The 144,179-nt window shown below is 40.2% G+C and overlaps 2 protein-coding genes across 2 annotated transcripts; both read left to right on the plus strand.

Moving 5' to 3' along the window:
- Positions 1–37,835: 37,835 nt before the first annotated feature.
- LOC310929489 (plexin-A2-like) lies at positions 37,836–102,059 on the plus strand (the record flags this gene model as incomplete). The annotated part of the gene is made up of 31 exons (XM_083892261.1): positions 37,836–39,059; positions 40,894–41,076; positions 53,433–53,567; positions 62,362–62,462; positions 66,253–66,376; positions 68,010–68,163; positions 68,498–68,594; positions 71,362–71,476; positions 72,679–72,879; positions 73,529–73,625; positions 74,615–74,814; positions 78,032–78,183; positions 79,227–79,344; positions 79,998–80,134; positions 80,658–80,825; positions 82,225–82,318; positions 83,782–84,021; positions 84,845–84,988; positions 85,391–85,625; positions 86,909–87,051; positions 87,798–88,066; positions 90,214–90,280; positions 90,636–90,782; positions 92,200–92,359; positions 93,586–93,689; positions 96,489–96,585; positions 98,014–98,213; positions 98,347–98,516; positions 98,944–99,156; positions 100,216–100,366; positions 101,964–102,059. 31 exons carry the CDS (start codon positions 37,836–37,838, stop codon positions 102,057–102,059), a joined length of 5,736 nt encoding a protein of 1,911 aa, XP_083748387.1.
- Positions 102,060–115,051: 12,992 nt separating this feature from the next.
- On the plus strand, positions 115,052–129,577 carry LOC310929492 (hematopoietic progenitor cell antigen CD34). Its single transcript, XM_083892265.1, has 8 exons — positions 115,052–115,178; positions 124,105–124,209; positions 124,797–125,041; positions 125,314–125,412; positions 126,831–126,951; positions 127,232–127,284; positions 128,237–128,386; positions 129,376–129,577. The coding sequence occupies exons 1-8, from the start codon at positions 115,088–115,090 to the stop codon at positions 129,556–129,558; spliced, it is 1,047 nt and encodes a 348-aa protein (XP_083748391.1). The 5' UTR covers positions 115,052–115,087; the 3' UTR covers positions 129,559–129,577.
- Positions 129,578–144,179: the final 14,602 nt, after the last annotated feature.

Consider the following 144,179-nt stretch of genomic DNA (forward strand, 5'->3'; position numbering starts at 1 on the left):
ACAGACATGTTCATTAGGACACCAGGGAACTAGTTTAACTTGGAGAAATAGGGTATAATATGAGTCCTTTAAAAAGTTTCCTGAAGAAATGCACAGAAAATGAACATCTTTAACTTTACAACACCACAGGCAGCAACTTGAACCTGCTCCAGGCTGCAACTTAATACTTACTGTACAAGATAAATGAGTGGAATAATCTGATCTAACCTGCTGCTAAAAAGCAAAGGAGTACATTTCTCAAAATGTCTGTTGAAAAACAATACAACATAAAAGCCTCTTTTAATTGTGTGTAAAGAAAAAAAAAGTCAGCACAACACAAAGGTGTTACAGTGAAACTAAAACTCTATCACAGTGACGTGATCTACAGCAGGGAGGTTAGCGGGGCCATTTCCAGTGGACTCATAAGTACAGAGACCCCACTGAACGGGGGATGGGGGACTTGGGTGCGGTTTAGACTGTGAGGCCCCGAGGCAGCAGTCTGCTGCAATTACAGGTGAGATATGCAACGCTGTGCTGAGACTTGAATGACACTGGCGATGCCGCTGCACAGCGTATCATGCTTTAAAAAAAAAAGAAAAAGTTAAAGTTAGACGAGGAAGAAGAGACTGAGTGTGAGTGAGCGAAATGCTGTCACATGAACGTCTGAGAACTAAATGGATACTAATTTAACTTTCGCAGAAAACATGAAGCGACTGAAACTTGAAAAAAAAAAAAAAAAAAACTGACAAACCTGCTTCGATGCGAACCAAGTGTCAGCATGTCAGTGTTCGCTCAATATGTGACTCAGTATGTGTGTTACCCAGGGGTGAATGAGTGCGTGTGTTTTTTTTTTGTATCTGTAGTCAGGTGATCTCATTGAAAGAGAGACAAAGACGAATATCTAAAATAAATAACCTTATAAAAGAGCGAATCACAGATTCTCGGAGCCCTGATTTTAATCTCTTTAAATGACTGCAGTTAAAAGGCAGTTATTGGGCTCAATCTAGGGGGATTTTCAATATCATGTAACATTATGGAAATCTGAGTTTATCACGCAAACATGCCCATCGAAATTTCAGGTTTATATCATTGTCTTATCTTTGTACCTTGTTTTTTAATGTTGCAGGTGCACATGTGCTTCAACACATGATCAACAGTAAACTGAATAGAGTAGAATATAGATACGGTGCAACAAGCTCTTTTAAGATGTAATAAAGGTTAGGTAGAAACATAAAATTAAAAATAAAGTAAAGTAAAAGTATTTATCATTCTTAATCACAGCATAAAATCTTTGAAAGTTCGACTCCAGGTTTGCATTTTTCCTGCTGTTTTTGCGCTTTGTTTTTTTCCCAGTTTTAGCTTCATATTCAAGGCACATAAGAGATGAATCAAAAGCAAGAGATAATTTTTTCCGACACGCTGCGTATTCACAAGTATTTCTACAGCTATATATTAAGCAGCGGGTCCAGCGAAGACCTTTAATTAAAAAACAACCCAGCCTTCTTCATGTCAAACTTTCACTGCAGCAGTAACTAGGATCTTGCCCTTTATCGTTACAATCTTCCCCCTTTTTAAAATGCCACAAAGGTGGAATTTTCCACCAGCCACTTCCCTGAGTTTGCTGTGGAATGCAGACAAGACGGAGCAAGTCCAGTGTGAGCGCCGCAATCTCAGCAGTAAAAAGTTGAGGTGCTAAGTTCCTGCACGTCATGTGCACCTCCTCAATTCCCTCCTTTTTTGTTGTTGTTGTTGTGTCCCTGTGCTCTGTCCTGCTACTGTTGCACTAGATTTTCATGGAGATCCCTGCAGACTGACCAGTGATCTCAGCTCAGAACATTGAGCTTTTATTGTCCTTTTAGTCGCAGTTTAGTCCGAATGCATAAACTAATTAAATACACGGTCGTACATGTCTGTTTGAGAAAGAATCAGAAAAGCAAAAAAGGGACTTTTGAAAACACTTCAAAGCTTTCAGGGACGTTTTACGGCTGCTCTATTAAACATCCGCAGATCGCTATCTGTGCCTCAGAGGAACATACCTCGGAAAGTTATATAACATGGACATGTACTGACAAAACAGCCGCACACATCTCGTCTCGCAGTTACTGCCCCTTTACGCATGTAACGGAAGTGCAGGATAACGTGTGGCGAGGAAAGGATTGAAACATCACTGTCGTTTCCCCCCTCCGTATATAACACATTTACACATCACTTAAACGCACCACAGAGCCGTGCACTATTAATGGGCTGCATATACGATGACAAATTGCCTTCAGTTGGGATTTGTTGGTGTGCAGTGTGCAATGATAAGGAGAGTTAGCATGAAAAATTAAGTCTCCTCATGCTTTTTCCAGTCCGACTGAATAATACAGCAGACACAGCCGCTGTCAGAGTAACTGCAGAAGACACAAGTGGAACATTCAGACAGCCATTTTCAGACTTTACAAGCATCCACTGTTTGTTTCTGACTGCTGCTGGAGTTTGATTTCCACGGTCTTCTCACAGTTAAGATTTTGAGTTGAGTGTTCCCCTTGGAGTTTTTGCAGTTGGAGGAGGAGAGGGTGCCACCTGTTGATTCTTTAAGGTATTACAATAAAGGGGCAAATTGGGGAAAAAGGCATGTGTGGTGATTTTGAAAGGATTTCCTGAATGTTCTGGGAAACACAGAATAAACAATGAACACATTCATTCGTCATTCGTCTTCTACTGCTTCATCCTCCACGTGAGGGTTTGCCGGTGCCAATCCCAGCTGACACAGTGGGCAAAAGGCAAGGGTACAATCCTGGACAAGGTCAATAATTAAAACAATAATTCATTAAATGATATTGAAACAAATTAATACTAATGCACACTGCTGATTAGAATAGAGACACTTTATAATGTTGACAACCACACATACTGTATGATGTGAAAAGCATTTATCGACATGATCCAGGAATCAGGTAACTAAAGATGCTTTCAAATGTCATGAGGTCTGGATATTTTTTTTACCACACAATTATCTGTGAGAAGTTATTCCAAACTTTTCTCCGTCTTTTCCTGCCAGGCCCCAGTAGGTAAGTTTCCAGAAAATGTGAAAAAGGTGACACCAAGTAAGATTAAAATATCTGGAAAAAATTCACCCCCAGTGAGAGGAAGAGTGTGCTGCCTCCTGCTGGCTCAACACAGCTGCCACACCCTCGCCTGAATTGTCTTAATCTATCCAACACAGATAACCTGCCGAGTTCTTTAACATCGTCTATAACGCCTGGCGGGATTTCTGTCGGTCAGCAGCTCTCTCCCCTTTCTCTCTTCACACGTCTCACCGCAGTTCATCCATCTTCCTTCACTGTATTGACTCGCTACGGCCGCGTTGATGCATTGAGGCCGAGACAGGTGACAGAAAAGAAGAAGACAAGATGTGATGACAAAAAGATTCAACCTATCCGTCTCCCTGCGTGGAAATCAGCAAGCCTTGAAATAATTGCTTGCAGGTTTTGTCCTCACAGATAATTACACAGCAGTAATCTTTGCCTCTAATTTTCATTCAAACTGCTGGGGATGTTGCAGCTGTGCAAGAGAAAAAAAACTAAACACGCAGCCTCTTTTTTTCGACCGTGCATTGCTCTCACAACAAACACATCACACCGTTAACTGTATGTATGTGGATGGTGTGAGACCCTTTTTACCTACAGCTCCCCAACCCCCCGTGGTCCTTGAAGACCTCTCATCAACAGTAGAGGGCATTGGACACATCACCACCACAAACACCTCCCTCCATCTGACCTTGAATGTCAAGACGAGCAGCACATCAGGCCTCGGGGAAGGGAGCAAGGTTCAGGTATGAAGGTCAGCGTACCACTGCTTCATGCATGCTGAGGAGCTGCTGCTGCTGCTGCTTTCCAGAGAGAACCATTTCTATATCCTTTCTATCATTGATAGGAAAGTGAACGCCTGAGCATAATAAAAAACCCACACTTTTTTAATTCAAATCTGCATGGACTGTGTTTTTCACACCAGGTTTTCAAACGATTGCCTGTTTACTAGATGTTATCAGATATGTGGTGTACAGCATCTGACGTCAAAAGCCTTCATTCAGATGTCTTTCATCAGAGTATGAGGCCATGCTTTCTGGAAACACTGAGTGGGTGGAAGAAGAAGAAGGAAAGTAAAAGTCCATCGATGAGGATGCTGGAGTCTAAAGTGGAATCGACCACAGTTTGTTTTTTTTGTAATGATTACAAGCTGTGCAGTAATCAAGCAGCCCAAGACAAGAGGCTTTGAGGAGGATGAATCATCTGCTTCGACATCTGAACAGAACCTGAAAATGGATCGCTGTTTAATTGTACCACTGTAAAAAATATCTAGCTATTGTGTTTATTTCCCCCGCCCCAATTAAATGTCTCTAAAACAGGGGATCTGTGGAAATCTAGCATTGACATTTTAGTAGCACAGGACGAATCCTCATGACTTTACATAGAAGCGCAGAGGATTTTGAAACACATTTTTTCTATTATTATTATTATTAGATATAAATTGTACAATGTCTCTTAGTTATGCAGTTTTTTTTCAGTTCATCAGCAAAAGATGAGCTAGAAAAAAATGGTCATGAATAGTTTGCCAATGGTAGCATGGGGACCGTTTCTATGTTCCCTGGGTCCTATGTTCCCCGCTTTGTATGTGACCGGGGAACATAGGACCCTTTCTCTAACCCTAATCCTAACCCTACCCTTTTTCAAAAAAAGGGTCCCATGTTCCCCTGTCACATACAAAGTGGACCTTTTTTGGGAAAAACGGGGAACATAGGACCCGGGGAACATAGGTACGACCCCGTAGCATGCTAACACGCTAAACTAGCATGGTGAACAAGGGTCCAATATCCATCATAACTGATAATAAGGGTAGTTTTCAGTTTTGTAATTAAGCTTCCAGTAATTGTAAAATATTTATGATGCTATCTAAAAGGATATGAAGCCCAAGTCTTTTAATTATAGTTTTGTGTTTTATCTTTGTCAAACAAACTAGCTAAACAATCACTAGCTAGTCGATGCAGCACATTGCAAGTGTGCACATCACTTAAACCACGTGTGTCAAACTCAAGGCCTGTGGCCCCCCACGTCATTTTATGTGGCCCGCGAGTCATTAATTGGTCTTAAAAATCTGTCTTAAAAAAGGTCAATGCTGCTTTAAGGCGTGTGTTGAGCATAAGCTACATTTCCCATAGTGCATGGCGATTGCGTTACTCGCAAAGTGACGGCATCCCGCCACTAGATCGCAGTGCATAATTGTATATGCATCATGCGACGAGTGAAATTGAGACTGCAATCGCAGCAGCATGCGTTCACAAAAGCCACAACCAAAAACGATGAGGCAGTGAAAGCTAGCTTTACTGTGGCTGAAGAAATGGGACCGTACCTATGTTCCCCAGGTCCTATGTTCCCCGATTTGTATGCGACCGGGGAACATAGGACCCTTTCTCTAAACCTAACCCTAACCCTACCCATTTTCAAAAAAGGGTCCTATGTTCCCCTGTCACATACAAAGTGGGGAACATAGGACCCTTTTTGGAAAAACGGGGAACATAGGACCCGGGGAACATAGGTACGACCCCGAAGAAATCACCCGTGCTTCAAAGTCTTTTTTCTGAGGGTGTGTTTTTGAAGCACTGCATGCTGAAGGTGTGTGAGCAGGTCTGCCCCGACCAGATACAGACTTTTAAAACTGATAGTTTGTCAGTAAACACCATCGTGGACCAGGTTACATCTATAATGCATCACATTCGTAACTTGAATAAGTAATAAATACAGAAAGTTATTTAGCAATATGTTTACGGAGTAGTTACCTTTAGTTTACATTATGTGTGGTTAGATTTACATTTATTCTGTATGACAGTTACATCTGACCCTTTGAGGGTAACCATTATGCCGATGTGGCCCTCAGTGAAAATGAGTTTGACACCGCTGACTGGTTTTCATGCAGTTGCAGCACACAGGTATCTGTTGATCTGATCCTGGATTCTCATCTGTTTTTTTTGTTTGCCAGTATGACCTTGTATTTTGTTTGAAACATTGCTTTAATTTGCTTCAGATAATACGACAAACTCTGAACAGAAGGCTGCCAGCAGCAGCAGCAACAAAATGACTGTGAAATTACCTAGAAAAAAAAAAACAGAATTTGCTATTTTCCTGAAAATAAGGTAAAGCCGCAAAGAAGATTTTGTACTTGTATTCTGCACAGATGTTTGATGAATTAGGGGAACAATATCAGTGTTTTAAATGAATCAACGACCAACTGTAGAGTAAAACGATGTAACCCCAAACAAAAAGGGTCAAGAATATGCTAAGAAAGCAAAGCGACACCTTTCAAATAGTAGTAAAAGTATATAATCTTTCAACTGTCTGCAATGTGTCACATTTGAAATACAACACACTGCTCAGTGTGGGACTCTCCCCCCCAAACAACAACAACACACTGTTTCCCTGCTACAGTGCATTGTGAAAGGTTGCAAATGGGCTAATTTGCAGCTTTGACAGCACCAGCCTCAGCAAAGGCGGTGCAGTAATAGGTTTTGAGGTGCTGCTTCAGCGACTGCTGTGATGGGAACGCACGTGGCTGAAAGCAGACATAGGTCAGGCTTCTCTGGAAACTCTGACAAATTAAAAACAGAAAACCTTTGACATTTATCATGCTAGGAGTCTGCAAAGGTCATTGCCTGTTCTTTCTGCTTTTATTCCCCCTCATGTTTTGCCGTGATGGGTTATAGGCTGCTGGAAATGTGGCAGGGGAAATCTGTGGAGCTGTGAATTCAGAGGAATACTCGCACAATGACAAGGAGCAGATATATGAAGAAAAAAAAGAAATGTTCTTTCCTCTTCATTCATATAACACACTTATTAATGGGCTTATCATGACGTTCATGTGTCTCCTCACTGTTTAGAGGTAAACTGCAGTGTGGACATGTAAGAACACACTCACACTCATTCCTCATTTCCCCGCGATGCATCATCCCGCACCATAAACACTCAAAACTTGTAATCCCATTGGAGCGTGAATGTCTCATTTAAATGTTAATATAATTCCCATCATTCATAATTTATTGCGCACGCTGGTATTTTTCTGTTCATCTCACTAATGCGATCACATGTGACAAGCCAATTCACTGATGGAGTTGACTAAATTGCTTCTGCATTGTAATCCTAACGCCATCATAAATCCTAAGTTAAAACACATTCACTGTGGAATCAATTTCCATTGATTTCCTTGGGTTTTTTTTATTTATTTTTTTTATACACGACTCCAGATTGTGCTTTTAAGTGCAGCCGGAGAAAACACTCCATGTGAGGAATGTGACAGAGGCTGCTCTCTCTTGCCCTCTTGTCATCAGACGTGGCTTGAGCTGGACCGACAGCGGCGAGAGAAATGACACGAGCAGCGCTTTGGAGAACGAATCAGACAGATTATAGCTCTGAAGAGAGAGCAGGGCAGAGCAGACTAGGTGCTTGTAGGTGCCATTTTGAGTGACCTTTCAGGGAATTGCTGCTGTGCATGACCCAGAGCGTGTCTGCTTGTCACCGAGACAGACCGAAGCTTCAGCCGCGGTTACTCGCCCTCTTATTTCCCTCGCAACTGCCAGCAGACATTACAGTTCCCTCATTCTCCTGATGCTTGACTGCTCTCCTACTACGACCTGATAACATAACCAATAATACTTATAATCCCTCGGTTCTAATTTATTCCATCAAACAGCTCATAGTAATATTCGAATTCTGCGCGGTTCCACCTGTGTCTGTGAGGTTTAGCTTAATCTTTGATTACAGAGAACTCTGCATTAGGTGTCTTGTGGAAGCTGCTGTGGTGGAAAGCATCATTTAATGTGGATTATTATTATTGTTAGGTTGAGGGTGTTTGATTGTGAGGTTTTGACTCACACATTAATGATCCTAGTTCAAATCAGTTCAACCTCCATCCTCATAAGGACTCACAGAATGGGGTTAGAATAATAATCTGTGCAAACCAGTGCAAATGGTGTGAGAATGGTTGTTTTTCTCTGGTTGTTGGTCCAGTGACTGGCTGGTGACTCACAAAGGAAAAGCAGTAGAGAACAAAGGAAGGAATGAATGAATAATTTTCAATTAATCACGTTTTAAAAAATCACTTTAAGGGAATTTAAATAGATTTTTAAAGATAGAGAAAGCCGCACTTTTGTTCTCTGTCGATGTTCTTACACACTCTTTGGAATTGTTTTTAAATATCTGTCCTTCGTTTATTATTTTCATTCTTTAATTGTACAAGGACTGCATATTTAACATGAATTCTTATACAGTGTGCGATAGTATTTTTATTTGAAAATGTCATGTTAATATCATTATGCTGCCTTCTTGGCCATGCAGGTATATCTTGTAAAAGTGATTTTAATCCTAGATTTTACTGGAACTTCAATATTACTATTATTTTTGTATTTAATAAGTGAAATGCATTGTTTGATTTTTTACAAAAATAGAAAGTCAATTCCAAAAACAGCTGGAGCTAGACGAGTAAATTCATTAATACTCATTTAATGCTGTAATTCAATCAATCAATCAATCTTTATTTGTATAGCCCACAGTTTACAAAACATAGTTTGTCTCACGGGACTTCACAGGGTTGGTAACATCCTCTGTCTTTAGAGCTTAGACCAGGTTAAGGAAAAACTACCAGGGAAAAAACCCTTGTAACAGGGAAAAAAAGGTAGAAACCTTAGGGAGAACCACAGGTGAGGGATCCACTCCCTGGACAGACAGACGTGCAGTAGATGTTACCCAAAACATACAAAACATAATGACACGAATAAAAGTGAAAAGTCTTTAAATCCCAGGATCAATCTGGATCACTGGGTTTGTCACAGCCTGTAGCGAAGGCTGTTGTGGTCAGAGACTTGGGGATAATGGAGTCCTCTTTCCTGTCCTGACCTCATGTCATTCACTGGTGTCAGCAGAATTAAAAATATATTATATATATATATTATATAAATAATTAGCATCAAGAGCAGTAAAACAGCAGTGTATGTGGTGCAGCCTTGAAATAATCTGCAGTGCTGATGTTTGTTGAAAGGAAAACCAACTGCGAGACTCAATCGCCTGAATTTCTACATCTGTAAGAAAAAAATCCATTCAAATGCCTCAAAATGTTGATGTATTGCAATAGGCATGAGTTTTGTATGATATCAACAATATTCTGTGGCAAATGATGTTGAATTTCCACACCTTTGAAAACAAACAATTTGAAGCAATGTTGTTTTCAGGTGGAGGATTGATGTCCTCACAGGATGAAACTGCACGTCTCTTGCAGCAGGAAAAGCTGCCGACTAAATACTACACGTTCACGTCACTGTCAGAGAGAGATCACAAATTGAAATGATTTAAAGGTGTGAATTACTGTGAATGAAGCAAAAACTGAGACGGGGAAAGAGAAACAGAGGGAGACGTATAGCAATCACAATTTTGAAGTTGTAAAATACGCTTATTTTAACAATATTTACACATCCCACTGTATTTATTATTTGTCACGTTCTATTATCATGCTGCCCTCTCTGCTGTGGTGTGCCAGGGATCCACACGTGTCTGACTGGTAGATTTGTCTTTGTTTAATCCACATTCTGTCTGTTCTGCTTTGGTTTTGGCTCTTGTTTCCTCTTGACAACACACAGCAGAATGTGTGACACCAACAGTTAAGGAGACACAAAGAGGGAACAGTATTTGTCATTGGACTTAAAATATTTTTAGGCTTGCACAAAGGGAAAAAAAAACATCCCACATGAATCAATTTTTCCTTTGCCTCAACATGTTTCTCCCTGAAGAGGTTTTCTCCCCTTCATACATTCATTCAACAACACAGTGTCTATGTTTTCCCCCTTTTCTTCACACCGCTGTCTGGATTTGGTGTCTTTCACCATCCAGACCTTGAACACAGCGTGTTTTCAGGGACAGATGAGAGGAAATGATTCATTCATCAGACATGGCCCTGGATATACAAATCCCTGCTGACCTGCTGATCAGCTGCTTGATATTGCAGGTGGATGCCAACCCACACTTATTAGGGCTTTTAGTGGCGCGCGGTGCACGGGTCATCATCTCTGACGCAGAGACTCGGTGACTGCCGGCACAAGCCTTCGCCGCTCGCCATACCTCTGAAAATGAACACATCGCATCATCAAACTAGATAAGGGACTGCGGGGACGATGGTGTGATAGGAGGATTGGAGAGGCCCTGTCAGAGTGGTAATTATTTATTTATCAGAGGAAATGTGGTTTTGGCCTCAGGTGTGTGTGTGTGTCGTCTTGTTTCTGAGAGCATTCGCTGGGAAAACGTGTCACACGAGAACTCGGGAGGCAGATATACGTGTATATACTCATCAAACCTTTTCTGATTGCTTTCGACTGCCTATTTCAAGTTTCAGCACGGAAACAGACTCAGCGCAGCTGTCCATGGTGCTGAAATTGACACACACAAAGAAGTGGCATGTTTGTGTGTTTGACAGTGACATCACCACTGCTACTTACAGGCTGGATTGAGAAACCTGGTGTCTTTGAGTGAGCCGTAACTCTCCTGCCGATGTTCATGGACTTCCACACAGTACAGTACTTTGAAAGTGAGCTGACTTTCTTCAAAAAAACAAAAAATATCTCGGGATAACTTGAAATTTCCCATCATAAAAGTCAGTATCGCCCATAACAAGGATCCGTTGAAAATATTTGCAAACCTCTTAAGGAATAATTTTAGTGAATTTTTGAAATTCATGATTTTATCCATTTGCCCTGATGCACTTCGACAGTGATCTGACTTTAGTCTCAAAAACAAAAAGTATCTTGGAATGACTTAAGATTTACCATCATAATAGTCATTATCACCCTGAACAAGGATCCATTGAAAATATTTGCAAACCTCTTAAGGAAACATTTTAACGAATTTTTGAAATTCAGGAAATGATCCATTTGCCCTGATGCACTTTGACAGTGAGCTGACTTTCTTCTCAAAAACAAAAAGTATCTAGGAATTACTTGAAATTTCCCATCATAATATTCGGCATATGTTCGTAATACTGTTAATATATGTTATATATGTATGTTCGTAATACTGTTTTTAACATGCAATTTGTTCAGCATGTGAAGTTTTTAGATGGCATCTTTACATTCAAATAAAAGAAAGTGCAATAAGAAGCTTCTTTTTCGCTTACATTTTAATCACATTATAGGTTCAAACAGAGATTTTGTGAAACCTAAAGTCAATGACATGTAACATGTATTTCTTAAAAAAAGTGCCTTTAACTGTGTGCAATCATATTTTTTAAATAGATTATTGAAATGTACAAATAATACAAGCTAAATAGACATTTAATTGTAAAATGCAGTGAAAGTAATTTTAAATATCAGTTTACACTGTATTTTTCATTTACAGGGCAAAACTGTACATTTCCGTGACAGTAAAAAGATGTTAATTTTACGGTAACATCTTTACTGATTTTTACAGGAAAATTTCTAACAGTGTTAAACACCTTATTCTAAATAACCTGATTCTAACTCGATGATTCTAACTCGACCAATTACGACCTGAATTAAGATTTTTCCTAAATAAGGTGTTAATACGTGCTTATATTTAGTAATAAAGTGCCAGTGTGCTACTTATATTCATGTTAGTAAGCACCTAGTTAATAGTGAATGTGTTCCCTAATATAAAGTGTTACCAAGTGAATAAACGCTTGATAACAGTTGATTTTTAGAAGTTCATTCATCTGCCCAATACTGAAATTACAGACATTATAAACACAAACAACAGCAGACTGATGAATCAATCTGTACGTATTAGATTATTGTTGTTTTCACTGAGACGCAGAGAAATATCTTTGTTTGTCTCTAAACATAATATTTGTGGACCATCCTGGTGCTTTTCTACAGCAGGCTTTTTGTTGTTATGACTGTGTGTGAACGAGTCATAAAATTTTTACTTCGGCCTCATTTCACCTCAAACTAAAAATATAAATCTGTTTTTAAATGATGACACTGTATCTGGAGGGGATGTTGTTTTTGCCACTGGTGGCTGAAGATCCTTCAGACTGGTAAAAGCAGCGATTTACAAGTAAAATTCATGAATTGTAAATTTATTCAAATCAAAATATGCAAGTATTTTTCCGCAAATGATGTTATAAATTATTGAATGAGAAGCAATTTAACTGAAAATAGCTTCATTCAGCTTAACTGTTGTGAATTTCGAAAATAAATGCAGCTATGACATAAAATGTACAACATTGTACACACGTATTGTAATGTAGCATCACATGGAAACTACAATTACCTAACCACAGTCTTTGAGTAAATGTACAGCATTTTTGGTAACTGACATCATAAGTATAATTTTATGTGAAAGTAACATATTTTTTTATTAACATGTATTCTGTTCTGTGGTATGAGTAAGAATAATAGTGCAGTTTTGGGAATTATTTGTTATTGCCTGATGGCAGCGCCAGGTGTTGTAGAAACCAAAGCAGACGAGCAGCTGCTGAAGAACAGAAGTTTTTTTGTTGTTTGTTTTTCAAAGATGTTATATTCTCGGACAGACAACATCACGGCTTAACATAATGGTCAGCATTAGTTTTCTGCGGCATAATTCAACTAAAGTCAAATCACTAAAATTAATCTTCAGTTGTGTAAAACTGTCAGGAAGTTAAAAGACTATCACGCTGATTTGCACTTCTGTCCACATGTTAACCCTTAGTGCTCACACGGCACGCATCTGTGCCGCAGGTGCACCCATGGTAATTTGCAGTGGGAATAATACACAACTCCTTATATGGACATCCTGGGGGTGTGTGTTTATAGGTCACATATTCATATATTTTTCATCTTCTTACGTGCTGTTGAGTTAAAATTATGATTCATTTCATATTGCATTATTAGTAATGCCAAATTATAGCGATAATTGTGCAGAAGTCACACAATTAGACTGTTTTTCTTTTCTTTTTGTTCATAAAAATGAGCCAAGTGAATAATACACAACTCCTTATATGGACATCCTGGGGGTGTGTGTTTATAGGTCACATATTCATGTTTTTTTCATCTTCTTACGTGCTGTTGAGTTAAAATTATGATTCATTTCATATTGCATTTTTAGTAGTGCTATATTACGGCGATAGTTGTGCAGAAGTCACAAAATTAGACTGTTTTTCTTTTCTTTTTGTTCATAAAAATGAGCCAAGTGAACTTTGAACTGTGCGGTATATCCAAATTTCACATATTCAAACCAACTTTGAATTTCTTTCATACTTTTTCCTCAGGTGTGTTGGTGAAAATTCATCAGATTGTCTAGGTTGTGCTGAAAAAAAGGATATAAGACACTCTATGTTGCACATTCTTATAGCCTCTGTATATACTGTATGTTTAAACATTTAAACATAATAATAGAAAAAAAACAGCGTTAGACCCTGTGTTCTAAGGGTAAGTTCTGCAACCTACACACGTGTGGTTTGCAGAATAAATTATGATCATGTTGACTGGATTAGAGCCAAGATGAAATGGTGAGTAAAGATAAGTCTACACGTGGAAAAACAGGCATCCAAGAAAATGTTTAAATATGGATACATCGGAAATGACTACAATTTTTGTTCAAACCAAAATAAACAACGCGTTTCTGTGATCACCTACAATCTTTGAGATTTAACACGTCCCCTGATGCCCCTTGCTCTGCTTTGATTTTATAATAATTCCAATAATGAAACAAACAAATCCTCTCCAAACAGCAGGGATGGAGGCTGAGGCACAATCTCTTGCCCCTGTCTCACTATCTTTATTTGCTAAACGACTGTGCAGTGATTTCCTGTGCCAGGGCAGAAGCACTGCACATTAAACTCTATTCCGAGCACAGGCTTCATCCTGCCTGTGTGTTGTGAGAGATTCTAGTAATAAGGCTGATAGCGAGAGAAAACCCTGCAGAAATCTATTCAGCGCCACACATTATAGTGAGCCAGTGTCCGTATGGACTGGACTGTGTGCCTGAGCCAATTTAAGAATCATCATCACTTTAGGTCTGTAGTACAGTTTGCAGCTCAAATTAAACTAAAAAACACCTCTGACATTTGTGCTGAGGTTTCACTCGGTGACCCCCCCCCCCCCCCCCCCCGGAACATTTGCAGACGGGCAATTCTGAAATCTCGCTGAGCTGGTGCTTAAATGGCAATGATAGACATTTTCCTCAATTGTTTTTCTCTTTCAGCTCTGCCACATGCACACCTCCACTCCCATTTTAAACCAGAACTGTCTCTATCTTACTCAATCTTACATTTCACCACATTAATTTGCAGCCCCAGGGAAGGTTTCCATCTGTTCCTGTTGAATATTTACACACGCCGGATCTTCCTCTGACACGAAAATGCCAATTTATGAAGCACACAAACTACTTTCATTCAATAAGCCACATGCAAATGAATCCCAGTGAAGAAGGTCAAATATGTTCCAGATTTTTTCCAAGCCCTCTTTAAGAAAACCAGTCTGATGATGGTCTAAATATTGACTGATGTTGACTTGTAACACGTCTTTAATCATTTTTGACTTGCCTGCTCAATGATAAAATATGCTATGGATTCATAATCACAAAAAAAACAATTACATCCACTTCAGGGAGAAAGTTGGGTTGACATTTTCATGGAGAACTCATGCATACACAGGGCTCAAATGTGTGCAGTGGGAAGGATACCAGAGCAATTTGGCTTGAAGTGAGCATCCTGCTCTGCAGGAATCAGGGAAATGCTGAGTGAGACGATCAAGTTCTGTGCACCTGTTCGCAGAGGAAATGACCTCCAAGAAGAGGTGGATGTCCCAGCAGGATGAGTTTGTGCTCGAGCCAAGCAATCAGGTAATGCACGGCTGAGTGATGGGGCTGTAAAATCAGTGCCGCAAAGATCCCAAAGTTTAAACACGAGGCAGAAATGCCAGAAAAGACAAAAAATGGACTGAAAATACCCGTGAAACGAACACAAGGTGATCTTTGGTGTTTCAGGTAAATTAGAATCATCCACACAGCCATGAAAAATGTTTGTTTACCGTTACATGAAACCTGCAAGGAAGATAATTACATTACATACATAATTCTGTAATAGGGAGGTAATAACATCTTCATTCTAATGCTATTTCCACCCTGGGTTATAACAATTGTAATCATGTGGTGATAAGGTGATAATATTACATCAATTCCTGGTTATTTCCAAAGTAAACGCTTAGTAATTAGAATTTACCATCAGAGTAAGACCTTTGTGAATAAAAACTGAAAATTGTCACATTACAAAGATGAATTTAAACTGCAACTCCAATTGTCCAACACATGTTTCCAATTGTTATTTTCCAGTCCAGGGTGTACCCTATCTTTCACCCAAGGATTAAATGGCAGAAGATGGATAGATAGATAGATTGCCCTGCTATTACTAAATAAAATGATATTCCTATATTATCACTTCCCTATTACAAATGACCATACTAAATCTACTGCCATACTGATATTGCACAGTAATGTAAAGAGTTACCAGTCTTTAACTGGAAAAAAAAACGTACTAGGATGTTGACAACCCAGGTTTCAACACTACACTCTTAGAAATAAGGGTTCCAAAAGTGTCCTTCAACAAGGGCTGAGGTTCTACCTGGAACCATTTGCTTCTGAAAAACCCTTTCCCAGAGAAAAGATTTTTCAAGGGTTCTTGGTAACACTGATGGTTACAGTAAGAAACATTTTGATCCAGAGAACCCTTTAAAACCCCTTTCCTGAATAAATGCTTTTAAAAGGGTTCTTGGTGGAGCCTTTATAAAAAGATTCTACATGGAGCCAAAAAGAGTTCTCCTATGAGGACAAGCCGAAGAACCTTATATGGTTCTACTTAGCACTTTTATTTCTAAGAGTGTATAACACTCATCCTTCAACCACTAAAAGACACTCTGGCTCGACCAGTGGCCAAGAGTTTGACTTCCCGTCAACAGCAACAGGACATGTCCATCATCATCATCATCATCATCATCACCATCACCATCACCATCACCATCACCATCACCATCACCATCGTCATCGTCATCGTCATCATCCGCTCTGAACTGGGTACACACTGTACATAAAATGTATTCCACTGAAGATTACTGCTTAATTTGTTGTGCACAAGCGACCCCACATCTCTATCAGAGTGAGAAACACATTTCTAAGACTTCAACATTGGTTCACATTATTATTGCATTTGAATCAATGTTCCGTTCTCATAACGCTGCAACCTTAAGTGGACTGAACCCATGAGTCACTCTGATAGTTTTTCCTTGACCTTTTGTTCACAGCATTATGCCAGAATGAAAACCAGCAAACAATATGATTCATACAAAAACTGAATTCACAAAAAAACCCCATTGAAACTAATGTGCAAAACTGAATAAAATCATCAAAAATATTTTCCTGATCCCATAACACTATTGATCCTGGAGAAACAGTTCTCTCCTCTTACAACGAAGAGCTTCAAAGTAAAATACTTATGTAAAGTTGTATCTGCAGCACTAAACAGAGCGTGCTGACAGGATGGATGGCAGTGTGGTTAGGTAATGTCAAGTACCATCTGTGCTGCCACTAAGATCATTGGTGCAGATCTCTATGCGTTGCCTGAGGAGGACTGCGTCCAATCATCAGAGACACTAACAACCCGGCTCATGTCCTCTCCTCACCACTGCTCCTGGGTAAACAGGAACTACAGGAGCGTCTGAACAGGTGGTGCCTGTTAAGATGCCCCAATCAGGGCAATGAATAGAAAATGGATAAGAAAACCTGATGGACTTGCACACTCAGCTGAATTTCTGCTCTCCACACTCATCTGCAACTTAGATTTTTGCACATTTGGAACTTTTTTTTTTGAATTGCTTCTTCTATCTTTTTTAAAAAACTGAAATATTTAAAAGGTCCTTTTCTTTTTTTACTCACTTTATCTTGAAATGTTTGTTTGAACTCTCTCTGACTTACAATAGTTGCAGCTGAAGTTAAAGTAAAGTAAAGTAGTTGAACTGCTTTACATCCTGAAGGTAAAGTGTATAAACTTTGACAACATTTATTGAAGTTGCAGCTGAATATCTTCCACATTTCATTTTAAAGTGTGTGTAGGAGAACCTACTGTGCTGTATGTAGCCTTCAGGTAGCATCAAAACTCATATATGCTGATATAAATAGAAAAGCCTCATCCTGGGGTAATGGAAAACAACAATTATGCAATATTTTATCTTCAATTTCTGTCTAATTCACCGAAATTAAAACTACTGTACATCAAATATTTGTAGTATCAAATTGCATTGGTTATGCTGAAAGATAAAACGAAAACAAAAAGAGAATTAATCCATGAAGCTAAGTAAGACTATGGAGGTGAGGAAAAACTCAAAACAACCAGTTCCCCTCAAATGATTCCACGTGACCTTAAGATTTACATTAGATTAATGCCAGTTCAACATGATTGAACAATCCCTGACCCTTTACTTTGTGTTCTCAGTATTTACACCAGTGATTTGTTGCATTATCTACAAATTGGGAAAACCCCAGAATGCCAGCAAATGTCAGCTGATGAAAATGCATGACTGATGTGTTTATACCACGTTCACACACAGTTTTCTGCCTCTCTCTCCTGCTTCCTGCTGCAGGTTTCACAGTCACTGAGGGGTAATAAGCTGCTGAGAAGGACAACGAACAGAAAAGGCAACTTCAGGAACCAAGGAAAGCATCCATTTACTCTCAATGTGATGAGAAAAAATAAAGGTGGAAATCTTTTGCTGTACTTCTGGTTCATTTCAATCACACTTCTTTGGGATTCTTATCAGTATACGTTGATGACACTAGTTGTAGCAGTTGTTTTCTTGCACTTCATCTATCCAACTGTCGAGAGACCGTTCTTCAAACGAGATGTAAAAGTGGCCAAAGAAGAGTTTGATGTCATTTTACTTTACATTGTCCTCCTCACCTCTTCCAGTCTAACACTGCAGATAATACCTAACGCTATGTTCATTAAAACAGTTTAACTGAGGAAAAAACACAGCAGATGGAGCCTCCTCATTTCTATTCAGCAATCGTCGGAATGACAACTGTCACTGGCAGATGCCTTCAGCTTTAAAAGTGCACTCTCTGGCTGGCTTTATAATGGCAATCTTGTAAAAGAGGGTCTAAATATGCACTTATGACTGCATACATAGTAATGAAAAAAGCTAAAGCAACATATTTCCATCGTAAAAAAGCTGGATATTGCTCTTACTGCTTTTTCCTGCCAAAAAAAAGAGGTGTGGCTAATTCCAGAGCTTGACAGTTCTTATTATAAGATAGCAAAGTTGTTACTTTCACACTACCAAGTTATAAATAACGGCTTTGAGAAGCTCGCAGTGGATTTTGTTTTCGTCGTAGACGTGTAATTTCAAGGTGTAAAAGGGCTCAGGGCTGTGCCTTTAGCAGCTTTCACAGACGCTCTCAGTTTGTTGGCGGGGGTCGGCTTTTGAATGATCCTGTTTACAGTTGGTCTGTGTCTGGCAGATATTATGACAGTTTCCCCCTCGTAGCATCATCATGTAGCTCAGCAGATTCTGTGGCTGGTTTACATGCAGCGTCATTTCAGGTAACATCTTTCAGCCTCCGTTTGTGCCCTGAAAACTCAACTGAAACTCTGTATTCAAACTAACGCTTAATAATGAGGTTAATGGTGTTATTTTTTGTATTATTCTATTTATATGTCTGTGCATATTTAAGCTGTGGAAGAGTATTGAGGCCACATGGAAGAAAGTAACAAAAATGCATGCATGAATTATGGGAAAAAAAAATCAGAATTCTGACTTCGTTTCTCATTATTCTGACTTTAATCTCAGAATTCGGTCATTAATCTCAGAAGTACGTCTTTAATCTCAAAATTCTGACACTAATCCCAGAATTCTGTCTTTAATCCCAGAATTCTGTCTTTAATCTCAGAATTATGTATTTAATCTCAGTATTCTGACTCTAATCTCAGAATACTGTCGTTAACCTGCAGAATTATCTCTTTAATCTCAGAATTCTATCTTTTTTTCTCAGAATATAATACTAATACTCTTCCATATTAAACACAGAGTGATTCTTCTACAATATATTTTTGGCATATACTGTATCTATATATATGCAATTTTTTGTTACTTACAGTTCAATATTTATGCTTAATTTTAGTCATTCCATAAAAACAACAGCATCAACGTCTTGAGTCTGATTCCAAACACACACTACAGTTGGTGTTTAAGGCAGATGGAAGCATTGAACGCTGTCCACATTTTTCCCAGTTGCACTGCAGAGCTGACGCTGTTACACACAAACGTTATTAAATCAAAGCACAAACCACCAGTCGGGAGGAAAAACACACCCACTTTGACTTTTCTCCTGAAGATGTTTATGTGGACAAAAGCAAGGAGACATTTTTATGAGAAACCAGTGATGAGGGAATAGGTAAATGTTCTGCGGCACATGACTCCTTTTGATGAATGCATCATTCTAACCTGAAAATGATGGATGTGAGGAGAATAAAAGCCTGCTGTTTTTATTTGACTGTTCAGGGTGAAATGAGAGATATGAGGGCCTCCCAGTTCCATTCTTTACACAGTGAGGTGTAACTGGTTAGAGTGAAACATTTTAATGGTTTTCAGTTGTTATTATTCTGCATGTTATGACAGCTTGATTGGGCCTGCAGTCCTCTTTCTTTGCTGTTCCATTTGCATGCGCCTCCCTATGCCTCTTTCTACAGCTTTGTGTTATTATGGTAATTTTTATGAGGTAGATTGCATCTCGCTGGCTGCTCCACTTGGGTCCTGTCTATGAGAGAAGCCCGAAGCAACGGCATAATAATGGTAATAATGAACATATCAGAACAAACACTGGAGCAAAATACCATGTGCACCAGTGCACACTCGAGCTGTTCCAGTGACCGCCGAGGTTACCTCGGTAACTGATTGCAAACACTGATGAAGCTCTGTGTGTTTTCAGGTGCTGCGTTTGTGTTTCCCCTCGGAACCAGTAGTGTGCAAAGAGTTTACTTAATAGAGTATTCAGCATTTTCCTGAGACTAAAACAAGGTATAGATTAGAGCTGAAACAATCGTCAACTATTTTGATAATCGATTAATCGGTTTGAAGCTTTTTTTCATGATTAAATCAAGATTTCTGATCGTTTTTTCCTCTTTTTTTTGCTCCACATAACAACACAGGGCATTCGACAAGTCGTTTTCTGACATTTTGTGGACCAAACGATTAATCGAGAAAATAATCGACAGATTAATCGATTACAAAAATAATTGCTAGTCGCAGCTCTAGTATAGATTAATGCCTGTCAGTCATCCTTAACGAGTCACTAAGGAAACCTCTCTGTTCTCTTCTGGGTCGGGATGGTTCTGGTCAGTAGCATTTGGCCAGTTTGTTTATATCCTCCAGCCAACAACAGCGAGGGGGGCGGGACAATCAGGTTACTGCTGGGCGGCAAGGATCAGAAGATGTCGCATTGTTTGACACTTAGAAACAGACTTAGAGTTTGGTGAGGACAAAAACCAAGCAGAGTGAATCTGTGGTTGGTCTTCACATGTTAGCTGTCAGCTTAAGTAGCTTGAAGATCGTATCGGCATTTCTTGTCACAACAACTGACATCGTATAGAGATTACAGTGTATGCAGCATAGACACTGAGAACAGGTTCTGACAAACTAACCCCTGAAGGTGTGAGCTCTGAATCACTCCACCGCTCCACGCTAATGCAAGCTACCGTGTCTGGTTTCTGAGGCAGTGTGACTGACCTAATCTGTTTATGAAAAGCTCCAGTTCCAGACATAGTTCCACAGTGTGCATGCAGCCAGTTTGGCACAGGTGTTATAGTAAGTTTATTATCGAAGATAATGGTAGTGATTACGGAAAGGAGGGGCCAACTTTGCCTCTGATGCTCAGTTCTGACATACACTGCCTTTAAGAGAGGTGACTGAGATCACTGAGATCATAATTGAATCAATAATCCAATCAAGAGCCTTCTGTCTGTGGTCACTCCCTAGTGCAGTGGTTCTCAATTATTTTCTGTAATGCCCCCCTTAGTATGAAGAAAACATTTTGCGTCTCTTTCAAGTCATTGCAAGATACTTTTTGTTTTTTGAAGAGATTTAGCTCACTGTCAAAGTGCATCAGAAGTGCATCATTTCCTGAATTTCAAAAATCTATTAAAATGATTCCTTAAGAGGTTTGCAAATATTTTCAACAGATCCTTGTTCAGGGTGATGCTGACTATTACTATGGAAAATGTCACCTCATTCAAAGATACTCTATTTTATTTTATTTTTTAAATAAAGTCACTCCACTGTCAATGTGCATTAGGGCAAATGGATCATTTCCTGAATTTCAAACATTCATTAAAGTTATTCCTTAAGCGTGACACAGAGGAAAAATTAGTTAGTGTAATTTTAAGTGCAATTAGTAGAGAGTCAATATCTGTGATACAATAAACCAGCAGACTGCTATACCTCTGCATTCCTCACTGAGGGAACTTTAACTTATCCATTCTGAGGTCGGAGATTTACGCAAAGGATTGTATTCAGATTGTAAAAAGGCTTTCAACACAGATGAGAGACTTTCAGCTGTAATGAAATGATTGCGATTTGGAACAGAAGACGCAAAAGTGTCGCAGCAAATGAGCAAATTAAGTAGTTGTTGCTGCTGCTAACACAACACGGCACAACACTAGATCTGTGTTTTTTTGTGTGAGTGCAAATCTTCTTGACAGCTTCAGTGCGCACAGGGAAATAAGCTTTATAGCACAAAGCAGTTTACTTAACAAAAGCAATTCATACGATTCCTCTTTAAAGTAAAAATACACATAATATTTGTGATTTAAGTATATATTTAGTATATAGTATAGTTCTTACTTGAGCTGAATGCTCCTCTCAAAATGCTGCATGAACTCAAACTACACATTGCTGCATTTGCTAATTAGCAGTAAATACTGACCGTGGTATAAGGTTGATTTGGATGCCTTTTCTGTTGCAGGTATTTGGTCATGAATCACACTGTTGGGGGAATTAAAGGTTTTACCCGCAGCTGAATTCAGGTTATTATCCTCTGTCGAACAGAAATGTGTCACACAGTGTGACTGAGAGCTTGTCCTCTGTGACTAGCCATCAATCACACCACGCCCCGACGTATGCCATGGTGTTGAGACCCGAGACTATCGATTACAAGCATGAACTCCTCCATATTTACAGGTTTTTATAAATCAAATGAGATCGAGGTTCATTTTGCATGGACTCATATACAAACAACGAGTAGCAGACTAATAGCTGGTGTTCTCATTAATTCAAAATGCCAAGTTTGTTAATATACACACACAAAAAAAGTAATTACAGTGATATAATGAGGTGTCAGAGAGTTTCCTTTCGCCTCTGCAGCGGTCACTTTCACATATTTTGCATTTGCGCAGATAACCCCCGTGGTTTCTGCTCTTTGTGAGCTTCCTCTGGAATCATACACATACAAATGCTGCTTTTGAAGACATGACGCATGAGTTTGCCCAACAGCTTGTAAAATTAAAGAGCTGCTGCCCTTGAATGGGTTCACGCATGCATAACAATTCACCTACAAACTCGCACAGTCCAACACTGAAGCCCTGACACAGACTGTTTGCATTCACATAAGCGTGAATCATCAAGCCGAGTCACATCATGTCCTTTCGAGCACAATGGGCAGATTCTCTGCTTCGTGGATCGAATCAACAGTAGACAATTTTTGAGATTGACAGAAAACATTCTAAAAAATATTATTAAATAATTAGAGGCCAGAAAGCATCTTCACCTCACTACTTGAAAGCCTAGTAAACACACAAAAAAAGTGTGTTTATTTTTGAGATTTTCTATTTTCCCTCTCGCCTGAAACTGCGCCTGGTTTTTTCTCCAGCGCTGCAATTTGCATTTGCATCCCCTATTTCCAGCACTGTTAGTGTGCACCAACGTTGCCTTCAGGTGTATGTTTATGCGCATCCTGTGTTTGTTTTTCTGTCTACAGGCTTGTTGCACTCGTGCTTGCTATGTGTGAGTAACAGCGGTTCACGAGCATGTCGCCTAACGTGGGGGGGAACGGACGGTGAGGAGTATATAGCTGCCATCTGGTCAGCCCTGAGGGAGTCTGTTTGCCAATCCAGAGCCTGCTCAGCGACCAACAGGTAGCCTTGTCTGACAACTCCGACTCATCTCCACACCACCAGTCAGCAGATAATGAGGGACAGACAGCTGGCTGAGGGACCCCATTATGACCCCCCCTCCCCCCCTTCAAACAACAGCAACAACACATTGTCAGAAGTGCCGACTGATAATTGAAACAACGCAGTTTTTGGTTTCTTCCATGAATCATACAACACCACATGTCATCATTTACCTGAGGTATAGAAAAGCAAACATAACAGACTGTCACAAAGACCTGAGTGGTTACACTGTCCGGCCTATAGATGGCAGTATTTCAAAGGAAACATCTGCATGGGGAAGGGTTGGCTTGAGTGCATTTTACTAACCTACACCTCCTGAATGGAAATAAAACACATGGATTTACTGTCAGACGTGTGAACGCTTTTATTATTTACTTTATGAGGTGTCAAACAGGCCTGACTGACTGAGGTGGGGTCTAATCAGCTGCAATAAAACCCACCTTCTTTTTTTCCCTTTTTCCTCCTCCTCCTCTCACCACATTTCATCACGTTTCCAAACAACAGAGGCAAAAACACACATATGGAAGGCAGTCATTCTTTATATACATACACATAATATGTGTATGTATATAAAGAACGCAATTTGTCAAATTGCTTGCTATCTTCATGTGTTTATATATATTATATATAAACACATGAAGATAGCAAGCATACCTCAGGTATATATATATATTATATATAAACACATGAAGATAGCAAGCAATTTGACAAATAGGGCTGTTTGAGACACTGGCTGGATGTATTCATCCTGTGTGCTGCTGATAACACAAGTATGTATATATTATTATTTCTAAAGGCTGGTTCTGTTCAAACCGTGATACTAGATTTGATTTAATCGATTATGCGATTTTTGATGAATCAAAATATTAATGTTTTTTTTTGTAAGAAAAAAAAAACATTTGGTGTATGACATATAGAAATACTGTATTATTGCAATGCGCTCTCAAGTTGTGGCAAAGGATGACTCGAAGGAGGCTGGGTCTAAAAGCGATCACTGTACGTGAGGTGCAAGTGAAGCACCGGCATCCAGAGAGAGAGAGAGAGAGAGAGAGAGAGAGAAAGAGAGAGAGAGGTTAGGTGGCAGCAGCAGCAGCTTGATACAGAAGATGAAAAACCCCTGAACAAGGCGGGAGGGTCACTTGACACCGTCTCCTTCTTAAGCGACTGACGAGGTGGAGAGAGGAGATACTCTGCTGTTGTCCGCGTGACTTTACAGTTTGCAGCGCGCGTGCAGAAGAAAGAAAGAAAGAAAGAAAGAAAGAAAGAAAGAAAGAAAGAAGGAAAGAAAGAAAGATGAACCTGCAGCTGAGCTCGTGAAAGCTGATGAGTCTTTGCTCTCGCGCACATTCACTGACTCGGGACGGTTTTCCATTCACAGCGAAATAACCGGATCCGTGCACACACACTCACACTCATGACAGAGCCTCCTCTTATATCAAGGTGAGTGGACTCTCCTTTCTTTCTAGTGCAGTGTGTGTGTGTGTGTGTGTGTGTGTGTGTGTGCATGTAGGGGCAAAGTTGGGCAGACTTTACGCGCACAGGACGCAGAGACGCACGCTCACTGACACCGTGCACAGTGAGTGGATGAGGTGTTACGCGAGAGCGAGTAAATGACATGACATGATGATGATGGCGTGATGCACGGCCACCTGTAACACGCACACGCACGCGCCGACTGTAAAAGAATCAGCAAGGCAGCTCCAGCATCCATCATCACCTTCGCACAGAGGAAGTGTGATGTCTGTGCTCCAGCTGTTACAGAGTCAAATGTTGAGGTTAGGAGACACAGACAGACAGACAGAGAGACAGACAGACAGACAGACAGACAGTCAGTCATCCACTGCTGCAGCGAGAGCTCCTGCAGTTTTGGCAGTGAGTGCAGAAGCCGATGCTGATGCGACTGAGCATCATCTTAGATGGAGAACTGGTTCTGACTGAATTTTTACAAAGAGCACACGCAGTCACAACAATACTGTTGTTGACCGAGTGCATCTGTCAGCGTGATGGAGGCTGATGGAGGTGCTGGTTTGTTGAACCCTCAGCTCTTTTGACTCTCTCATCCCTCATGCAAACCAGCTGAAGCCCTCTTCGCTCTGCTCTGGCTTATCTGGCCAGTCCAGTTGGACTAGCTTTTATTCTCCTGGCCCCTCCAGAGTGGGAAAAGCCTCTCAGAATGAGCGAGGACAGAGACAGAGAGGGGAAGAAGAAAGTGGCTTCTCACTTAACCAGTTGCCTGCAAATTTTAGAATTAAAATTAATCTCCACAGTAGTTCTGTCCCCCCCCCCCCCATCTTTATCTGCACTTGACAGAAATAAATTAAACTGGGGTTTGAAGTGTTCATCTGAGGAGACTCGATACTGCAGCGAAGAGTCAACGACATAATGTAGTCGATCAAATTTGAGGAACTTGTGAGAACACAAATTCACATTTCATCATATTATTCCCACTTGAACTCCTTAAGAATAAAAATGAGTGGATCATCCAACCTAAACGTGTTTTCTCTGGAAAGTTACGGATAATAAGATAAGAACATTTTTCTGCATCATCTTGATTCAAGGCAGACATTAATAATATCGAAATGTCTTTCCACTGTTACGTTGAGACATTATTGGTTGAACGCATCCTTTAAGGTCAGTTTTCAACAGTGTAAAATCCAGAGTAGATTAGATAAAGGCTTCTGTTCTGATTATAATTATTATTTTTCTAAATGATACTTTTAAATATAGAGGCATTAGCAGAGTCTCTTGACTCAGGCAGGCAACAGCACCCCAGTGTAGGTGAAGTAATTCAGAACATCCGTCTCTGTCATTTTCACCCACATTTCCTACGCCAGGACTTAAGTGCTGTCTCAGACTTTCGCTGAGATTAATGGGCTCTTCTGTGTGTTTTGAGAAAACACATACTACGTATATAGATTCACAAACCCAACACTAAAAAAACAACAACAAAAAAAACCCAACAGATTTTGATTTAATCGCCGGGCTCCATCTGTGACATTGATCTTGGAGTCATTTGAATTTCAGGCAGCGTGATGTGGGTCAGGGGCAAAGGCAACGCGCCGCAACAGTCGCTGGGGTAGTACAATAGGCAAATTAGTGTATGTAACACAATTACACGGTGTGTGAGTGCACAGCAGCTCGACTGCGACTACCCATAGCTGGAGACCTCCCACCTCCAACTGCCAACCCCCCCCCCTCCCCCAGCCGCTGCCCTGGCTGCCCATGGAGACACTGATTAAACATGACTGTTTGGATGTTACAGCCCAAGGAGGAAGTAGAAGTAGTGTGAGTGCGAGTGTGTGCGTTCTTACACGTTATACTGTATGTCTGTTAGAGCTGAAACTATTCATTAATCGATTATGAAATGAATCATCAACTGTTTTGATGATCAATTCATCTGTGTGTGTGTGAGCGCTGTGAAGTTTTCCGCTTCTTAAATGTGAATATTTTCTGGATTATTTGCCCAATTTAAACAAATAAATCAAGACATTTGAGATTTCCAGGTGTGAAAAAACACCGATGAACGTTTCATCGACTAAATGATTAATTGAGGAAAATAATCGACAGGAAATAGTTTTCGATAGCCCTAACGTCTGTGCACGTACATGACAAGAGACCGGAGTCCACAAAAAACAACAAGAGGCACACGTTGTGATATTAACCAACACTAATTGGAAATAGGGAGCGCGATGGAGAGGATAATAGTGCAGATCATCAATCATTCCAGACACGCTGTTATTCCAACTCTTTTCTCCTCTTCATCCCCCTCTTCCAACCTTCACACCTCTTGCTTGATTCAGAATATACATGATCTAGGCCTGGAGGGAGGTGCATGTACAGGTGGATGAAGGTGGCGAATGTACCGATGATACAGAGGCAGTGAGGTGGGAATAGAAAGGTAGTGAGAAGTGAGGAAGACTAATAAAGACAGGAATAGTCAGAGGCAGAAAGAGAGAGAGAGAGAGAGAGAGAGAGAGAGAGAGAGAGAGAGAGAGAGGGAGGAGAAGTAGAAAGCGTGCAGCTCACCTACCAGATGGCAGCTTTGGCAGTGCTCAGCATGCAGTGATGGTGGTCCTGCAATATGGTGCATCGCCTCCAGATTGTCGCACCGGCGTTAATACAAACAGTGCAATAACTTTGCTGTTGTGTGTGTTTTCTTTGGCACTGGTGTAAACACACGGCATATGTTTAGAAAGAGGAAAACTGACAAAGTTGAAGGATGTCACGTTCACTTATTCCCTCCCCCCCCCTCGGAAAAGTACCGACACCTTACTTTTTAATGTTTAATCTTCCTCGGAGAGGCAATGCAGTTGTTTGGCATCATTATCATTATGATGAGTTGTGTATTTTCTTCTGTTTTTACAAACTTGTGGCCTGAAGTTTGAATTGAAGTGCTTTTTATGCATACAGGAAGAGGGGGGGCTTGCATGAGCTTGAGTTGTTAGTACTGGTGTCAGTGTTTTAGGAGCTTGACTCTTAATACGCTACAAAAGAACAACCTCTTCATTTACTTTTATTTGGACCACCTTTTTTAAACAAACATTTCAAGAGGGAAGAGTCGAAGATCATAGAAAATGTATAAATTCATAAAACCATGGAGAAAAAAGTTACCTAAAAAACCTTTTGTTTACTTTGTTTCAGCACATGCTTTATACTAGGGATAGACAGATTATCGGCCGGGCCGATTATCGGCACTGATATTCAGCAGTTACCTTAAAAACAAAGATATGTGATAGATAAAATAACCTTTCAATTCATATTGAAATCTAAGATAAAAAAAACAAAAAAAAAACCTTCAAACTGTTTATGCTTAAAGGTGCCATATGTAAGAATGTGGCCAAAAACGGTTACTACATTCAAATTCAAAATACCAAGTTCTTTTAGGTTTTGTTTTTTGACGTAACTGGCAATCCTTGGTTGCTCGGCAGCTGAGACTCTACTGACTGCAATGATTGGTAGACGCCGGTAGGTGGCCCCACATGCCAAAACATGATTTCAAAACATAAACATGATTTGCAGTCTGCAAGATTTCTTTTAATGAAAATATTTTTGCTGTACTGTTGTTGTTGGTGAGTTCAGTTTGTTATATGAACATTATTCCTGAGTCTCTGTGACATATTAGGAGGATTTTATGGCCAGTTGCTTTAGATTTATTACATAATGCTCCTTTAAAGGCTTTTAAATGAAGTGTTGGTGTTTGTATTATTCCAAATTTTGACGGCAATATTTTCACTTTTACTGCAAATGAATATCGGCTCCAAATATCAGTTATCGGCCTCCTTGACTGCTAATAATCAGTATTGGCCCTGAAAAAAAACATATTGGTCTATCTCTACTTTATACTCATATTTCATTGGATTTGTAGAAAATGAAATCTTTGCAGCAGTTTTTGCACGGCACATCCAAAGACGTAGTCGGTGAAATCCTCAGTAAATAACAATGAAAACTACACAATCATGAATCAGTTCACCCATTAAGACATTAAACGTCTTAAAAAGATAAAAGAACTCTTCATAATATATAACTGCTTCTCCCATTATGACTTGGAATGACAGAGAGTTTGGGAGGAAATGTGGAAATTGTACAAGACACAGCAAATTACGTCTAAATGAGTTTCAGCTGCGACGCGTGGATGCTCAGTGGGAACATCTGCAGAACACAGTCCCCATCAGGTTCTCTATAATACGCCCAGAACTCCTGGACTATATTTGACACCGCTGTGGTGTTTCGGCCTCTGGCAGCAGCAAACCAACCGGGACTGAATTTAATAGATTTTAACAATTAAATTTTAATTTGCGGATCAAGTCCTATGTGCCGCACACTTCACGGTTTCCTGAGAATGTATTGTACCTGAAGGAGCTTTTGTGGGGGAAAAAAAAAAAGAGACAGTTTTATATATTGATAAAACTGTGTCCCCTATTTGCCTTCCAGTGAATTTCTATTTGCGGATATTCACCTGTTTGCAGTCCTGGTAGACCTCTGGCCCACATGGGTACTGTTCTTTTTAACCAGGCTATTTCTATTTCTGAATATTGTGGAAATATTTTTCGGGCACAGTCAGAGACTTTGGAAACAGGAGTTTGAGAGTAGTTTAGAATTAGGGCCAAGCTGGTCCGAGCATAGAGGCAGACGGAGATAATCTGGGCAGATGCGCGTATTTGTACAGCTTTTGGGTGAATGGCCACCAAAGACCTTATCTGCACTGTGGATTAAATGTTAAATGGGTTTTGAAGCAGCAGATACTTAGAGGCAAAGTTGTAGAATTGTAGAACACTCGCCCGTCTCTCCTCCTCTTCCCTGTTTGTCTCTCCCTCACTCATTGTCAATGCCCGTCTCCTCTTGCTCACAGTGATTTGTCAGCAGTGGAGGGAGCAGCTGTTCCTTTTGCGCCTGCAATTTCTTTGATCATAATTATTCGTGCCAGTTACCTCCAACCTTGGCATCCTCCACCCAATAAAGCCATATGGGCAAAGTCGGAGTTACCCCGGAAAACACACAGGCTCCTTTGGAACGACTGCTTTGATTTCTGTGTGCAGTGGTGTGGGAAATGTGGACATATGTGCTTTACAGCTTCACATGGCTGCTCTGCATCACTGTGCTTGATTATTTCGCTCATTAATATAAACCTCGTGTTTTATTCTCTGCCAAATGCGATGTATTTTCACCGTCGGGTCTCAATGATTTATGCGCGCAAAAGCTATATAGCCCCTGCATATCTGTGAGTAAATCAGTCTGAACGGAGGTATCGCTTTTTCTCTTACATACAGCAAGGCGGCATCACCTCAGATAAAAAGAAAGACAATTTGGAACATGGCAGTAAACAATAAAACTGAAGAGCAGGCTGCAGGTTCATGAGCCAAGTCTAGAAGGATGATCTTTGGTACAGAAAAACACAACTGGAGAGGTGCTCTGTACATGGTTAGAGACTCATGCTCTTATTTTGCCAGCCTAATTCTCTTTCCCTTTCAGCTGTGCCATCTACAGATCACTCTGAGCCTCGCTTGGACTCCCCTGTTTATTCCTCATTGTACTTCTTGCACTTAAGTGGTGTTAAGGATGACGTGTGCCAAGCAGCGGGTTGTAGCACAGCTCATACGCATACTGTGTGGCTCTCCAGAAAATGCAGCTCACTCTGTCTTCTTCTTCTGCGGCTGTTGAATTATAGAAGACCCTCTATTGCACTCGAGCTGCATGGATTTTCATCACAGTGCTGGGGGTCACTTTGACTCGCCCCTCCGTGCTCATCATATATGCAACATGAGGGCTTCGGCAGTGGAGAGGAGCCTGCTTGAGGTCACCATTAAACAGGGAAGAACGACAATGAGATTTATGGAAGAGGAGCCGGAGCTGCAAAGAGGGATAGGAACAGAAAGGCATGCATGGTTAAATCTGACTGTGGCGGCAGTGTCCTTCAATTGGTCCCTGCTCTTAACAGCAATTCCAGATATATGGTACTATATCTGCATGTATAATGCATATATGCCTTGAGATAATGGCATTCATTGCAGAGGTGGCTGCTGGCTGTGTTGTGGCAATGTGTTGGAATTGTTCCCCTATGTCACATTTGCTTCTGCCCAGGTCCCTTGTCGTATTCTGCAGTTATTAGGAGCAGAGCACGCTGCAATGACATAGTGCTTTTATACTGTTCCCCGCAGACGACCTCTGCTACACTACCATCAAGATTAGTGGCTGGCTGGAGAGTCCTAAAGCCCGCAATATCGGCGATGACCAATAAACTACACAACGAGGCACAAAACAAAAGCAATTATGTTTTGGTTTTTTTTGTTAATATAAAACCAAATCCGTGCCAGACCACGGCAGAGGAGCTCCCAACACAGCGAACTGAATTTACAGCTGCAAACAAGGTTTCCAGAGAGCACTTGCACACAAAAAAAAAAATGCTAGTGTCATTAATCTAAACTCTGGTTGTAAGGCATTTCTTCCCCCGACTGTGAGAAATGTCTGCAGGATGCACTACTGTTTGAATTAACACTGTAGAACACTAAATATGAAAATTAACCTCAGGCCTCACTTTGTGGGTTCAAAGGGAAAATATCCCGTGGATATGTACAGTGTGAGCATCCATGCCACACATTGTGCCCTCTGAGGCCCACACATTTTGTGTGTCTTTGTAGGGGGATACGAGTCCATCGCCCTGGGCAGAACCCCCCGTCACACCACAGCCTCAGATACAACACAAAGGACTAATCACAAAATACTGATTTTTCCTAATAAACCAGAGCAGTCCCTCGGGATACAATATGACATTTACTCAAAAGTCATTGTTAATATAGACGGCATTTCATGTCCTAATTGTCTGTACTATAGTGGCAGCCTATGGCTCCAGCTCGCCGACTCCCTCCTTCCTCCTGTCTCTGCCATGTTTGACCTACTTCCGTCTCTACAACATTGTAAACAGATCTACTAATTGCTTTCATTTATTCATTTGGAAGTTAAGTTCTGTTGCGGCTGTCGCCCTCTGAGCTCATTTATCTGTAATGTGTACAATGTTGGCTCTCCCCCCCCGTAGAGACTCGTCAGTATAGATTTGCAGAAAAACCTCAGATAAACGTATCAGGTCGTGTGAATTTGCATACTGTAAGTGCAAACATGGGATAGTGGACTGTTAATAAGGAAAACTTTCTGATAAACCTGAAAATCATCATTTCATCTAATCATACCTATGAAGAAGCTTCATAAACCTAAACTTTAACGGACACATATTATACCCTATTTCTCCAAGGTAACCTAGTTCCCTGGTGTCCTAATGAACATGTCTGTGACATGCTTTGGTCAAAATACCACAAGGATGAAGCGCCACAGCAGTTCAATCACTCTGCCAAAACAGCTCTGTTCAGAATGCTCGCTTTTGAGTGACTGTCTCTTTAAATGCAAATAAGACACAGGAAACAGCTAACAGCAGTTAGCATTTGGAAAAGCCATCATTTGCAGGCTCTAGTCGGCACATTGCCTCATATATAAAATGTATCCACTGGACACGTAAATCCTCTGAGGCTGGAAGTTTGTGTAGAACTCTGTGCTGCACTGTGCAGCCAAGAATAGAACACTTCGCCAACTTTCGCCCTTCCGGCTACTATTGCCCTCACCTGCACTCTCACGTTTTTTAAAGGACAAAGCGTAGCTCTGCCGGACAACAATTCCAGAAATGTGCACATTGTGACGTCCCAAGGAGCGTGGAAGTCAACATCGCGTGGTTTATCTCCTGTACTTAGACTGAGGCGGACCACAAAAACATGACATTCATCTTTTTTCACCACTCATAGGGTCTCTAGAGTCCCAAATATAAGTATTATAATGAATAAAAAGTTGATTTTGCATAATAAGTCTCCTTTAAGTTGTTCAGATTCAGAGTCAGAACAGATGCTGTTATGACTGTTTCTACTTTTTGTGTCGGCCTCATGAAACTAAACCACAAATCACAAACAGCAACAAGTACGTTTATCACCTATGAAGTGGTTGACAATGACTCCCAGTGTTGACTAAGTGGGAAAAATAAGCTCTTCTGACTTTTTCAAGAATCTTCGTGGCACATTCTGTTTAGACGGTGCTCCCAAATTCAATCTAATCTGAAACCCACAATGTAAACAAGCCAAACTTGCTGTTCATCCAGAATGCTTCGTGAAAATGTAATACCTTGAAAATATCATGAATTTGGATGGTTTATACTTTTCTGGGTTTTAACAGGATATTACGGGGTATATGCGGGAATCCTGAGGTTAATTTCAATACCTTTTGAGAGAATACATTTAATCAAAGAGAGATTTATTGAACTAAACAAGTAACACATTGACTCAAGTATTCATAATACCTCATGAAATTGCATTTATGACTTTTTAATACTTTTTAAGGGTCTTAATTTTTCCAAACTGTATTTATCAACTGTTAAGACCCCGCGGACACCCTGTATTATACAACCAGTAGGTCTCTGGCCGATGTAGACAAAATCTGCTCTTAATGTATACGTTTATGAAAAGAACAAATGTTTGCTGAGACATTTGCTGGCGTCAGCTTCTTTCATCAAGTTGGAGTGAGCAGTAATAGTGATGCACATGGACACAGCCATAAAAAGAAATATCCTCTGTACATTTTAGTTTACCGCTGATGGCAGATGGGTCAAACAAAAAAAAATGCGAGCCATCCCTTCTGTCCCATGAATCATGCCTAACTGGTCGGTTCAGCAGCTATGACAGCATTTCACCCCAATAACTGCTGAACCCATGAGACGCGTTTGGTTCCACTGATCTCAATCCAGGTCAAAGGGTCTTGTCTGTGAAGCACAAAAGAGACTGGCTTCTCTCCCTTGTCTGCGTTGTGTGATTGTGATTGGTGTCCCTAGAGGCCACAGCAAACCCTGTTCCTGTGCATGAGTGTGAATGAGTCACGTCTTGGCTGGAGCGTGTCTGAGTGGCGAGGCGGAGAATTCAGCAGGGAGGACTGTTCGGGGCGAAGAGCTGTCTCTATAATCCTGGGTAAACACTGAGCAGCATGACTGCACGCCTTAGACGTGACCAAAGCCGGTAGAAGAGAAATGAATGAAACGATGAGGCTGCTGCTGCTGATGGCCCCTGCGTCCTCATCCAATTCCGTTTTGCCACCAGCACTTCCTATTTCATGAAAGTAACAATACACCAGGAGTGTTACTTTGGTGTGGTAAATAATATCCCTCTGGTGCACTCTAGAGGGTGATCATCAGGGCAAACATACACAATTGCCATCCTTTGACTGTTTTATACCTTGTACTACTGCAGACAGTTCAGATCACATGGAAACACAATGTACAACAGAGAAAAACAACACACAAAGTAACACAAATCCATAAGTAAATGTGCCTAGACCTCAGGATATCTACTGTATATATTCAAATTATTTAAAAATACATGCATATACTAGAAAATCAAGTTATCCATTCAAACCTGGCTACACTCTTAGAAATAAGGGTGTGTCCTTTGGGCTGAGGGGCCATTTTCTTCTGAAAAACCCTAACCCTTTCAAGGGTTCTTGGTAACACTAATAGTTCCAGTAAGAACCATTTTGATCCAGAGAACCCTTTAAAATGGAATAAAGGGTTTTAAAACTAAGGGTTCTTGGTAACACTAAGGGTTCCAGGTGGAACCGTTATAAAAAGGTTCTACCTGGAGTCAATTTCATTAAAAGCCCTAGTCCAAATTCATGCCAACTATTTTTCAATACGACTCTGAAAACCTTTGACATTTAAAGTTGACTCTTCACATCTAAAAGAAAAGGGGACCATAACCTGTCAAAAGAATAAATGGATGCATTAAATGGCTTTCAACTAATAAAATTATTATAATAAAAAAGAGCGTATGAAGGAGGAGCAGTGAGGCAGAGACCAGTCCATCACTGAAGCCACACTGGAAATCAAACTAAAGACATCAAGACTGAACTTAAAGAAACTCTCCTACATACAACGGATGGAGAGTAGCTTTCGTAACAGAATTAGATTTATTCTAAGAGAATCCAATAATCCTTTCTTTCTTTATGCTTCCCAAAGTGAATATTAATGTTTAAAACCCACCTGCAAGACCAATAATCAATGGCAATGAGTCGGTTATAGAGCAAGCATCCACATTTGTTGATTTGACATCAAGCCAATAGTCCTGTAGATCTGCCTTCATTTATTCAAGATAGCATACATGTACTAAAAGAACATTGATTCATCATAATTTTTAGTGACAATGGATGTTTAATCATTACATACAGTATTAACATTATTCACAAAGTAGGGCTGGAGGCTCGAGCATATTATCTTGATATGCCCTCTCTTTATCATGCAAGTAGCAGAACGGACTTTGAATAATAATGCATTTCTGTTTCAGAATCAGTTTTCCAAACGGATAAAGAGTTCAGCTATTAGAGCTAAGACAGAACTAAAGATACAATGGAGGAGCAGTTACGACATAGGTGACATTCTTCTACTTTGAGCTTTTAGAGTTCAACATACATAACTTAGTTAAGATTTTTCTTTGACTGAAATACCTGTTCTTGACCATAAGATGTTCAAAGATGGCACTGCAGATTTACACACTACCATATAAAAAACAAATGGACGAAAACACTATTCTTAGAACAGACAGTTTCCACTCTCCTCGGCTGATCTGCAATATACCTTTTGGTACGTTTCAAAGACTGTAACTTACTTGTGATTCAGAAGAAGACTGAGGAAAAGATTTGAAAAAGGGGATATAGACAAAAACTACACAAAGCTTGTAATAAAAAAGGTCTTACTAGGTGTTTAACTGTTAATCAAAAAACAGAAACAACAACAACATTCAGGTCAGGTGGCACTTTGTGACACAGCTGTGAAGCAAATCAATTTGAACAAATAATCAAAAAGGAATTGGGACATATTAAGAAATATATAGTTCTCCGAGAGAGGCTTTTAGCAGATGTACCAAGCATCAGCGTCAGAAGAGATCCAACCCTCAAAGACAAACTAAAGTCATTCATAAATTACAATACAACGTTTGTGTTTTACCAGAGGTGGAAAAAGTACTAAAATATTGTACTCAAGTAAAAGTACCAATACTTTGATAAAATATTACTCAAGTAGAAGTAAAAGTAGTCATCTGAAAATGTACTCAAGTAGAAGTAAAAAGTAGTTAATTTGAAATGTACTTTAAGTAAAAGTTACTTAGTTACTTTGCGTGGGGTGTGAGGGTAGAAGAAATATGACAAGGGCTCAGAAATCCAAAACTATTTTGGAGCTCACGCACCCGGCGCGACACAGGATATTACGTCACTTTTGGCGCATGCGCCAGTGCTGGTGCTAATCACATCACCATTCGTCTGGTTCTAGTGTATATTTTCCCCCTGTAGGTCTTCATTGTGCCGAATTGTACTTAAAAAATACAAAATACACAAAAAAAAGTATTCAATACAGTAACTTGAGTAAATGTATTTCTTTACGTTCCACCTCTGTGTTTTAGAGACTTGGGAGTTCTTGTCGTTGCATTCATGTTGGCAGTGTTTGTCATCAAATTTTTTAAAACTGAGATAGAAAACGATAGTGAAAAGCAGAGAATTCATAAAGATTATCTCATGTAGGTCTGTGAAATGCTTGTGTATATTACAAATCATTAAAAAAAAAAAACTCATATTACTAATATTACCAATTACCGGTAGAACTGCTCACATCAAATCTGCCAAACTGAGCAGAGTCGGTCGAGACACAGCTTCTCCCCTGATGTGACTGTGGTGGGGACAGATGGACAGGAGACGCTGGAGTGGATCTGGAGTTGACCCAGTCAACTCAGCGTCAGTTCATCTGCTTCAGTGCTCGCCCCAGCTCAACTCAGCCGGACGTCCTGTTAGTCAGCCTACTGGACTGAACAGACTCCCTTTAAAATGGCTGTTTTCATTTAACCTTTAATTATAGCAGGAAGTCTCACTGAGGGAAAAAAGTCCTGTTTCTGTTGGTGTCAGCCAAAAGACACAGTTGTCATCGAGCTATAAAAGACATGGGACATTTGTAAGGATATCCAGTGAGGACCCTTGGGTAGGTAGGCATTATCAGAGGAATGTGAAGCGGATGTTGGCACAATAATGAAGACTAGAAACAACCTTTGTGAGACACAGACACGATTCAGGAGGATGTAGATGCTTTATGTCTGTTCTCTTCTACATCATCAATTCACTTTGATGAAGCAAGTGCATGTGTGTTGACACTTTATCCACAATGATTGTTTTGACTTTTGTCATTATTATTGTTGGCTAAGAAAAAAAAAAAAAAAGATTGTTGGTTTCTCATATAAACTTATTTCGTTTCATCTACATGGGAAGCGGCAGAATGAAAACACAACAGTTATGGCGAGGGAAACAAAAGCCGCTCGTACATCACACATCCTGCTCTGTGTTTAACTCATCCATCCTCCAGTTAATCATGTGTTTGAGAGACACTGTTTGCCCCCTGGATAATATCTACATAAATTATGTTAATGAAATTAAACACGGAAGTCTGAGCATTGATGTTTCCTGGCTCTAAAACTGTAATGACTTCCCCGCCATCTCGAGGAAAAGCCTGATTAATTTAGGAATGGCGGCTCTTCGTAGTGTGATTAATTCCTCTTGGATTCACCATTTAAAGGAACAGCGGGGCAGAAAGGAAAACAGGGAGCCCAAAATATGGACATATAAATAATATAATATAATGTAATAATAACATTTAGATAGATAAATGAACCACCCAAACAGAGAGTAAGCACCGCTACAATGTAGTTTTAGTAATGCTAGTAATAATAGTAATAAGCCATAGTTATTTCTTCTCTTGCAGCGAGGTCAATATATTGTAATATAATATTACACCTCCTGTTTGGCTGGTATATATAGAGAGACAGTTTGAACCAATTACTTGTTTTTTTATGAGATAGATGAAGTGGGAAACAAGCACATTTGGTCTGATGATACCTTGGACACCCTTTTCGCTCTTGGCGTTTGTGTTTCAATCAAATGTCTGTTTTCTCTTTCAGAATGAGGTGAAGATCACTGACGGAGGAATAGAGCACACTTCGGCTCATTGTATTCAGCGCAGTCCAGCTCCTCGCCGATACACAATCCCAGGGGGTTTGTCTGAGCTCTGTATCATTTTGGGAATGGGAATGTGCGAGCATAAAGGATGGACTTACTGCAGTCTCACTAAAGGTCACAGTCGTCCAAAGGTCATGTCGTGGCCCCTTGCCCTGTGGCTACTGATTCTGATCTCTGTCAATCAAAAGACAACCGTTGGACAGACTCTGAACACCTTCCAATCAGAGAGGAGGGAATGGTCACTGAACCACCTCACTGTGCATCAGTCCACAGGAGCTCTGTACGTCGGAGCCGTGAACCGAATCTACAAGTTGTCGGCCAATCTCACCCTCCTGGTGTCCCATGGCACGGGGCCAGAGTACGACAACAAAGCATGTTATCCTCCACTGATTGTCCAGCCCTGCTCTGAGCCGTTGGCCTCGACAGACAACGTTAACAAACTGCTGCTCATCGACTACTCTCACAACCGCCTGCTGGCCTGTGGCAGCCTCTACCAGGGCGTTTGCAAGCTGATGAGGCTCGATGACTTGTTCATCCTCGTGGAGCCCACGCATAAGAAAGAACACTACCTGTCCAGTGACAATCAGACAGGGACGATGTATGGTGTTGTTGTGCCCTCGCAAGGTCAGGATGCCACTCTGTATATCGGCACGGCTGTTGGAGGCAAACAGGACTACTTCCCAACTATCTCCAGCCGCAAGCTGCCTCGGGATCCAGAGTCCTCTGCCATGCTGGACTACGAGCTTCATACCGACTTTGTTTCATCTCTAATTAAAATCCCCTCAGACACACTGGCTCTTGTTCCACACTTTGATATTTACTACATCTATGGCTTTGCTAGTGGCAACTTTGTCTATTTCATGAGCGTCCAGCCAGAGACTCCAGAGAATGGGATGCCTGCAGGCAGCTCCCCTGGTGATCTATTTTACACCACTCGCATCATTCGCCTCTGCAAAGGTGACAAGAGGTTCCACTCCTACGTGTCACTTCCTGTGGGGTGCGTACACAGAGGTGAGGAATACCGTCTCCTTCAGGCGGCGTACCTGACCAAGGCCGGCAGAGTTCTAGCCAAGTCGCTCAACATTAGCGCTCAGGAGGACGTGGTCTTCGCCGTGTTCTCCAAGGGACAGAAGCAGTTTCACGACCCTCCGAATCACTCCGCGCTCTGCGTCTTCACCATCCAAGACATCAACACGCGCATCAAGGAACGCCTGCAGTCTTGCTACCAGGGAGAAGGAAACCTGGAGCTGCACTGGCTGCTGGGGAAGGATGTGCAGTGCACTAAAGCGGTAGGTAAACCACAGAGAGCAAAGGCCAGAATGACATCTTATTGACCCTTACATCACAATTTGGTAGACATTACATGTGTAGTCCAACTAAAAACCCCACATGGTGGTGAGCAGAGCTGCTCTTGCAGTATCCACAACTCTGAATCCATTGAAGTCTAAATAGCTGATAGGCAGGCAGCCAGCACTGTGCTGATGACACAATTCAAGTTTCCAGGATCCCACAGAGGCAGAAGAGCTAGAGAAGATTAATTCTACAAAGCTAATCAGAAGAATTTTGTATGTAGCTTTGATTTCATTCAGGGGTTTTGGGTACTGCTGCCCATCCCTGCTCCCTCCTTTGGCTCGAGTCACTGTCAGCAGCAGCATCTGAACCCTCTGAGACCTGTGTTCTCGCTCTTGAGAAACAAGCTTTTCTTGTAAATGTTCAAGTCTGTGTCCTTTGTGCAACTCTGCATAATGAGTGGCTTTCATGGAAACAAGTTAAAAGCAAACCACACACAGCACAATGATATTTGTCACATCCACCACTCTGGTGGTACTATTTCCATTCTACCATGTTATCAGACAAATAAGGTGTCATTTTATTCATTAAAGCAACTGAGGGAGGATAGGGATACATAACAATTCAATAATTAACACTCACTGTGCAGGTAACGAAAGATCTTATGTCTTAAATGTAAATTAAACACATTTCATAATTAATACTAGTCTGTTTGAAAATGCAAATTGTTTCTCGAGATGCATTACTGTTTTTTTCTTTTAATGCAGACACTGACTTATCCAGGCAGTCACTGAAACACTAAACTTATTGGAATCCATCCTCACAGCTACATTTGATAATGACTCATGCAAATGTTGCATGAGACTTTTTGCAAAAGACCAAAGATATAATAAACCTGATGGTGGCACAAGAGGAAAAAAGTCAAGGCATTTTCAAAGCAACGAGGATTAATCTGCTGGAGAAAATGATTGTCTCTACAAAAGTGATTTTTATTGCATATTACACTTACTAATGTCTGATATGTTTAACTTTTCACAAGACCGGAGATCAGGCACATGAGGAGAGATAGCGGTGCGGTGGTGAGAGATTCTTGACTCACTGACTCACTTTCAGTAAAACTCATCCCTTAATGACAGGAAAAAGCACCGTGAGGCTTAATATTCACATATGAAGTACGGGATGTGAAATGAGACATAAGCTGCCCTTAAAAGGTAGATTCATATACTGAGTGACGGGTAATTAGTAAAGATTTGAGGTGCATTTCAGTCGATGTAACAAGATTGCTTAGCATGCTGCTCTCTTTGATGCTTAATCAAAACCTGACTTCTCCTGCGCTGTGTTTGTATGATGTCAGATCAAGCAATCTGAGAAATCACAGAAACGGGCGCAAAACTCTCAGCCTCTCTTGGGTTTGCCAACATCAATTAGTGTGATCCGTAAATTCGACTGCTCCAGATGCTTGTTGATAAACGCAGTAGCCCAAACCCGTTTGAAGTTACCGTTTCTAACCCTGAAAATTGTGCACTTAATGCACATTATGCTTTCTGCGGGTCAGTTTGTGCTCTCTTCTTATATTTATATGTGTCTAAAATGATCACAGTCATTTTATATGCTCCTGTTAATGTTCTTGCTACTTTCTCAATACCTCCGCCTTCCTTACATCTGTCATTCTCACTGTTGCTTCCTTTCACTCTCCCACCTTTTCAATCCCTCCTTATTTTCACCTATTTTCCTGATTTCCTCCTCATATTTTTATTTTTTTCAAAAACACATTCCTCTGCCCTCATTCCACAAACTCTGTCTTTATCTGAACCCCTCCCTCTGCCCACGCAGCCTGTTCCCATTGATGATCACTTCTGTGGCCTGGATATAAACCAACCCCTCGGGGGTTCTCAGCTGGTGTCGGGTCGGACAGTCTTCACTGAGAACAGGGACAGGCTGACCTCTGTCACCTCCTACATCTACAATGGACACACTGTGGTCTTCCTGGGCACCAGATGTGGACGGTTGAAAAAGGTGAGAATTCACTGTTTTAAGTCTTTTAACCTGTATTTCTGAAAGCCAGGTACCTTATGACAAAATTGTCAGATGTGGCTCAGAAAGTAGAGCTCTGTTGTTCAATCTCCTACTGCTTACATGTCAAAGTGTCCTTAGAAAAGATTCTTCTGAATGCTTGTACTGCAAGTGTGTAGACTAAAGTGTAAAGGTGAATTCCGATTCCTTGCTTAACCCTCAATCTCAAAAATGCGCGCTCCCGCTAGTGCAAGTGCTGTCCCGATTCTCAGAAAAATTAAGTTGAGGGACAAGTTTAGGGGCTGTATCGCCCTCAATATTGAGATTTTCCGAGACCACCCTTGGGAGCAAGGGCTACCCAGAATGCAGTGCGTGTTTTCACATAACAAAGATGGCGCCGAAAGCAGCAAACCGAGTTCACTACAAATTAAATATTTTCTTTGTTAAAGGTACAATATGTAGTATTTATGGGTTTATATAACCCAAAATCCACTTTTTTATACATATTATCTGCTCCTGCATTGTCTAGTCGCTGTATAATAGTTTGTGTTTCATTTTCGTAGTGTTTCAAAAAGTCATGTTAAATAACATGACCGCGGACCGCGGTTGCATAGCCACTGTTAGCAGCGAGACGCCATGTTTCTACCGGAGCCTGTAAGGACAAACGCGAGAGAACAAAACAAGCGTCTCTTTACTTGTAGCAGAAGTCCCGCCTCCTCTCTCTCCGCTTCGTCTGCTATGGCCGCGGTAGCTCGTCCTCTCCCTCACCTCACGAACCTCATCTGCTGACACGGAGAAAGACGACGAGGACGACATTTGACCAGCTGCGGATACCGTAGCGCTCAGGGAAGGGAGGGGGTGAGCAGAGCAGCAGGTCTTTGTTGTAAATTTCAGCCTCTCCTCTAGATGGCACTATAATCTACTTATTTCCCCTTTAATAGAGATATAAAAATTATGAAAACCATTGTATTATCTTAGTTTAGGCCCATATTATGGATTACTTACGTCATTGTTGCGTAACATTTATTTTTATTTTATGGTCTTTTGTCAATAGCCGGCCGGTGCGGACACGCGATCGTTTACTATCGTTTACTTTTCAATAAGCCGTGGTGTGTGGTAACTGTCAGCTGAATATGTCCGTGGTTGTGGTATTTGTATGAGTATCATCTTATAACTAACTGACAACCTAATAACTTGACTGACAAACGGACCGTAATAAATAATCATGACTAAAATGTGTTCTTCTTCTTCTTTTTTGGAGTTGACAGACTGGGCGCAGCTTATTTCTTTATTCTGCCCCCTACAGTCTGAAGACGTATCTGCATTTAAGGGGTGTCCTATTTCTAAGTGACAAAATAACCCTCAACACTTGGTTTTGAGGGCCAGTTAAGATTAAGGGTTAAGCTTGAGGATAGGAATTGGAATTGGCCCTAAATGTCATGTAATGGAACCCAGTCAACATCACTTATACCAAAGCTGTAACAATAATTTCTCAAGGCGGTTTGTGACTGACTGGCATCTTTGCCTCTGATCTCGCCCCGTTTTAGGTTTTTAAAGCTAAAGCAAAATGTAGCGTGGTCCTGCCAAAGTATCAGATTTGTGCAGTGATTCAACATGGCCTGACGTGGTGCCTGTTGACAGCTATTTTCTTCCTTGGCAAAAACAATCAATTAATCAGAGCTTAGTAGGCGTGCTTCCAAATGAGAACATTATCTTCCTTCAGAGTCGTCGAGCAAGTTTCCAGTTTCAAGTCCGTGCGCAGAAGCGTTAGCTTATAAATCGATGTAAGATTAATAAAACGTGTCAAATTATTGGTGACCTGTGTTGAGCAACTGTTGCCATAGCTTTAGTGTTGAGTGAAAATAATGCCCACAGACATATAAGCAAAAAATAATTGACTTCAGTTCAGTTTCATTACCAGACTATGCAGCATGATCGCGCTAAAAATAATCTGCCTCTTGTACTCCCCATGACACCCACAATTGAACTTCAGAAAATTACTTAAATGTCTAACGTTGCTTTAAAGACCTCATGTAACAGAAATCATTATTATTTTACGGATTAGATTAATAATCCATCGCTGTTGTTCCAGTGTCTCTAAGACAGCACATTAAATGTGAATGAAGGATCATTATTACACAAATTTTGTGTAATAATGATCCTTCATTCATTTACACTAATTAATGCAATAATCTGCTCAATTAGTGATCTAATTAGCAAAACTGGTTATGTATAATATATCATGATGACTATAGTGGGAAATTATGCAGCGGAACAAAGGTGCAGTTCTACAATTAAAATTTCAATCCATGGATACTTGAGCCAAACTCAAGCACTTGCATAATCCCTCCATTATGTTGCTTCGGTTGAAAGAAACACCGCTTTATGTTTTGTTTTGCCTTTAGTTTAATGCCCTCTCCATGAATTTTATTTTGAATGACTGTCGGGGTGTTATAATAATCGTTTTTTAAGATGCATCGTGATGCACACACGGAAAATTCTGCATCGACAGCACATAATCGATGTAGACCTTCCCCTCACAGGTGGTGCAAAGGCTGAGTAAATATCTTGTCATCACAGTGAAGCAAAATGCAGGAAAAGTGGATGAATGTGGACATATTTATGTGATTTAAATTTAGAAATTGATGAAAAATGCACCCAAAAAAACCTAAATTCTCACTTCTGAGAAACTAGAATTAGAATAAATTGGTGCATCTGCAGGATGGCATGTGCAAAAACATAGGCTGTATATTAAAAGTGGACGTAGTCATAGCCATTTGCCAGAGGAGGCCAACCCGGAAGTAAGAATATACTGAACAGCCACCAGGGGGTAACCAATGTGATTGACATGTGTCACATAGGAGACTAGTTGTTTGTTGGTGACTCCTGTGAATTTCCCCAATATGGGGCCATCCAAAAAGCCACTCTGTATGACCTCAATACAAGAGGGTCAGAAAGTTGATTCAGGTCACTGACTAACATGTTATCTTTCAAACACTCGCTGTGATGATGCACTGTAAATCAAATCCCGGTAAAGGTCATTTTTGTTTTATTGCGACAGAGTGACTTGGTAACACTGAGGTCTCTCTCTGGTAAACAGTCATACAGCATACAGATGACTGTTGTGACATTAGCCTGCGGGTGTCAGTCTTATGAGGAGGAAGCTGTGTGATACACACACATGCGCACACGCACACGTCCACATTGGGAGTGCAGATAGCATCAGTGCAGCTCTTTCAATAGATGAGCCATTGGGGATACAGACAAGATAGCGTGAAAGAAGGAGACAGGGAAAAAGAAACCCTGAAACACAGTGAGACAAAGGCAGAAGAATGGCCAAGGGAAAAATGAGGGCGACAACAAATAGAGCGATATTACAGAGTGAGAAAACAAAGAGGGGCACAAACAGAAAGAAAGAAAAGACAGAGCAGCAAAAAAACACTGAGGGGAAATAATGGTTTGCACGCGTTCAGGAAATGAGAAGCGTGAAAAAGCTATTATTACTGTATGAAGTTCTGCGTCTCCTCAGGCCAGAGTGTGTCACTACACTGACTGAACATGCAACCATGATTCAAACTCCCAGGAGGCTCCTCGGACCACTCCAATCCTGCTCCATCACCCCCAAATGGACAGCCAGAATGGAAATGGGGCGTGACAATGAATGTCTTCAATGGATCATTCCAGCTGCAGGGCCATGGAAAAGGTCAAGCCTGCCACAGGAAGGGCGTAACTGGGGTGAAAGATCACAAAGGCAACCAACAGCCTCACCTATCAGGCTCCGTGCAGCACATGGAAATGTCCATCAACGTCTCTTTATTCCACCACTCCTGTTTCTAATAGAACAGGACATTTCTATCAAGGTCTGCTACAGCTTCCTGGGGTGGTCGATGGTAGGACCCTGTGGTTAACACTGAATATAAAAGGGGCTTTTACACTCTGCATGTTGCACACTAATGAGGTAAATCCGGGGAAAAGTCATTATCTCTCACTCATCTGTATTTAAATCTATTCCAGTCTCAAGGCAGGTGGTGCAGGTAAACAAAACTTTCAGTGGCACCGATGGCATAGTTTCCATTTGTTAGCAAAAAAACATTACAATGCTATTGGGATCTGGTGAGGGCACGATTAGCATTTCAGTCAGTACAGTTATATTAAGCTTTTAAGTATGTACTGCAACAACAATTTGCATTTTTGAGTGATTATATCTGCGCGTGTGATGTTCTCTCAACGAAGAGCTCAAAAAGTCAGTAAAATAAGCCCACACAACATGTAAATGTACATTTAAATGAACATCAACACATTCGGAATCTGAATTTTTGCAGGTGGTCAAGGTTTCTTCTCATGCATCTCCTTTGTGTTACTTCTTTTTAAAAAAAAAAAAGGTTTGAAAGGCTACTGAAACAACTAGAATACAGTAATTTTTTGTAACATTCAATTGAGTAGGAGTTATCCTTGAAAAGAGGACTTATTTGGCCTTGGTTTGTAGTAGCTTGGTGTTGTACGTACATGTAGCTTAGTGCCACATTTCACCCGTTGATTGCATAATCACAAAATATACATTATCAGACTTTATCATATGATATTAAACACAGTTAAGTGGTTGCAGCGTCTCATTCACTTTGTACATTCGAGCAACCGTGGGAAGGTCTAGCTCGTGCTATTAAAGAACAGAAGACCACAGTCATGCAATTACTGTTAGGTTCTTTCATTCATGAGTGGTAGACAGAAAAAAGATTAGAGTGGTGGTTATGCTCAGTATGATGCGAGTGTATGAAACATTAAGACTAATTGTCTGCCTGCCAAAACTGCTGAGAGGCTCTATTTATATCCACCAGACTGTAATATTTGGCAAAAAAAAAAAAACGACTTACATTTTTATGGATGTATCTTTAAGCCATGTCCAAAACCTGTAAAAACAGATTTTCCATCTTCCCAGGATTTGTATTCTTTCTTTTTTGCCCCATTCGCATCAGAGGCTGTGTTACTGTAACCTAACAAACACGTCGCTGAATGACATTATACCTTTGTTTACCCTTTGGCAGCCTTATAGACATAACATTTGTGCAGCGGAATTGATTTTCCAGAGGAAACGTTTCTGCAGACAACGCTGACGTTTAAAAAAAAATAAGGAGTAAGGACGGCAGTGAAACAAGAGCGGTGTGAGAAGATTGCGCTTGTAACAATAAGACATTCCTATATTTTTCATTAGACACATGCCATGTTTTGTGTGTATAGTGTATATTATAAGTCAACGATGTCATAGGTGCCTGGGAGAAAAAAATGAAAGGGTATGTTAATGTATGATTAATCCTAAGGACTTCACCTCAGGCAGACAGCGGTCTTGACAGGCTGGAAGTGTGTTGTAGGGCGTAGTGAGGAGTCTTGTGTGGAGTCGAAATTGGACCATCTCTTTCCCCTGTCCCTACTTCAACTCTCTCTTGTCCTTTCTGTCCCCCATTTTTCCTTTCACCCCAACCAGTCGAGGCAGATGGCTGCACATCTTTGAGTTTGTGGTTTCTTCCTGTTGAAAAGGGAGTTTTTCTCTCTCCACTGATGGAAAGTGTTTCTCTGCTCTGCACGATGTTGAATTGAATTGAACCATAGGCATCAGATACGCCTTACACATGTCCCCAGCACTATTTATAACCAACAATTTTATCAATTTATCATTAATGAAGGGCTATCACGGAAAGTTGTGATTGTCTGATCGGAGCATGGCAGAGAGAGATGAGGGTAAAGTTTCCAGATTGGTGACGGGGTAATCGGTTGAGTGTGCTTACTGTATCGCAAGGTGTATTTCTTAACGTAAAAAGTGATTCCGAGGCTGTTATAATATTGCTCATTAGCATTAGCTTGCGCTAACGTTTACAGGCCTCAACAGCCCAAGAGCTGAAACCACACTTAAGCTTATGGTTATCGTCCTTATATCGTTATCGTACAAACTGATGCCCTTGGATTGGACAAACTGAAGAATCATAAATATGAGCTATCTCAACACTGCTCTTTAGAAAGCCACTGAAGCCCATGTTCTTCGATCATTATCACTGTAAGAAAACTAGATCAGTGCTAAAATAAATACAAATTGATGGACACATGTTTTATCATATGATAACGGGTGAGTTGTCCAAGTGAATAAAAACAGACCACGACATGGCTTCAGTGGCTGTTGTTACTCAGCAGAAACATTTCTCTAGAAATGGTAAATAAAGCCTCCTCTTCTACTCTCATGTGCAAATAGTGGATTCATAATGGCTTATTGAGAGTTGAGCGGGTGGGGGAAATTCTCCAGTGCATGACGAAAGAGCACGGACTGTTCAAAGTCTCTGTTTCTAAGGGGGCCAGGAAGAGGAAATTTGGTGATTGAAATCATTAGAATAGAGTTTCAGAGGAGAGGAGAGGAGGGGTGCTGGCAGACTGGTGTGTTTGACAGACTACATTTAAAGGGTTTTCATTACTGCATGAAGGTGACAGGACCTATTCTTCAGAGCGATTCACTGTTCGATGTCTTAGTAAAGCTGAAGCAGGTGTTAAGAGAGGACATTTGGGGGAAAGCAGGAAAAGGTTTCCAACTTCCTGATGTCCAGACTACAGTTGTATTTAGCAGCTCCATCTCTGTCTGTTGTCTTACAAGTGGAACAAAAACACAAAAGTGCTGTGACTGTTTGCACTCATGAAAATTAAGACCATACGGAAGAATTGTTCAACTGCCCCCTCCCACTCCTTTTGTTGGAGGACCATGGGAACCTAACAAACAATGGTAATCCTTGGCGGGATGGGGGCCATACGGAGGAGGACAGGAAACAGAGAGCAGGAAAAGATGTCCTCAAGGAGAGAGAAAAGAAGTGAACATGCAGAGACTAAGAGGAGACTGTGGTCAGGTTGGAGAAATTGCGGCATGAGAACTTGGAGGCTGGCCATGCAGCTGAAGGTTAGAATAAAAAATTTGGCTGCTCCCAAAACACACACACATACAAGGACACACACTTAAAGATGCCATGACATCTCACTTTTGACTTCGCCTGGTAATTGCGTTTAGGTATGGGCACTTGCGTATTTAGTGGCCGTGATCGATTCAGCTCTCTTTGAGACTGGAGTTAATGCGACGACTGGATGAACAGTCGTGTCCTGTAATAAACACATCCACCTCGGTGACCCCTCGTGTCCGAATGCGCTTCATCTTCATTGGCCGCTGTGGCTCAGTTCCTTTGTCTTATTAGAATTCACAGAAGCATGATGGATACGTGAGATAATCGATGCCCACTCTGCATCACTGTCATCCACGATTGGACCATATGCACAGTCACTCAACCTTAAAGGCGGCCAGTTGTCTGGCCCTTATGTCGCTGCATGCCCTTTGAGTCAAGCCTGGGAGCATTCACTGTAATTTCTGTGCCAAATTCAGTCTTGTTCACAATCTGCGTACATCTACTTTATATCCTTTAGATCTAGGCTAAGGGCTTGCATGTATTTTCGTAGTATGGGTGTGTGTGTGGTCCAGTGTGATGGAGGATGGTCACAGCATACAATTTAGGTTATATTTTAAAGTCTACATATGTGCTATACATACTACAACCTTGCTGCTGTTCCTAGTTTTATGAGGTCTGTGTTATGCTGTGACCTCTGATAAATGTGTGAGTATTTAAATTTGAATGAGGGTTATATGAATAAAATGTGATTGATTGAAATGTCACAATCAGTGGGTGCCTTAAATCAAATGTTTGCATGCAGGAGAACAATTGTAAAAGAAATTACCCATCCTCCTTGTGTCCAGCTCGAGTTGGACAGACCAGTCTTGGGGGACAGATGAAACCTATTACAGTGGCAGATTGGGAATGGTTGGTTGAGCAGAGTGCACCATCCCCGCTGGGTCATCATCATCCATATGTTAAAGTTTGGTGGTCGACTTTGGGAGAGCCCAGACTGGCTGGCCTCATATGGACACACATCTTTTAAGATTGGACAGTCATGTCTGCATAAACATAGTAATCATCTGCTTACAAGGTTCCCCAATCTGCAGCGGAAAAAAACCCCAGAGGTTCTGGAATTTAAATGTAAACTTCCTCTCGGCATGACTAAAAATCATCAGCCGAGAATGAAACTCATATTCAATCCCATATGTAAACACTCATGGAAGAACCATTTCAGTGAGTGCGTAGCTCATCCAAAGGTCTGGCAGCTTTAGAGCTAACCCTGCTTAAGCCAAGTGACATCTTAGAAGTCTGGGGGTTTCTGTTTTCTTTGGCTCTCACAGGATGAGAGTGCAGCCGAGCATTTAAGATGAAAACCCAGCCACAAGGAAGGGAGGCTGTTAAGAGCTCATGGATTCAGGTTGCAGTTGTTGTTTGTGGAAGCCATGTTAAGCTGATTTGTTTATATCCAGTGCAGGTTCTGTATTGAAATCTTATAGCAGCAAGGCGGATATTGCTGTTAATGGCTTAAATATTATACATGGGTTTAGTACATATGCCAGTCAGTTGTGATTACACAGAGGGGAGAGAATTAAACATGAGGCCAACTGAGGTCACATAACGACAAATCACTTCCTTTGTCTATTACATGACATGGGTCATACAGGGTTTATAACTTGAAATTTAAAAGGTTTACTTAGGTAAGATATAGTACAGGATGAAGAGATTAAAATCATGCCCTAACTTAAAGGACAAGATATTTAGCCACACCTGTTAAGTATTGAATTCAGTTAGGGTTAGGGTTATTTTGAGCAATGCCATGCTTCCAACTATGCGGCAGTTTTGTGGCAACCTTTTCGATTCCAACACGATTGTGCCTCAGTGCACAAAGCAAGAACTATAAAGACATGGTTTGACAAGTGTGGTGTGGAATTGAGAACTGACCTCAACCCCATCAAGCACCTTTGGGATGAACTGGAACAGAGATTGCAAGTCAGGGCCTTCTCGTCCAACATCAGTGTCTGACCTCAAATGCTCTACAGAATGAATGAGGACAGATTCCTATGGAAACACTTGAAGAAGTTGTTATCGCCGCATAATTATGTATTTGAATATGCCATTAAAGTCCCTGTTAGTGTAATGGTCAGGATTCCAAATACTTTTCTCCATGTACTGTACACTCTTAGAAATAAGGGTTCCAAAAGTATCTATCTTCAAGGCCTGAGGTTCTACCTGGAACCATTTGCTTCAGAAAAACCCTTTCCCGAAGAAAGTGTAGTAGAAAAAAAATATTAAAATTGCCTTCAATTCAACTCCATGGACTGTTGTATGCTTGGTGGATGTTCAGCAGCATAACAGACCTGAATTTAATCCTCCCCGCACCAAGGTCATAATGTTCACTTTGTGTTCAACAAACAAGTCATTGATTTGAATGGGGTGGACAAAACAAAAGGAAGATCTCTCGATAGTTTAACAACACCACAAAAATGTAGCCTCTAAAATGATCATATCGTTGAATCGATAGGACATGGGGAAGATTTACTCCAGGACTGTTTTATTAGATTGCTTTAGTTTTGGCAAGATGTCCCTAATAAAATAACAAGTTTTTATGAGCCATTCTTTAAGTGTTCATGTGTGTGTGTGTGTGTGTGTGTGTGTGTGTGTGTGTGTGTGTGTGTGTGTGTGTGTGTGTGTGTGTGTGTGTGTGTGTGTGTGTGTGTGTGTGTGTGTGTGTGTGTGTGTGTGTGTGCGCGCGCGTGTATTACAAACAGCCTCATTATAAAACCAATTAAACCCACGTTACTCTCATTATGGAGCTGTGGGAGTTAAGGAGAGATTGAGGACCTGTTGTTCTCCCTGGGGGATTTTGCCCGGTCAGCTTCTCTTTTACATGATACAAAACACTTTTCAATCTGGCTGAAATCAAATAGTACAGATTGCTCTCGATGGGTCATTGTTTGAGATCATCCCACATCCGCCTGGCCTCAGGTCAGCCTCATCATGCCCAATCTCACAAAGGGAACCACAAATGCCAAAAGTCCGAAGAAGACGATCACTTTGGGGATTTTTTTTTTATGTAGCGCCCCCCCCCCCCACACACACACACACACACAACCCTCATGTGGAGGATAAAGCAGTAGAGTATGGATGGATGGGATTCAACACATTGTGGTTTCTGTTTGTACTATTTATGAAATCAGGAGTGTGGGAACGAATAATATGTACTGTGATATAAATTACTACATGGGACTATAAAGCAACAGTTTAAGTATGAGGAGGAAAAAAGAGTAAGAGGATGGGCCAAGCGGGAGCAAACAGGCAATGAGCGTGAGAAAAAGGAGCGCAACTCGGAGATAAATGAGTCTATGAAATAATTATAATAATCGGATTGCGCATGGTGTCAAGGTAATGACTGTCTGGTGAGAGACGAGGTGTCCCTTTATGATCTGGAATCAGCTGATACACTACATGTCATTGCTGTACTCATTTCTTTGGTGTTTTTATAAGTCGAAGACGATGATTCACAACCTTCCTTGAAACACCACAGTATTTACATACACAGATTCCCCCCAACCCTCCTTCATTCCTGGTTTGCAAAGCTGATGATTGGGAAATCACAGCTGCCTGGAAGGTGGAGGTGTGAGTGATTGATGAAGTTCTGGTGCCCTTGGGATCCAATCATATAATCAGCCCGTATTGAACAACTGTCCCAATCGAGAGACTGCTGTGCCTCTGCCACTGTGTGAAGAAATGATGGCGGCGAGGTTTTGTATCTCCACACGTAAGGACGCACACTGGGACTCATCGTACTTCAGAATTTAAATAGAGCTTCAACCTGAGTTTGCATTGCTAAGAAGTTATTGTTTCATGCAATTGACATCATTACTGCACCATGGAGGAAAGATGGAGTTCATGAATGTAAATAAAGGAGCACTGCTTAGTTTTTGTTGTTTAAAAGGCGTAAGGCAATGGCAAAGCAATATAAAGGTTTGTCTCTGTGGTTAGTCACAGAAAGTTGAAACACTTTCATCATAGAGGGAGTGCTACAAGCGGGTAGTTGATATTGGAAATAATAAAAAGATTTTCGGCTTACTCTTCAAAAGCATCTGTGGTATTCGCATGGCTGTGTTTTCGACGACTCTAAACTCAGTAAGCCACTTACAGCAAAGACAGAGCTGCAAAACCTCATCTTGTTTGTAGGCAGAGGTGGGAGAAGAGAATTGAAAAACCCTCCACCAGTGGGGCATCTGTTCTCCATGCTCACATTTAATGAGCCCCATGAGACTGCTGCTTGAAAGTCATTCCAAAGTCAAATTAAGGCTGAGCTCACCGAACATGTTTCAAAACTGAAGTGCGTCAGGGGTGGATTTAGGTTAAGTCGACAAGGCAGCGCATCAATCTGTATCAGCGTCACCTTTACGAAGAAGATACAGTTTCTTGGTGGCATTTATGAAGACGCTTTAGAGGACTCCATGAAATACTTAAAGCATCCACGTCACTGCCGACTCAACACGCGGGTCATTTACACAGACCTTCACCATCAAAGCATACTTATGTATCAAAAACAGTATTTGGAACCTACAGGAAACGGTTCCTTCCTTTGAGTCACAGCACAACAACTCAGCTGTCTTTTTTTTGCTTTTATTACAGAAGAATGAAGGATCCAGGCTTTGACTTAACACAATAGCTAACATGATTAAAAAGGCCTACAAATAGTTACACGCCATTAGTGATTTTCCCCCATGTCTTGGTGGTAATGTGATGTGGAACTCACCCATAGAGCAGACCGTCAACCTCTATGGTCTAGGAAGGGTAGACGACTTCACCGGGAGTATTCTCCAAAAGACACAGCCCCTAAATTCAGCCAGAGATTATTGCGATAGGTTGGCCAAAGATATATTATGGACTGGATCTTATCAATTATTGTACCTCATAATTTAACGATGAGTACGTTTTCCTTACCTGCTTTACTCATATTTGTGGAGTTATGTTTCTAGCAGGAATCTGTGTGGTTTCAGTGACGTACTTCTGGCTCATATTCAAACAAGGATGTTTTAATGTTCTAATTGATTAACAAACGAGAGAGTTAACTCATTATCAGATAAGACAATTTGTCAGCAGAAAATGCAAATGGCTTCTCAGGTGATTTGCAGTGAGACTTCTCATGGAATTTGCTTCTGACTGAAAGCATGAACCAGGACAATCAGGAATGCAAAGCATGTCATTAAAGATAAAAATCAAATTGGTCGTAGTCTATCTGAAAACAACGACGTTTGTTATATGTCTAGTACAATTTAGAGTTATATTGAGCATTCACTTAAAAGCAAAAGTAAGAATATGCTGACATGCAGTAAAGACAGCTCACTTTACAAATGTAGAGTAACTGTTCACTGACAGTATCCTGCAGCACGGCGCTCACTGTCTTCCTCTCTGTTTTCTGTGTCTCTAAAGATCAGGGTGGACGACCCTCTGGAGGGAGGAGTGCTGTACGAGACAGTGACTGTGATGAAGGATAGCAGCGCCATCCTCAGAGACATGGCCTTCTCCCTGGACAGGAAATCTCTCTATGTCATGTCTGACTATCAGGTGAGGAAACGCCCCTTGTTTCGCTGCTGCTGAGAAACAGTGCGTGGCGATGTGGTGAAACCGCCTTTCAGATCGAACTCCACTGGTTCGAGCTCCTGTGAGAACAAGTGTTTGCCATGCTGACACGTGCTTCCTGAGATACTGTACATGTGGCATGCTATATGTAGTCAAAAGCATTACTTGACAAGAGAAGGAGCCGTATAGGAGTATTTATGCCTTCAGGTTGGTGGTAAATTCATTAGACATGCTTGGAAATATTTACATTTCCACTGAGGAAGTCAGGATATGGCATTTAAATGGCAATTAAATGTTTAGCTTTAATCTGCACAGATAACATTAATGTTAAAGTAGACATATACCCTATTTCTACACATTAACCTAGTTCCCTGGTGTCCTAATGAACATGTCTGTGACATGCTTTGGTCAAAACACCTTAAGGATGAAGCACCACAGCAGTTCAATCACTCTGCCAAAACAGCCCTGTTCAGAACGCTCGGTTTTGAGTGCCTGTCTCTTTAAATGCAAATGAGACACAGGAAACTACGTCAGCATCACTGAGGCTCCAGCAGCTAACAGCAGTTTTAGCATTTGGAAAAGTGATCATTTGCCGACACGAGCTGGCACATTGCCGTCATATATAAAATGTATCCACTGGACATGCGAATCCTCTGAGGCTGGAAGTTTGTGTAGAACTCTGTAGACTTCCGCTCTCCCGGATACTATTGCCGTCGCCTGCACTCTCGCGTTTTTCAGGGACAAACAGAGTTACGAGAGACACCAATTTCAGGAATGTGTCATTGTGACGTAACAGTGAGTGCGGAAGTCAACATTGCATGTTTTATCTCCTGTACTTAGACTGAGGAGGACCGTTAAAACATGACTGAGTCATCTTTGCCTACTCATAGGGCCTCCAGAGACCCAAATCTAAGTATTTAAATGATTAAAAAGTTGATTTTGCATAATATATCTCCTTTAATATTACCATTATTGTGTTAATTCTGGGGATTAGCAATAAAACAGAGTCAAAATCAAAAACATGCTACCAGATGATTGCGACTTATCCTCTCAACTGTGTGGCAGAACTCTATTATTCACACGCGTGCATCCACAGAAGGGTTTGTTAAATATGCAGGCTGTGTGTAAGGGGATGGACCACTGTTCTAATTACTTATCCATGCGAATCGACTTACAGTGCATACGCAACACAAACTCAATAGAAAATTGTGGCTGCCTCCCTACCCATCTGCTCCTCAGTTGGCCTAGCATCACAGAGGTTAGCAGTAGTTGTTGTTGTTGGATGATATTCCCGCATCCCCTGGAGATAAGAAGGAAACAGTGGTAATCACTTGCAACACTCATCAAGAGATTATTTTTGCCGTGGCTGTGTGCACTGTGAAATGTGATTATGTTTCAGTTAGGCCAAACTATTACCAAAAGAACAACCTATTCTGTGCTCTCAGTTGTCTTCAGTCCTCTGGAATGCACTGAGCTACAGTCACAGGGCAGCGAGGCAAAAACCACTGTGACAAAATGCCTTGGCATCGTTTATTTCAGAGTGGCACCAAACTCTTTTGTAGGAGCCTGAGAAACAGTCTGAAAAATCTATAAAAAAAAAACAACAAAGTTTAAGAGAACAGATGATGTCACTTTAGGAAGTAACTGGGAGAGTAGAGTCGGTGCTGTGTTAGATTCTGTCTTTTAAAACAACTCAAGGCCACTCCATTCCTTCTGTGTGATAGACTGGAAGAGACAAGGCATCACTTATTGATGAGCTCTGGTCGTTTAAGGAGAGACACGTGCTTCCTTCAGGAGGAAAACCAGCTCTTCACTTTACCTCCAGTGACACCCACACACACACACTCAATGCGATAAACAGCACAAAGCAAACCTAGTTTGGCCGGGCATTTTCTCTCAATATTAGAACAGCACGGGCTGTGTAGCCGTCAGAGTAAAGCCCTTCTCTTTCTGTCTCCTTCTCCATTTTTGCTCGGCTTTTAATCCAGACTGAGGAGTCCCCCGGGGACAGAGAGTCACTCTCACATTTACAGTAGATCCCAAAGACGAGAGATTTACAGATTCTTCGGGAGCCAAACAATTCAGGAATGATGTGGAATGAGGAGCGAGGCACAGACAGATTTGGCTGGGATCAGCCGACCCTTATGGAATAACAATGAGCCTCTGTGTCTCCTGCCGAGTGAAACACGCAGGGTTAGCATGATGATGAAGAGTAAGGAGAGAAACAGAGGAATCAGCATGTTGCTGTAGGGATATGTACATTTGTCTGTTTGTGTGTGTGTGTGTGTGTGTGTGTCTGCAAAGTCATTTCATCGATTTCATTCTTGTTCTGTGTGCCTTTATTTTGATTATTTCCAACAATAGTAATGCTTGGCATCTAAACACACAACCTCACTGAATGTCACTCAGCTGTCTGTAAAATTATGGCTAAGGCTTTAAATGTCAGAGAGGGAAGGAGGGGAGGGGGGGGGGGATCTGCTCCAGGGTTTTACCAGGGCAATCTGTCAAAGTGGCACTCTGAAAAATTTTAAATAATTGCTTGAAATCCCACCCATGCACTTCTTTGTTTCTCTCTGGCCCCTGTCTGTCTAGCCTCACTCCCTCACCTGTATATGACTTTAATGTACAGCGTTGGTTTCCAACCTTTTTTGTCTGATATATATATATATAAGTTATACAGTACATACAGCATGTGTTGAGCTAATTTGTTGTTGAGTTTAATCAAGTTGTGAATACTCAATACTAGAGTTGAAACAATTAACCCTTTATGACAGGGGTCTCAAACTGAAATGACCTGGGGGCCGATGCGCATCTATTGTGGTCAAGAGGGGGCCGACCTAGAGAACAAAGAGTTCTCTAACAAGTGTATTTATATATGTAATTGAATGTTGTACATGATACATTTAATAATGGGATAATTATGACCAAATGTCTTATTATTACTGTTATAAAAAACATTGCTAGCAAACATATATTATATTCTATTACCTCACTGGCAGCTGTGCCTCAGCTACACACTGTGTTTAAAAGACGGTGAGGTCATGTTTTCAATATAACATGATATTAAGTGGGGGGGTCGCATGTAATCGATTGGGGGGGCCGCATGTGGCCCCCGGGCCGCCAGTTTGAGACCCCTGCTTTAAGGTACTACTCAACCATTTGGTAGACCACACTATATATCATTGAAAAATGCATCAAGCTGAACTCACTAACACTTAATGTGGGGGTTAGGGTTAATTATGCAGACCAGGTTTATTATGAACAGACGTCTCAACCATTTGGTAGAGGCCTGTATCTGTTGAAAAAAAAAAAAAATATATATTGATTGTCGATATATTATATTCTTAAATAAATAAAATAAAAAAAAATAAAAAATGCAAATAAATAATTTTTCCTTTGTTTTTTTCTCGGTGTGTACCTCAAAAGGTAAGTGGATTAATCATCGATTACTAAATTAATCGTCAACTATTTTGACAATCGATTAATCGGTTTGAAACAAGATTTCTGAGTGTTTTGGCTTCTTAAATGTGAATATTTTCTTTGCTCCACATAACAATGAAGTCATTAAAACTGAATCATTTTGGTTTGTGGACAAAACAAGACATTTTTTTTAAACTTTCTGACATTTCATGGACCAAAAGATGAATCGAGAAAATAACAGATTGCTCGGTTACAAAAATAATCGTTAGTTGCAGCTCTACTCGGTACATAATTTCAGCTGCTGCACAGTCCACGCTGAAGGAAAACCGGGCATCAGAAACCCAGCCGTATTTGGAGAAACAGTTTAATATTGCACGAATGTAATTTCGAGGAGAGCAGAGCCGGCTGTGCAGCATGTGTGCTTAGCAGGCTTTGAGGAAAAAGAACACAGAAATGTGACATGACAAAGACGTGTCGTCGTCAGCCTCCAGCTGGAGTCACTGTTTATGAACTGATAAATGTAACTGTGCAGATGGGCGACAAAGCCCTAAAGGGAATGAGAGGGATCAATGCGTTTAATGAACATAAAACAAAATGGTCTACACCATATGCTATAGAGCAGTGACAGATCTCAACCCAACTAAACACCTTTGGTCTGACATATAGGACACAATAACAAATACGGGGATATCTCTAATAGCATACTTCAAAAGTTCATTCACACCCAATTGACTGAAATTAGGTCCAAAAGCAAAACATGAATAACAAACAGGTGATTAAATTACTTGTCGTCATGTGCCCTAAATTTAAAATCCTGGATACGACTAATAAATAAATCCAGCCACTGAGCGATACAATGTGATGGCTGTGATTTTTCCAGAGCTCGGCTGACGATGCAGGACGACAGCAGTGCAGAGGTTTTAAAGCGTGTGTGCTCATCTGACAGCATTCGTTAAGTTCCAGTAAATCCCGGATGAAAGTGTTGAAGTGATAGAGAGAGGTGGTGTAATGGCAAGGTCAAGCATTAGTCAGAGCAAAGTGGACAGCCCAGATGTGAAATATAAAGATTTGTCCAAAGCTGTGAAAGTGGACATGATCGTCATCATCATCATCAGCATCATCATCATCATCGTCCATCTAAGCCATGATATAACAGAGCAGGGACATTTTTGCAATCAGTAAGAGCGAGATTTGGAATAGAGACTTTCCTTCTGGGTTTTTCCTTTGCTTGTTCTAATGATCAGTTTCTCCTGAAGAAATTATCTGAGAGAAGTCAGTGCAAACAAAAGCTTGATGAGAAAAATGCAGCATCTGCTCATGAATGATTTATGAGGTATTTACAGATCATTGAGCACAAACTGAGTACGGAGGCTCAACTCTGTTGTCCAGCAACCGTAGAAAGAAGACACACGTATGCGGTTTGAAGCTGTGCTGTTTAATCCGTCTCAACGACAACACCTGCTATTTAGGGACAATTATTTGATTCATTAACAACTTCTAAAATGTTTAGTGTAATGTATTTGCTCCTTTGTGACAGTTAAGCGATTTCTTTTGGCCTGTGGACACAATGAGACATTTAAGATTGTCATTTCGTTTAGTTTTTTTGTGGCATTTCCTGACATTTTATGGACCAAAGAGCTAATGATTAAATCATTTTTAACTCTCTTCAGCCTTGCATGACCGTTTATTGTTACTGCCACATCTGCACAGCCAACCCCCCACTTGACCTCATTCGGTTGAGTGGCGACATTTTAACCTACATTGACCTAAGCGGCATAAATGTTGAATGAGGGACTATATTGCATTGTCAGATTTTCTTCCGAACAAACAGCAAATACTTCTGAACGTCGTTTTAGATGCTGAATTGTATTTATTACAAAATGACCTGTAGTGCATGAATAGCAACTGTCTCTGTATCTTAACAGCTGGTATGCAGTAATGAGGAAAAAGAAAATCATCAAGACAAAAGAACAGTATCATCATATGGTGCAGGATGCATGGGAGACTGGTGAGCTCATCCACATGCTGAGCTACACAGAGCTGCAATTAACGATTATTTTTCGTACTCTATTAATCTTTTGAATAGTTTCTCGATGAATTGTTTGGTCCATAAAATGTCAGAAAACGTTGATCAGTGTTGGTCAAATCTAGAAATTACGATTTTCTCGAATGTCTTGTTTTGTCCACAAACCAAAATGAGTCAGTTTGAATGATTTCTTTGTTATGTGGAGCAAAGAAACGAAGAAAATATTCAAAAGAATGTGGCGAAAAACGGTTACTACATTGAAATTCAAACACAAAACACTGAGGTCTTTTAGGTTTCGTTTTCTGACCTAACTGGCAACCCGTGGTTGCTCTGCAGCTGAGACTCTACTGACTGCAATGATTGGTAGATGGCGGTAGGTGGCGCCACATTCCAAAACATGATTTCAAAACATGAAGATGATTTGGTCTGCAAAAGATTTTTTTAAATGCAAATATTTTGGCTGTTCTGTTGTTGTTGGTGAGTTCAGTTTGTTATATGAACATTATTCCTGAGTCTCTGTGACATATTAGGAGGATTTTATGGCCAGTTGCTTTAGATTTATTGCACAATGCACCTTTAAGAAGTTACAACAATCAGGAATCTTGTTTTAGTCATGAAACATCAACCGATTAATCGATTAATTGTTTCAGCTCAAGAGGTACTATCATATATTAAGCGCCCTGTGGACATAAAACTCAGGAATATCTTGTTTGAATTCAGCGTAATGTGTTCCTTGCTCAAGTCAATGCCACTAAACCAACTCTGATGTGCAGCAGCATTTGACTTTCAGTGGGGCAACAGAAAGGAGACGATCCATAGCTCTCACCGCGGAAAGGTCACGCTGCCTAATGGCCACAAACCAAGTTTGTTTGTTTAGATGAGCCCCAGTCCACAACAATTCATGGATTATTCCAACTGCGTCAGATATGGACTTTTAAGCCTTAGGCGTCAGCCGCACTATAAATTCATTTCGCTAATGGAATGCACGAAAGGGGCTCTGAACTGCTGAAGAAAAAAAAAAAAAGAGAAACTTATTTTGTGTAAAGCAGCAAATAATCCATTTTGCCAACACAGACCTGAGAGAGAGCACCCAGTTATGCTATCAAGAGCACCGGAGACACTCTAATCCATAATCCACTCTTCATTTGTGATTGTTTACATCGGGAAATTGCTTGCACCATACAGCCAAACCCAGACGAATAACAAAGTATAAAATAGCCAAGCTTGTATGTGTGGTGTAGTGGTTTTGTAAGTAGTGGAACGTGCTCGCTGTGTGACAGCAGCAAATCTCAGGCAGCTAATGGAACAGCTTGTGCTTTGCCAGACGTTGTGGCAGCAAATAGCAAAGATTGTGGTTGTCTGACAGTCTTTTTTGCTTGTATGTAATGTGTATGGGAAAACAAATAAATAGTACGATAAACACAAAGTCATTACAATTGCAAGAGTCCACAAATATAAAGAAAAGTTAAATAAAGGTTCTGGTGCCAAAAAAGCTTTCAAAACAGCTGCGGTGTATATTTTTTTTCCCCTTCATGTGGGTAGAGCCACAATGCTGCATGTTACGTTACATATTTGTGTCAAGACCAAGAACTAGAAAGAAATGGTCTGTTTTCCTCAGGGATATTTCACTGTGTGTGTTTGTGTGTACTGTGATGAGACTTCCATATTATTTCAAAATAGTCAACATGATGAAATGTCCTCTGGTCCTTCCTCATCAGAGGGGCTTGTTATTTCATCAGAATGTTTTGGTTGCGGGGCCCTCGGCAGTCTTATTTCCTTTTTTGTGGCTGCAACATTTAACTTTTGTCACACAAAAATGTTAGAAACTTTATTCAAAAACAGTGACATTTACATTAAGAGCAGTGTACACAGCACAGAAGGCCAAACAAAAAGGTTTGTCTAGTTGTTTTTGAATGATTCTCTTTGTGAGCCTGATGAAGCATCTGCTGAACAGCTTAGTCGTGTCAGGATAGTCCCTTAAAGCTGCTGTGAGATACTTAAAATGCATGTTTAAAAAAACACTCTGTATTCTGACAGCCATCACTGATCTTGAGCAGCCATTCCCAAACTTAAAGAGTACCGGGGCCCATGCACTAGGACTAGGATCAATAGTTCCCATGTACATTATTGTTCTCATGTGATCATGGTGACGGACAAATCCAGTGCAGATTAATATACAGTTTGCTCCATGGGCTACATATCTTATTTTGAAAGGTTTAGCTTCATGACAAAGTGAAGAGACGATATTTGGTGGATCAACAAATATGGTGACACCTGTTATACTAGGTCAGATGAAACAAAACGCACAATTTAAATGCCATTTATTCCTTATAAGTATTTCTTAAAATATATCATACAGGAAATACAGCAATACTGAATTACAAAACTGTAAATTAAAAACACCACGGTCCACCTGCAGTACTGCCATGGTCCACTAGGGGACCACAGTCCATACTTTGGAAATCACTGATCTGGAGTTTTTGGCCACTGTCCATGGGTCTCTATTCCTGATTGGATAACACTTTATCCAATCAGAAGCCAGGACTCCACAAAGAGGCGGTCCTTTCTGCTCATGAGGTTAGAGCAGGGGTGTTAAAATGAAAGGCCCATGGGCCAGAACCGGCACACCAGTGAGTCCAATCTGGCCCCCAGGATGATTTTGTGAAAAAATCTAATCTGAATGTGAATTTTTTTTCAGTGATACTTTTCAGTTACAGATACCTGTAAATGGTAAATTTGGGCATAATATTGTTGAAATTGCACTTATTTTTCTTAAGAAATTTTAGGTTGTTCTTAATGTTCATAACGCTGAACTAAAAGGAGTTTGACATGCCTGAGTTAGACTATCGGTATATGAATGTCACCCCTCACCAAACGTGTTCATAATGTGACATAGGATGACATATGCTAACAGCAGCCGCAGACAGGAAGTTAATGAAATGACAAAATGTCTGACAACAACTTCAACTCAACACTGTGCAACTATTTTTGATATCTCACTCGATTTGTGAAATGCCAAAGTCTACATATTACCTGTAAAACACATGAAGCATCGTAAACTTAAGGTCTGCAGTGTGTAGTGGAGGCTGAAACCCATGGCCATAAGGGGGGGAACACCAGTGGTTGCAAAAAATGTGCAGAATAATTTCAAAATAAAGCTCATAGTATATGAAATATGAGGACAAATATGACCAGAGTGGGCTTCACCGTCTCTTTAAGTTTCCCATCACGAGTGTGATGTGAACTTCAACTTGAATTCACTCTCTGATAATATATCTTTGTATCTTTCTTCAACCTCACATTTTGACCCTCCCTGTCATTCCTCTGCTTTAGGTGGCTCAGGTTCCAGTGGAGGCCTGCGAGCAGTTCGCTACATGCGCCGAGTGCCTGAGCTCTGGTGACCCTCACTGCGGCTGGTGTGTCCTGTTTAACATGTGAGTCTGCTCCCTCTATCTTCTCCCACGCTGAAATACACAGTGTCACAGCCCAGGGATTGGAACCACAACCACAGCAATGTTTTTTTTTTTTTCAAACAAGAGCGCACAAAAAAAGAAGCTATCAATAACTCCTAAGTCCATGTGGTCATATGATTTGTGCAGTTGGATATAACAGACTCCCTGGAGTTTGTCCATGTTATCAACAGCTGGTGGGAAAAGCGGAAGTTGGACAATGATCCCTCTTAAATAGCATTATTTAGGACAGCACAGACTGCATGCCCACCAGATTTTATTGACTCTCTCGGGTGAATGAGCGATAGGCATTAATGAAGGACAAGAGGGATTAGTCTGGCAGACACAGCAGGTGTACAAACTGGACCTCAGCATATACCCGGGGAACATTTTGGACCTGACAGAGCCAGCTTATCTTTGCCATCTTAATTATATGACCCCTGGGTTAGCTCGCATAATACCTCCATATAGAGCAAAGGGAATTCAGGAGATTAAAAAAACTGGGTTTCTAAACCAGCCGCCATGTTTGAAGCTGACCTTTGATGGGGGGATTCTTTTTCTTTCTCATTTAATCATGTGATGTCTGCATTTCAGGCAGCAATATCTTGATAGTGTTACTTAAGAGTGATTTAAATTGGTGCTCTCATTGTACAATCACATTGGCATTGAATTAAGAAGGAAAGAAACAAAATGTAAGTTTTGTTTTAATCTAAATTACCTCATTAAAAAGTTATTTTCACCCCCTTTTCTTCCCTGAGTGCTGACTGTGTCTGCAAGTCCCATTACACTGCTTATTTAAATTAATGCCGCACACTTATCAGTAAACAGATAGGCTGCTGCTGTTCCCCCAAGTTAACCTAAGTGAATCATGAGCTCTCACTCTGCAAAATGAGGCCACTTTATTTTTATGTCTATTAAATCCAGATTTTGTTAGACACTCAATCATCTCACGGCGTGCCATGCACATCGCTTTCAGGATTTTTACTTTCCCACCCCTAGCATGGTGTATCAGACAGAGACCGTTGGGAGGGAGGGGGCGGCGGCGTTTGCTGTTCATGTAAAAAAAGAAAGAAAAAAAAGCCCAAAGGAAATGGGAACAAATGGCTCCATCAGACAAAACACAGTGAATAAAAGAGGCAAAATAAAAGGCAATGAAAGACAGGCTGAGATGAAAGACAACACCCCCCTTCCCCTTTTTTTTCTGAGGCACTTCGGCTGATGAGTGGTCAGGAGGTGACTGTCTATACTCCTGCGGCTCGAGTCCACCTCAAGGAGCCGAGCCAGCAACAGCTGTCAATGCCTTTCCATTCCGCCTTTATATTGTGTTGTAATTACAGCGGAGGCCTCAATGCGCTTTCAGCTCTCTCAGGAGGTGCCACCCCTCAGCAGCATCTGAGAGCATATAAAGTACCGTCTCACCTTTGTGTGCGTGTGTGTGCATTACACATTTAAAAAAAAAAAAAAAAAAAGAACGACATGATGGTGAACAGGCAGAATATTGTGTGTTTACACTTGCAATTCAACTCTGCTGCTGAGGGACTCTTTCTTTTAAAGGCAGCATGTACGAGCGGTCTGTCTGTTATCGCTGTGCAGAGAGCTCCTATTCTGCCTCATTCAAAAAAGTCTCTATAAATACAGTTACATTAAAACTTATTACCCATCAACAGCCCCTGATTCTAAAATTGGACACATAGTCGCATAACTTTAAATGTAGTTTTGCTTCTCACTTCTCTCATACAAGATTATTATTTTAAAGGTCATTCTGAGCTGCCGACCCTTTCACTGCTTACTTTTAATTGCCTGTTGGGATCTGAGAGCTGAAATGTATTCTACTGTTGCACTCAGTATAATTTACTCTGCTGAAAGGTACAGTAACAAAAAAAAAAAAGGAAAGAGAGATCACACGTCTGACATGTGCAAGAAAGTATGACAATGTATGCAAATAAAGGGAAGACATAATATTGATACAACATCATACCATAATTACTAGTAAAAGAGACATGATTACATTCATTTACAGTAATACACAGTGCTCTGAATAGGTTTCATCTGCGTATTTGATTTACTAGAGTCACAACATCATGATTTCTTGCAGTGGCGTTTAACACAGGAATAAAGAGATAAAGTGTATGGAAGTTAACTGGGTGAAGAGAATGTTGACTGTGGTCAGTGGTGAAAAAGGAGTGAAGAAGAGTCTTAACAGCGATAAATTCTAGTTTATATTCATGTTAAATATCATTTATCAACCATTTCCCTTTTTTGAGTCTCTAAAGTAAGGCTAAACTTTAAGAACAGGAGCACACATACACAGTACACAGGTACGCTGGTTATTTGTATCGCAGCTCTTTTCGCTGATTAAACGGTCTGTTCAATCAGCGGAGTGGTCTAGGAGTGGTCTACTCCTTTAGTGCTAAAGGAGCTAACGGAGCTAACAGGTAAGCGGTGCCTGGACTATGGTGCCGCAGCACGAAAAACTGCGTTACTTTAGAGAATCATTTTAACAACCGGGAGTCATGTAAACATGCGTATCTTTTTCCGGTCAGTCGTCGTGGAAACGTGTCATGCGTTAACGTTGACGCTGTTAGCGCCATTAAAGTGCTCAGCACTAGTACCTAGCATACCTAGTAACACAACCTAGCATAGTTAATTTGTTGTCGTTTGTTGTTGTCACATGGTTTTGTAAGGTGAGAGAGGGTAAAAAGCTTTGGCTTTGGTTTAACTATGAGGATTTAGATGCTCTTTTGTTTTTGTATTTTTTCTTATTTAGTCTTTTGAAAATGAACCAGAAAACTAAATATCAATCAAATTTCTGCACTCAATCTTCTTAGAGGCATTTAGTATTATTTACTGAGGCAGATATTATTGTGTATTAATATATTTGTGTCTTGCCATTAACCAGTTATCGTGGAATTACTGTGTCACCACGTTACGCATGAGTTAACCGGCAAATTCCCATCCTTAATGCAAGCAATAATGTTTAACGCATATAATATTCATTATTCCATCTTGGTTTAGCGTTAGCATGCCAACAACTGGGGTCCTGCTTGGCTTCCTGCCATTAGTTCTGCAGCTATTTTTACTCCTGAGGGGAACATCAACGTCTTCGCCAAATATTAAAGACCCCAATTCATTTAAAAGCTCCGAGCTGGTCCTCTTGTAAGAGCCAAAGCAACAATCGTGGGATCAACAAATTCAGCCAACTTCATCCCGTGGGAGCCATAAAAATCGGAGCGAAAATGGTGTAAACAGGAAGTGTTGGATTCGCATACTTTTCCTTTTTTTTTCATTAGCGTTACATGCATCTGCACACACACACACATACAGTACATGTGTGCATCTGTTTACAGATAACATTATTGGAAGAAGAAGAATTACCCACTTCACATAATTTCGCTAAACAAATGTATTAGTCCACCTGTCATAAAAACGATAAAATATTATTATAATTTGACATCTTAACCAAGAAATAATAATTTGTTTGTACTATTCATTCAGGCTTTTTTGTAAAACAGTAAATTAGAAAATTAATGGATAACACTAACAATTTGATTTTAGTGTTGAAAATATAATTTTGGTTAAAGAGCTTCTACATATAGGTGTATTAACCATTACAGCAACATAAAGAAGGATTTTGATAATTGCCAATGCTGTTAATTTAGGGCATAAACCTTACATTAAGTGGCCTATATTTCTCTATACCTAAAGATAGTGAGAGTAAAATCTGGCCATATAAGATTACCGTTATTTGTAATAATGTGTCTGTTCTGTTTGACAGGTGCTCACGCAGGGACAGGTGTCAGAGGGCAGAGGAGAGCTTCCGTTTCGCCACCGAAATCGACCGCTGTGTGAAAGTTATCGCTCACCCAGACAGCATTGCAGTATCAGCACATAGTGTGCCGGTGAGTGTGTGCTCATCATTCCCCCGCTGTCACTTCAAACATAATGTGTTTATGAGCAGTCTCCACGAGTAGAGCCGCATATACAGTAAGTGTGCCGTAAATGGGTGTTTTTGAGAGGTGAGGGGAATTTATTTTGGTTTAAAGGAAGACAAATGTGAAGGAGGGGTTGAATAAAAAAACTAGGTCAGAATTATTTTTGCAGCAATTAGCTGCTTTGTCTGTCTGCACCCGCATCCAACAAAAGGTTGATTAAATATCCTAAAAGCTTATTTCAAGAGGTTTTCTTAAGTAGCTGGGAGGTAAAGTTGCAAGGTACAGGAGCAAAGCAGCATTATTACCAGAGAACAGTTTGACATTTTGAGAAAAACACTTCAATTTAGTTAAATGTTAAATATGACGTTTTAATCCAGGATATAATCACCTGCACAAAGACTGAAACGAGTGAAACTCCTTTCCTTGTTCAAAATGTTGCAGATCCTGCCCACCACCAACGCTGGTGCTAATTTGTTCTTATTCTGTTTCTGATTTTGTTTAATCCATACAAATATACAAGTGTAAAAATAAGGTAGTGTATTCTAACAGAAAGCTTATTTGCAGTGTGAGTATATTTCTTGGCCGAGCACATTAGGTTGCTGAAGTTATTAGTGAGTTGCTTATTACTGAATCATTAAACACTAAATTATTCAAATCTTCAGCAAATAAAAGATACCATAAGATCTATTTATTAAGTCTATAATTAAATAACTAGAAACTGGACTTTGGACTGGACCATTTTGCCAACTTGTATGATCAGATTATCTTTATCGTTGCCAACAATGATCTAAAGTCCATGTTATTTGGTGTACTGTTATTATGCTATCTTCCACAGCAGATCATCTGCATGATATCACCCGGAGAGGTGATTATTCTGGACCATAATCCTGAATTGGACAGATAACTTAAACAGAGTACCAGCATCTTGTGAGAAGTGCTGGTACTTAAAATAGTATGATTAAAGGTGGCATATGTAAGAATGTCGCCAAAAAGGGTTACTACATTCAAATTCATAATACCTTTTAGGTTTCGTTTTCTGATTAACTGGCAACCCGTGGTTGCTCAGCAGCTGAGACTCTATTGACTGCAACGATTGGTAGATGGCGGTAGGTGGCGCCGCATGCCGAAACATGATTTCAAAACATAAACATGATTTGCATCCTGCAAAAGATTTTTTTTAATGCAAATATTTTTATTGTTGTTGTTGGTGAGTTCAGTATGTTATATGAACATTATTACTGAGTCTGTGACAAATTAGGAGGATTTTATGGCCAGTTGCTTTAGATAATTACATCATGCACTTTTAAAAATGAGAGTAGGCCCACTTTTAAGTACTGTGAGTTAGGTGTAGTTACTCACAGTACTTGAAGTGGGCCCATACTTCAAGTACTGTGAAGTTTAAGTGTATTAAGCTTTTGTGTGATTAAATAAAAGAGATAATGTGTTAGAGGGCACTTTGGATTGAGTCCTCCTTGTTACCAGACTGTGTGGTAACCTAACCAGTAGCTGTAGCTTCAGCTCAGTCATCTGGAATCACAACGAAACTGTGACACAGGTCAAACTAAAGTTTGACACATCAAATCCTCTCCTTTCTTTTAAGCTTCTGCTGGAGGTGAATAACGTTCCAGACCTTTCTGCTGGAATCACCTGTTCATTTGGCCAGCAGGCCCAAGTGGAGGGTCACGTCAAAGGGAACAGAGTGATGTGTCTGTCCCCGGCTGGCAAGGAGGTCCCTCAGATACAAGAGGGACAAGGTGAGCTCAGCAAGTTGACTTTTTGACATTGACCAACCTGCAGTTTTTTAGTTTATCCAAAAAGTTTGCACCAACAAGCTTTAGAATTTCCCTCAGAGAATTCACAGTAATCCTTCAATTGAAGTTTCTGCCTGAAGACAACAGCAATATGCCCTTACAGAGACGCAGACACCAGGTGGAGGGAGATAAGATTATTAACATTTTTCTCATTTTGACCTCCTTTTTCTTTTCTTCATTCACTCGTCCCTTTGTTGTCTCTCTCACCTTATTTCATTCTATACTCCTTTCTCACCTCTTTTCACTCATTAAACTCCCTCCCCGCTCTCACTCTCAGACTGGGCTGGCGTAGAACTTCGTCTAAACTCAAAGGAGACAGGTCAAATGGTTGCCAGCACGGAGGTGAAATTCTACAACTGCAGCACACACAAAACGTGAGTCAGACTGTCGCACTGTCGCACAACCGCTCCCCCCCCCCACCTCTGATGTGTTCAATAGATGGCGGAGCACAACTTAATTTAGGGCAATGATGTACTGATGTACTGACGCTCACAACCCCACTTAAGATGGGGCTGTTAGATAACCTCCAAGTTCAATTTATCTGTCAAGTTTCATTTCAATCAACATGATGCATGGTCATGGTCTGTTTGCTTCCAGTTTGTTCAAATTGGCAGTTTGTGAGCGGACTCTTTGTACTTTCAATTTCAATTCAACTAAGTTAATATTATTCCCCCCCCCCCAAAAAAAAAACAAAGCAAAAACAGCCCCAATGATCATCGTTTTTTAATTATAATCATTACACTACAGTGTTAATGATGGAGACCTCCAAGACACACATACTGAATTTTTTTCATTGCCAAAGTTGTGTTTGTTGTCAGATTTTCTGCCTTTCTTTGGCGCCTTGAGGTCTGATGAAATCATATAACTAGCAAAGGAATTCATTTCAAATTGTCATCAGTTCCCCCCCCCGACAAAATAATCTTCCTAAATGAGTAGAGAAGCTGCTTTGACTTTGATCCATTTTTCTTGTGTCAAATGTACTTAACGTAAGAGACGAGGATAAGAAGGTTTCTATTGTGCATAACAATCGCACCGCAAACGTATTAGGATGCATGCAAAGAAGCAGCAATTGGGCAAAATGAGCAACTTCACACAAGTCGTCATGGCAGCAAACACCTTTTAACACATTTATCATGAAATATCTTTTGTTTATGAGTGGTTGAAACTTTTGAAAGTAGAGTTGATTGGGTGGTATACAGTGATACGTTTGTGTCGTACATTTCTTCGGAAAATAAGATAAAACAAATTGGACACTAAATTGGCTGGCGAACTGTCCGGGGTGTGACCTCGCCAGTCGCCCTATGTCAGCTGAGATTGGCTGGATGGACATTTTTACAAGCTAAAAGCAATAATGAAAGATTTGCTCTCTGGGTCCCACCACAGTCGAGAAACAGTATTGTGTGTTACATTGCGTGAAACCCGAATTTCCGTCTTGCCAACGCAGGCGATGTAGTTTTACTGTGGTTGCCGTTCACCCTGTTCTAAGTCGACGTACTGTCAAAATGATATTGGAGACATTATTTGAAGGTCGAAATCATACATTTTGTTGCAGTAAATGGATGTCAAAGGGGGATTGGATACATAAAATTATCTTACAAGCAGGAACATTTTGTGCAATAAAATAAGTTTTAAGCTTATTCATACATGCACGACATCACCTTCAAGTGTGCTGTTAATTATAGAGCTCCATAATTACACATTTTTTATTCAGACATAAACAATAGGTTGGAGACATTTTGACTAATGGGGAGTATTCACAGCTAAACCATGGGAATTAGCCTACAGTGTACTCGCATGACATTTATTCAACATGCCCTCTGACTGCAACACAAACGAGTCTATATAACCATATTAAGCTATTACAGAAAAACAGTCGGAAGCTCATCACGTCTGCCGCACAACAATGCGGCCTCCATTAGCTGTGAGGTGACCATGTGAATGACTGTGATTAATACTTCAGCCCAAACACACTCATAACCCGACACCTTTGTCTCCACCTCCCTCACCTCAGCACCACACAAGCCCCCCAATTATTAATTATCCAGAGTTTGCAGCACTCAGCCAGTTAGTTCTATTTATACCCTACCTCCCAAGTGTCTTTCTCACACACACAAACACATGCACACAATTACACATTTTTATGTCCATACTGGCCTTGGGCACCTTATTAATATCAACATTTAATGGGGCTGCACTACATTTATTGGCAATTGCAGATTTCTAAGAGCTGCACTGTTGGAGTTCTGCTTGTGGGTTTAAGGTTTTATCCTATAGTAGGACCTCATCCTGGAGACTGATAGTGCATAGAATTGTGTGTGTGTTTTTTTCATACACAGTTGCTACACCTCTATTGTGCACAGCTAAGTCCATTTTGCCCCCACAGGAAAATAGAACAAGATCCATTTTCAGCTCTCAATTGCTCCGTTTGACATATCAGCAGCTGTGAATCACATTCAATCTATTCTCTCATCTATAGACATCTACAGTGCTTCTCCCAAACCCTGTACCAGCAGCACCACCTCTATGTTTTTCAACCAAAGTGTGATTAAATCCAGTCCAACAGCTCAATGTTAATCCACACCTGACTGCTGGCTGCAGTCAACGGCATCCAAGCCAAATACATGGCACAGTTCTACCCATCAAATACTCACTTGGCACTTTCATTTCAGCGATGGTTATAATCCGGAAGTGCACCAGGTGAATTACATTGTTTTCATTTAAAAACAAAACGGAGGTGCACATCTGTCAGGGACACTGTATGTCTGTAATTTATGCATTACATGCTTTCATTTTGTGTTCCACTGTTGCAAGTGTTTAAACCCTGCTCAGATGTCATGCTCAAGGTCATCTACAACAAAGACTTCCCTTCATGCTGCTGCATAGAAACTGAAAATAAAAAAGAAGTGATTGTTTCCATGAAACAACAAGATATTCGTAATCCTTTATCAGCGTCCCGGTTCAATCCTCTTCACGCAGGAGAGGAGGATGTACACAACATGATGGATAGAAAGTACAGCAGGATTACTGTTGGAACAAATGACTTACTGTGTAAATGCAAAACTCCCTCATTATGCAAGCGGTGCTATTAATGTTCTACAGGCGCCATGTGCAGTAATGTGGTCATTCGCTCTTCTTCTGCAGGTGTCTGTCCTGTGTAAACAGCACTTTTCGCTGCCACTGGTGTAAATACCGCAACCTGTGCACGCATGACCCCAGCAGCTGTTCTTTCCAGGAGGGACGAGTCAACGCCTCGGAGGTACATTAACACAAAGACACCGCAGCGTTTCTCTTTCATTAGCTAATTAAATCGCTCCTTTCAAGAGCACCATCTATCTTTTTCCAAAGTGATACTAACTCACTGCGAGGACACACAGTCAAAAAGCACAGCAGAGTACAGAGCGTTGATCAATGGATACAGGCACAACCGTACTAGCAGCTAATCTGCACACAGAGACTGATGGGATTTGATTATTAATCAAAGTATTGATGGTGAAAGGTCTCACCAAGTCACAAATGGAAGTCTATGCAGTCTATGCAGCAGCTGAGAGTTTTATACAGAACCTCATTGTTGTGACACGGGTCAGGCCACGGCTAAGTCATTATGCTATCCGTTTAAAAATGTCAAGCATATGCTCTCAAGAGCTTTTTTTTTTTTTTTTGACTGGACACTGCAATTTTTGGTAATCATGGATACAAATGTACCAAGATTATTGGCAAATCCTCCCTTAATGATATTTCAGTCTGAACTAGAATGGTAGACTGAAGTGGAGGAAAAACAATGCTACCATAACGACATATAATTGCAGTAAACAATGCAGTTATGCTGCAAAGATAGAACAGTTCAAATAATAATACTGCATATTAGCAGTCGCCAAAGAAATCACACATTTTTATTAATCTAAAATGGGAGAATAATAAGATAAGATAAGATAGTCCTTTATTAGTCCCACAATGGGGAAATTTCCATAATAATAATAATGTACATTACGTATTTACATAATATTGCCGCACATCGTATATAGCTCGAGATACTATATAGAGCTAAAAGTGGTAACACTTTATAATAAGTACACACAATTATACTATGAACACTCATTAGTATGTGGTTTATAAACACAGTTATAATTGTTTTACTCCCATCAGCTGAGGAACAGTGTCGAAATAGCTGCTGTACTCAAGCAGCCAAACATTTATAACTGTGTTTACAACTTACTGTGTTTATAACTACATACTAATGAGTATTCATGTGTTATAAATTATGAATTCGATATTTATTCATGCTTCACTAATGCTAATAGTGTGCACTTATTATAAAGTGTTACCCTAAGAGCTAATATCTAGAGGAGTAATTAGTGATGTAACTGTTATTTACATAACTTCCTGTGACTATAAGGTATTAAGGTGGGGATTGATACTACAGTGAATAAAGTTACTGTGTTTGCATATTTGTTTTCAAAGGATTGCCCTCAGCTCCTGCACTCTGGGGAGATTCTCATCCCGGCCGGCGAGGTCAGACCCATCACCCTGAGGGCTCGGAACCTTCCCCAGCCGCAGTCTGGTCAGCGGGGCTACGAGTGTGTGGTGCACGTGCAGGGTGTCAGCCAGCGTGTCACGGCGCTGCGCTTCAACAGCACCAGTGTGCAGTGCCAGAACAGCTCGGTATGACCTCAAACAGTCCCAGTGGGAGTCTCACAGCTGCCAAATGAGGTAGACAGCTTGGATGCTGTGCAGGCAAGGTAGATAGAGTACATCAGTGGATACTGCCTGAGGTGCTAAGCATATTGAGGAGAAAGTAGAGGAAGGGGAAAGTGAGTGAGGAGAAGTGCACAGGAGAGAGTTTAAGAAAAGGAAAGGACACAGATTTTCTGAAGTAGAATTTTAACTAATTAATATGTATTCATCATTAAGTCTATATGTTTTTGACCCAGCAGAGACCTGATTGAGGGCTATTCAGGGGATATCAGTTTTGTTGCACAGTGCAGAAGACAGGATACATTTCACTGCAAAGCATTCCTTCTTTCTCTGTGACAATGAGCAAAAAGGCCATTTTATTTAGATGTGGATGATCAGCCACCCCATTCAGGGTTTGCATCCCTACACATCAAAGAGGAGAGGAGCAGCCAACCATGGCAGAAATGACAGATGGTTAAAAGCATCGTCTCTCTGCTGCCCTTTCATCCTTTCGTTTCCCTCCCTTCTGTCTTTCTCCATCATTTTTTTTTTAACTTCATTCCTTGTCTCGTTGGTATTCTTTCTCCTTGTATGCACTTTCTGCACACTCCCTCATTCTATGTTTCTCCTTTTTCAGTACATGTATGAGGGTGTGAAGATCAGTGACCTGGCAGTGGACCTCTCCATTGTATGGAACGGCAATTTCATCATCGACAATCCCGAGAAGATTAAAGGTAACTCTGCAATCTATCACTGCCAGACCCGAGAAGTGTAAAGCACTCAATCCTGGGGGATAGGTGGGCCACTGAGAGCACTTCAAGGCTTCCAAATGGCCTTGAGAGAAAGTTCTCAATAGTAGGGAGTGTTATCAAATAGTACCCAATCACCTGTGATCCCAGAGGCGTGAGCGGTAAATCTTCATATCGCTTCGTTTCGCTCCTATGGCTGACCGCTTCATCATGCAAGAAAAAGTGTCTGGCAGTTGTCGTTATTGGTTTTGCGCTAAAAACATGTACTGAAGGATATACACATACATTTTAATACGATAGGCCTTGTCATTACTGATTGTATATGGGCTACTTAAGAGAGGATGCAAGAGACAGACTTTAAAAGAAAGCTTTATTGGATTACTTTGGCATCTTCTCTTCTTAATACATGAAAGAGGGATTTATATTAATGTTTCTTTGATTCAGTGTGTCAATTTAAATTTTTGTCATAGCTAGTCCCCAGTTGTTGTTGTTAATATACACTACCTTTCAAAAGTTTGGGGTCACCGATACAATTTTCCATTAAAACAAGACATTGACAAGATTACAAATAATGATTTTTATTCAAAATATTAATTCTGCCTTAGTCAAAGAACCAGCAAAACTGTTTTCAGCTGTGCTAATATAATTGCACAGGTGTTTTCTAATCATCCAATAGTCTTCTAACGCGATTAGCAAACACAATGTACCATTAGAACACTGGAGAGATGGTTGCTGGAAATGGGCCTCTATGCACCTATGTCCCATTAAAAACCAGACGTTTGCAGCTAGAATAGTCGTATGTATAGAGTGTATTTCTGATTCATTTAATGTTAAATCCATTGAAAAGGTGCTTTTCCTTGAAAAATAATGACATTTCTAAGTGACCCCAAAATTTTGAACGGTAGTGTATGAATGTGACATTAATATTTTCATGAATAAAAAATTGACCAGATGTCATTTGGGTTATCTTAAAGTGCATCTGTACAAGTGCAGTGCTCAGCGGGACAGCTGCGGCATGTGTCTGCGGGCAGACAGGAAGTTCCAGTGTGGCTGGTGCAGCGGCGAGGGTCGGTGCACCATGAAGCAGCACTGTCCTCCCATCTCCCCCTACGCGAGCCGCTGGCTGGACCTCTCTGTCAGGAATGTCAAGTGCACCAACCCACGCATTACTGAGGTTTGTTGTTTGTTTGGGATGTTGCCCAAATGTCTGCCAGTGAGATAGTTAGTCAGTCATGGCGGATAATGGGTTTTCTGGGTAATTATACACATTTCTCAGCCGTAGTCATCATTCCCTTGAAACAGAGCTACAAGTGCTCTTTAGAAACCCCGAATTCCTAACTAAAAAGTTCAACTTATCTTCTTCAAACACATTTCAGGAGATAACACTTTTTACATTGTTGACTCCTGAAGCCATTTTTTCCAAATGTCTCCACACAGTGAGCTTGACCTACATGCATCCTGTCCAAACAATTAATCTCACCCCAAAAAAAATCACCAACCAAACTCTCAAAATGAACTCACTCCATCATACAATGGCAACAAGTCAGCATCACATAAATAAAGTAATTTACATGTGCAGAATACAAGTATATAGAGTTAAATAAGTAAATAAATATATTATCTGCCAGCACTCCTCATTCCTGAATTTGCCAGTTTTATCACACTGTTGCAATTACCGTGTCAACAGTGGCAAAATCCTGCACAACTGAAAATGTACTGCCTCAGGTCCTGAGCTGAATGATAACTCATGACACATCGCACATTTGTTGAGAAACTTTGTTTCCAGAGTTTAGTCTTCGACTGATTTATGAGGCAACTCTTACGCTAATCTTAAGTGAACAAGGTCGTTAAAGTAGATTCTACCTCATTTCACACTGTTCTTCGCGATGCCATCACCACCACACTGATGCTTATTTGCTAATCCGAGTAAAAGCTGCTGTCAGTGAAATAAATTCCACGTTGTATTTGTTTTTCAATTGCTAACAAGCACTGTTAGCAATCACGACTAAACTCTTCGCACAATCTGAGTTACAAACGCACGTAACATGAGCTGAACAGTTCATCTCACAGCATCAGCAGCAAAACACCAACACTGAACTACAAAATACTAACAACAGAGAATATTACATAAAATACATTTTATGTTTAAGGTTTAAGAGTTTTCTTTCAGATAAATCAGTATTTTATCATAGAACATGATCTCTGCAACCAGTTTGAATCAGCACTGCGGCAATAAACATTCATTCTTTATCTATCTTTTCATAGTGATATACAGTATTATGAAACGGTAAACGGTACTATCACAATAAAAAAATGTGGTAACACTTAGGTTAGGGAACACATATTCACCATTAACTAGGTGCTTACTGACATATATAAGTAGCATACTAGCCCTTTATTAGTAAACATTAAGCACATATTAACACCTTATTCTACCTCTATTACGATATGAATTAAGATTTTTCCAACATAAGGAGTTAATATGTGCTTAAAATTTACTAATGAAAATGAAAACCTGCTAAACATCCCTGTTTGCGAGGTGACATAGGACGGAAAGAGGGGAATGGTACAGGGAGTGAGCCAAAAGTTAACATTTGGACATAACTGACAGCAGCTTTAAGAATTGTTAGGCTTCATCAAATGTTTGGATGGACTTGATTGCTTTAAAAATATATTTGGAATTGCATTCACCTATGGCTTCTACAGGACAGATGCAATGCATATGGCTTCACTGCTCTTCACTGAGAGACGTGGTGCCTAAAGGCTTTAAATAAATGCCCATTGCTCACAAATGTCATTTTAAATGTAAATCTTTTGAAGCTGTCTCTCTCTCTCGTGCCCTGTCAATCTGTGTTCATGAACATCAACAAACATTGATTTTGTCCACGGCCACTTTTTAGTGTCTGTTTACGTGAAAATGTCCACTTTCCCCCTCCACCACCCACCCCTCAGTGCTGAATACCTTAAAAAGTAGTTGAGAGCTCAATGAATTCAGTCTGTCTAGAGCAGTGATGGATCTTTTATGTCACAAACTCCTGTTCATTCTCCTGAATGAGGCACAGTGGGTCAGGAACAGCAATGCAAGGCTCTCCCACTTCAAAAGAGCCGTGAGTCTTTGATGTCCCTGTCACATTATTAGTGTTTCTGAAGGAGCTGCAGCAGACTGAGCGTGGTTCTGGCATTGCCCCTGTTCTGCTCTGCAGGTCCAACACTTTCTTTGAGGGGCGGTTAACTTTGGTTTCCTTTGACTTTTTGTTATTCATGACACTACTCATTTACATTTGTTTTGAATCACTGGATTTCTAGGCTGTCTGAATGAACCCAATTTAATGAGAGCTACATATTTCTCATGCACACACACATTCAAGGTGAAGGTGCAATGTAAATGTGCTCCACATCCACACTCATTTTTTGGTTTTAAAAACATAAATGCAAAAAGCTGAGTGGCTGTTATCAGTTCATGGTGAACGCAACCTGACAACACAACAATTAACCCGTGTTGCCAACCCTTACTTTCATTAAAAGTCCCACCTCAGTGTACGTCTAAAGTTCAAGGTTTTTACTTTGTCAGCACTTTTCTGCTGCATTTTCTACCACGAAGAAACCGACTGCAGAGTAGACTGCTTCCTTTTTACGACAGCTCGCTTGATTCCTTGTTTTACCAATCACACGCACCAATTGGTCGCCTGCAGGAAAACCGCATGCGCGTGGAGAGCAAAAAATACCGGAACACATTGACAGAAATACATGGTCTTTTTGGCTTTTAACTTGTCTGCATTCACACATATATATATATATATATATATATATATATATATATATATATATATAGCTGTTCATAGAGATTAACCAACATGTAGCTTGAGAAAAAATGTGATTGTAAATACCACCTCTTAACTCAATTCTCTTTTGTGATGTGGCGAGTCAGACTGAAAACGGTGCACAGAAGTAACAAAAAACACACGCCATTGGACCCAAAGGTTAATTTGTCTGCAGATGATGGTTGATGGACTTTAAGATTGCACTCTCAAAGGCAAATGGACTTTCAATTCCTTTGTTAGTGCAGGAGAGAATGCTTTACCATTTTAAAATATTCATTACTCGACACTAAATCATATTTTTGTAGAAGACTTCAAACCACAACTGTATTTGTCCTGGGCAGACCAGTAGAACTGTAACTAATTTAATTATTCTGGAGCTGAACTCTCCAGAAAACTCAAAGATACTGCTGCCTCTGACCAACGTCCCCCGTCCATCATAAATTAACATAAATTTCAATGTCACTGCAGGTTTTAGAGACTTCAATTTGTAGATAACATTAAGTAGCTGTGGTCATGTAGGAATTGTATTCAGTAGGCTGCAAACTACACTAAATTTCCTTTTTCATGTAGGTGAGTCCAGTGGCAGGGCCTTTGGAGGGGGGTACACTGGTCACCATCCAGGGCCTGAACCTTGGCCTGTCTTTCTCTGAGCTGGAGGGTAACGTGGAGGTTGCAGGTGTGCAGTGCACCCCACAGGAGGAAGGATACATCACTGCAGAACAGTAAGAGACTCCTCTTCTGCTCAGACATTTATGAATTCATACTGTACGGTACTTTAAATATGCAAATGCACAAACACACACTCAAGTGAAAAAAATTAAATAAACACATGCAATCTCTCCATTTTGATCACAGACACGATCACAGTCACAGTGAATAAGCCTGAGCTCAGTGATGCCTCATCAGGTGGTAGAAACATGTGGGGGGGCTTTTCCATTGCTCTGGTGCAGGCAGAGCCAATGGAATAGACGGTCTTTGTGTTAGTGTCGTTATGAGGCTGTCGGCACAGCTGTAATTGAAATGCGCTGCGTGTTGCTGACTGGAGGACAATCGGTTAGCCATGTGCTCCTCACAGGCATGTAATGCAAACGGGCTTAGGCGACAGGGTCTTTATTTATATCGTTGTAAAATATAAAAGAGAAGAAAAGAATATGCCAGCAGAAAATTGGAGAATTCTGGTGATGTATGATTGGAAGGATTGGGCAGGGACGATTCATTGGGTGCTCTTATTGTATTGGAGAACCGTTTCCTTACGCAGAGCAAGACCATTCATTTGGCACATGCACACAGTGCTCTAAAACATGGCATTACAGCTGTTACAGCCATTAACTTCAACATGGGGTCAGTTACTATAATGACTTATTCATGACTCACTTTATCTTATTGACCTGACAGGCAATACTGATTTATTGAAGAAACCCCTGTGTTGTCATGGAAACCGGAGGTAATGGTGGGTGGCAATCTTGCTGGAGATGAGGAGGGGTGTAGTTTATCATTTGAGTTATATTGCTGTTATAGGTTTCCCATTAGGAAGAAAGATGGCCCTCTGAATTGACCCACAACTTCTATGAAAGTCTGCTTCAATCACAGCAGCCGGCAGAAGCCATCTTCCCCCAATGTATTTCATAACAAAATGTGATTGACTGCAGCGATTCTGTTGTGTGTGTCCCAGGCTGGTGTTATTAGTTGTATGCTATATGATCTATGATTATGGCTGTGTTTTTATGCAACCATATTCACGTGTCTATGTCTTCCGTCTCAACAGAATCGTGTGCGAGATGGCCGCAGCTCCTAAAGGAAGCGCACCGGGTGCAGCAAAGCTCTGTGTTGGAGAATGCAAACCAGAACTCCGCGCACAGTCGTCGCAGCTCTACTCATTTGTGGTAATTTAAATAAAATAAAATGATTTTCATTGGAACTGAAGAATATCAATCTTCATTTAAAAGATCCAATACAAGTTCGTGAGTGGATCTTTTACTGCATGCCACCTCCTGTATCTTCCTCAGTATAAATCTTGCGAAACCATCACTGTCAGTGACTGTGTCAACACTGTGTGACCGCAGCTGCTAGCAGCTAATAGCTGAGTGTGCAGATTTGTACATTACTTTGTCATCTATGGTGTAAGACCCTGCCATCACTTTTCTAATTCAAATTCAGCAAAAAGAACATGGAGTCCAACGCCAAGCTGCGCTCTCAGCTAACTTTAAACATTTTGATGCACTTCTAGGCTGTATATTTTGAAGTTGAACCAGTTTTTAAGGTTCAAGTTTTAATCATCCCCCACTACTGTTCTGTAGTGTGGTCATATTAAAGAAAACGTGCATTAATGTAACTACTTTGGGGTCATGAATATTTTTAATGATGCACCAGGTTAGAGAGTTCTATATCTTGTACAACTTTTTAGCATTCGTTCCTTCATAATCAAGCAAAATTGGTAAGAAATGAATGACAATATCAAACCAAAATAAATCAGAAAATCAGCAGCAATGACTGGCCGTATGAATGACAGCATTAATGAAGTTTTGTTTTTCCCCAGGTCCCATCGATGTTGGCGCTGACCCCAGGCCGAGGACCTGAATCTGGGGGCACCAAAGTCACCATTGTTGGAGAGAATCTGGGTGCTGGCAGCACTGTAAATGTCTTCTTTGGTAATCAGACCTGTGAGCTGTACAGGTGAGACAGACATAATGCTTAAATGTTCAAGTGCACATTCTTTAAGGCTTGAGATTCACAGACACTAAAGCGAGACTGCCTTCACTCAACATTAAAGATTCACGCTTCTCCAATATCTATGAAGCACTGTGAGAAATTGCTCTATTTAAAGAAGCACACTGTAGTTAAAATTAAGTGACTGTGATAAATGTTTTAATTATGATTTGTGGCGAGGCAGCGGAGCCACTCTGTGCTAGGTATTGTTCATATTTATAGATATCTATTTTAAGTTTAAAATGCCTCAAATGGTAGGAGTCAGGAGGGTGAGGCAAAGAAGTCATTAGCTCAAGCACCCTCTACTAATTACTGTGTCCCCATTCCTAATGTGTCTGTAACGAGGATGAGACAGAACAGGCTATAATGAATCCTCTCATGGTAATGCAAATGGCTCAGAACTGCATGGAGTGAGATTTGCCACTGCACCATAAAGTAGACAGTGACATACAAAAGCATGAATAATTCCTTCTTTTGATACTGCCACCAGGAGGACCATGTCAGAAATCGTGTGCTTCTCTGCACCAGCAGTGACAGGAGCGGGGTTGGTGCAGGTCAGTTTGAGAGTCGACAGAGCCAAAGTTCCTGGGAGTTTGGTCTTTGAGTACATAGAAGACCCCACAGTCCAGCGCATTGAACCTCTATGGAGCATTATAAGGTAACATTATGGGTCATGCACGGGTGTCAGGTTTGTCCATGTTGCCTCGGGATTCATGACTACGTAGGTATTTATGGACGCTGCTACCATCACATCCCAACCATTCTAGAGTTGCATACAGGTTAAAAGGGCAGCCCGTGACCAAGAGGAAAGGAACTGGGCATATAACAGGAAGGCTCAGTCTAAGTAGAGGAGATAAAACACACAATGTTGACTTCCAGACTCATTGTGACGTCACAATGACACATTCCTGGAATTGTTGTCTCGCGGAGCTCCCTAAAAAACGCGAGAGTGCAGGCGAGGGCAATAGTATCTGGAAGAGCGGAAGCGACAAAGTTTTCTATTCTTGAGTTCTGCACAAACTTCCAGCCTCAGAGGATTTATGTGTCCAGTGGATACTGCTATGGTGCTTCATCCTTAAGGTATTTTGACCAAAGCATGTCAGAGACATGTTCATTAAGACACCAGGGAACTAGGTTAATTTAGAAATAGGGTATGTCCACTTTCATAAAAACAAGCATTGTGCACATGTTGCAAATCTCTATTTAAGTATATTGTCATAGTCTAAACTAGCTAGTATGTCAGGGTTACAGGGAATGTAATGCAGAGAACCAAGGATGTCAAGTTATAACAAGGTTATTAAATAATATCTAGTCTTTGGTGACAATAAAATGAGTCAACTTTGCTGCATGAACATCTTTTTCATAGTCGAGTTGTGTGTTACCCATAATCACCTAAATAAATGGTAAAAAATGTAATTGGGTTGGGTAGCCAGCACTATGTCTCTGCTAACATCAGAGAGACACCCTGGCCCTCAGCCTTGTACCAGGAGCAGCTTTGTGGAGTTCGGCCCTACAAGCTTAGGTAGCCTTTGAAGTGCGAGAAGGACTGTGGCACTCTATCAGTCTCACTGGACTGGACTTTTTTTGATTTCGCTACCTTTTCTTCCTCTTTGTCTCACCTTCTCTACTTCTATCTCTCCACTTCACACACACCCCGAGTTCCCTCTTCTGTTTTCTAATCTCAAAGTGGTGCACAGGTTATGCAAAAGATTAGAGCATGTTGTTTATTTTAATCAAATCCGGCAAAGATATGTAAACAAGCAGCACCTGTATTCATGAAATGCCTCACAGTCCTGGATGAATATAAAACAGGAGCCAGCTGGTTCGCCGTTTGATCTGGCTCGTCTGTCCCATAACAAAGAGCAAGCGAGTGAGCTACCATCGCAGCGTTGACTCAAACCCTACATTAATGACTTTCTTGCAAAAATTCTGCATTGTTTTTTTTTAGACTGACCTCTGAGTGGTCATCCCTTAGTTAGATTACAATGAAACGTCTGTTTTTGTTGTGTTTGAGCAGTATATATCGTAAAATAATGATTTCTCTCTTTGAACCACAGTGGACACACCACCCTGACAGTGACTGGGACTAACCTGGACGTGGTTCAGGAACCACGAGTCAGAGTCAAATATGACGGCCATGAATCTGTCAATGTGAGTGAGACGATATATATGACACTCAACGTGTAGTGAAGTTGCTAACTCAAGCTGGTAGAAAATGGCCCAGTAAAACAGTTCCTTATTGATAATTTGCTGTAGGAATAACAATGTAATGGTCAATTTGCTACTTTATTTTCCCTTTTTTATGGAGCCAAAAAAATATGTATATTGAGTGTCGATATAGTCATAATATTGAAAATGTCAATGGTGCTGCGACTGTAAAAATGAAGCCAAACATATCACTTCAATATGATTGATTGTTCCAAAGTGTTGAGGCGCCACTGGCAAAAGTCCAGTCATCGTTAGCCCCAAATTTTCCCACTTTTGGACCAGTCAGAGAATGAACTATTGGTGTAAGACTGCAAAAAAAAAGGTAAAAGTTTTTGTTTCAACCTTGTAAGAGCTAGAAATAAAAACTTTAAAAGTCAGATGGCTCCTCAAATAGACTTTATAAAGTACAGGCCGAAGTCGAAGGCCATTTGATTTGGGTGGTAGAGCATTGAAAAGAGAAAGAGACGCTTGCCTCAAGGTCCAGGTGGAAGCCTTTAAAATAAAAACAGGACAAGGAATATTAACTTCATATGTGTTGAAATAGATCAGTTTTTATGTCGATAATGCTGTGTTTGAGAGGCATGCCCTCAGCTAGATAAATAGTGTTAATGATGCCAGCCAAAATATAAGCCTGCTTATTAAAACTGCTACTGGAAAAGTGAGATTTAAAGGGATTAAATATGAACTCTCACCCAAATCATCTGCTAAAAGAGGGTCACTGGTAAATTTAATGAGGGCACTCTCGTTATCTCACTTGTCTTGGAAACATAACTGGATCTCCTTAAAAATGTTTTCAATCACAAAAGCAGTTAATTGACTTGAAACAACTTTCTGTGAAAGCAGATAAAAAAAAAAAAAAAAATGAGGCTCGAAATTGAAGAAATGTATACATGGGAGCAGCGTAACGATGCAGAGATTGAAAAACGGCCAAGAAGAAACACTAAATGCTAACTGAAGTTGTTGGTTATTGTTATTATAATAACAGACAAATGACCTGGAATACATTATATATTCTGGTCTGGGATTTAAAAAAGATATATTCACAATAACTTTCCCTATTTTCTAAAAATTATAGTTTTACAATCTGGTAAAAAACCCTAACCCTGAGTGGGAGGAAGAAAATATGAAGAAATACTGAAACTAATAGTTATCTTGCTTTATGTGGATTAACACAACATGCACAATTTGAAGAATAAGATATTTGTTAAAAATTACATTATCACGTTATTTGTTACATTTGCATGGGGTGGAATTAAAGATATCCAACATCATTTATTAGAATAATTTCAGCTATGTATTACTTCCTGAATTTCTGCTGGGGAGAAAATGTATGAAATGGTCAATCCCACGAATAAAACAGTCTACGCCATACAGACACGGGTCTCACTTGATGTGTTCCTCACCAGGTGTGCAAAGTGCTGAACACGACCACAATCAGCTGCTTCGCTCCCTCGCTAAAGGCCGAGCACACAGCAGAGCAGGAGACGATCAAACACGTGGACGAGATTGGCTTTGTCTTCAACAATGTCCAAGCTCTGCTCACGTACAACAACACAAGCTTTGTCTACTACCCCAACCCTTACCTGGAGCCCCTCAGCCTGTCTGGTGTTCTGGAGCAAAAACCTGGAGCTCCCATCATACTTAAGGTACGGTTTGTCAGAGGAGATACGGTTTGTGCTAATACATCTACCAATACATCTTGAAGCTGCTCCTCTAAAGCTCAACACACTTTAGATCCCACAGAAGTAAATTTACAATTTTTTTCCCCAATGCATTTAATTATCTGCTCCTGTCAGCTCAACACGCTGTGAACCCTGCATTCATTTCAATAACTCTCATGCGCTGGAGTTCGAATACCATTGAATATTTGAATAAATCATTTTTCATAAAATCCCTATTTTCATTACATATTAATCTTCACATTCATGCCACGGGTGCTTATTAGGAACACCATGTGCCACAGCAAGAACTTCATCGTCATCGAGAAAGAGTGAATTTAATATTGGTTTGTATCTAAAAATAATCAGCTGTCGTTTGGTGAAATAAACTGATTTCCTCACCTTTTCTCTGAAGGTTGATTACAGTAATTATACTTATTGCTCAAATGGCAAAAATCCCTACTGCTAAAAGTATAATCAGCATATCTCTTAAATTCTTAAAATGTATTTTGGGACCAACACAACAGGTCACACAGGGGTTAAAAACATCATTTTGCTCAAGAAGCAGCTCTGATCTGTGTCTCTTTATTTTTATAATAAACAGACTTCAGACAGCTAAAGTAACATTCCTACAGTCTGAAGAGGATTGATCTGATATCTACATGTTTGTTAGGATCTCAATGCAGTCCTCTCCATCCTGAAGATCCTTAGCACAATATAAAAAAAGAAAATGTACAGTACAACGACTAAATACATTATATTTCCCTACATGGAATTATGTTTTATGTTCTCTTTTCTAACTGTGTTGCAGGGACGTAACCTGGTGCCATCTGCATCCGGTGGAGCCAGGCTGAATTACACAGTGCTGATTGGGGGTTCACCTTGTTCTCTCACCGTGTCGGACACACAGTTACTCTGTGAACCACCAAACCTCACCGGGCAGCACAAAGTCCTGGTCAGTGTAAAAGCACTTTCTTCCTATTTGGTGGTTTTCTGCCTGTCTGTGCATTTGATTCACCGTCTGCAGGGATGCGAGCCATTGTCTGTCAGTAGGTCAGGGTTTGTCACTGTGTTTGTGGGTCATTGACCGGCTTTCAGTTAGCCGCAGTCTTTCTGTCATTGTCTGTCACTCATGGTCTAGTAGGTTCCCAATTACAGCACATTGCCTCACAGAATTATTCACAGCCACTCTTGCAAATAATGAGAAAAGAGCTGTAAAATAAAACAAAGCAAGTGTGCCTGGAACTGGAGCAGCTCAGGGATGTCATCCAGACTGTATGTCCTTGTAGTTGTCAGTTAAGATCTTCAACAATGTGTCGTCAGTGTTTTGAAAGTTTTGTTCCACATTATTATCCAGGTCCAAGTCGGAGGACTCCACATATCCCCAGGAGAAGTTCACATCCGGTCCGACAGCCTGCTTACCCTCCCCGTCATCCTCAGCATCACAGCTGGAGGAGGGCTGCTCCTCATCATAGTCGTCATCGTCTTACTGGCCTACAGGCGAAAGTCACAAGAGAACGATCTGACTTTGAAACGCCTGCAGATGCAGATGGACAATCTGGAGTCGCGAGTGGCTTTGGAATGCAAGGAGGGTGAGTGGGACTGTTAGAAAATCTCATTTTTAGTCAAATCACAGCAAAATCTATTTTGACTGATGTTTTTTACTGTTTGCTCTGGTGGTTTGTGAAATGATTAATCCTCATAAAATAAAAAAGGTAGTTTACTTTTATGCTGGGCAATAATTGAAAGAGCAGCTAAACTAAATGGTCATTATATATATATATATATAAATATATAAAATATATGGGTTATTATTATTATTTTAATAATAGTTTAATATATAATTTATGTTTTTTATATTTACTGTCTATCTAGTGAAACTCCAAATCAACAAACCCAACATTTAATACTTATTTTTAGATGATCCGATTCTGAACTATAATCCAATCCAATCCAATCCACTTTATTTATATAGCACAAGTTTAAAACAAGGTTTCCAAAGTGCTGCACAATATGGTAAAACAGAGATGAAAATATAACTATAACTATAAGGCACGGTCTATACTTTCCACATGTCTCCATATGTCAGCTTTCTACGATAGTTCTGCCCAGACCTTACAAAGACGAATGCGAGCACACCTCTAGATCTCGCCTGGACCGTCCACACATGCTCACTATAGCACATTTCCTGGTCCAGTCTGTGGCGTGGTTAGCACTCATGCCTTTGCAGCAAGAAGACTCAGGTTCCTGGGTTCGAGCCCCGGTTGGAACAACTTCGGGCCCTGGTTGGAACAAGGGCCTTTCTGCAAGGAGTTTGCATGTTCTCCCCGTGTGTGCATGGGTTTTCTCCAGGTTCTCCGGCTTCCTCCCACAGTCCAAAAACATGCAATATGGGGATTAGGTAAATTGGTCACTCTAAATTTACCCTAGGTGTGAGAGTTTGAGTGAATGGTTGTTTGTCTCTGTATGTGGCTCTGCAATGGACTGGCGAGCTGTCCAGGGTGTACCCCGCCTATCGACCTATGTCAGCTTAAATAGGCACAGCACCCCCCGCGACCCTCCGGTGGAGGAAAAAACGGTAGATAGTGGATAGATGGATGGATGAGATTATGTGAGAAGGGTCCATTGGTGCCCACACATGTACAACCCTTTGCTCAAAGACTACAAGGTGTACAATGTGTGACAATGTGCCCTAACTCTAACAGAGATATGTGGTTCCAAATGTTGGGGGCTCTGTCCTCAAAATGGCTTTTAATGTTTTTAAGGAAAAAATTTATGGTTAAATAATTGTGATTTTGTTGTGATAAACTGTAAGGAAATATATAAATATAACTCATTGTTCCAACATTTAAAGCTCTCTTCTGTTCATGTGCAGCCTTTGCAGAACTGCAGACAGACATCAATGAGTTAACCAGTGATCTTGACAGAGCTGGCATCCCCTACCTGGACTATCGAACTTATGCCATGAGGGTTCTCTTCCCAGGCATCGATGATCACCCTGTGCTCAGAGAGTTGGAGGTGAGGGATCGCTGAAGCACGGCTGCAGTCCTTGAATCCAGCTTCAACCATTTTTATCTGACATCTTGATCTTCAGGCTCCAGTGTCCTCCAAAAACTTTGGCTTTTTGACGAGTGCTGTCAAACTGCTGTCAAACAGAGCAGTGTGAGCAAATGTCAATGTACTCGATCTAGTTTGACTTCTGTTTGTTAATGGTGTCCTCACCAGCCAAGGTCAGTGAGCAGGTTTTTGCAGCTCCTCTCTTGCCTTAGTCTTTCAACGGACTCAAACTTTTCGAACACTTGACTACTTTATTTAGACTCAAAAGCAAAACTTTTCCAAGATTTTCAACATGCCATTTGTCTACGCCTCTGCTGTGCCCACTTATTTTAATTACATTTGCCAAAGAGATGGTGCTGCTTGTTTGCTAATTTTTCTGTCTGAATTTTAGCTGGAGTATGCCAAAAATATTTCATGAATTTCAATTTCAAGAAAAAAATGCAGGGACTTGAGCTGTTACTGAGGTCAAGTGGCTTTTAAAAAGATCCGGCTGAGCCTTTTATCAAACTAACAGGTCCATCATGTGACATCCACCTTTGTAGATGCCAGGGTTGTTCCTTGTTGTCTACAACTGCTTTTTCTATTGCTGTTTGTTTTGTTTTTAAGTAGTTTTTATTGTTTTTCTGTGCATTTATTTTGTCTGTTACTCATGTCAGTGAGTATTATCCAACGAGTGTGCATCTGTGTTTGTGGCATGATCCATTCAGGTGCCCGGGAGCGGACAAGCAAGTGTGGAGAAGGCTTTGAAGCAGTTTGCTCAGCTGCTAAATAACAAGGTTTTCCTGCTGACTTTCATTCGGACACTGGAGCTGCAGCGCTCGTTCTCCATGCGCGACCGCGGCTATGTCGCCTCGCTGATCATGACTGCTCTGCAGGGACGGCTGGAATATGCTACGGACATCCTCAAACACCTGCTTTCCGACCTTATAGAACGCAACCTGGAGAGCAAGAACCATCCCAAACTACTGCTCCGCAGGTAAACTAAGTACTTTCAATTTTTGAATTTCAGCTCAGTGATGCTTGAAAAGAAGAAATAAATTTTCCGTACTGCTGTTAGCTATACTTTACTTTTAACTAACTCCCTAGACCCATGTCTAGGAATATAAAACCATTAAATTAGCAATCAGTGCTTCACTGTAGCTTTAAGCATGTTAAAGGAAAGTATTAGACAGTAATCTTTTAAGTTTTGAATGGGAAATCGCGCATATGATTCGAATACTAAAAGTGCACATCCAACCACACAATGTTTGTCTTTACTGACCAGGTGACATGTTGTTATGACAAATAATGCCTTGTGAATTGTCCAAAATATAAACTATTAATTTTAACTATAGGGGTCTCCTTGTCACAAATCGGGCCAGTTCTGCTAAACGCTACTTATCGTTTGGCATAAATAACTCCTTTGTTTTTTCCAGCCCACTTGCACCAATTGTGACGGACGAATAACTAGGCCAGCGACAGAAAGCCCACCTCTGTTCAGCTTTGTTTTGTGCAGTGGCATGAAACAGCCGTTACGAGACGGAGAAACAGGGTGCCTGAGCAGACAGGTGAAAGACAGGAGCAGTAAAAGTGACAGAGCCTGGGAGAGACTACTCGAGGAAGAGAAACTAATGGGGTAGTGTGAGTGCAGCGGCGGCAGAGCTGTTGTCAGTCTGACTTATCTTCTGTGTGCCACTCATGAATGATTCAGCTGTAGCTCACATTTCTTTACCCCGTCACCTCTCATCTCCTCCCTTCGCTCGCCTCTTTCCTCCACCTCTGGTTATCTGCTGATTGTTTTCCCACTTCTTAGACCGGCTTCGTGAATCTTTTAAGAGGCTTTTTATTTGGAAAACGAGGACTCTCAATCTGAAGCACGCTAATTAAATATAAGGACCCTTTGATAATAGAGTCAATATCGCTAGAAAGTTGATACATGCTATTTCTGCAACAAAAAAACACTCCGAAAATGTAATGGGACAGTGGAGTCATTAGAGGTTTAGTTTGGAATGGAAGCAAGGAAGTAAAAGTAGGGTTAGAGGTGGCTTTAATCTTGCAGGCTTTATATCAGACTCGACGCGGTAACACTTTATCTTAAGGTACACATATTAACCATTAACTAGGTGCTTACTAACATATATAAGAAGCATACTAGCCCTTTATTAGTAATCATTAAGCACCTATTAACACCTTATTCTACATAGACCTAACCCTACCTCTATTATGACATGAATTAAGATTTTTCCTAAATAAGGTGTTAATACATGCTTAATAGCATGCTACTTATATGCATTTTAGTAAGCCCCTAGTTAATGGTGAATATGTTTTCTTTAATATAAAGTGTTACCAAAGACGTTTACGGTAAATTCAGTTTTACATGAATAAAGTTACATTTTAAGGATTTTAAGGATTCGCTCCAGTTAATCATAAAATCTCAATGTTTATGTTCTTCAACATATTATGCAAAATCAACTCTTATTATATTTGGGACTCTGGTGGTCCTATCAGTCGGCAAAGTGTGAAAAAGATGACTCACTCATGTATTTGTGGTCCTCCTCAGTATAGACTAGTACAGGTGATTAAACACCGACGTTGATGTCTGCGCTCATTGGGACATCACAATGCACTAAATTCCTGGAATTGTTGTCTCACGGAGCTCCGCTTTGTGAAAAGTTCCATTCTTGGCTCCACAGTGCAGCACAGAGTACTACACAAACTTCCAGCCTCAGAGGATTTATCTGTCCAGTGGATACATGTTATATATGACGGCAATGTGAACAGGGCTGTTTTGGCAGGGTGATTGAACTGCTGTGGTGCTTCATCCTTATGGTATTTTGACCAAAGCATGTCACAGACATGTTCATTAGGACACCATGGAACTTGGTTAACTTGGAGAAATAGGATAAAATATAACTCCTTTAAGTCCATTCACAGAAAAAAACAAAAGACTGAGTGGGGGTGGACCTTTAAGTCATGACCTAATCATGATGTGCACCGGCTGCACCTAATTACAAGTCTATATCAGATCACATGTAAAATCTCCACGTCTTTTTTTTTAGCTTCTACAATAATAAAGAATCATCAGAGTACTCCAGCTCACTCTCTTGCTGACAAATCAGTGTGTGATTTGTTCTCATCTTGCAGAACGGAGTCCGTGGCAGAGAAGATGCTGACAAATTGGTTTGCCTTCTTGCTCCACAAATTTCTCAAGGTAAAACAAAAACTTCCTCTTTCCTTAACGCTACAGGTGTCGGTGTGAAATACGCTGACGATTCTAATGGCTTCGAAATAGATTGCTGTGTATAGCTTTGCTCCGGCCGTGATTGTAATTTTCTTATTTTTACATGTTTTATAGACATTGTGAAAAGATAATGGTGACCTGTCAGCAGGACACATCTTTATCTTTGCATTCTAAGGGAGAGAAAGCTCCATTTCATTAGGTTTTATGAGTCATACTTTAGTTCCTGTGTTGATGAATACAGATTTTCTCCCTTTCTTCCTTCTTCCACTTCTTTCCTCTCTTCCACCTTTCTCTGTAATCACCTGGCTTCCCTTCCAAAACAAAGGAGTGTGCTGGAGAGCCTCTTTTCATGCTGTTCTGTGCCATCAAACAACAAATGGAGAAGGGTCCAATAGACTCCATCACGGGAGAAGCACGCTATTCTCTCAGTGAGGACAAGCTCATCCGACAGCAGATCGAATACAAGACACTGGTGAGTAATAAAAGAAAGAAAGTCCAAACATTTGTCCGTTTTCAATTTTGTACCAAACAAATAGTTAGTGGCCGAGTTAGTATTAGTCTCAACGTTCAGTCCTAACTGCTATGTGCCTGCGCTTAGGACTGGACCATAACATTTGTTATCTGCTGTCTGTGCAGACCCTACACGGACACCCAAGAGCACACACCTCCAGTTTGACCTCCATAACCATGTAACCATGAGAAATGGTTACATGGTTATGAAGGTCAAACACCTCACGGGTGTCCGTGTCACTCCTAGTGAGAAATCACCACTACTACAAAGGAATGTTGGAAAATGTGTGAAATGCTAGACTGATACGGACCCCTCGTTTTAGTATAGACGGAATTGTTGGAATATGCACGCATGACACAGCCGTTAGCCATATGATATAGTATATGATCCCCCCTAATATTAATATTAGATTACATTTTTCTGTGCATTTTCTAATTGGAGGAATTTGAGGTTCAGTGTCGTTGTGATGGTTAGTACTGGTGCCCAACAACAAGGAGGTTCTAGTCCAAGTTTGTCTCTGAGAGTTTAATCTAGGTACTCCGGCTTCCTAGGATGAGCAGTATGGATGGATGGATGTTTAATTTAAATGGATGGCTTGGCCCTTTTCTCACAAACATTGTCAACAATAGTGCCTTTTCTAGCTGGTAACTCTGAGTCACTTTGAATCCCCTCTGCAGATTGTAGAGCTTTATATCAACAGAATGCCAGACCACTATTAACAATATCCCTCTTTCTCCTTGTCTGAAGCATTTTAGCCAAAGAGCTTTCTTTGAAGGTTAAACCATAAACTCACCTTCACTTCGATGCTCTAACCTGCTTTCTGCCACTTCAGAGTGGTTGTTGTTTTCAAGTAGATCTTATGATACATTGTATACACAGGACATCCTGAGATTTAAAAAAATAACTTAATAGATGTAAATATGATGGCGGAATGTTCTTATAGGCCAGTCTTGTGAACACTGCAACAGCTGCATTTGAACACACCGTATTTATATGCAGGCTCTGGCATTTCCTGTGGTACTCAAATGCCATGACAGGACATTTGCACTGTAAATGCCCCAGTATCTTATGAATCAGAATGTTACCACATTGAGCCTTAACATCAAAGAAACCTGGAGTAAAATAAAAAAAAGAAGACTATTCATACATTAATGAATATTATTGCTAAATAATCAGGAATCATGAGGCTTCAAAACATCTGAGTGTATGTAACAGGATGACACCTCTCTGTGATCACCACGTCGATGTCATTTCTGGCCAAGATCCCTTCCGCCCCTCCACAGTTTGCCAAGGACGAGGTAATGAACGGCATTTCCTAGCGAGTAACACCTTTCTCTCTGTCTCTTCCTCTGACTTCCACCCCCCCTGGATCCCCAAGACGCTGAGTTGTGTGAACCCAGACAACGAGAACAGTCCAGAAATCCCTGTAAAGGTGCTCAACTGTGACACCATTACCCAGGTAAAAGAGAAGATCCTGGACGCGGTGTACAAAAACATGCCGTACTCACAGCGTCCGCGAGCCGCCGACATGGATCTAGGTGAGACTTCACTCATACGGTGTAAAAGTACTTTAATTCTACCTACACTACCATTCAAAATGTTGGGGTCACTAAGACATATCGTTGTTTTTGAAGGAAAAGCACTTTTTTTCAGTGAATATATCATTAAATTAATCAGAAATACACTCTATAAATTGTTAAAGTGGTAAACGACTATTCTAGCTGCAATGAATGGTTTTTAATGGAATATGTACATAGGTGTATAGAGACCCGTTTCCAGCAACCATCTCTCCAGTGTTCTAATGGTACGTTGTGTTAGAAGGCTAATGGATGATCAGAAAACCCTTGTGCAATTATGTTAGCACAGCTGAAAAGAGTGTTGCTGGTTCTTTGACGAAAGCAAAGTTTGAGGGGCAAAAATTATTATTTTGAATAAAAATCATTATTTCTAATCCTGTCGATGTCTTGACTATATTTTATATTCATTTTGCAAATTTTTTGATGAATAAAAGTGTGACTTTTGATGGAAAACACAAAAAGAAATTGTATAGGTGACCCCAAACTTTTGAACGGTAATGTACTGTATGTGATCATACATGATATGTTGGAAGAATGACAGAAAGGACAACTGTACCCGAGAGCATATACTAGGCACGATCACAGACTCAACATGATTTCATGAAACGAACCCCTACCTCCACACCTGTTTACTCTCCTAATCAGACTCTCCATTAGAGGGCGTTACTCTCCTAACGCCCTCTAATGTTGATATTAAACCTCACTGACAGCGCTGTCAGCACCTATATTCAGGTTCTGAACCAATACTGAGTGACTTAGCAGACACCCAGCTGTACCTTCACAAAAGAGAAAATAAGACATCTTTTAAGTAGTGGCTGTTTTGGGTTTGTAGTTTTATACCTTGAGGGGCATTAAAAGGTTAGGGATTTGGAGATGATCGTCTTCTCAGTGTTGCTGCGGGCACCTTATATCCTGTGAAGAGACACCGTCATTTGTGTGTTGTTTTCTGAGTCACTCTAATTGTCAAGCACAAGTGCACACAGGCAACTTAATGACATTTTTGGCTGCTACACTTGACATCTCACAGAATTTCAAAGATAAAAGAGCAGTGAAAAAAAAAAGTGCACACCTGCAGCATAAAGGCACAGTGCAAGACTGACTGCAGACAACAGACGATATGTAACTGTCAGACCGTTGACTTACAAACAAAGTGTCACACGTTCACTGTTAGTATTATTTTCCTGCAGAGTGGCGGCAGGGCAGAACAGCTCGTGTGGTCCTGCAGGACGAGGACATCACCACCAAGATTGAGAGCGACTGGAAGAGACTCAACACACTTATGCACTACCAGGTGTGTGAAAATCACATTCACTTTTAATCTGCAGATTAGATTTATTGATTAATTGATAGGTAATAGTAGTGTAACTATTTCAATTACTTTCTCAAAGTAATGTAACTAATTACATTTGATTACATTTTGATTACTTTTCTTAATTTTGAATGAAATCTGTTAACCATTTTCACATTTTAAGACCTATAGTGATAAACCTTTCAGCAGTACTTAAGACTATATGGAAACAACATAATAAAAGACTCAACCAGACTGAACTTCTGTGTTGAGAGTCTTCTGTATGTTATGAGTCTGACTTTAGGCCTGTACTGTGAAGGAGGCTCACTTCCTCACTAAATGGAGCGACAATGGGCTGATTTCAGCCAAGAGGAGCAGGTTGTTTTAATGGAGAGAGTATGAGTGATACAAAAAAGCCTGATCACAGCCTGAAGCAACAGTGTTGCTGCAAATATGACAAGAGGAGGCTGATTTTAATTTCTGTTTGTCGGTTTGTCGGTTGAGTCTCCCCAACACTGATCACAGGGTACAATACTATGATACAATACCAAAAATATCGCGATACAACGATTCTGTGATCATCAATATATTTCCAGGTTGTCATATTTCACATCGTATTTGTAAAAAATACTCACATTGAAGCGAAACTATGTTTCTCACGAGCTCCTGACAGTGCAAGATAAGATATCTGTCTAACTGAAGAAAACAGAACATCTGTGGAAAAGTTAAAAGTGCAGGATGTCTCTGTTAATTCACAACAAAGAGAACAAAGTGCATAAAGTCTATGTATTGAATGCGGATTGGGCATCTCTTAATTTAGCTTTGTCCACCATTATCTTGCTGTAAACTCCCTCTTCTTCAGCCAAGTAATTTCTGCCCAAGTTTCCCTCATTTATTTGAGCAGCATGGGTGAAATTGGCAGGGACTGTTTACTTTAGAGCATTTATTTATTTTAATTAAAATATTTATGGACAGTGATATATCATCAAATCGGCATTTGGACCCACCCCCCCATGAATTGATCTGATAAAATATTTAACATCATCACCAGAATCATCATCATTAAACATATAATCGCCATTTAATCATGTGTAAACTCATTATTTTGTCCAATCACTTTGTTTTATTTGACATATAGTTGTGATAAAAGATCAAAACATTGAAAGAATGTGATCTGAGCTCTACTCTATGCAAAGTACAAAAGACCATGGAACTCTTTCACCTGTAAACCCTACATCTTTTTCAACCTGTTTTGAAAAACAGCGATTATCCATTTGCTAAAGGGTGTCAGAGCAGCGACTGCTGATGAAGGACAGAGAGCGTGACTCATTCATATTCACATCACTCACCTCACCCCTGCCAACATTCTCTTTCTTCAAACTTCCAGTCACAAGCACGCTTAGTCACTGAAAGAGCACTTGAGTGCTTGTGTCTTTTACATCTGTTTTTCAGCTCATGAATATAACCACACAGGTCACTGACCTCACAGTCTGACATTGTTTTGTCGGCCATGATTTTCCCCACAATCAAAACATTCTGGAAACTTGTGCAAACAAAGAGAAAGAAAGAAAAATTAAATCTGCATTTTCAGCGCTTAGAGCAGGTTTTGACATGAGAAGGATGGAGTGTACATGCTCAAAAATGTCAAGGAGAGGAACAGCTTTGCTCTTTCACATTTAAATATATTTGCCGCATGTGGAAATGTTAGATGGGTTTTTGCACTGGATTTGTTTTAGAGACATTGGAGAACATCATAATTTCCAGGTTTGAGAAATCCTTATCAACATTTTTCAGCATTTTCTGACATTTTATGGACCAAGCGATTACTCGATTAATTGTGGAAATAATCAACAGATTCATTGATTATGAAATGAATCGTTAGTTGCAGCTCTATCTGTAAACCAAAGGTGTTTATCTGGAGCTAATGCATCGTCAAAATGTGTAAACTTGGACACTGGTTATTCATTGTCAGCAAACTACACATGATCTAGACGCACTTATTCCGCTTTATCTACCACTTACACCAAAACACGCAGGTGCACAAAGTTTTAGCATTTGGGTTCAAACCATTTATAAATAATCAACTCATCTCTCATTGCAAGCAGGGGAGTTTACCCTTCTTTTTTTAAGTCATGTTCATCATCCCAAAAATGTCCCGTATTCTCGGGACACGGGAATCACACAACAGAAGAATGCCCCATTGGAGATCAGTCTCTCTTTTTAGATTTAGTGCTTCGTGAAAGATTTTAGATTGGGGCTTGGACGGTGCGCCAGGAGAAAGATGCAATATCAGCATCTAGAATGCCAAAATTAAGAAGAAGAAGAACAAAAATAGCTGTGTTCCCTCATTTGCCACATCAGTCAATGCCAGAGCTGATAAAAACCTGTGTCTGCTGCAGTGTTATTTGTTCCGAGAGTGAATGGCCATTGTTTCCTTTCCCATAAAAGCCAGATGTTAGTGAATGTTTAATGGTGTAAATGGAAATGTTGAGTTTTAATGAGATTAATCTACACTGACACAGATATACAGTTTGAAAATATGAATTGATGTAATTATATTGAAAGTGTGAAACAGATTTGATTCACGCAACTGATTTTCTGTATTTCTATCTAGCTGATGATAGAAATGTTCACGTGAACTAAGGGCCAAGCCACAAATACTGTATTTCACAAATACCTTGTCCTTGGATTTGAATTTCAAGCTTTTCTTTTCATTCTAGTCATATTATCATTTCAGCCATACCAATTCATTCCTTCATTCAAAAACAAACAAAGATAGCAGCATGTACCTCTTTCTCCCAGGTATCTGAGCGCTGTGTCGTGGCCTTGGTGCCCAAACAGATGTCCTCTTTCAACATCCCCTCATCAGCCAGCTTCCCCCGCAGCATCAGCAGATACGGTCAGTACTGTTCTAAGAAACACACAATGCTTAATATTCATCCAACACACAGCAGTGTTGCAGCATCTGCTGTTGTCACTCACAAGGCTATTGTAAGAAACTAAACATGAACAAACAGCAGTATATACCTTTAGGATCAAACATGTATTATTTGAAAGCATTCACTAGGTGGTGTATGTTTTCAGTCTCTAAGGGTTACTGAATGATTTATATACACAACTGACATATGTCATTTTAGAAACATCTCTCAATCTGAAACTCACACTGAGCTTCCACACTGTTGATTATATAACACAAGAAAACAAAAAAAGGAGAGGAGAAAAACAAGGTCCAGAGCCTCGGTAGATAGCATGCCTTTAGTGATTCATGTCTGTGTCATTGCTATGACAACCAGAGAAATAAGGACACAATTACACATGGCCAAACTGCCCACTTGAGTACTAAGAGACAGTCCTCTGCTGACATTATATATATATATTTCAATTAAAGTCCAGTATCAACACACACAGTGTTTCACTTTGAATATGACAGTGGAAATTAAAAGTAGGCCATGTGATTTTACTCCCCCCAATGCAAAAACAAAACAAAAGTGACACTGGTTTGGAGTTAATAACCCAGCTATAATATAGTTAATGCAATTTATTGAGGTACATTTCCCCCTCCAAATAAAAAAACATTTGGGCCAACCCTGGATCTAGTTAATCACAATGTAGCCACACACTGTTCTGAAATGCACAGTTGATTATTAAAAGACTGTGTCCAGCATGAAAAAACATTTAACCCCTGTACGTGACTGAGAATGAACACTAATCTATTGAGATTGCCGACGTTAATGGCACTCACCCCATAAGAATATAGAAGGTTAATAAAAGGTTTGGTTGCTGGCGTCATGTCATCATCTCAGAAGTAATTACTGTGTCTGTTCGCCTCAAGGTGTCCAGCTATTCTCATGTCCTTCTCTATTTTGGCCGCTAAATAATCCATCCGTTTGTTGTTCATAAGCTCTGGATAAAATTTGCGATTTTTGAATTCTGCTAACTTTCATGCTAATGCCTTAGCATAAAGTCTAGCGTCTACTAGCTTAAATGCTAATACTAGCTTAAATGCTAACACTTCGTTTAGTTCTTCTGCATTTTTTCTTGTCCATCTTCATTCAACACAGGAGCGACAGCCTCACAGCTGCAGCCACATATTAAGTAGCCATGTGTTTTCTCTGAGAAGCAGCTGATTGGCCGAAAAAAAGACAAAATCACTGGATTGTGATATCACCGCACCCTAATTGGAATTAATTCACAGCGATCAAACAACCTTAATTCAGATTGCTACTTTTGCGTGGCGGGTCACATTGATTATCAGATGAAAAGTATTCTATTTAGGACATTTTGTAAGATGTGTTTTCTATTCAATCTGAAAAAATTGGCCGTCTAGGTGTGGATGTGCCCTTCCGTTCCACCCCGACCAGTCCCGACAGCCCACACTCTCGTGTGCCCATGTTGACTCCAGACCTGGAAAGTGGCGTTAAGGTTTGGCACTTGGTTAAGAATCATGACCACGGGGACCAGAAAGAGGGAGAACGTGGAAGCAAAATGGTGTCTGAGATCTACCTGACCAGGCTACTATCAACAAAGGTAAAATGTATTACTTATTATATATTATTATATAGTATGTTGTAGTAACATCAGCTGTGTTCTGGATACTTTTGGATACACAAACAATATGGCAAAAACTATGAGTCTAAACTCCAGATGCTGGTTTTTACAGGGCACGCTGCAGAAGTTTGTGGATGACTTGTTTGAGACCCTGTTCAGCACAGTGTGTCGGGGCACCGCCCTGCCTCTTGCAATCAAATACATGTTCGACTTTTTGGATGAGCAGGCTGACAGACATGGCATCCACGACATGGATGTTCGCCACACGTGGAAGAGCAACTGGTGAGAAGGATTTCTGTTACAGTATATGATGAGAAAGAAGCCCGTTTGCATTGACTTCCAATAGAGTAAAACGTTTATTCTTTTGATCTTACTTGTTTTCAGCGGAACACTCACTGCTCTGCTCTCAGTTCACATTAATTCACTAATAAGTCCATGGATATGCTTGGCTGCACTCTAATGTCTGTTTAGTTCTACATTTTTCAAGACATTCTTCAACTATGCACCTTCCCTTTAACGCTTGAACATTCATTTATTGAACTATGCGCCATTTTAAGAATAAAATCTTTTTAAGACATTAGCATAAATACATTTGCTGGGCTTTGTTATATCATCTATCGTTACATGTTGTTTAAGCTACTCCTGTATTTAAAATGTCATCAAAAATTCTAGCCATGCCATAAACACTTCTTTCTGCCAACATGTGCAGTCTGCCGCTGCGTTTTTGGGTAAACATGATCAAGAATCCTCAGTTCGTGTTCGACATCCACAAGAGCAGCATCACGGACGCGTGTCTGTCTGTGGTGGCCCAAACCTTTATGGACTCATGCTCAACATCTGAGCACCGCCTGGGAAAAGACTCTCCCTCCACCAAACTACTCTATGCCAAGGATATACCCCATTACAAAAGCTGGGTAGAGAGGTGTGTATACAGTATATCTTGATTTCACTTAACTTAGGATCAGGATTCAGGACATTCATGGATGTTGAGTCTGGCTAATATCTGAATGATCTCTTCAATCCCCTGTTACTAGAGGTTGTCAGCTGACTTGTTTTACTGTCTTGTGTCAACCTTGAAAGTCCCATAATCATATTGTATTTTGTGGTAGCATATGTTTTTGGCTACTACACAGAAGAACTGATTTACTGGTACTTTTGTCAGCGCTTGGCCGTTAAACCGTCTTCTTCAATAGCAACATCATTTAAGTTCTGTATGTTGATGTAGTGTTTATATATTGTGCAAACAGCACTTAACACATCATTACTTTGAGAGTTTCTGTTTAACTAATGTTTGTCTATTCATAAATTAGTTTAAAACCACAATTAACTTTCACACGAAGAAAAAATTGTCTTACTAACTACAATGATTAGAATTTGATTCTTTCTGGGCCAGGCACTTGTCATTTGGTGTACTTTGGTGCAAATGTGTTATATTAATATAATATGTGGCCAAGTGAAGGTCTGAATAAATACTGTGGTATAAGTATGTGCCTTAGTCAAGAAAATAACATTGTACAGGTAGACCTGCAAAATATCCAAGTATCTGTAATTGCAATTTGTGTTGTGTATATGGTGTAGCTTTAAAAATGAGTAGAGCATTGCCACACAAGGTACCGTCAAAAATTTGTTGGCTACGATACTCTATTGGAAGAATTAAAAAAAAAACGTAATTATATAAATTGATTACATTGACTGATTGTATTGAGGTTTTTAAATAGGTATAGAACATACAACAATAAATTGCAGCCTTTGCGTTTTTGCATGCTGCTTTGTTTCATGTGACAATTTGGAAAAACGATGAACTGTTCACCCCCCACTTCCTGCTGAAACACCTCAGATTTATTGTCAGCCTTTAACATCTGATATTCTTTGACTTGTTACATCAACAGACTGAAACCAAGTGAAGAGAGAAGCTCTGCTGTGCTCGACTGTGCCCTCGGCGCTCACTCTGTGTGTGTGTGTGTGTGTGTGTGTCTTTCAGGTACTATGCTGACATCAACCGCCTGCCTGCCATCAGTGATCAGGATATGAATGCCTATCTGGCTGAACAGGCTCGCCTTCACTCCAGTGAGTTCAATGTGCTCAGTGCTCTCCATGAGATCTACGCTTATGTCAGCAAGTACAGCCAAGAGGTAAGGCCCCATCAAACACACTGCATCATGGAAATGTGCTGTAGAGATCCTTCTGCTGTTTAGCTGCAAGAAATTAGCATTTGTATATATATATATATACAGTATTTTATAGCCGCTATAATCGGTTCTGTGCTGCTACAATGAATAAATTAATAGTGTGTTATGTAAATGTGTCACACAAAGCGATAAAGTCACCAAGAACTATTGTTCTACTGTGCAGTTCACCGCAGCCCGATGCATTTTAATATCGTTCTTCTTATTGCTTCGGATTCACTCCTCACAGCGCTATTTTTACACAGCCAATTTTACTGCTCGTACTGTATATATATGGTGTCACTTACAGCCACAGCAGGCAGCTGTTTTTTTTAGTGGAAAAGCCTGAGCAAAGGTCTACCTACTCAACATCACACAGAAGCCAGACAAACTTAAAGTCAATATTCGTGTTATTAGCTTAAATTAGCTTAAATTCAGATACTGTATTTCCCAAGTGAAGTGGTGGAGTTTGAGCTAAAAAAAAAAAAGAGGAAAGAAAGTATTGGACACAAACGCACCTAAATAAAGTTGCTGTCTGTGTTGGATGGTTACACAGCAAAGGCAGCAGCAAACACCTTCATCACAACTCTTTAAAGTTATTAATTTACAGTAAGTGGAAGCGATAGACTGCTTTAGATGGCTGAAATATTATGGTTTATAATAGAGCTGATCAAGATGATTATTTTCACTGCTTATTGATTGATATAGAAATGCCTAATGTGGCTTTATCTTATTGCTTTTGATATCTGACAATAGTCTAATAGCACATGAAGTTAATGTGCAGAGATGATTTTGAAACTAAACTAGGGATGACTTGATGCCACTTTTTTTTAATGTCATATACAATATATATATATATATATATATATATACAATTTCTACTGATACAGTATATCTGATAGTCGTTCACCTCTTTTAAACACATTCGCTCTTAATAAGACACTGTTTTGATGCATTTGGCAGACATTTGCAAATCCTTGTCACATGACTGTGGTGGTCATGTCAAACTAATGATTATTTTCATAAGCGATCAATCTGTTGATAGTTTTCTCGATTATTCAAGGATTTGTTTGCTTCGTAAAATGCCAGAAAATGTTGAAAAAAGTTTTTGTGTTTCCCAAATCCAAAATTATTTTAGTAATAGTTTTAATGATTCCTTTGTCAAATGGAGAAAAGACACTGATCGATTCATCGCTGATCAAAATAGTTGATGATTAACATTGCAGCCCTAGTGGATAAAACCTAGGTTTGGTGAAGCATTTACACCATAATGTAGGATTTACAGATCATATCCCATTTCACTTTTTTCTTTTTCTAATATGGTTTTGGTCAACAGTGCACTGATACCGAGTATCGTATCCGCTTATCTATAAATGAAAACTTTATCTAATGATGTAAAAATGTGCAGCAGCACAGTGTTTGTATTTTCCCGTCAAAATCGGAAAAAGCAGTAGACGCCGTTGGTTCATGTAGGGCTGCTGTGTGTTTGTTTGATTCAGTCTGTGTGTGCACACTCTGACCAATAATACGCATCGTGCTCTTATCCCCGTGTGTGTTTGTTTAGATCACTGAGGCACTGGAGCAAGACGAACAGGCCCAGAAGCAAAAGTTGGCATATAAAGTGGAGCAGATCATCTCAGTCATGTCTACCGAGAGCTGAGAACAGACACACACGCTATAAAACCCTTTCACCAAAACAATCACACATGAACAGAAATACTGATGAACACATTATGGACCTTCTGCATAACCAAACGACGCATACACAAAGAAAGACATCCAGTGCGAACGCACACCTACAACTGTACATACACAAGCCATAGCCCACATCAAAGAGCAGATCGTCCCAAAGCATGACTTTTACATCAGTGTCATTGGCAAACATCCAGCTACTACATCGCTCATATGAAGAGGAGGGGGGAGAAAGAGGATTCGAGCCATCGTGGTCGCTGAATTTGCTGCCAATTCTTTTTCCGCTGAGTGATGTTTTTTTTAGTTTTTTTTTTTTACTTTGTAGTTGGTGCTTACACTAAATGTTGTAAAACAGCACTTAATAAAGAACAACTCAACTTAAACAGTCACTGGAGGAGTCCAGAGAGAACGTGTGGTGAGACAATACACAAAGTACTTTTTATATGTCAAAGATGACGGACTACATATCAGAGGCTTGAAGTGAGCCGCTGGGAGCTGAAATTTTAAACTTTTTATTGTTAAGCCTTTTCCTATTGCCTTTTAAAGGCTTTAAAAAAGAGAGAGAGAGCAATTGCTACAGATTCACTGCATTAAGTTATATTTGTTTAAAGCTAGGATTGGTACGTCTGGACGAGGAAACAATACCAGACTTGAAAAAACTTGAAACCAATGTATTCCATCACCTCCTGTCTGCTATCTGATCAAACCTCTGTTCCCAAAGCACTGGAATTTGTAAGCTGTAAATTTCGGCTGCGTTTGTTTTTTCCCCTGTCATTTTCCACGCTAACTTGTGACGATCGTCGCTCCGGCTTAATGTGAAGACTCAGAACACGGGCACGTCAGTTAGCGAAGGACAGTTACGCCAGCGAATCATTCCATCCAGTGGTGACAGGGCTACAGACACCAGCTTTTACTTTTATTAAGAGACAGCTTTATTTTTTTCAACGTCACTTACAAGGTGAGGCTTTAATACTCCAAAACCAAAAAAGGTACTGATTTGAAATTGAAGTACAGTATGTAGATATATTTCCTGTTCCACTCCCCCGCTTAACTGTGTCAAATATATCCCATGTTTCATTAATGTTGAACACTCCCGTAGAAGCTATTAATAGAATACGTCATTATATGGAAAAAAAGATTCCATTTAAGATAGGGAAATTCTGTTAAGTGATGATCAAGAGGCCACTAATTCAGCCATTCAAAGATAAGTGGAAGCCCAATTGATCTGTGGCAGGAAGCATGATTAATGACGCTACGAGCCCGATCGAGGACGAGATTAGTCGCCGAACCCTTGCCAGTGGGACCGCTACTCCCATCCTCCACATTTCAACAGTCATTGTTTACATCGAGCGTTATACTTGAAATGCACCGAGTGTACGAGATATTAAGAATACCTAAGTTAGGAAGAGAGCTTTGATGCCTTATTGACTGTCCTCAATAAATCTGGAAATTAAACACGGGGGAAAAAATGGATTTTTAACCTTGGCGATCTTGAGATGTATTCTTTATAGTCTGTACACAGAGTGCACATGTGATTAATGATATGTGTTTGGGTCAGCAGTCGGTCCCTGTAAAGTTTATTCATTAAATGTCTGTTTGCTTCATCGTGTTGTTTTTGCTTTACGCCCCGACTGTGTTCATGCGCTGGTAAATAACTCACAAGTTTTCCTTTTGCATTAAGTGTATATTTGACCTCACTGCCTGTTGTCTCCCTCGCTGCTGTATTTATATATATATATATATATATATACATATAGTGCCATATCTAAACTCTAAAGTAGTTACCATTTCAAAATATCTGTCCAAGGCATCACAGTCTTTCAGGGGGTTTAGCTTCGAGATAAAACAATGAATACATTTCCCTGTTAGGTGTTGAAAACAACGGAGAGAGAACTCATCTGTTTCATGTGTAGTTCAATTATGCTAATTTAAAAACGTGTCGTGCAATAAACCGTCAGGCATTTAAACTGTAATGTTTTTTTTTTTTAAATGATATATTGTATAAATACTGTACATAGAAAACAATGACTATTTTGCAAGCAAAAAAAACTTCACTTTGTACTGTTGTAATACATTAAATGCGCAGCTGATGAAAATGATTTTTGACTGGTTTCTGTTTTGGGTGATGAACGTAACAATTAACCTGTGTTTTTTCTTTCTTTTCTGTGTTTTAAATACGGTGAACTGCAAGGCTGCAAGGATTAACCAATGAGTCAAGCTAATTTCTACCCACATGTAACTGGGTAATCTATTGTAATTATGTTAGCGAACCACTTGCATAGTAATGTAATTGTTAAGCGTTTCATGGGAAGACTCTAAAAGCAAGATGATGTCAGACATGAAATCCCAGGGGCACATCCATTGTTCTAATTTTGTACTTAGAAAACGAGTAGAAATTGTTTGCCCCGTGCACAAATCATGTTAGCTCTGGACTAAAAAGATAAAACTGTTCCAGTGTGCAACCAAAAATAAATGTATTGTCTGATCACTCAGCGACCCATATGGTTACATCGCTGACAGAATATCAATTTTATACATTTAATATTTTAACCCATTAAAATATAGTCATGCAGTGCACCTTATATATAGATACACATTAACAGCAATACTGCAGTTTGCACACCAATCTGTTACTCCAATAAGATTTCCCACTATGTTATCAATATTAATGTTTTCCCAATCAGCAAATATGAATTTAAAGAATTGAATATACATGTATTCTCTTTTTTTAATTCTCTGCTGTCTTGACTAATCATATGTATGTGCAGTATGCAACATGCTGTATTATTCATCACTGTTTGTGTTAAAGGTGCAAATGAGCAACTCCAGTGTTCTGTATATTCTATAGTTTTAAGCAGTGTCAATGCCCTCCTCAAACGGTGTTACAAGAGATATTGGCTCATTAAGTCTTGAGATTTAGTGAAATTAAATTGCTGTGAAGAATGAAATAATTATACACTAGCTGTGTAGGAAGAGAGATTATATATATATATATTTTTTTTTTTTTTTTTTTAAACAAAACAAAAAAACTAAAGCCTTTTTACCTAAAGATGGAAAGAGGAACAATGGCACAATCAAACCCTGTTGCACAGATATTGTGCAGTAAAGAAAATGAGTTCCATTCAGAATGTCAGGAAATGACTGAATGTGTGTAAAATGTAGTTTTCACTTTGTCAATGAGCTCTACTCTGTATTCCTTGCTGCTTACCTCAGGAAAACCAAGGCACATCCTACAATCAATAAATAAACACTTCGTCAACGGTCCAGAAATGAAATGTCCTCAAGAAAACGAGTGAATTTGAATTTTATTGAACACACAATACTGTACAACCTCAGCAACGCGCTCAGGAAGAAGCGTCTGCTCTGCTGTCACTGTGACAGCTTTTGGAATGGCATGTGAGCAGCAGCATGCAGGAGCTCCAGAGCACTTGCCATAAGGAGCAAGAATATATAATTCATGTTTACCCCTCGGGGGCTGTGGGCAAGCAGAGCAGGAGGGAGACGGGGAGGAGGAAAATAGAGGGCTGCATGAGCATCCAGTCCTCTCAACTCATACCTGTCACATCCAGGTGTGGGGGGTCATTAGCGTATAGAAGGGTCTGTGTCTCTGTACACCTGCCATGCTATAACCCTTTCGTCTTTCCTCACCTTTCTCTTTACTCAGTTAGAGTCACCGTCCCCCCCCCCCCCCCCCAACCCAAAACCACGGGATCCATTCTTGATAGACTATGAAGTTGGATGCTACCAGACAGGTTTATGACTCTACTACAGCCATTAGAAACTCATTATTCTTCTACCAGTCCCAGACAGTTATCAAAATAATTAATCTTTCTCTGTACCATCACTGATGTGACAACATTTTATACTGCATGTGCCAGAGAGTCAAATAACACTGGCAGGAATAAGTGCTGTTCAGTTTCTCCTGCTGCCCAGAATATTTGATTCAGGGGGGGAAAATGAACCTTACTCACCTACTGCAGACCTTGAAGAATTATTCAAACACTGTGGAATGATGGACAAATGGGAAAGGCCTGAGACTCGACTTTCTATGTAGGCTCCCTTGAACAAACCAAGAGAGACTGCAGTCCGAGGCCAACGCTCTACTTCACTGTTCACCAGCACACAGCAAGTGGAGTCAGTCGTTAACCAATGTTTAATATTATCATATTTTGTCACATCATGAGTAAAAGCTTCAGTAAAGTTATTATTGGCATTGCTGATCAATAATTCCAGTATAATCTTTCAGGACAATGTAAATCAAATGATCTGAGAGAGGAAGAGAATGACACTGACTGTTATCCTTCTAGAAATCGGGCCCATGATGGGAGACTTTGACCAATCACAGGGCAGATTAGAAAGAGCGTGGTCGCTCCTATTGACTGCTCTACTTAAAACTATCCATACATGTCCTTTAGGGGGAAAGGTCAATACTCCAGCAACAACTACCTGCGCTGCAAAGAAACACGTGTGTCAATATAGTCAGAGATGGAGATTTTGCCTCGAGTCATCTGCTGCATAATCTGTATTCATCTTTGTTCATTTGATCTTCTCTTTGCCTAAGCCAATAATGCACTTACAATTAGAATAAGCTGTTGTATTTACTAAAAAATCGTTAACCCACGGATTTAATAACCGGCCGAGCTTCGTATCTATCTAATGACTTCCAGTACAAAGAAGTCAGTCTCTCGATAAACATTTTTTTCCGAGTCATCCTCCCACTCTACATCACTGTTGGTATGACGTTCACAGGCTGCTGTCCTTTGTGCTGCTCACGCTGCCTTTTTATTTTTCAAAATCATTTAATTATTATTTGTCCAGTATATAATAAGACCTCTCTGGCAAACGTCACCCTCCTTTGCGGCTTTTCTGAAGGCTGATGGTACACTAAACGTAAAACAGTAGCGCATGTTTATGAATCAAAGTACATATGACCTGCTGTACCGTTCCATTTATTTGACATTTTAATGTAGCCAAGAAAGAAACATGAAACAGTAGAAAAACCTCATGTGGAGGTCAGTGTTAATTTTGTCAAATTTCGGACAACATACTAAAGTATGACTTTTTTGCCGCATTTTGGACGACATACTAAAGTACGACTTTTTGGTCTCGCATTTTGGATGACATACTTCAGTAAGACTTTTTTATCGGATTTTGGAGGACATACTAATGTACGATTATTTGTCGCGTTTTGGACAACATACTTCAGTATGACTTTTTTGTCATATTTTGGACGACATACTAAAGTACGACTTTTTTGTCGGATTTTGGACGACATACTTCAGTATAACTTTTTTGTCGGATTTTGGAGGACATACTAAAGTACGGTTCTTTTGTCGCATTTTGGACGACATACTAAAGTACGACTTTTTTTTCGCATTTTGGACGACATACTAAAGTACGACTTTTTTGTCGCATTTTGGACGACATGACTTTTTTTCCTCATGCTGATCCCAGCTGACATAGGGCGAACGGTAGGTTACACCTTGGACAGGTCGCCATTCCATCACAGAGCCAATATATATAGACAAACAACCATTTACTCTCAATAGTACAATACATAAACAATATATTACAATATTATAAATTACAACAGCCCACATATCTGACGAGAGCTTAAACACATGAGAGAGGTGTTGGCTAATGTCAGTAAATGCTTGCAGCTGTATTGTGAGTTGTTTTGCATGTTAACTGCACAGAAAACAGTTCTTTCTTTGGCAGGACCTTTTTATATAACTCCACAGATGGTTTTCCTTAAGGGTTATGGTTCTTTTTAAGTGGGAGAAAAAAAAAAACAGCAACCACTGTCAGTGTACATACATAGATACAAATGTGTCACACTTGGATTCTGTTTACCCTCTGTGAAAACGCAGTCACATCACCGCCACACAATCAGGCATCACATTCTTACAAGCACTGCTAGACATGCAGCTTTGAGGTGTGCAAGCATCACTCTCCTGTCACTATAATTTAATTCATACTGCATTATCAGAGAGCGCACAATAAACAGGTGTTTGTCCTCGCCAAGGACAAATGACAGCTGTCCAAGTGAAGAAAGAGTAATACCTCATGTATGGAACGAATATTAAATGGACACAGCTGAGCACCTTGTTTCAGGAGTTACGGAATGAGTTATTCCGTGATGGCATTTTAAGTCATCCGTTTGCAGTAGTAATCTCCCTTTGTGCCTACTAGACATCACATAGGCTCTTACATAGTAGGTTTTATAGTTACAACTGCCTTAATTGCTCATTAATTTAAAAAAATGCCGTCATTAAATGCACACAGGTGGAACATTTAACTTCAGTTCAACCAAAATTGACAGTATGCAGCAATAAATGACATGTTTCATGTCATGATCTACTGAAGCAGCTCATGTCCAGTGAGCGGGGTTGATCTGGACTGAATACCAATGTAGTGGTGCCATCTTCTGGCCAAAGTTATAACAACAAGCACATTTAAACTGGCTGACAAATGCAGCAAAGACAATTCTTCAAACATGGATTTACTGTTTACACCTTGCATTAGAGAATAACATTATCATGTTAGAAACTGTGATGTAAGAAGATGACAAAGGGTAAGCATGAGTGTGACAAATGTGTCTGTTTCATGGCTGCTGCCTCAGGGTGTCTCTCTCTCTCTCTCTCTCTCTCTCTCTCTCTCTCTCTGTGTGTGCCTGTGTGTGTGTAAAACAGCTCACACATCAGTCCTACAGCTCATGACTATTACCACAACTATATCCTAACTCAATGAAGAGAGAACCCACACACAGTTGTCCCTGATGCCCTGCATTCTGAGGAGACCTCATCAATCCAGCCCGTTTTTTTTTCTTCCCCCTTACATCTCAGACCCTGCTGCTTGGCCCAGCTCACAGAGAGGTAACGGTCAACATTTGCTGCAGTTTGAAATTAAATCCCCTCCCACCGTTTCTCCTCCCCCTACTCTCACACCTACCTTGAAATTCCCTCCCTTTCGGCTTCTCTTGCACTCGTGAATCAAGACATGCTCCTTCCTTGCACTGGCAATCTCTAAACTTTGTGGGATTTATTACAATTCCCACTTTCAAAGCTCCATAAAATGTGCATTTCAATGCGTTCGGGTCTCACAGAGTTAAATTAAAACCTGTAGTTCAACAACAACCTTAATAAATGTCCTTGCCATTGATTTAACAATGACAATTGAGTGCTTTTTGTCTCTTCTTGCAACTTAAAATGTTAAAACAGCAGCATGAATCTTTGCAGCTGAATTGTTAACTATGAATGTATATCACAGAAAACACTCTTCCCACAAATGGACTGTCAGATTAGGAGAGTCACTGCTTTACAACTTCCTGCTCAGTACTCTTCATGCTGCTGTTACAAATAATCCTTGAACGGTAAAATCTTGTTTTCAGGCAGAATAAATATTGCTTACACTGCTGTTAGCATAATTATATTTTGGAGATTTCCATTTTAAACAAAGCCTTAAGCCCAATTTATACTCCTGCGTAAAGTGCTCTGCGTAGCTACGCAGAGTCCTCTGCGTCGACGCAGAACCTGTCGAAGAGCCTCTGCGTCGTCTCCGGGTGCACGGAATATTTTTTAAGTGTCCGTCACTCCGTCAAGGGACTACGGAGACGGCAAGAGCTGCGATTGGTCCTCAGGACAGGCCGAGCTAAGCTGCTCTGTGCCGGCTCTCAGTGCGCTCCGGGCGTCCTGACAGAGGCGGAGCTGATCCTCGCCGATAACGCCGCTGCCGATCTATAAATACGTCATATCTTAACACACACAGCACATGTTTAGACTCTAAATGGCCAATTTCTCGCCTCAAATTATCTTAAAACTGCGTTCCGTGACACAGAAAAGTGAGAAACGGCCACTTTTTCAACAACAACAGTCTTTCTCTCTCTTTCTTTCTCGGACGCCATTGCTCACTGTAGCCAGAAGCACAACAACCTTGCGCAGCGACCCCTACTGATCGGGCGGGAAATTGCAGCGAGTGTCCGTCACCACGACGCAGAAGTATAAATGCTCGAGGCGTCTCCGTGGTGACGCAGACGGATAACGCATACGCAGTCGGAGAAGTATAATGTGGCCTTTAGGGGCAAAACTCCATAATTTAAAGAGAAGGGTAAATCTTCTCCATGCACGTTTGAAGTATAGGCACAGTTGTGTTAGAAACCTCATCTGTTTCAAGAATATCATCCATGACATGTTCTGCTAATAAGCTTTAGTTTCTCAAGAACTTTCTTGAACTTCAGTGATCAAATGAACAGTTTAGACTTTTATTACCACAAAGTAAGACTTATTGGATCAAACCCAAGCAACCTTTTTATCCTAAAGCGCCTACAAGATGAGAAATTGGCCATCGGATTCAAGGAAGACCGTGGGAAACACCTTCATTCAGTAAAGTTTCACTAAAGCTATAGACCACAACATTATTGTCAGGTCCCGGTTCATGGTGTAGTAAGTATGTCAATCGAGTTAAGTCTGCTGGTCATTTTAAAATCTCATATTATGTTTTTTGTCCCAATGATGTCATTTGTAACATTCTAACTTCAAGTTTGAGACATAACAACGGCTATGCGATATGTACGTATGTATGCTTGTATGCGTTAGCTCTTACAACGCATGTTTCAAATAGCTAATCAATGCGTGTCCTTCATATGTAAGACAAGAGGCATGTAAAACATCTGTCAAAACACATTTTGATCAAGAAAAATAATCTGGGCTCAGCCAAAGTTCCTAGTGATATAATTTAAGGTGTGACTGAATTATAAAAATGACCACCTACATAGATTTCATCATCATTCATGGTAATTTAAAATTAGCTCAGTTTGTCCTAATAATTACATGGTGTTTTGTGTTGAGATCAGAATGAATCATGTGCATGTATAAAGGTGCTTTAACCGCATTTACAACAGATTAATTTTCACACATGAACTCCAGGTAAGGTCCAGACATTTGCCATATTTTAAGACCTTATTGTCACTTCAAGCTGTAATCAGCAACACATATTTAACTTACAAAACACTAACTTAGTTTGCATTAAATCTATAGAGCACAACCATATAAAGGAACTCATAAGCTGGAAAGAAACAATGCTCGAAAGAAAAAATTAAACCAAAGGCAAGGTTTATAAAAAATAAACACTTTGACTCAAGTATTCACGATTTTGTGTATTTCAGATATTTTTTCGCGCCAGGAGGAGCGCATTCGCAAGATGCGTAACGTGACGTGTATGTGCATAGCCCCAAGCCGATCTTGCAGGGCGAGCATGCCCGTGCATCGTTGTTTTTAACAAACTTGGGGAGGAAAATAAGAGTTAAACTCTTTGGACGAAATGTAATGCCTCATGAAATCGCGATTAAGACTCTTTAACTCTTTTTAAAGGGCCTTAATTTTCCCAAAATTGATTTATCAACTTTTAATACTTTTTAAGACCCTGCAGACACCCTGCGGGACATTCACCCATTCACTCGCTATGGATCCTCCTGTTGTGTTCTCACATGAGCTCATTCCGACAATAACCAGAGATTATACTGTGAAGTTGGCAGGAGAATTTCCCACAGAATCTCTGGAGTCTGTGGCACAACTGAAAGCAGCTTTATTGCGTGTAAGACAGAGGGGAAAAAGTACAAAAAAGAAACAAAAGAGAAATGAGGAAGAGGATGCTGGCATGCACATGAAATGGCTTACTCACAAAATGTTTGGCAGCAGTTCAGGGTTTTTGCGGTGTATGAAAGTAGAGGGCAAATCTACAGGGGACTCATCGTGGGAAGAACAGAAGCACAAATCCTCTGTTATGATGATTTCTTATATTCTCCTCAAAACAATCAATAGGAATTTGAACTCGAGATTTTCACACATGCAGGGAACTAAACGGTGCAACCATCACATCTGGTTAAAATACACTTGCAAGTTAAAAACACCCTGCTGAGAAATAATCCATGACAGTTTTCGGTCATGGCGGTTTCTGAAGTAACACTGCAGACGCTACAAAGAAAGTAGATGCTGTGTTTTAAAATGTTGCAACAGATGTGCAAAACAGTCAATATACTGTAAACAAATAAAGCCAGGAAGGAAGGATGACGCGCTTTAAATCACAGGATGCCAGTGGTAAAAATGTTATGCAGACTTTCTGTTCTTTCTTCAGAAATATGCACTTGCAGTCAGTGTTGGTTTCCCACTGTGTGACTTTGACAAGCTACTTTACCTGACACTCACTTAAGCTTCTACTCAGGATTTTTAAACCTGGGTCAATACACTAAAAAAGGCCAATTAACTGCATTCCCATAGCAAGTGGGCTGTTTTGCGCTATGGTGTTTCTTTCCACCCCTGAGTCACCCATGTGTGAATTGTGTTGTCATGGGTGTGCCAGAAACACAAAGAAAGAGTTGAGCCAAGAAAAGAACAACAACAACAACTTTAAACCAGAAGTGGGAGAACATGTATTGTACTTTTGAGTGAAAAAATAGAACATGTACACCACGTTTCCTAAAAAAACATCAACAAAATCAACAACACCATGGCTCATAGATTTTGACATTGCCAATTTTATATCTCAAAATTAGGTTACAGAAATTATGCTTAAATTCAGTGATTTGTTTTGTGTAGAGCAATACCCAGGTGATATTTACCCCCTGTACTGGCCACACAACTATAGTATAGAGCTCCATACGTCACATGACTTGGTCCTTATGTACTGGTTGGCAGCCTAAAATGCGGCAAAAAGTGCACTGCACACTTTAAATCCATGGAGTTTGGCCAAAAAAATTACAGACTGAATATATCTGATCCGTATAAGGCTCTTGGCGTTGTGTTTATGAGTTTGAGACAGCCGGAGAGGACATTATTCTGGACCTACAGTATCATGACATCTTCAACTTCCCGATTAACTTCCATTCATCTTACTCCAGAGAGTCAGTGAATGTTTACAAGAGCCTGGATGGAAACAAATGGACACAACATCTGTCTTTGTAAACAAAGATTCAAGTCTGAAGTTTACTGGCTAAAGATAGCGTTGTTGTCACTAGAAGGCTAAGTGTCCCATTAGCATCGTGTTAGCATTAGCAACGGGCAGTGTAATGTAATAATTGCTGTGTTAACGTTGCTCTGCAGACTAGTTTATTAGTTTAGCTGAGAGGGAACATCAACATCTAACCATCTAACGGACTTGCACGTCCGTTAAACTCAGTCCATTATTTCCCGAGAATTAACCATGCTTGTTAGTTCTGACCGCTCTGTCTTCCTCTGCTCACTTTAAGCTTGTTTCATAGTAGCGATTCTCCTGTTCTCCCGTTAGCCTGTCTATGATTGTTGATCCTGGGGCACAATAGCTAACTACAATCTTCACATTTATGATGAAAACCGCTGGCCAAGAGACAAGTTGTGTGACAAATTGCCTGATTTATGTGTTGTTTTATACATCTATGGAGGTGAACAGCATAGTATCCAGCCAGTGGACTTTACCTTGGTTGTGTGACACCAGGTAACAGAGCTCTATAGTGTGGAGATCTTCACAAAAAGAGAGAAAATATAGGCTTCATGAAAACACCACGAGAAAGGACAGCGGTTTTGTATTGCTGCCCGTGGCTGAGGGAAAAGAGGTCTATTCTGTGCCTAACTGCCATCTGTCAGGAAGCTGTGATTAATGGGATGACAGAAATACTTAACTAGCTAACAGTTTAATGAATGTTTTACTGAGGCAGCATGACTACAGCGGTGCAGCTGCGTCTGCTGTAGTGGGCACAGGCCCTGGTTTTTCTCTTGGTGTTTTCACCAAAGCTCATCTTGGGTCACAGTGAGGGGCCATTTGCCCACCTCAACACCCTGCTGTTTGAGTATTGGATGGTGAGTCCAGCAAGGGGGGGTTGAGAGGTAACAGGGAGGAAATGGAGTGATGGGGGTATGGGGCCATAACAGGGACTGGGGTACAACAGGGATCAAGAACTGGTATCAAATTACAAGACCATTTCTCAAGCGTGTAAGATTTTGCCGTGGTTTGGTTTACTTCTGACTTGTAGTTGTTGTTTCTTTTTCTTTTTTTTTTCCTTTGTCTAAGAGGGTGGAGATTTTTTTTTATTTTTTAACAAGTCATTTAGCATACCTTTTCCAGTGGTTCCAGATGTGTGATTTACACAGAGCATGAGAACTTTAGCAGAGAGAGAGCTTACAAAGAGCTAACAAATATAAAGCAAAGATCCTCGAGTTGCAGGGGGGCTGGGTGCTTTCAGGAGTCTGTGGAAGTGTGAATGGTTTAAAGCGGATCCTGTGGTGTCTCCGCCACTTGGATAGTGGTTGTTGATTGATGGCCTTGCTGAGCAGTGGGGGCTTTGAGCCACTAAAATGTATTAATACTATTAACATAACAGTAGACGGCACCTTTGTTTTGTGTATGATTATTCAGCTCTCTAGTCCATCTTGATAAGCCTATTAAGGCCCAGAGTGTCACAGGCTATTGTCAGCTATCACCTTTTTTTGTGAGGTGGATTAATCCTCCAAACCGGACAGGGTTCACAGTTCAAGCACAATAGTAAGATAGTGTGAATAAGTATTAATGTAGAAGGTTTTTTGAAGATAGAAGGTGGTTATAATGCAGCATGGGAATGTAATAATTATTGTCTACATATGTTAGTATAAAAACGGAGGTATTTGAAGAATGCTGCAAAAAGTTTTTCTCGTTTAAAAATACTCAACATCCCAAAAAGACTTCATTCTTCTCATTTCCCTCCATTACATGCTCCTTGTTCTCATGGAGAGGTGGGGGCACAGGAGGAAGGGTTAAAGTAACCAGTGGAAGACATGGGCGTAGGGCTGGGCCATGGTAAGAGAGAAGGGAGAGGGTGGGGTGAGGGGGGAGTATATAAAAACTGACAGAACACAAGCAGTGCTTTATCCACCCTGTCCTGCTCTGTGTAAGAGGAAACCCTAAACTGCTCAGGCTCAACCAGCTTTAGCCTCCTCTCTTTCACTTTCCCTCCCTTTTCACTCACACCCTTTGGACGTGTGCGTACCCAGGATGAGAATGGCAGCATCACCTGCAAAGAGAAACGAAAACCCCTGCAAAATGTTGGTTATTACCTGGCTGCTCATCGCCTCCCTCATAAACAGTAAGTAGTAACAGTTCCATATAAAATTGTCAGCTTTTCAAAAGCATTCGAGACCATCTGGAGGGACAGGGAGGGAAGGCCAGGAGGGGTGGGGTTGGAACGGAGGAGTGTTTGTTTGAATGGTCTTTGAGCTGAATCCAGGTTTTAACCCTACAACCATTTTACTCACTGGAATGCTAACATAACCAATAACATTTGAGTCATTCTATGTATTTAAATGAAAAATCTGCATCACTCACCTTGCAGGAACTGTAAAACTGTCTTAAACTTTATTACGTCATTCATTTTAAAAACCAGCCTTTGTTGCTATGCCTGCTATTCCATTGACCTGATTCCCATGATCTTCAAGGACTTTAAGAAACATGCGTGTTTATATTTAGCTGGTTGCAATGTGAGGCCAGAAGTGTGCGTGAGACGAGGGTGTGGAGTTTGGTTGTTGATGTGCATTTTCAAATGTGGTTGTGCTCTGCTTAGGTGCCACAGCGAAGCATGAAGGGTGACCGATGGTAAACTATGCATAAAAATTAAATGTCTGAGATGCATATTAGATTGGATACAGAATTTAAAAGTAATTGGATTTATTTTATTATAAAATGTTATATCAGGAAGATGTAGTATTCATAAAGTTTTTTTTTGTTTTTTTTAAAGCTCATGGGCACATTATAACTGTTTTTACAAGTACTCAAGCAAGCTTTTGCAGAAAACTCCAGATTAGAACATATCCAATCTGCAATATCATAGGAGATAAATCATATGGAGGGGGAAAAATATCAACATTTTTAGCCAAAAGAAACACATGGCATGTCCAATATGACAAAGGAAATGAAGCCGAGAATGAACTACAGCTATGCTAGCATTTGCAGTACTCTGTTGTGGCTGGAAATGAACCTCACACGAAATGTCTTAATTCAAACCTCCTGTCCTGTTCATGGGATGCAGCTCATGGGGATGAGATCATCAGCAGTGAGAAGCAGATACATCTGCTTTGGAAAATAAAACGGCCTTGGCATCATATCAAACTAAAAAAAACAAAAAACTTTAAACCAGAAGTAGCAGAACCTTCATTATACTTTTGAGATGAGATGATATACATTGATTATATTTTATACATTGATTATATACTTTTGTAAAAAAGTATAACCAAGCTGTAGATGAATGGCAATGGAGCAAATACTGTATATTTCATACAGATGTGAACTGGGCAATGAAAATAATTCTAGTGGCTTATAAAGCATCCGGCTCTTTAGTCAGACAAAAATCCCTCTTGTTGAATGGTCCTGTCAACCTGAGAGATGGCAGTGGGAACAAGTTGTTATGCACATTCAGGAAAGCTGAGTCTACTGAACAACTTTAGTATGATGAGGTCAGAGCAGATTCACAGATGGTGGTGAGCATCAGGGAAAAAAAATCCATGTTGATCGAAGACTCAAAAAAATGCACAAAATAGGTCAAAATATGCTCAAGTTTACTCTGTTGTCACTGACGTGACTGGAATGTCACATGCTTGGAAAGACTCCATTCAAATATCTGAAAACTGTGCTTGAAAACAATTTCTGTAGTACAGTTAAAGCTCTGTCTGTGCTATGAAGTGGTTTTAGGAGGCTCTCTAGTTAAGCAGGAACAGTAGGAACCCTGCCCAACATCTCTGCCAACCCCAGAGCATGTAATTATGTAAATCATTGTTTATGTTGTACCCATTGAAGTAGCAGATGCGCCAGAGAAAAACAACAGCGCGCTTAATCTTCAAGAAGAAAGTAGCTCAGAGCAAGCCAAGTTTGAGACTCACGAGTCAAGTTAGCCAGTGGTGACAACCAGACATCTGGGTCCACACACACATCACTGTCTTTGTATAGTTGTGAGCACATTTATAGACAGAGCCAATACACATACACATAATATATAGTTAAATAATATTTGTATAACCTTGGTTTTATTTACAATCAGACAAAATGGGAAATTCAGGAATTTTATTAAAGTCAATTTACCTGCATGCCCTATTGCATTGTAGCACTATGTATACATATATATATTTACAACTAAATTCCAATACCCAAAACTTCATTCAGATTCATTTTAAAACACTTCACTTGTTCTCTTGCAATATTAATTCAAGAGAGCCACATTTATGCTGCAACCTGTCCCTTTAACCAATTGTTAAAAGAAAAGGTTGACTTGACTACACGACCATTTGTTGCATGTGCATCAGTTTCATTAGCGTCATAATGTCAAACAAAAAACAACGATAACGTCGTGTTGTCATTTGACCACATACAAGGTAAAAAGATGGTGAGCTGCGCATCAAGCAAGTCAGTCTCACAACGTAAACTACACTGTAAGTTCTAAATATTCTAAAGTTCCCTGATCGAGCTACCAGAGATTGCTGTGTGCCCTGATCTGCTGTAAAGTGTCTACATGGAGAGAAAGGGGAAGACAAAGATGTATCAGAGTATGAGATAGCAACAGGGTCTAAAAAGTATGCTGAAATAAAAGGGAATGATGAATTAAAGCACCAAACAGACCTTAGTTTGCACATTGAATAAGTGCACTTCAGTCCAACAATTTAATGGCCTATTAAAGCTGTTTTTCAATACCACCTTTGGGTGTGTGCAAGCAATTACTGTGCTAGAATTATGAACCAAATTGTACATCTCAAATTCTTTCTGGACAGAATCAATGTTGAGCCTCTAAGCTATTGATGGCGAGATATGGTTCAACTTTGAACAGGATCCGTTAACAGTCTACCTGCATACACTCAAAAACAGACAGGCTCATTCAAGTTAACGCACAAGGCAGTGAAACTGCAGTGGTCAATTGGGAAAGTGTGTGTCGGGGCAGGGGGGAAGGGGGTCAGGGTGGGTGGTGATATAATGCAGCCAAATGAAAGCAGATGTCATGTTTCCTGATTGTATTCCCCGCGAACGGGGAGCAAGCTCTTGATAAGAAGCCGCTGCTGCCTGAGGGTTAGGTTGGGCGAACACTGCAGCTGAGCAGTGTCGGCGGAGTTAGAGCGGCTTCAACACCCTGATTGAAACCATGAGATCCAGTTGATATTCTGCCAAGGAGGGAGAATGGCCTAGGTTCTGCTATTAATCGCTGTGACAGGAACAACAGGCATGGGGGAGCAGAGTGGGAGGGTCAGCGTAGTGGGGTCAGCAGTCTGTTGTTTCAGTGAGGGTAGAGTTGCACAGTGTGTTCAACCCTAAGGGACTAGGGTTCCAATGTCACATTCCACTGAGCGCTCTTAACTCTTCAATTCAGACTCTTCAAGAGCAGGAGGATATCAAATAATGAAAACAACACTGAGTGAATAGAGTGATGATTATGCAAAGATAATGAGGTAACCACATATGGGTCTTATGTATATTTTTGCAATAGATTAACAAAAATTCACAACATAGCCCTTTTGTTTAATGTTTTACCTCTACCTCTATTCAACTCTGAGAAGCCATGCTGAAGAGAATGGCTGAGGGAAGGGTGGAGGGTGCAACTGTGCATGTGTATCTTGTTTCCATCAAGCTGATGCCAGAAAGTGATGCCTCCACTTTTACTGTACAAATCCAGGCCAAGTGCAAAGGCAGCAAATTTGTGGGAATATTAGGACCTTTTCACATCAGGGCTGGTGCAGTAAGTGCATGTATTGTGTTACGCGTCATAATAGGCACATCACCATGACCCACACACACTCAATCAAGGCTCTGGAACACATGTATGCATATCCAGTAGATAAGGAACATCACCAAGAATATGTGCTTACAACCCTGGTTGAAAAGGAGCGACAATGTGTCTTGAGATTGTTTATCAAAGCTGTCTTAGCGAGACAGACTCTCACATGGTCATGTGACATTTCAAGTCAGCATCAAATCTAGCAGAGAAAAAAACATTTTTGACACCGCTCAAAGCTGCCAACTTTGTTCAGCTTGTAAGATACCAGTGAGCAAGTGGAGTGTCTTGGCTTTTACAAAATCACATTGTAACCTCTGCGTGAGTTGAGGGGGATGTTGGTTGACACTCTGAAATCTGGAATTTGACACAGTGTTTCCACAAACTTGTGAAGACCATTATCACCTGACTATGTTTTATTACAAGGCGTAGGGTTTTCTTAACAGAAGCAAGAAGAGGTCAGGGGTCATATTTTCACAGTTTGTCCCTCAATGGACATGTTGCACATATCTTTTTTAGGCCAGGCCAGGACTGGGACTGAGGAATAATAAGAACAAATGCAAAATTATGAGGAGAAGACACGTGCCTCCACGTGGAACTTAAGCCATTAGATACACAAGGAAGGCTAAAAGACTTAAGAAAGAGGAAAGCTGTCTGGGATCATGGGAGAGAAATTAGCTGTTGCAATTTGACCCTTGGCATGTTGTTGAATATGACACCGTACGTTGTGGAAGGTGAGACGGCTTGCATCTCACCTCAATAGATGCCTGGGATTAGTTGTGCGTGACTTGGAGAGGGTGAGGAGACGGGAAGAGTTGGGAGGGAAGAAGGCTCGTCTCTTCCAAAGCTTGCCACATTCCTCCATCCAGGAATCCCAAGAGATTGGGGGGTTGCGGGGTGGAGTATTTCCAGACCACAGCCGTCATTCAGGGCATCTGGTGGGAAAATCTTCAAGAGAGCAATGAAGTCAGGTCCCATGCTGTACAACATATGGAGTCAGGGTTGATTAAAATGCCTGGCTTAGGTTTGTTGTGTTTGTGCAATAATGGCCAGACACGCGCCTGATGAGCGATAGTTTGGCTGCTTTCAAGCATTGTGTAAGAAAAAGGAATGAAGGACAAATTTGGGTGGGTGTTTGTCCTGGGGCTCAAGGGTTGTGGATGTCTCAGAGAATTACATACATATTATGCAAAATCAACTTTTAAATACTTATATTTGGGACTCTGGAGGCCCCATGAATAGGCAAAGTGTGAAAAATGATGACTCAGGTTTTTGTGGTCCGCCTCAGTCTAAGTACAGGTGATAAAACATGTGATGTTGGCGTCCGCACTCATTGCTACGTCACAATGAGACATTCCTGGAATTGTTGTCTCGCGGAGCTCTGCTTTGTCCTTAAAAAAACGTGAGAGTACAGGCGAGTGCAAAAGTATCCGGAAGAGCGGAAGTCTGCAAAGTGTTCTATTGTTGGCTGCACAGTGCAGCACAGAGATGCACTCAAAACTGACCGTTCTGAACAGGGCTGTTTTGGCAGGGTGATTGAACTGCTATGGAGCTTCATCCTTAAGGTATTTTGACCAAAGCATGTCACAGACATGTTCATTAGGACACCAGGGAACTTGTAGAATAATATGAGTCCTTTAAATGTTCAGGAACATCATTGAATAATCATCTTCGTCTCTGACTCTCAATAAGTGAGTGGAGGTTAAAGGGCAGTGAGTCACTAATGGGGTCAGATGTCACAAAGTAAGGAAGCGTGCTGACCCCAAGCAGGGAACAAGGCTAAAAGACAGTGATGTATTAATTACAGCACAACAAAACAGAGAGTTAAAAGTCTCTGTCCTGAGCTCCTCTCATCTGATAAGCATGTTATCCCATGTGGGCTCTGGTCTGTCAGGATAATGTGTGAGTGAAACAGCTGATGGCTGGTCAGATAGCTTTATTAGCTGTGTCTGGAGCCAGAACAAGCATGTGACGCTTCATGAAAATGTAACAGGCAACTTTTACAAGGGTGCTTGAGGTGCCATTACATTTTTAGCACAAGATTTTTTAGGACAGGATACACTTAATTTATCCCTACACATTAATCCACAAAACATTCAAATTCTGAAGAAAGTGTCACAATAACCTTCCTGTAACTCAATATCTCCAAAAGAATCCAGAGGCTAAATGCTAAACATGATCATGAGCTGCAGCTTCTGTCTTTAGACCTCTATATAATGAACACCATCAAATGTTTTACCTCCTCTGCAACTCATCCTTCTTCCATTAACAGAAAAGTAATCCCAAAGCTGAACTAACACATTTTGGCCTCTGACACTCAGGTACTCCCATGTGTCACATCTGTATGACAAAACCTGATTTACGCACGACCATCTCACCCATTTAGCACCTCATCCCTTCCAGTAAAATAAACAAACAGACCACCCAGAGATGGTGGAGGGTTGACAGCTGTATGCTACAAGACGGGGAAAGGAGTTACAACTGACTTACAAGGTTAGGGAGTCCTTGACCTGCTGCTGGTCCACACCCACTCACACGCTACAGATAGTGAACTGGAGACACCAAGCATATTTGACATGACGCAGCATCCTGGCTCTATAGTGAAACTACGAGACAGCTTATAGAGTAGATTTGACATGACTACAGAAACTGCAAAGCTGCTCTGTGATTAGTAACCCTGATTTTTCTCATACAAGCCAACACGTACAGTATAAGGTGTTCCAGGTTTACTTCTGCTGGATACTGAAAGACAGACAGCTGCAATGGACAGTTGCCGAGTATGCTCCAAGACCTCCTTGGAGATTACTGCTCCCCCTCCCATTTGCAAACACAGCACACAGCCTTTACTCAGTACTTGTGGCACCTGTCTGTCACATTGACCTATCTGAGGAAGTCAGTGGACATGTGCCACAGTGCCACCATTGTGTGAATTACTGTGTGGAACAGTGAAACCATGTGGAGAGTGGAACCAGAGGTACAAAGGAATATGTTATACACAAGGAGCAATTTTTAAAGCAATATAAAAACATCAATTTAATCCGAATCATAAATTTGTGTGACCATTTTCCAACAGCAACAGCTAACCCGTCATTAAAGCTGGTATGTACTGAACATTGATGGCCTTTTTATATCAAAGTAGTGCATCACGAGTAGACGTTTCCAGGATTTGATTTTAGCCTGTGTATAGAGGACTTCAAATACAACAAAACACATAACAAAATTGACTCAGGAATAACTTAATTGTCTTAATCTCAGCACCACAATGTATCACAGATTATCAGCAGGTATTTTAAATACACTGGCTCGTATTAGACATCAAATTATGAACTCAATGCGTTGTGTGCGTGATTTCAGATGACGAAAGCTTTGCTATCGTTGGCTTCATTTCTAAACATAACAGTCACACAGGAATGCACTGCATCATGTATGATACTGATCAGTTTCTGTATACATTTGAGTACATCCGTACTTCTGAAGGTTATCACCACAGGCACAAAATCATGTTTTACATCATTTTCATCATTTAAAGTCACAAGTGTTAAGGCTTTAAATAAAGTACCAGATTAAAGAAAAGCTTGATGTAAAAGAAGGGCAGAACACAGTGCAAATCTTAAATAAATTACAGAGCAAGAGAGTGATAAGTAATGAAATCTGCAGAGTTTGTGCTGTATGGGAATGTTTCAAAAATGAGGTAATGCTGTTGTTAGAAGCAGAGAGGGAGCTGTGGGTAAAGGGATTGCATTCTGGGTATTTGAGGTTTCAGTCTCACTTTGCAATTTGACCTGAGAAATTCACAGCAATAATGACCTGAGGCTCAACAGCTCAGTGGTTGTGGGTTGTATTGGCATATGTTTTATAAATTAGCAGAGAATCAAACAAACCCTAAATGTTATTCTGCTAAAAGAACCAAACAAGAAACATCAAGACTTCATCACAAAGTAATCCTGAAAAGTGACTAGATGATTCCATGTTCTCGCCATGTACTCCATCTTCCTTCCACACCACAGCATGTACATTAAGTTAATTGGACATGATAAATTGACTGTTGTGAGGGTGAATGGTTGTTGATCTATGTAAGTTGGCCTTGTGATGGACATAGGGTATAACACGCCTTTCACCCCATGTCAGCTGGGATTGGCTACAGCCCTGAGTGACCCTAATGTGGAGGATAAAGCAGTAGAGAATGAATGAATGAATGATGTATTCAATGGCATCCTTATCTAGAACCTCTCAGTGGGTCTGAGAAAATTATTTGGTATTTTGGTCAACTGTTTTTTTTTTTTTTTACTTGTATATTCCACTCATGCCCAAACTAAAGTGAGTCATTGTACCCACAAGAAGTTTTCAAGACCAAGTGAGAAAGATTGCATTTCAAAGTAAATTACTTCATGACGTGATCCATGGATCTGAGAGTATCATTTATCCACTGCAATAAGATCTATTACCTAATATTCCACTAATGCGGAGGTGTAGGCCTCCAGGGACACGAAGGAATCTTACAGTGAACACAGGGGAGAATTCTCACACACTAAGTTCATTAGGGTGATAACTCATGTAAAGACAGGACCACGTGAGCTCTGAGCTACTACCCCCAATTATAAGTCATGTGTGGAGAAGAATAAGTTTCCAAAACACAACTTTTTTCAGCCTTAACCATGCATAAGATAAGATCGTGCCTTTCTTTCCATTTGTACATGACAATGTGGAGCTGGCTCCAAATACCTCTTTGTCTTAAAGAAATGAAGTGCTACAAAACTTTCTCAATCCATAGAAAGTAAAACTATCTCACCAGTAGACATTGTTTTGCCCTTTGGTAAGTTCTGTGTGTAATTAACATTTAAATGTGCCTTATATATATAGTATAGCTTTATGAGAATAGAAATATTATCCTAGGTGAGTGAGGTAATGCACAGTAGGGCTCAGTATGGTACAGCAAAAGAATTTTGAGCTGCCGAAATCTTAGCTTGGTCCATGGCTTATTTTTAGAATAATGAAAAAAAAAACATTGGCATAAATCCATGATGTAGCTCACAGTGTGTTCGTCAGGAGCCTAATGGTTTCCCCGAGAAGATCCTTGCACACGTCCCAGTGGGAGTGAACAAGAGGTCAGAGCTTCTGGCTCGTGCAGATCTTGTAAAATTGGAAACTTATGACACTTTGTGATGTAAGGACAGACTGTGGAGAGTTGTGTTGTGAACACATGTGCACACATTATTATTAATTATTATCTAAATAACTGACACAAGCTCTTCCTCTGATTTTACAGCCGGTGTCATTGCACAGGAGGACGAAATTGTCGCTGTGACAGCAGCACTGTCGCTGGAGGGACCTGTACGAGGAGATATGATTCCAAGGACAACTAAATCTCCAGGTAAAAAAAAAAAAAACACACACACACACAGGCATTCATTCATATGAATAAATAATGAGCTTATAAGCTTATTGCTTATTGCTTATGAGCGATACTGAAAGCAGATGCAGTCCCATGGTTATATTAATTTTCAGCAGTAATACCAGGGTATCATAGAAATTAAAGGTGCATTATGTAATAAATCTAAAGCAACTGGCCATAAAATCCTCCTAATGTCACAGAGACTCAGGAATAATGTTCATATAACAAACTGAACTCACCAACAACAACAGTACAGCCAAAATATTTGCAATAAAACAAATCTTTTGCGGACTGCAAATCATGTTTATGTTTTGAAATCATGTTTTGGCATGTGGCGCCACCTACCGCCGTCTACCAGTCATTGCAGTCAGTAGAGTCTCAGCTGCCGAGCAACCACGGGTTGCCAGTTACGTCAAAAAACGAAACCTAACAGACCTCGGTGTTTTGAATTTGATGTAGTAAACCTCTAAATACAGAGCAAACACTTTTAATAAGGTATATTACTGCCTTCAAAAAAAACGTTCAAGTTAAAGGTTTTTTTCTGCTTTTTGTTTTTATATAAACAGAGCCAGAAAGTTCACAGGGCCAAATCTTGGTGCTCCCTACTATGAAAGCTCCAGAACCGGCTGCACCGACGACAGCAGCAGCAGGAGGAAACGACGTGGCCAGCAGCCCAGCAGATGCAGAGAAAGCAGTCGATGCAGGAACTCAGACCACCATCAAAGTAATGACAGAAAAACCCAAAGAGGAGAAAGCAGAAACCCCAGCACCGATACCTGCCAGAGGTGATGGCCCCAGGAACATACCACAGGTAAGGCAAATCTAATGCAAGTTGTATAAGACATTATTTATAAACACATATGTATGTATATATATATATATACACATATATACACACATGTATACATCTATATATATATATATATATATATATATGTACACGTATATAAATGTGAACTGGGTTTGTTTCTCAAAAGAACGCTGCTGTGTTGTAGCTCTAAAGTATATTTATAGTCATTCCTTTTGAAAAAGAAATAAAGTACAGTAATTGGATAAATACAAGGTTTTGGTTTCTCTCCGCAGTCAACGCCAACGCCAAAGGATGATGTCATCTGTGTCAGCAAAGAGGTGGTCCAGAATAAAAATGCTGTCAATCTGAAACTCAAGGAATCCTCCAGCTGTGTATGTTTAAAACTCATTCTCTGTCTGTTAGTAATGTGATGTGCAGACTGTATATACTCTACTCTATTGATGTGTGAATAACAATGCAATGCAAAGAGCAGAAAATAATCACAGGCCATAATATGATCCTGCAGGAGGACAAAAGACTGATGCACATACACACTTAAATCGACAAAGTATGTCAGATAGAAAAATATTCTCTTTCCTTGTTTTGGTGCCACGCTGTTATAAATTCTTATTGATTGAGAATCAGACAGAAGTCCGTTAATCAGTAAAGTGAAAAAAATGTGGGCAGACGGAGAGTGGACTCAATGCCACCATAGATTATATTACGTATAGAGGCCTGAGGCAGCAATGTGGCTGTGCGTTTGTGCATTGATGTGTGCCAGGGTAACAGCTTTGAGGCCTACAGAAATTCTAACTTTTATGTGGAGGTCTTAACATAACTCGATAGGATTTTAGCCAGCCACACTTCTCACAATCCGAGCATCCAATCCAGCATTTAACATTTAAGCATTTGAACAAGGCCAGAGTTATCATTCAATTCAGCTGGAGCGTCTTCCCTCTAAAATTTCCACACAAGTAAAAAAGTTTGGTCAACCAAGGACTCCAATTTACCATTTAGCCAGTCTGCAAAATGCTAAACGTATTAACAGCTTGGGGAATTAAATAATTATAGATCATTCTAAAAAGAACTATCATGAAATTAATTCTGCTCATAAAAAAGGTTTAATGCTTTTTACTATCTTAAAATATATCATGGTTTAATATCCAGCTGATATGCTCATAAACCCTTAAAATATTTCTTAAACACGCAGTTACTGTGCAAAGAAATTCCACATTCACGGACACTGTGAATGTTTAATGGCAACAAAGACATTCTATTATTTAATATAGCTTAAGAATAAATGAAGCTTTGGTAGGGGTCAGAAGGCTTTGACCCCTTTGCTATTTGAGTTAGATGAGTCACAGCATTTGTGTTTTTTTTCTGATCTCATATACAGATTTGGTATCCAAACCTCAGATGCATTCCATATGAATTAGGATTTGATGATGAAATATGATTCAATTTAAAATAAAGCAGACGATGGCAATATTTCACATCCAGCAGAGTAAATGAGAGTCCCTTAGTGTGACACCATCTGTCACTCTGGTTTTAAGAAAATGAGCAATAAGATGTTCTTAAGACAGACAAAGGTCACTGTTTCCTACTCCAGTCTTGTAAGAAAACCTCCTGCCACACCTGAAACCTGGAACAAGAGCTCCCACAAGAGGAGGCAAAAGGTTATAATAACCCTTATGGGATTCAAGACAAGACATAGATTAAGATGTTAAAGGAGGCATGGATTCAGATTCACAGATTCAGTCTTCATGAAACATTTTAATGCTAATAATCTTACATTTTTGTCACCTTGCAGAAAGACACCAAAGCGAAGATTGAAAGTGTTCTGCAGGATCTGTGCGGTGAAGACTGTAAACTAGAGATCTACCAAGAGGACAACACTGATGAAATCCTTGTGTCTGGAAAGTATGTTGAAGGTGAGTAACATTTCTCACAGCAACTAAACAAAACATACCATTACACACCATGAAAAGCTTTCATTCATTCAGCTTTCATTTGATATTTCGGCATGAAGCCTTTGTGAAGGTTAAATTGGACAATTTAACCTTCACAAGTTAGTCCTGCAAGACTTTAGTTTCACTGTAGAAAGATGACTTCCAGGGTTTTGGGGGACATAACATTTTGCCAAAGGGAAGTCTGCCATTGCTTGTGAATGAATATATATTTTAACATGAAATTTCTTTTTTTTTTTTGCAGATGATGTTACAGGCATGGCTAACAAATTCAATAATGACAACATCAAAGATAAGGTAAAGTACCAGTCCTTTAGAGAGTATTGCAGTTAGTATGATGTTTACTTTAAAATAACTTTGGAACTGTAAAGTCAGGCTCAAGTGCATTATTGTGATTCTCTATGGTCATGACCAAGGCATGAACCAAGATGATAAAAGATGTCTCATAAAACATATCGACTACAGCAACAACTGACAAGTTGTTTGCTGACTCATAACCTGACTGGATGAGAACATGCACTCGGCCGAAGAAAAACACTCCCTGTGTTTTGCAAAGACTTGGAGCTGCCAAGATGACAACTTGTGTGACAAAACAAAAAGCCCACAAACAATCAATTTGTCAGCTGCAGAGCATTTTCCCCCAGTACCATGGGGATAATCTTGGGGTATGGGTGTGCCTCTCACACCCATCTGTCTCTTTGTACTTGACGTACATTTTTCTTGCCTTAGTCCAACATATGCTGAAAAGCCTCATTAGCACTTGTGTAGTGTAAAAAGTATTTCTTTCAGTCTGCTCAATGGGATCTTTTGGTTTGATATTGCCATAATCAAGAGCCAAAAAAACAATCTTTGTAAAAAAAAAAAAAAAAAGAGTAACAGTGATGTTGTCTTCTCTTTTGAGCATTCAGTCCTGATTTTTGTTTTGTAATCATATTTGCAACACAAAACCCTTACCCTGAACCAAAACCACCCACTCCGTAATCTATACAATGTTTTCCATTCACATTCCTATTTAATATATTTTGCACAATTATCCTAATATGTAATACAAAGTTATATAGACATACAAAGGAAAGTGTATACTTGTATTGATGAAGCTCAGCACTTGTCAACTTGACAAGTCCCTTGTCAACATATACGACAGTTGTACTTCACACAGAGTGACTGAATGTATGTGGCTTGTTAAAAGCTCCCATGATCAGCTGAGTTGATGACTTTGGTGTTGTTTCATTGTAATTTCTGGGTTCAGACTAATGTGGAGGAAGCTGTGCCTCATTGGGGGAAAAACTCCAAGTTGGTTCTGGTTTCCCTGCTGCTGACCGGCCTTGTGCTTGCTGCACTGCTGGTAGCTGGTTATTACTTCAAGACCCACCGCAAGAACTCCAAAGGAGTCAGACTGGTGAGTAAAGTCGAGGAGGTGTGTTGCACTGGTAATTCAATATGTCTCTAAAATCTGGGGTTTGTTAAAACCACAGAAACAAATCTGTCATCTTTCATACCTGTACTGCTTATCATTTTATGGTCATTTTTGGAGAGGGCTGGAGCTAATATTGTCGTGGGAGGAAGCCAGAGCACCTAGGGCAACACCACTCTCATGGGAAGAACATTCATACTCCACATGGAAAGAGCTTGGTTGTAGCAGGATTTAAAACAAGAACCTTTTTCCACCACTTCCACCCATGACCATGTCACAAGTGTGCTGATGGGGACCCTGACTACCTTCTCCCCTGATCCATTTTCCTTTCTACCACAGGAGTAAATATATATATATATACATATAAATATATATATGATTATTTACTGCTTTAGTACTACTTTGTGAGAAAAGAAGAGCATTGTGAGCTTTGGATAAAAGATCACATTTATGGTTATCGTCCACTCAAATCCTGTTCCGTCCAACTCAAAGCATCATTAATTGGTTGAAGCTGTTTCTGCTTCAACCTCCTCCCATGGGGCTACATATTCTGTTTTATTGTTTCGTGAGAACCCATGACATCATTTTAAATGCTTTCATATGGGGGGCACACCCATAAACGAAACAGTGAATAATATTCTTATATAATATCCGCAGACTCAATGAACACCTCACCATACCTTACACATGGATAACAGGTTCTGCTAGAAGTAAAATAACAAGTTTGCATCCATGTCATTTCTCACCATTAAAATAATTACAAACACTCCTCTAAGTGCACACAGCTGCTGAAACCCATCAACTTCACCCGTGAAGAATGTTTTTGTATAATTTTGACCACAACCCACACAAACAAATCAATGTTCTCCCACACGTTCTTGATTGTTTGTTAGTCGTATTTGAACAGCAAAATAAAAATGTTTTCATCCATTTTAAACTCTGATCTTAAAGTGATGGCTCTGTTTTGCCCATAGGCGGAGTCTTTCCAGGTAGACGAGGAGAACCAAGCTAATACCCTGGTGTCTGTGGCCCCCTTGCCCCAGGAGCCCATCGACAAGCCCACCACTAACGGAGAATCTCCACCCGAAAATGGGACCAACCAGGCCCCCACCACTAACGGACACTCCCAGAACCCAGTGGCAGACACTGAGATGTGAATCTCGACACTTGCCACCTCCTGCTAAACCAATCACAAACTGGGACACACCACACAAGTCCCTCTGCTGCCTCAGAGACTGTCCACACATGAAATGATAAATGGAATCAACATGACCGACCCACCAACAACGAGATTCACATCCACTCCTTCTACCCTCACCTTGTACCTGACGTCAACAATGATGATGCTCATCCCGACAATGACAATAATGACAATGCCTGTAATGTGAAAAGTTTGGGATCACTGGCCGATGGTGGTCAAGAGGAGCCTACAAAAGCTGTTTGGTACTGGGATTGATCAGCAGGAGACTGACTGTTAGTTGCGCTGACTTCAGTCTTGAAGTGATCATTCTAGGATCAGTAAACAATGCCAAATATGTGACGTTGATCCCTCACAAAGAAGCAGAGAATGCAATTAAACCAACGAAGGCAGGCATAAGTCTATGTGATATTGTAAAAAGGGCTGACACTCACTGCTTAATGTTTCCTTTCTCTTTAAGTGAAAAATAAATAATACTGGGGTTAGAATTTATAGACAGCTGAAGATTTTTCTCAGAGATGGCCTTCCTTGAATAAAAACATGCCATTTTTGGCATTCTTCATAGAAACCAAAGAACGGGTGACAGTATAAGGTCGACATGAACTTTGGTTTACTGAAGAATCAACATACCAACCTATCCATGATGTTAAATGTCAGAGAACACTTTGCCTACGTTCTTAACAATGATAGCATAACGAACAACTAAACATTGATAACTACTGTTTATTAGAATAGCTTGCAAAGCATACATTTCTGTTTTTGTGGTTGAACACATAGTATTTTTCATGACATCTGTACAGTTTTTGTTTCCCAACTCTTTTCCTACTCTTTACCACTGCATTTGTGAATAGTTCAGTCCTGCAGCATTTTTTCCATCCCTGAGAAAAGGGCGGAACAGATAGCTTGGGAGTTTTAGAACTTGCCATGTTGGTAATCAGAAATCACTACCATGAAATTCCTACATGACACACAGCAGGTTCAGCATTCCAAAGACTGCTTTTATCTCCTTGTTGATACAAAAAATACATCAGTGGTCCTTTATTTTTGTACACTTTTTTTAGCCTCTAAATCTAGGTGCTTTCATAATGTCCTGCATGTGTAAATAAGCCTGCTTTCTCTGTTAGTAGTAACTGTGTCTGATTCATAAACTGTGATTGTTGACAATATCATTGTGTGGGCTGTGTCAGTGGTGCTTATTTGGTTTAAGAATGTTGATTAATTTGTCTTTTTGACAATTTGACAAAGCAAGCATCCACACTCCTACACCTACACCTACAAAGTACTTGTAAACACCAAAATTCTGCAAATCAGCAGTGATGAGAATCCTTTTTCCAAGTTATAAAAAATACAAAGCTGTACACAGCAATTATCAATTTTAAGTTTGAAAACGTTTGAAAAGTGACGTAAGATTGGAGGTCGCCACTGGAGACACAACCTGGAGCCAGGTGCATGGTCTAACCTGGGCAGTCATGGTCAAGCTGACTGTGGATGGATCGGGGAAAATTAAGTACCAGGCCTGGAGACAAGGGACGACACCCCAATCCCCCCTAAAATAAGCCGCCGAAGCGGGGCACTACCGCTGAAGAGACACACTGGGAAAGTCATGATCCCTGCACCAACAAATTTACATCACAGTACAAGAAGGAGTTGCTGATCCACTAATTCCTCCACCAGTCAGTTCAAATTAGTTATTTGTGACTATGTTTTTTTGAAATCGTTCAGGTTTTCCTAAGTGACATCAATTCTTCAAATAATGTTGATGTCATTCAGTAGACCTTTCCAGCAGTTTAAAGTTTGATCTACTATGAATCAAATCGGTACATCTGTAAATCTGTATCTTAATAAGAGAGCACAGTTGTTTTTACTACTGGTGCTGTCAGTAATGGTCCATTGCCAATGTCAACAAGTATTTAGAGACAAAGAGGCTTGACCTTGGGGCTCCTAATGGCCCAGAAGATTCAGTCACACAGCACACGGTCAGAAGGTCACCTGTCATTCTGCCGATGGATCATCTGGAATATGCATTACTTTCTCATCCTGTGTGTGTGTGTGTGTGTGTGTGTGTGTGTGTGTGTGTGTTACACTCTGACAGCCTACACATGCTTGCTGTAATGGTTCACTTACCAAATTCACTGGGACAGAGATGGCCACTGACTGCTGTTAGACTGAATTGGCACAAAGGTCACAGATGCAGTGGTGTTTTGTTGATAGCATCTCAGCAACGACTCCGATCAAGGCCTCGTCGCTCCATCACTGAAGGTCACTCCAAATCCTTCAACAACACATAGTTAAAACGTCAGTCCCATTTGTCATTTATCAGCACAATCATGGCTATATTTTCTAACATCACATGTGGCCCTGTAATTGTCTCTCAATTCCTTTGCAATATACCAGACATATGTCACATATTTGTTTTTGAGGGGCCAACATCAACAAGCTTATTGGTTGACACAGTCCATCCATCCTCTACCGCTTTATCCTCCACCAGAGGGTCGCTCGCGGGTTGACAGTCCATTACCATCATTAGCTTTACAATATATAACAATGATATGCGTGTTTATCTTTTTTGTTGTTCATATCTTTAGTTTTGTCCGTGTTCCCTGTGTTGAACCACAACATAATGGTGCCCCGTGCAAGGGTTTTAAAGAAAATTAATAACTTAATTAATTATTAAAAATAATTAATAATTTGTATTAATATTTCTGACCAATTACAAGTTGAATCACAACATAATGTCTAAAGTTAATTAATCATTAAACTAATTAATTAATGTTTATTACTTTTATTTTTATCAATCAAATTATTGCCTCTATTGTTGAACCACAACATAATGGTGCCCCGTGCAAGGGTTTTTAAGAAAATGAATAACAAAATTAATTATTAAAAATAATTAATAATTTCTATTAATATTTTCTGACCAATTACATGTTGAACACCTGGTTTTCTTGTACTGTTGCAGCAACTGGATAAAGAATGTATCTATGATACATGCATGTCTTCATTAATGCTATGCCCATCACTTTCAAATGTATGTTTTGATTGCCATACATCCTTTGTCCAGGGTCAAAAATGCCCCCACGTTTTGACTGTGTGTATGTATTTAAATCATACAGTATGTCAATCAATTCTGTGTTACAATTCTAAGTCTTACTTCAGTCCTACCCATCACCCCAATTATTTCCCTTCGTTTTGGAATTTAGGGCCAGTACACCCTGTTCTTTAGTTAAAATAAAATTAAACAATGACTTATTTTCGTTACTTATCACAGGGGTATGAGTCAAAGTTTAGTGAGGATGCTGTTTTTGAGTTAGTTTTTTACATTGCATCACATAATCCCACGTGTTGTCCTGTGATTTATAAAGCATAAGGCATAAATTATCACCCTAAATTATCACCCACCTCTGTGTTTCAACTTTTTAAGTCAGCTTTATTCTAACTCATTACTTGGCATAACACATGCCAACACTCATTTCCATAACATTTAACTCTCCTGTCCACCAAATAAAAGCTAAATACATTTTATTTTATAATTAAATTAGTTTTGAGAGGTATTTTACGTGACTTTGTTGACTATGACTACCTATATAGCCCTTTAAATAAAACCTATTTTATAGCAGCAAATATTATGTCACAGGTAGACAACTGACAAATACAAACTTGGAAGAGAATGGATAATACATTGCATTTAGAAGGCAACTAATAATATTATTATTATTATTAATAATAATAATAATAATAATAATAATAATAATAATAATAATATAAGGTATGTACAAAAATGACAACAAATTGTGACCAAAGAGCACTACTAACTGGGCAAAATATCGTCCAACTTAGTGACAAAGCAACCACTGGAAAGTCTAATTTGTTAATAAAAAGAAAAAAAAGAAAAGAAGTTGACCCATGTGCTAGAGCACAATAATTGAGGCTTTACCTCCATCTACTGGGAGAACGTCGCTATCTCACTATAACTGGAGAGGTTGTAGAATAAAACCGCAAAGACCAACTCATGTGGTGTTATTTATGTCAGAAAAGCTAGCTTAACTTCTCGTTGTTACATTACAACGTTGACTGTTGCTATATGGTGGTTTAAAGACGTGTTCTGTTCAAACGCTGTGTGTGAGACATGTATGAGCTCTGCCATTTTACGACACTGTGTATAAACAGTTTGTATACTTACTTTAAACACGGTGAGAGTAAAAAATATAAATACAACTAGCATCGCTGACCCACACAAACACTGGGCTTTAGCTTAATGCGACGGTGATCTCAGCTGAGATGATTTACCGCCAAAACCCGCGTGAGATGACGTAAAGCGTCCATTACCGTAAGTGACAGTAGAGGGGAGCAATGAGTCACGTCACTTACCGTAAACCACAGTCGAGAAGATTCCTTTTTTTTCTCTCCCTTCTTTCTTTTAATAATACAATCCCATCGCACCAGACTAAGGCTTTACTTAGAACAGAGCACATGATGGGACTCAAACAGACACGAAGTTGAAGTAAATACATAAATAAATGATAAATACAATCAGAGAAAATATAAGTAAATAAACCAAAAATAAGGGGGTGGTACACAAGTAAAGTGATTGTTTTAACTGATTCGGAGAGTGAAAGTTGATGTAAACCGACTATAAAATATCATGGTGTTGGGCTAAATGTTGCCCTCTTTACTTGTCAGATGATGAGTCAGACAAATGAGTCAGCAAGACGTCACGTCTCCTCGGGCCTCTGTTCAGCTGTGCCCACACAGAGGTGGTCCTTATTCTGATCTGTGTGATAGGACACAATGAATAAAAAGACTATTCTCTAGTCATTTCTATAATCTACATAACATCTATACTGAGCTATAATATCACTTCAAAATGTGTATATTAACTACCCATTTTTAATTTAAGACTCAAAATATATAGTCATAGCAGTGATTTATGTAATAGATAGATAGATAGATAGATAGATAGATAGATAGATAGATAGATAGATAGATAGATAGATAGATAGATAGATAGATAGATAGATATGTTGTTTACTATTTATATCGATTACTATATGTGTTTTTGTTCCTGTTGTTATTACTATAGAGTCGTTTTGAACTGTCATGTATTCGTAAATGCCTTGAAATGTTCAAAAACACACATAAAAATAAACATAAAATAAATAATTAAAAACCCTTTTTTTAAGGACGTAGTATAGAATGTAAACAGAAATGTTCATCCGATGTGTTTTCATTATGCTCGAAAGGGGAATAATTGGCTCTCGGCACGACATCTGGACGCTGCGTCAAAGGGAGGTAGTTTACGGTAAAACGGCGCCATTACCATGTGATCTCACCGATGTTTGTAAACATGCGTCAGCCACATGTGATTCTGGCGATGAGGAAAGACTCTTCGGCCGCTCCACCAACCACCGACCGGGGGAGTGTCCGGGGCGGAGTTACCGTGTTGCGCTATGGAAAATCGTTCCGGAGGATACACGGTGTCAAACGTAACGCACCGCGATCGCTAACGGCGACAGTGACGCTGAAACAGAAGCCGGAGCGGACTGCTCGCTGAGCGGGGAGCGGCTCTGACTGGCGCCGGCCGGGACATCGATGAGAGACTCCCTCGCCACCGGAGGAGGAAAACATGCTTGCGATAAACACGTAAGTCATTCGTGTCGTAACAGAGCGAGAGCACAACGCTGCGTATGTTGCGTAGAGAATACCACTATGTAATTCATAACCACTCGAGTGCTCGGTAAGAATTAAAGCCGAGAGGCGCAAGTGTTAAGTCTGTTAAAGAAAACAAAAAAGAAAAAGTCCTGAGTTCAGAGCAGCGCAGAGAGCAAAGGGCTGACGAGGAAGAGGTTGTAAACACTTTCTGGTAATCACGAGTGTTTCATCATCGACATGACAACAGGTAAATTAAAACTGCGTCAGCGGGAAGGAGCGACACGCAAACCACATGAAATCCACTGGGAATTTCCGCTGCGATGGTGGAGCAAGCTGCGTAGTTGTGCTCGGTGTTAAAGTGGAGTTATGGCCGCGTCTTGTGTTAAAATGTGGAAGTAAACAAAGCGTGGAATCGGCAGGGATGGCGTGTGAAGCCAGAGCTCGGAATAGGATGCTGCGCAAGAGATGGGTAGTGCGTAATCTTTGTTGTGGGAGAGGACGCTGTTACGCAGTTTTTATTAGCACGGTCATTGAACACCTCACAGCCTCGTGGACTTGTTTTCTTACGTTTCTAATGATCACCGATCATTTCGATTAAAGAAAAGAAAAAGAAAAGAAAAAAACAAATCAGAGCACTTTTCAAAACATGGTGAGCAGTGGACGCTGGGACTGTTGTTGTGTTGTTTGTGTTATTACGCAGGCAAAAAAAAAAAAAAAAAAACTTAAAGTGAGCAAAACAATAGTGACGCAGCTTGTTTTGTGTTCCATGTGTCAAACAACATTTTTGCTGCGTCACACAGATCCCACCGAGTTCCTTAATAACAACCTGGATTCTCAGTGCGCACTTGATAGGATGAAAACACATCGCATCCAAACACAGGGGGCGCTGTGGGACAGTATAGTTCTTGATGTCATCAGTTGTTGGATGTTGACAATCAGATATGCCTCATCTCTCCATGAAAAACAGCTGTTTTTTTTGTTACAGCTTTCTATTGTTTTTGTTTTGTTTGTGTTAATGGCATGGACAAACATATTGTTATTATTCCACATAAGTTCATCTCACAAAGCTGCAGGCTCCTCAGTCACTGAGTTGTTGTGTTGCATTCCTCTCGAGTTGTTGTTGTCATTTAGCAGATCTGTTTCCTTTTGCTGGAGCTTGTAATGCACACCAGCCGGAGCCCAGCAGGACACTGACATGTCTGATGTGTTGTCACTGTTGCTGTTGACACAGGCCGCGGGCTTCTTGTACACTGCCTTCCTAATGACCCTGGTGAAAAAAAAAAAAAAAAGGGTGTGGTGCCGCCTACTGCTTACCTGCCAGAAGGCCAGGAGATGACGTACTTTACTCGCCTCGGTGAGCCTCGGAGGTAAAAACGAGACACACACACACACGCAGAGGGAGCAAAACTACTTCACGACAAGTGGATTTGCGCGGTCAATGGGTGAATCAGCAGCAGACCTCATGAGCTGTTGCTAAACTGTTGGCAAGGAAATGGAAAGAGAGACAGAGTGAGCCAGAGTGAGGAGGGGAGGGAGAGGAAGGGGAGCTTTGGAGCTTTAATTATGTGTACTGAATAGAAACTTGACTCCTGAGGGAATGTCAGTAGTAGTTTTGAAACAAACAGGTAAAGGTCAGAGCACGAGGTAAAAGTCAGGGATGGCCTTACAACAGAACCTCATTTCTTCTTCTTCTGCTTCTTTTTTTTTTAACATTATATTGAAAATATGAGTCCAATAATCGACTTTATTTCAGATGCTGCCAAAGTTCTGCGTATTGTGATTACCGCGTCTTCTGAGGCTGACCATTAGAACAAGTGACCCACTTTCCCAGACAAGGGAACTTGACCTCAATAGTTATTTTGCTGTTCTTTTGGGGAGCGGCGCTGCCTCTCAAGTCAAACAAACAAGAGGAGCCTTGCACAAGAGGCCTGCATGCTGAGATTTTTGGAGCAACGTTTCCCGTTAAACCTAATCTCGATCACTTCGAAAAAGTCAACAGAGAGAGCCGTGTGAGTGTGCACAGTCAGGGCTTCGGCATCACCTGTAGCCCACATAACCCCCCCTGAGAGAAAAATGGAAAGTGACCCCACGCTGCCTTTTAAAATAGATCCCTCCTTCTCACAGATCACAGAAAAAGGAGGCGGCACAGAGCCGAGAGATGACAGCGCTAAAATTAAACTCACAGCGCCGCTGGTCTTTGCTTGATGATGATGTATTATTAGACAAGTGTGAGGCAGCATTCATTTGCAGGTATCATTAGCGGCAAGACACCCAGCGTGGAGGGGGGGGGGGATAACTGTTGCCTTGCATTCTGAATCACAACGGGAACATCTCCTTACTGCCATTATCACTGGCCTTTAATTATTCCTGTAAGATAGAGCGGTGAAATAATGACACAGCTTATTTGTGCCTCGGTGATTTGACCAACATTTACTCGTTAGTCAATGCCAGGAAACCCGATTAGCTAACCCTTAACCCTATTTCCAACCTATTAATTAGTCATTAATATAAGTGCAGCCAAAGAATGTTAAAAAAAAAAAAAACTGCAGTTTTCATTTACCAAACAAATGTTGAGAGGTTTAAAACACGTCACCTCAAGTTCGCCCCCCTCACTCTTGATAAATTAGGACCTCTAATCTGTAAGAGGATTAACCGCCAACCCTGTTTACACATGCACACGCGTGTGCAGCCCCGCCTCCCACTGTCCTACAAACACACAAACGTCACAAAAACCTATAGGAATTCAGTCTTCTTCACAGCTCTTACGTGTCTCTCTCCCTGTGACGCAGTTTGACACACGCACACAGTGGGGATTCGTTGCTATAATTCAGTTTGGATAAATCCCAGATGATGATGTTGCTGCTCGAGCCAGCAAACAGTCCCCCAACAGCGGGACGATGGAGTACAGTTTTGCTTTGGTTTCAGAACGAGCCGGCGCTCCTTTAACTTACACGGGGAGACGGGTCAGGTGACTCGGCAGGAAAAAGGAAAAGCTGCTCAGATGCAGAGAGAGAGCGGTCGCTGCGAACGCACACGATAGACAGAGAAAATGGCTCGGAGTAAATAAGAACAACAGCAGGAGAGAGATAGCTACAGAGTTCACAAATAAGCACTGTTACGCGGGAGGAGTCGGAAACAGCGGGAACAAGGAGAAGACGCATGAAAGCCTCAGTCTTCAGACTCCCATTGTCTGCCCCCGAGTTACCGCTCAAACCTGACACTGTGTTTTTGTAGGAAGTGCTTTTAGAAAGTGAGGATATTTAACTTTGTTTCTGGGTCAAAGTACACGTCCGTAAAACAAGGTGTGTGCTCACCTGCTCTTTTGTCATAGAAGCCAAGACACTAAACTGTGAGTGAAGAGGATTAAGGGAGAAACGCCACAATTTGTCCCTGAAAGACACATGAAGATTTTTGGATTATTTGCGATGTCACCTTCTCCTGTTAATAGACAGGATTATGCAACAACGTCAAATATTTCACACGGATCATCTAAGTCCCTTGTTGCCATTTTGAAAAGATCTGATTTGTTTCCCATATGTTACCATAATGTTTTTTTTATCAAACGGTTGCCACCGGATGAGGACTGAGTTTGAGGACACATTGTCCTGTCGTGAATTAAAAAGTCGTCTACGAGGGGATCTGTTTTTCCACAGTCTGATTGTATAACATGTTTTTTTTTTGTCTGGGCTCAGTTCTGGTGCCAGACGGCTGTCGTGCCCTTACATATACAGAGAGATCCGGGTTATCTGATGCACTTGCTGTGTCATCCTCGTACGTGCTGGCCGTGACTCAGTGGTTCTTCTCGTTTTAATCCGGGTGCCAGCGATCAGCTCTGGATCTTTGACTGTCGCTGCGTCTTTAGAAAGAGCTCAGGTTCTAGGAGCATCGTCTCAAGCACTCACCACGGGGACCATCTGAAATGAAATAAAGATTGAAAATTAAATGAACAATTTTAGTGAGATAAATTCAATTTGGAAAGAAATTTCACTTGGAACAGGTTAGTAATCAGTTTAGCTTTGAAATGAGTTTATCAGTACCATCGTATAACTACTGAGGCAAATTAAAGATGTTCTTTTGTTTTGTTTTGTGTGACTAAAGAAAATAAATCAGCTTTTCCTGTTAAATGGCCTAAAGAGGAACAGATACATGTTTGTCATGATGTCTGACTGTCCTGTGGGAGCCATCTTTTTTAAAATATTCATTGAAATACTGTATGTTTTGCAGACAATGCCCCAATAACCACATTATCTTCTTATCTAAGAGAGAGAAATGAGTACAAACTTAATCATATATCTTATCTTACTACTAGAATAAACCACTTGGATTGATTGGATAAGAATGATTTACGGATGCATTTAGAATGTTGATTCAAGGCAATGATAAAACATGTTCAAAACTATGATATTAATATTTAGTTTTTCTTTTCATTTCAGATGGAAAAGTGGCGTTTGAACGTTGTCACCTCAAGGCCTCCTCCCCAGGGAACTGGTTTCAGATGGTGTCTTGAGTATAAAATCCCATCTAGCACCATTTGAAATCGGTGTTCTTGAGCAGGAACAGACTTCAGGAACGCTAACGGTGCGCAGAAGGTTTCGGGATTCCTCGGTGGCGATGTTTTATATCCTTGATTTTTTTTAACTTTTGATACAGAGATGAAGGAATGTTTAAAAAAACAAGACCACCGGTGCTCTCGACCAGGCCAATTCTTCTTCCAGGGCCAGTGTTCCACCGATCACGAAAGTCATCGGATCAACCTGATCGCCCCGCCCCGCCCCCCCTCTCACCAAGGCTGACCGTTTTCTTCTGGTGTTTAGAGTTTCCATCATGTCTAGCACCATTTGAAATCGGTTACAATGTGGAGGGAATCTCAGCAAAGGTTTCATCCGTCAGCAGCTGCATGAATTTCCATAAAAGTGTCAGAGGATGGCAGCATTGAGCCGCTCTCCTCGCCATCACTTTGAAGCAGTGACTGATGACCCTGACCTGACAAAAGTAAAAATAAAAATCTGGGCCAAAACACCACTTTATGCAATAGAGCTCTTCTTTAACCACGTTGTCGCCAAAACTGTTATCTTGTTTTTCTTAATGAACAGATGGATGAGACAGTGAGAGGCATTATATGACTAAATGCTTCAGTAGTTCAGAAGTTAATAGTGTATCTATTAAGTGCTGAATTTACTCCTTGGTGTTAATTATTAAACAGCCAGTTTATTAATCTATTTAAATTAACATGTCTTTGTACAGTATTTTCTTTTTTGTTGTCAGGACCAAGGTTTTGGTTTGAGATGAAACGAAAGCGTTCAGATGTGAGTTGATAAGAAATCTCTTTTTAGATCCCAGAGCAGAGGTGATTCAGTTCAGTTTTTGAGCTTTAAATTAAATCATAGCGTGTAATATTTCAATGCCTGCATGTCTAACTATTCTAATTATAATAACATGTAGTCAGATTGCAAAGTAACAGTAAATGTAATCCCCATACTTCAAGCTTGTAATTGTCCATTAAGCAACCTGCCACGTTATATTCGGCATTAATACAGTTGTCTCTTTTAATATAGTATTGAAAACTTGTCGTGATGTGTGAATAATGAGCCCGCGCTGTCACAGCAAATGAGGAAAAAAGAATCTTGGCTTGCCTATAATAATAATATAAAAATATTCATTGTCTCACCTAGTAGCACAAATATCATTATGCAATACTCAGTTGTGTTTTAAACAGTTTTTCTTCTGATTGATCATGTCATCAACCTGTCTGACAAGCTCCAGTATTGGAGTATTTGTACTTTGTTACATTACAACACTGAGTAATGATATGGACTTAAGTAGAATAAGTACTTAAGTAGAATTTTCACATATCTGTACTTCATTATTTATATTTTAACTTTTACTTTTACTACATTTCCCATAACCATCTTACTCGTTACTACAAAATAAAAGTTGAGTACCAGTTAGGGTTAGCATAATGCCCGTTCATTGTTGCTAGTTGTTTTTAGCGGCACCAGATGTTAGCCGCTCAGCTGTTAGCCGTAAATTTTGGCTCGTAATAATATACATAATATAAAGATAAAGTCCAAAAGTTTCAAAAAATATTTATCTAAATATATCTATTATATACTACTCTATTCTTAACTATTAGACTTCAACTCCTACCAAAGTAATTTTCTGGTAAGATACTTGTACTTTTACTCAAGTATCGCTTTCAAGTACTTTATACAAGACTGCTTGACCACCAACATTGTTGTCTTTTGTAACAAATAAATGTTCTATTATGGAGCCCTTGTTTTTGTTCCTTTTGTTTATTGAGACAAACTGTAAACACTGCATCGCAAATATTTAGTACACTGTAAAAAAGAAAACTCAACATTTCAAGGCGACTTGCTGCATTCAATTTTTGAGTTTACAGCCCAACAAAAGATCTTGAGTTTTTTGAAAAAGTTCCATCAACTAATATTATTTGTATATATAAATATATATATATAAACTTGTAAGTTAAGTTGTGCCAACTCAAAATTCAAAATTGTACTTTTTAATAAAATGTTTTTTTTTACATTATCTGAACAAGATTAGTTGGTCTAACAAAATAATATTAGTTGATGGAATTTTTTTAAAAACTCTTGTTGGGCTGTAAACTCAAAAATTGATTGCATCAAGTTACCTAGAAATTTCGATTTAAATTTTTTTTTTTTTACAGTATATAGTGTGTATGTAAATGAGCGATAGTCACTCATATCAAGTCCCAATTTCAGTTATGTTGACCCTCTGTTGACCCTGCTGTGTGAGCAGTGAATTACAGATACACCTGCACTCACTGGAAACAGAAAAGTCTCATTGATTTTTCAAAAGCAAACCTATGACATTTTCATTGACCAATAATGACACACAAGTGATCGGTGTTGTCATGTTCAATAAAAGCTCAAAACAAAAACAGCAACAGCTTGAATATCTGGCCTCGAGAGGGTGGTATAGACGCCTTTGCCATCAGCACATTTTTTTGTTTTTATCTCTGATGTCTGTTGAGGCATCCAGTTCTTAAGAACATGTCAAGATATATTAATCACAGCAGAGTCTGTTGCTATATAAACAACACACACACACACTTTCAGTCATCTATGGAAGAGGCAATAGTGAATCATAGGGAGAGTCTCTGTGAAACGTGACGTAATCATCAGCGTCATCAGTTTTTGTTTGCACACAGCCCTGCGTCGACTCGCCAGGCCTGCTCGTCCGTGATGTGGCAAGTGTGACTATTGTGTTTGGTTGTGCTAAGAAACGTCCAGAAAATCCCTTAGCTAATGTGGTTTGGAGCACTGACAGTTAAAATTACAACATTGGTCATATCAGACATGGAGGCTGGAAATAAAGAGTAAATAGGTTTATTTTTTGCTCCTATGGTCAGTACGTGTTTACTTTAAAGCAATATTTGATTTTCTATGCAAGAAGTAGCAATCTTTATTCTTTATAATAATGTAGGCCTAAGTTTATCCTGCCATGTTGGTGATAGAGACACAAAACAAGGTTAAATCTTTATTCTACTTATCTAAACTGGCCACAGTTCAATAGAAACAGGCCATAGCTTTGAAAAATAAACCCTTATAGTATGATCCTTGAAAATCAGGACCATATTGTACATTTTTTTGTGTGTGCTATAGCTAATAAGCACATGTTTCTTTGACAAAGTGAAATTGGGAGTTGGTCCGCTTTGAGGTTCAGTGTGCAGGATTAGTGGCAACTGAATCCCCCCTTACATCTCTTCAAAGTGTGCCTGAGAACATGTGGTGGTCTTCAGGTAAAATTAGAGCATGTTTAGGATTTATACTGTTCAAACATGATAGTATAACATGGTTGAACTCTGGAAGAGAAACTGCTGGTTCGTTCAAAGGCAACAGAAGATTTAAACTTAGCTATGGATATCCTGCTCCCCTATAGCCAACAGATCCCTTTAAATACTGCAAACTCAATCTGAAAGTAAAACAAATCCATATTGTTGAAGGGCGCTTACATTACGTGAAGCTCAGTTAAAAGGCATGTAAACACTGAGATCCTTCACAAAGTGTTGGTATAGAGTGTCCACGCTAAACATCTGTTTCTGGTCTATTGCCGAGGCCTCAGTGGGAACCATTTATGTCATGTTTGTCTTAAGCCTAAAGATCTCCATCCGCCCTGTTCATGAGAACAACATTAAAGAGGTGCCTCCAGACTATTGCCAGGGCAATTTGGGGGGGTTTTCCTCCTTTTTTCTTTTTTTTTTGTCTTTTCCACAGAACAAAGTTGTTGTGCCAAAACCACATTAACCACTACGACCGCAGTGGTTTGGTGCATGACTCATGTCCTTTGGTTTTTGTCATGTAGCCAGGTTGAATCTACTCTACCACAGACATGGGAATTTGTTTGTCCCTGTGTGTGTGTGTGTGTGTGTGTGTGTGTGTGTGGTGTAATTCCCTCTGTTTTTAACCTTGAGTAGACGTGCATCACTTCCTCTGTGGTGAGCTTCTGTGTGACTTGATAGTGTGACGGGAACACGATAAAGTGGACAGGCCTGTGCAGGCCTGATGAGCAGACCTCTTCCTCTCTTCCTCCTATTTAAAGATCCATCATGGGATCACGACCTGCAGAAGTTAACGCGACGAGAGCCATCTTAACGTCCAGCTGTGACGCATTTAATTTCAGTCATTAACTTCCTGAAAGAGTATGATTGAGTATTGTCATTATTATCAGTCTCATAACACTTCAAGTACACTCTCCATAAGTATCTATCAGTGTGCATTTAGTGTCAGTAAATGTTTTGAAATACACTTGTTACAATGCACTAACTTCATATATATTTAATTATTGCAGTTATAATGAAATATCTTTCTCGTGACTAATATTATGTTTCATAAATATCATTATTGTACAGTATATCTTGAGGTATGCAACAAAAAAACTACACCTTCT

The sequence above is a fragment of the Microchirus variegatus genome (assembly GCF_963457635.1).
Source record: "Microchirus variegatus genome assembly, chromosome: 7".
Lineage (NCBI taxonomy): Eukaryota > Metazoa > Chordata > Actinopteri > Pleuronectiformes > Soleidae > Microchirus > Microchirus variegatus.

Bases quoted from the DNA above. Each gene is read 5' to 3' on its own strand.
- LOC310929492 (XM_083892265.1), top strand. From the start codon at position 115,088: ATGAGAATGGCAGCATCACCTGCAAAGAGAAACGAAAACCCCTGCAAA. The intron at 124,210-124,796 runs GTAAAAAAAAAA...TTATATAAACAG, and splicing joins AAGGACAACTAAATCTCCAG to AGCCAGAAAGTTCACAGGGC. The intron at 128,387-129,375 runs GTGAGTAAAGTC...TTTTGCCCATAG, and splicing joins ACTCCAAAGGAGTCAGACTG to GCGGAGTCTTTCCAGGTAGA.